Here is a 120,302-nt window from a genome sequence, read left to right as displayed (position 1 = left end):
TAACAGTTAAGTCACTTAAGTAAATATAAGTGATTTATCTTTACATGATTGATCCAAAACTAGATACAGGTAGTCCTCAAACTTACAATCATAATTGAGCTTGGAGTTAGGTCATAAGTCACTGTGGTGGTAACTAGAGGCATCATGTGACCAGACCTAATTTTTGTGCTTTTTTGTAGCAGTTGTTAAGTAAACACGAGTTGCCAAGTGAACATCACAGTCATGAACCAAATGATGTGTTCGTTAACTGAAACCATTTTTCCCAATGAGCTTTTTTTTGCCAGAAATATAAATAAACTCCAAGAACTGGCAAAAAACCAGCATAAATTGTACTCATGTGACCACGGGACATTGAAAACAGCCATAAAGATAAGCTAGTTGCCAGACGCCCAAAATAGATAATGTAATAGCATTGTAACTTTGAAAACAGGTCATAAATAACTGGGGAGGTCCATCATGTCAAATGGTCATTAAGCGACAGTAGTAAGTCAAAGACTTCCTATAAATACATTTTAATCACAGATGAACATGCAGGCAGATTCTAGTAACAGTTTTTTGTTTCCTGTAGCTCATTCTTTTTCTAAAAAATATGATTGCATCTACTTATTTAAAATGCCCACTGCTTGGACCAGTGAATCGAACAGGAGAAGAAATAAAATATGTGTCCAAGAAAGTTTTCCCCCAAAATGGCTGCTTGCTTTTGAGCGCTGACAAGATTACCTTTTGGTAGATTGTTGCCTATCAAATATATAGTATACTCCATTCGGTAGCCAAGATCCCAATCCTGACATTTTAGCCATATTTTAACATCTTTTAAAAGCCATCTTTCCCAGTCATTGCTCCCCTTGGTGTTTTTAATTGATTTTTAAAATTTTGTTTCATAATACTTAATATTTTTTAAAGTGCGCCAGATTTTCTACATAAGCAGAATAGATATATTGTAATAAATACTATTTACAGGACCAAAGGATTTATGTGGGGTTTTAGAATGATAACTTGTTTATTATTCAATGTATCTGCTGAAAGCATATAAAATAGCAATGGTTTTATATTATGGAACTCTAATGCTATCAATATGCAAATTTACATGTGAAGGATTTTGAAGTGACAAGTCAGCCATTTAAGAAATCCTGTCAATTCACAATAGTTAGGTTGGGCTATGTGCAAGATCAAAACAAATCTTTAATCCTGTGGGTACTTCAAGTTCACGTGTCAGAACCATAGGGAAAATATCTGTTATTCTAAGGCATGGATTCCAAGCTTAGGTCACCAAGAAAAATTGACTATGGCGCTACTGTACGAAATTGTAATTTCAGATGTGCTTTCCATGAAGTTCTGTAGGATGAATCCCACAGCAATGCTATTATTTTGTCTACTCTAAGTTCCGGTCACTATTCTTTTGCCTGTATGATATAAAGTACGTGTTTTCTTTATTTATTAGTAGTTAATACTTTTAAAGATTAACAACTTTGTTTTAATAAGAACGGAGCATGTGTATCAGCTTTTTTTAAGCTAGCAAGTTTCAGTTTGGGCTACTGTAGTATTATGAGGAAAATTAAAATTGAAAGAAAACAAATCAATTTACAATCCTGAAAAGGAATTTAAGAGAACCTTCATTAATGAGGAACCTGTTTTCATTACTATCTAGACTCATAACAAATCAGTTCATGTTTTAGATTAATCAGTCTTCTTATTTATATATATAGTAAAACACTTGGAAACTTTGAATTGGTTCCATTTTATGACCTGGCTCTGGGAAATGGTATATTGAGAATAAAGAGACACTGATCTAAGGTAAAAACATTGATAGCTCACAGGTTTGTTCATAGGGAGTAGAAAACAGATGAATGTACACTGTTTAAAATGCATTATTAGCATATTATCAGCATGACAGATGCAAAGATATTTATGCTACATTTGGCTTAAAACAATCTAGATAATATCAACCTCACTGAATTAAGAAAATCATAACTTTTAACATTCAATCCCAAATGTGTAAATTAATTCCACCAATGAATTCCCATTTCCCTGGCTTCACATTACTCCCAAATTGCTTGTATCTTCAGAAAAGATAAGACTTTGTGAAGTCTATTTGTTTAGGAGGCAGGTTTGGTTAATATGTAATTCACAATTTAAATGGACAGCAAATTGATTTTTAGAAAGCTAGAGTTATATTAAATTATCATAATTCCCTAAGACAAGCCTGTCAAACTGGCAGCCTGTAGATCGGATAGGTCACGCACAGGCCATACCCACCTCAGCTCTGCAAAGGCAAAAAATGCCGTGATATGTCATGATTTGGCACATGATGTGATCTATTTGGACACCCGTGTCCTAAGACATTGAACATAGCAATAAGATAACTATAAAATGACATCTTTTCAGTAGGTAACATTAAAAACAATACAAGTGGATGCAAGGAAGTTACTATCATTAGCTCAGAACATATGGGAGAAAAAAATGCTATTTACATAGTAAATAAGTGCTCAAACATTATTCCCCACTCCTGGCGTTTCCACATTGTGTATAGTCCCAGTGCAATGAGACTTGCTTTTTTTTTAACATGCAAGCAAAGAACCATGAATGAAATAATGTCCAGTCAAAGATTGCTAGCACAAAGGAAGTTGATCTTTGCTTGTTTCACAAGTGAGATTAGAAGAGTTGGTGCCATTCCTTCAGTTTCCTGCTACACTGACACTGTTTGAGGGTAAAATGGAAGACTCAGAACCACACATCCCTCTATATCAGAAGAATGGCTTCATAGTTCACCATTTTTAATCAAATGAAATGGCCTCAATATTATTGCTACAAAGCTGCATGCCTGACTGCAATTTGCTTTTCTCATTCCTCAAATGTAAAGAAGTTTTAATGGCTACAGAGATTGGAACAAACTAAAAATAAATATAGTTAAGGTCTAGTTTCCCCCTTCTGCATGTAGGAGAATAGACATGTATATGTATACAAATACAATATAGCTAGCTAGCATAACTTCTTCATGTTGTTTCTTATTATCCAATGGAAAATATTTTTCCCCAAACTATATACACAAAGCAGATAATATGGCTGTAAATGAGGTATTATCTCAAGTCAAATAACATATCAATGAAAAAGTTTTCAGAAGAAAAAAGTCAACTGGAAATCATGAACATTTACATTGAAAAATGAAGCTACTGCAACTCCCCAGCTTTGGATATGCGGGCTGGAATTTCTGGAAACCGCAGTGTCCTCATCTCTGGAGGACATCGGATTAAGAAAAGCTGAGTTAGACTTAATAATGGCTTTCACCTTCATTATTTCTCTTGTAATATCAATGTATTTGCTAAGTGAAGATTTTACAAAAATCAGTTCCTATGGGCTTAAAATTATTATCTTCCATATTTCAATCCATAACCAAAATCCCAAAAGTAAGACAAATGTGGACAAGAGAATCCTTGCAGAGGAATATGAAAGTACATGACTTAAGCACCTTACCAGCTGTCTTTTGAAAGTGCAGCACCTATTTTTTCATCACAGTTTATCTGACAATGGGGATATAACATGAACTTCCTAATTTTCATCTATATTTTTAAATGTATACCTGCAAACAGCAAAGGAATAGATATACTTCCTCAGTGTTTTACAGATGCATTGGATCTGATTCTAGGAGAGTATGAGAGAGTTGTAATTCAGTATGTCTGAATTATTATTTTTTGCAAGAAAACAATGTACAAAGAGATTTAATTTAAGTAACCACAATTGAGACCAGTAATAGAAGTGATCCCTATGTGAAAAATGACACACCTGTGACTGTGCTTAGGCTTTTATTTCAGCTTTTCTTTGCTTTACAGCATTAGAAAAATATGAATAATATATCCTCCGTAGTATCTGTCTGACTGGTTTGATCTGGCATGATTGATGTGCTCTGGGCCTTATCAGTTAAACAATGTCATCTATTGGTGCCTTGGAAGTGTGACCTTCTCTACAGCAGTGGTTCTCAACCTTCCCAATGCCGCGACCCTTTAAATACAGTTCCTCATGTTGTGGTGACCCCCAACCATAAAATTGGTGTCTTGGTTCCTAAGACCATCGAAAATATGTGTTTTCTGATGGTGTTAGGCGACCCCTGTGAAAGGGTCATTCGACCCCCAAAGGGGTCCCGACCCACAGGTTGAGAACCACTGCTCTACAGCATCACCTGGCTTCTGGAATGAAGTTCCCCCTGAGATTTAAACAGCTGCCATCTTGTGGTGTTTTGAAGAGCCTTAAATACTTGCCTGGTTATATTAGCCTTTGGAGAGGATGGCTGATGACTGTTTTTAAATTTCTGTTCCCTTCTCAGTTTATTCTCTTCGTCATTGAAGTTATTCTGTCTTGTGCTACTTTTGTATAGGTGGGGCTTTTCCACCCTATTCTGCATTTTTAAATGTACAGTTGTAAACCACCCAGTGTCATTGGGAGTTGGACAGCATATAATTTTAATTATTTATTACCCAAATGGGTGAGCTGAAACCAGAGGTTGTTTCTGGAACTTGATTCACAAGGAAGCTGGGAAATAGGGCAAATGTTGTATTCCTTTCCCCCTATTCCTCTGGAATGCTCACCTCAATGCTGGGATAATTAGCAACAAGAGAATTATTTTATTTCCACTCATTGAAAAAAGGAGAGATTACTAGAGAATAGGCAGGAACACATTGGGGAACACACATTGAAAGCAATGCATTAGCCAGCTGCTTGCCTTGCTTCCGTCTATGGAGAGTCTCAATCATCCAGGTCATGGCTGTCTCAGATATACTTTTTTCAAGAGGCAATTGGACTTCAGCTAGAAATGCAGAAGCTTCTTGGACAAGAAGCAAAATGTCTTCAAAGAAAAACAAAGTCCAGTTGCCTCTTGGGGGGGGGGGGGGGGGAAGTACCTTTGGGACTTCCTTCTCCTGAGAGCCAGAATCCTCTTAGAGCCAAACAAAAGGCTTTAGCAAGAAATTAATTAAGATCTTGTCATTTTCAAGCAGCAGCTACCAGCTGGCTGGAAGGTTCTAATCAACTAATTAAAGTCACCGTTCTGAGCTTGTTAAGTTGTGGTTAGTATTTTTTAGGGACTTGGACAAAAGCAGCTCAGAAAGAGCTAAGAAGCTATATCTCTGCCCTATGAGGGGGCAAAAGGAAAAAAATGGCTCAGGCAAACAACAACATGGTACCATGCTGAATGACTGTAATGTCAAACATGATAGAGTGAGAGAGAAGATGCTGCAAAGGTTGTAAATGCAGGCATTGATCACAAATTTTCATCACATAACTGAACAGTCACTCTTTGAAGCAGTCACTAAATGAGTACTGCCAATATGCGGCAGATTGCAAAAGTCTGATTCCCATTTAATTAGTACTTTCTAACATCTTTATGAAAGATTTTGGAATGGTCTTCCCAGGGGTGTTACACGCAGGCCACACCCACCACAGCTCCATGAATGGGAAAAACATTGCAAAATGTCACATGACGGCAACATGACGCAGAAAGTTTGACACCTGTAGTCTTCACAATCCCCAGTCTTTAATACAATTGAAAATCTGTAGGAAGATCTCAAATGTGCCGTATATGTAAGATAATTCAAGAACATTTCTGAGCTAGAAGATTTCTGCAAGAAAGGGTGGGGAAAAATTTGAAAACTGAAAATAGACTCTTAGCTGGCTATCAGAAATATGTGAAATTATTATTTCTGTCACAGAATTACATTATTAGATACAAAGTTTGGGACTAATATTAACCACAGGTCAATTAAATGAGATCAAATTAAAGCTCTTTCCACTCTTCTTTAGATTGCATTTTTTTGTGTATCACTAAAAGGCCAGTTGGCCTGGAAGAAGTTTCATACCTTGATTTACTTTATGAAATTAGCATATAACCATGATACACTTTGTTTTCAAAAAAGAACTGCACAAGGAAGGTGTACTTATTATACTCCAGTGTATACCTATTATGCCACAAAACCGACTTTCAAATCCAGGTTGAACTGATGTATAGCAGATACAGGTAGTCCTTGCTTAGTAACCACAATTGGGAGTGGCAACTCTATTGCTAAGCCATGTGGTCATTAAGGGAACAGACTTATCCCCATGGGAAGTGATTACTACCAATTGCAATTTGTGACCTTACATCGCCACTGACTGCTTATTGGAAGCTGATTGTGAAGCGTGCAAATAGCGATCATGTGAGCATGGGATGGTGTGATGGCTGTAAGTGCCTGGTTGTGAAGCGCTCAAATGGTGATCATGGTAGTGTGGAGATGCTGCAACAGTTGTAAACATAAGAATTGATCATACAGTTATTTTTTCTAAAATCTGACTTTGCCATTGTAACTTCAAATAGTTGCTAAACAGGGCAGTCATTAAGCAAGGTCTACCTCTAGAGTGATAAATCTGGAAAGTACAGTTTAATACATTGAGACTTTTGACCAGATTACGTAAATCAGTCAACTTTCTTTTTCAGAAAGATTGTAATACAAAAATAGAAGCAATGTTAACTCTTCTACACAATAACCCATATTTAAGTGCTACTAGCCACTTAATCCCACAGTCTAGGGTTCAGGTGCTCATAAAATGTAAGTAATTTTTAACTTATCTGACTTTTAGTAAGCTCTCTTTCTGAAGAGAACAGTCTTAGATACTTATGGAAAATGTTTTAGGCAGGGCTATGTTTCCCCTTCTGCCCCCTATGATGTTCAGAATTCAAAGAGATGAAGGTACAGAGAATATGGCACTTATTAAGTATCAGCATGGGAACAGTCAGTTATGGAAATATAGCATAAAATAGACAATGCACGTCCATCTATGAAACTCTTATCATTAGACTTTAAAGACTAATTTATCATACACTAAAGCAATGGTCAATAAACAGTCAAATCTGAACAGATAAGAGCCTGGAAACTGAAAAGACAGTTCAATTAAACAACTTTCCCTAGTTTCATGCCCCCCAGAAATATTGGATTTCATAAATTCTCATCTGATCTTGCTGCTTAGAACTGGCAAATAAAATGGAAGGATATACTACTTAAAACAGCTGAATGCATACACAACAGCAACCATCCTTGCGGCCATTATACAGCTGCTATGACCAAGCTCTGTACTGAAAGGATCCCTTTGAACATAATCAGGGAAACATTTTTCTGTATGTATGATTATTCTGGATGATTTATCCAATGCTCGAGTGTGGAAATTGTTAAGTCAATTTGCTGATAACAATACATGTTTGGAAAAGAACAGAAAGCTATATTTCTTTCAGTGGAAGAAATGATGTAATAAAGTTACAACATGATGATTTTGAACAGAGGTAAAAAATAATCTTGCCAGTGGTCCATGAATCCATTTGAATTTTTCCTGCCTTCCTCCTTGAACAATACACAAAGCAGAAAGTAGATGGACGACTAGTTTGGGCACAGAATAATTTGTTCTCTTCATCAAGACTGAAGTCACAGGGACACAACCATTGTCCATGCATCTTTCACTAACAATGGGGGAGCAGCTGCAGGACTAGAATGCAACAATCACATTTTCCCAGAGAATACCTCATATGGTTAATAGTTCTAGATAGGACTTCCGTAGAACTTCTGTGTTGTCAAATAAAGTTTGGACAATGTGCAAAACACTATTTGTTGTGTAAGTCACAGTGAATATTGTGAAATGGCACTTTCTCAGCTTTTGACTTTTTGTTATAACATAGAATGAGTAATAGCATCATTTTAATGTAGTTAAAAGGGAAGGGTTTTTATGTAAGCAAATCATTTGTAGTGTGCCATCTATCATCTTAACTGTGCATTATTTCCTATCCACATACATTATTTTTCAATTGCACACACCCACTTTTTGACACCACATTTTGTCTGCTCAACTCATATGAGAAAAAAGGTGCAGCTAAATTATTCCTTCCAGGATTTCTAAAGAGAAAAGACTGGCAAAAAAAAGTTAGAAGAAGACCCCTATTTTTCAACAGAAAATTGGAACTGGATTTTTGCTACACCAATTTGTTCCAGATACTTAAATCTAATACACTGCTTTTGTGTTCCACACATATTTCAGCAGCAGAGTTTTTCAGCAGTTGGCCCTGTGAACCAGGTAATAAGAATGATTAAATAACGTTGCACCAGAATTTACCTTGCAGGTCAAAACTAAATGCAAGCCCAGTGAAAATGGGAATAACATTTATCCAGGAAACATTTGTAAGTTCTATCTATATTTTAAAAAGGGTATTATGGATGTCACAGGACCAATGACTGTTGCCAGCAACAGACTAAGACTTTACCTCTTAAATTTCTCACATCCTACATTAGACGCAGTAGTAGTTCCCCAGCTTGTAAAAATGGTGGTGATATTTTATTGTCCCTTGCAATTAAGTTTCAGATGTATTTGCTCTCCCTGTACAGAACCTGTGAAAGTGACCTGTTCTTGTATTCCCTTGTTCACTTCAGGCAGTTCAATTGGCCCTAACCCTTTCCTCTTAAAACAGAAGGAGTACAGTGCAAAATCCAGTTAGTGCCAATACCCTCTGAGAAAAGGTAACAGGTATCAATTATGCCTAAGTTCATAAAACTGGCCACTGAAGATTTGAAATCTTTGACCAGCTTATGCACAAGCCCAGATGAAAGCTGTGTCAGATTCAAGTGAAAAAGAAACTGCTACTAGATTCAACACCACAGCTTCTAGGATGAAAGGACGTATAAATAAACATGACCTAGCAGTGAGTGAAAAGGGTCCCTTAGCTATGTTCCATCTGCCTCAAAGGCACAGTCCAGCTCAAATGCTTCTGCAAAGGAAGTCTCTGGATTCCAAACTTTTTTTGTTGAATAGAAGGCAGGATCCTATTTCATCAACGTGAAGGATGACAGTAGGAAGGACAAGTCTCTGCATATTCTTTAGACTTCACTTTCTGTTGAAGGTTTGCGGTGGTGCTTCCAGCCTGTGTCTGGAAGGGAGCCATGGCATTCAGGAGTAGTGGCTGCAGTGATGCTGCTGCATTCTGACTGCTCCTCTTTCAACAATTGCTCAGTTTCAGTGTCACCCAGTGAGCCAGAGCTGGCTTGGTTAGAGACTGTGTCAGTCTTCATGCATATATGGTCGCGGAGAATACATCCACGAGAGCTCCTTATCTGTTTAAGATCATCCCATTCAGATTCATCATTGGATAATAGGCATATTCCTTCAACAATCTTGATCTTGTCCTTGGTGTAACTATGATCAGGACCAATCTGCAAACAAATAAAACCAAGACATGTACAGTCAAGTATAAAAATACCAATTCCTGTCACGTGAATAAAGAAACAATGGATTATATCCTCCAACTCATGGGACAGATAATTTTCCCAACAAATCATCTTAGTCCCATCTTTAAATCAGACATTCCCAGCTTGGTGCCCTCCAAATATGAAGACTAGTGGAATCAAGAAATAGTTTCAAATATTGAAGACCAATCTGAATTAATTCAGGTTTAACAGTGTGCTACAAACAAAACAACCTATAGGGGAAAAGTTGATCTAAAGATGGGATTCTAAACTATATTGGTAGTAGGCTCTCAGGTGCAATTCAAAGTCATCACTTATAAAACCTGTAACATAGGACCAGGTATTTTCAGGATTGTCTTTGTCCCATTGTTCCTGCTCACCCCACCAGAACTAGGAGAGAGGACGTGTTCTGGATCCCTTCCATTAAACAATGTAAACTTGTTGGACCGAGTTGTGCCTTTTCAGTAGCAGCACATGTCCTATGGAACAGCATCCACACCTCCCAGACACTTGGAAACTGTTAGCTTTCTGCAAGATTTGACTGTTCCCATAGACATCTGGGATAGACTGGACGTGCTTTGTTGGTGGTGGTGATGAGTGGAGTCAAGTTTCCTTGGGTAGAGTGTGTGTTTGTGTTTGTGTTTGTGTGTGTGTGTGAGAGAGAGAGACGGGGGAAGAGGGGGAGAGAGAGAATGAATTTTAATCCTGTAAACCATACCTAGAATCACTTAGGTGAGATAAGTTAAATCAGTATGTCCAACCTGTAGCTTATGGGCCACATGCACCCTTGGACAGTTAATAATGCAGCCCCACAATATCTAACAAAAAATATTTTAAAATAGAGGAAGCTTGTTATTGATATATGTGAACTGTATTATATATTTTATATGCTGTCCACAACAATTGCTCTTCACCCAAATGCAGCCCAGGCAAGTAAAAAACTTGGACACACCTGGATTAAATGCAAACAAACACAGACGCTAAGATTAACTAGAGATAGAAAAACTTTCCTTTGACTCTTAAAATGTAAATGACAAGGAAGCAAAGAATGAAACAACTCACAAAAGCAAAATGTTACAAAGTTATGCAAAATATTCTTAATTAAGAAATCTGAAAAAGACACACATTTGAGAATGATTTATGGAAGGCAAAAAAGTTTTGAGCATTCTGGAGCTCAATATCAAATAGTAATACACTGGTGTGAATTTCTCAAATTTGTAAAATTCTGCAAGTATGAAATACTATCTAGCCTACCAATCTCTGAGAAATGTCTTTGCAAATTCAGTTTACTTAAGTGTTAGTAAAAGTAGCAATAAATATATTGAGGGACAATAGTAAAAAGTACAAGCAAAAATCTTGAAATTGAAAAATCAGAAGAAACTACAAATGAGGAACTACTAGAAACAACAACATAGCAAAATACTATTAATGTAAGCAATCATTAAACTAGGAATCAATACCAAAATAACAAGTGCAAAAGTTTGCTGTTACATAAATCTTATGGAGACCCCTCCCTGTCTACAGTTCTGAAAATTGTGTCTAATCTTCAGTAGAGAAAGTATAGTAAAAATTAGAAATATTGCCACTATCTGATTTATGCAATATTAAAAATGTTCCAGGGAAAATCTTTATTGAAAATGAGACGTACTACACCAAGCAATCCATAATTAATTTTAGTATAAAAACAAACGGCAGAAGGTAATATGTCTCCAAATCAAGCAAGATGCATAGGAAAGGAGAGAACTATTCAAGGTAAAGTAGTTTTTCCTCTAACTCATGCTTCACCCCTTTCAAAAGGCCTCTTTTGGCTGATCACGTTTTGATTACATGCTAGATACAAATGTAAAAACAAAATTGAGGCAGTATAAAATGACATAACTAGGGCAATTATAATTTTTTTCCCAGTACTTCTTTCTAAGGGCAGAAACAACAACAGTAGTTCAACAACACAAAGCAGAAAGTTAGCCAAGCAGAAGTTACAGCAGAGAGCATTAGGCCACTTAACATAACAGAAATAAGGGAGGTGGAAGTTGCACAAACTCAGAGCTATGATACCTGATATGAGGCTGTGGATGGTCAAAAGAGGAATGGTGAAAGGCTATCAGAGGGGTGAGAAAGATGCTGAGGAAGAAACAGAGGAGACTTCAGCACCAAAAGAAATCATGGCTAAACTCTTAAAACTATTATTGATTTCCTTCAACCATAATATTAATAGGTAGCAAAGCACCAATAGACACAGGGCAGTAAGAATTCCAGATCAGATCAGCTGGACCAACTCAAAGTGGAAGATACACATTAGAAGATCCTAAGATTAAAGCAGCAAAGACTATAATTAATATAACTAAAACAAGACATTCCAATTTTCTGACTGTCTAAGGCAGCTAAAGATTCCAATAATACAAGTAATTACGCTGCTGCAATTTTGTTTTTAATGCCACAGCAGATTAATATCAAGTTCTGAAAAGAGCTCTTTACCTCCTTCTTAAAGCAGAGCTGATTATACATGGCTGGCTTGGGAACTGTTTCTATCTTCACTTCTTGGGTAGATGTCCGATAAGAGGGATTACTGTAGGTCAGATTACTTAGATTAGGATCTGTGAATTTGGATTTCTTATGCCTGCAGGAACAATATGATAAAGAGAAAACATTTTTCTATTTAATAGATTCCGATCTATACATTTACTGCTACCATGGAGATCGCCCTTCCTTTTATTTCCATATCAACAATGCAGTAGACAGTTCAGAGTGAGAAACGTGTGACTAGTCCAAGGCCACTCTGCGTCTCAATGCATTTCCTTAAAAACATTAGCTCTTGCAAAGTTCTACAGACAAACCTCATCCCTACACCAAAACCCCTAGTGAAATTCATGGCTAATGTATACTTCATCATATGTACCAATGATATTAATGACTGAATGTTAATTGTATAGTCATTGGTACATCTGTTTAAAGAGATGAAGTATATTTTGTTTCATCCTGGCAAAGTAATAAACAATACCATTCACAAATAAGGAAAGTATCTATTTAAAAATGAAAGATTTAAGCCAAAACAAGTTTAATATTCCATTATATGCCTACTTATGTATGGTGTATCTTACATAGATACACCATACATAAATAAAAGAAGTCCAATCCTTTGAATGTGAAATTCTGTTACCACTTATCCTACCTATCTTGAATTTTACAGAAGTACTGTATATGAAAAGGAAGGTTTTCTTACAAATTAAGTTATGTAAATAAACAAGCATCTGACCTTTATTGTCTAGCATTATCTTGCTTCTAAACTCCAGTTATCTTGTAAGAATACTACGCTGTCTCCTCTATTAGTTTTGCAAGGGAAAATGATAACTTTTCTTATGATTTACAGTACTGAGTTCAAAGAAATCCTGGCATGTGCTTAAAAGTATTCTGATACAGTAATTCAGAAAGATTGAAGGAAGATATAGAATCACCTGTATATAATCACAGCACCAATCAGCAGCAGAATACTGAGTATACTGAGAAGACCTCCAATGATGTAACTGACATGTAGCCCTTCTCCTGAAAGAAGATAAACAGTCAGATTAAGGGTGATGCTGTCATTCTACAACTATATATTCGCGGTAGTAAAAACCTGTGTGTCCTAGATCACGGGTGTCAAACTCGATTGTGTCACATGATGTATTGCGACATATCGTGAGGTTTTTTCCTTTGTGGGGCTAGGGTGGGCGTGGCCTGCACATGACGCATCCTGCCCATGGGCTGCCAGCTAGACACCCCCGTCCTAGATGGTTAAGTATTTATTTACATGTTATTACCTATTAGATTATGATGAACAGAACTGGATTAATATATGTATCTGAAATCACTAGGTGATCTGCTGTGGTTTCATTCAGTATTAGCATCTTAGTTCCCACTAAGATTTATTGAGAAAAATAAAAAGGTTACAAAATAAAACAGCTGATGTGCAAGATAGCGAACTAATCACATTACTTTTTTTGTCAACCTACAAACCTTTCATTCAAATGGCTCCAACTTAATTATAGCAATAGTTGATCATTTCTACTGTTCTTGAATCCCCGAGATGAAGTGAAGACAAACATGAAAAACTCACCTGCAGTTGCCAATATTGCTTCATTTGCTCGGTTGCACAAACCTTGGCCAACTTTCTTGTCGGAGCAGCTGTATAACAAGAAGAAAAAGTAGGTATTGAGTTTCAAATGAAGCCATCTTCCTATTAGCAACTGTGTTAAATTGAACTAAGATAAAGCAGAAAATCAGGTAAAAAGAAGAACCTTTGTAGCCCAAAGTTATTGCTGCTGTTATTATTAGAAAAAGCTTCGTTTAATATAACACAATGAACTGTCACTATAAGGGGAGAAGAATGCATGTTATATCTGAATGGTTGGAATTAGCGGATTAGCTATGATCCCTTATCATGTGATAAAGAGGTACACAACTTGATGATGTCCAAAATCTGGCAGTTTTTAAAAAAAAATAGAGAGAGAGGGGAGCCTATTTAAAAAAGAGATTGGGTCCCACATTTTCCCTTCAATCCTTTCAATAAAGCAGAACCACTCACTTTCCTTCTATTGTTTCCACAGAAATATGGGGCTTGGTTGTTGGAGTTTTAAATCTGTCAGTAGAGGTCTGGCTCCTTTTACTTATATGAGTTGTCTCAGGACTTGGAGGCCCCATGCTAGGAACTAGACAGAAGAAAAAGGGAAAAAATTCCTTTTGAGTCAAAGGAGACCATGAAGCCTGGCCTTTTTATTTATGGAAATATAAACTTTTTCATTATTCAAGACCTAGCAGAAGCGTATAACATTCTTCTTGTAATGCAATATGTAGTGTTGCACTGTGAGAACAAAAATGAGAAATAAGTACTTCTAGTTTGACAGGCACCTAGAACTTGTGTAAATGCAATGGAAAACATATATCAGAAGGGTCTTATTTTATCTACCAATGAATGATTCCTAAATTACATCTAATATTATGTGTAGGAAAATGTTTGAAAACACTACACACAAATTACTAGTGAAATATAACAAACTGTTCCGAATTGTATTCTAAGATTAAAGAATTGAAGAAGGAAGGTACAGTATATATCGGACACCTGAAAGATAGAACAAGCCTCTCAAGGAAAAAATACTTAACATTTTTAAATGAAACAGTGCAAAAAAAAAAAAAAGACAAATAGTACTCTCTTGTCCCTAGGCATTTGAATGCTTTACCAAAGAGGTACTTTATAGCTGTAGTTTATTTAAGGGAATGAACCCGTTTTTCTCAAGCAGCTTTTAATAAGAGAAAACATGGAGTATGATTCATGCTGGGAGGTGTAGTATACGAACAACCTACCATTAAAACAAGGCCGTCCATCTGGTTCATCGGGACATGCACAAACAAAGTCAGAAGCCCTGGCAAAGCAGAGATGGGTACAGCCTCCATTATTCACTCCACAAATGTTTGTGCCTGGAAGATACAGACCAGAGGTTTCACAAAAGATATAATATTCTCCTCCCCAGCATAGAACGTCACTTTCCCTTACCCAAATATATATTAGTGTATAGTGAGAAGTATCTCCTCTGACCAAAGTGCCAATATCTTAGATGAATATTCTCCTGACCAAAGTTACCTACGGTACATCACAGAATCTGAAACACCGTGCTTTCTCCAAGACCCAGAGGAATAAACACTTTAGAGCAAAAACCACACAGACATTTTAATCTTTTAAAAAGTCAAACGCTTGTCATGACAATATACAAAGTGGGGCCTCTATTTTGCTGGCTGCCTAAAAATATACGAATGTCTCTCTTCAAGCTCCGAGGATAGGGTGTTTTTTTTTTTTTTAATCTCTACCTGGAGTCCTTTTAGCAGAGGCCAGGATGCTGAAGAAGAGGTATAATTGGCAAGCTTGTGGCCTCATTTTCAAATGCAGCCGTTTACTCTAAATCCTATTGAAATGAATACGAGCAGTTTGCTAGTATGGAACATAGCAGCAATAATACCAGGATGCAGAACGAGGAGTAGGTTTTTGCATTGTTTTGCCAATCACACATGTATGCTGTACCTGAGGTTACTCTTCAGCAAGCTTTGCTCTTCTGGGCTCACACAGTAGAGGACCATACTCAGAAAAGTTTCACAAAGCATACCAGAAGTGGCAGTCGGGTGTAATTACTTGGTGCCATCCAGCTACCACTTCCTTAATGCTTTGGATCAAAATCCTGTACTTTTCAACCTCTGATATGTTTTTTCCTTGAGTGGGTTGGGACATAAGCAACAAAGGAGGTGTAGGTTTTCTTACATACTTCTTGCCTAATTCATTATTTGTATCCGCCTGAGTTTTGCTTAATCAATATGGGCTAATAGTAGCTAACGGCCAGAGCTGAAAGGCAGGTCAATTCCTATACTTTGTATGGTGAAGCCATTATCCCCAGCCGTTGTATCTGAAGGGAATGCAGATAATTTCACAAGTATGATCCTAAATCCAAATAGCTCTCCATAATGATATGCTTTCAACTACTTTCTGCACTTGAATCCATACAAAGGCAATGTAGACAATTCAGAATCGTTCATCAAGAGGGAAAATGAAAAAGAGATTCTCTGTATTTTGATTATTACAGCTCCTAAATTCTCCAGCCACCTCTCACGGCCATGCTAGATCAGTTGATGAGAGTTCTAATCCAATCATCCGGATTGCAAAAGACTAGTTTAAAGAATAGATCACTTCTTAATCTGATACAATGAATTAATGAAAAAACCCAGGTGATTGCACATACCTGTTTGCCTTTGAGGAGAAATCACAATAATATCCATAAGTCCTTCCACATTGGCTAACACAGTCTCCTTATTACGACCAGAGTATTTGTCCACACGCTGAATTGATTTTGTTTGCCAGTCTGTCCAATACAGCCACCTATCCTGCTGCTCAGAAAACAGACAAACACAAGATTAAAATACTATGTAATAAGCAGAGAGGAATAAAATGGGATTGTGTAAACTTGTTCTTTTCTTCCAACAGCCAGCCCACGACCATAGAGCATAGTCCCAGAGCGGCCGTTGCAGGAAGACTTGGCAGCGGATCTCTAGAGTTTGGAAGCTCGGAGCATGGTGGCAGCGGCGGGCAGCGGCAGTGGTGGCAGTGGTGCCATGATGGCGGTGGCGCCGCCCTGGCCCAGCCCTGCAAGGAGAGCTGGGAATGGTGAGGCTGGGAGGCAGGCGAGCTGGAGGGAGAACAAATGCTCGTGCAACCTCTTTTTCCAGCTGGGCAGAGCGCCACGCGGTTTAGTGCCTTTCGGATATAACTGGGTCAGTGAGTGGCGCTCTGCCTGGCTGGAAAGGGGTGTTGCCGGGCAACTGCTCATGAGAGCAGCTGCCCGGCAACCCCCCGCTCCAGCTGGGCACAGCGCTACCCACCAACCTAGCAGTATCCCAAAGGCATAATGCAATGTGAGCGCCTTTCCCGCCTTCCCCCCGGCTCCTGCAGCTTTGTGCCTTCGGGATATCGCTAGGTTGGTGAGTGGCGCTCTGCCTGGCTGGAGGGAGCTGACGCTCTGCCTGGCTGGACAACCACAGGGGACTTATTATTGGGGAAGGGTGTATTTTTTTGCCCACAGGAAAAATATGGCATGGCCTTATTATCAGGACATGTTGTCATTTCGGGGAAACACGGTATTACATTTTTCAAGTAATATCAAGTGACTACATTAACATAAATTATTTTATTTACTCTCATTTTTTGCGAGTGTATTAAAGTCTCTTCTCAAATTACTTTTGATTAATTAAATTAAAAGAAAAAGCTGGCATCCTATCACAGTTCCATGCTGGAATTCACTGAGCTCCTGAGAGCGACCCATTCTTTCACAAATGTTTGTAAAAACAGTCTGCATGCCTAGGTACTTGATTTTATACACCTGTGGCCATGGAAGTGATTGGAACACCTGGTTCTGATTATTTGGATGGGTGAGCGAATACCTTTGGCAATATAGTGTATGTTCGTTCTAATCTGAACTCTTGTTAAGCCATCAATATGTTTAATCGTCTTACAAAAACTGGTCCCAAATTTAAATTTCATTAATATTTGTTTTAAAAATTGGATTTCCAGAGAATCAAATGCCTTAAATACATCTAAGGAATCAATATTATTCCTTGATTCTTCTGTCATGAAGAAACTTGTTTTCATCCATCTGCACATTAGCTGGACTGTACTATCTTACCTCTCTTTAAATGATTATAGCATCACTTAACAGGTTGATATACGGCAGAAAGAAAAAGGAGATCTGTATAAACAAACTATAAAGTAAACAAACTATTAGCTTAGAAGTTAAGTTTCATTTCGGCATTCACCACCCCACCTTCCTTTGTACCTGTGTCAAGGCAAAGGGATGTGACACTTGACTGATCAACACTTGGCGCAATTTCCCGTTAAGATCAGCACTTTCTATGCGGTCTAGATGAGCATCGACCCAATAAATTCTAGAAGGAGAGAAAGAATGGAAGTTAAACTAATATCCACTTCTGAAACTTTCTTTCGGTTACAATTTCTGATTCTAAGGCAGCCCAGGGACTTGCCTTAAAAAAAAAAAAAGTAAACGTTTTTTTTTTTAAACCACAACAGTTCTCCAGTCAATAATGTAAGGTTACACTGACCTTCTGATGTCATAATCCAAAGTCAGTCCATTGGGCCAGCCTAAGTCAGTATTGATCAATATCTTTCGTTCAGAACCATCCAAGTTTGCCCGCTCAATTTTAGCAATATGTCCCCAGTCAGTCCAGAAGAGGTATCTAGAAGAAAATGAATCAAATGCAAAATGTTACATGTCAGTCAGCTCTAAAAAATGGCCTGTCTACCAAGGAAATCCATTTGCCTAATGTCGGAAGGCAGACCTCTACTTTAGCCAATCCTCTTCCTTTTTCTCTCCTACTCATTCTATCCCTTCCTCAATCTGGCATCTTCCAAGTGTAACAGCTCCCTCCTGATAACATAACATAAGTCGTGATAACATAGCAGCTCCCTCCTGACATAACTAGTGAGAATAGTAGCCCAAAATATCTTGAAGGCACTAGGTTGGCAAAGTTACTCTACACTTATCTTTTCGGCTGATGTACTAACAGAAGAGAATATTTGTACCTAATGCAATACATTATTTAAATAAATATTTTTACTAATGCTGACCTTCCAATCGCTTACCCTTTTCTAGGAAAGACAGCAATGGCCCGTGGTTCATCCAGACTGTTATTTATCAGCACTTTCCTGCAGCTTCCATCCAGTCTTGCAACTTCAATTGTGTTGCGGCCAGTGTCTGTCCAATATAGATTTCGAGCTACCCAGTCCACGGACAAACCATCTGTTCTCTTTAGTCCTTGGCCAATAATAGTTTCCATATTACTGCCATCTAGATCTGCTCGCCTGGAAAAAGATACCATAGAGAATAAGAAGAACGTTCTACCTCAATATTTTTCTATAGGGCAGATTCCTTTGACAAAGAACATTTCTGGGGGAAAAAAGATATGATTATGTAGCTAATTAACATACAATGAGGAATTTGGAAGATACCTACCTAATGACATCTAGTATGACATCTGTGTAGTAAACCTTGCCATCTACACTGTCATAGTCCAAGGAGATAACATTGTTCAGCTCTGGGACAGGGACATAAACATCAATGTGATCACTAGTATCTAGTGAGATTCTCCTGATGGAGCCCCGGCTAGAGAAGAGCAGGTAGGTTTCAGGAGAAGGATCGCAAGATCTTTCATCGATCTTCAGTTGAATCCCAGTAGGGCAGGCACACGAGAAGCCTTCCGGGTTTGGGAGGCAGAGATCGGAGCAACCTCCATTTTTCACTCCACATTTGTTAGTACCTTAGGAGAAATGGATCATATCTGAGATTATCATCAGAAAGGCTAATATTAATTCATTATAGCTTTCCTCAGGCTGATGCCCTCCAGATATCATTGAGCTTTTGATTTCATAACTCTCAGGCTAACAAGGCCTAAGGAATTGTGCTTGAACAGTAAGAATAAACAATGGAGTAAAATCTACAGAAAATGTCTGGAGACCAAATAAACATGCTGGTTGCCTTTTACAAAAAAATACCATATTTTTCAGAGTATAAGATGCACCTCCTCCCCCCTAAAAGAGTGTGGAAATGTTGGCATGTCTTATACACTCTGAATATAGCCATTTTTGGCCTCCCAAAGCCCTGCCCTGCATGCCATTTTTGCAAAAAACGGGTGAAAAACTGAAGGACTTTTGCCTTCCCCCAGCCCCCAGAAGCACTCTGCAGGCTTCAGCAAGGCTGGGTGAAGGCAAAAATGCCAGTTTCTGCCCATTTTTAGCAAAAAATGGGGGGGGGGCGTTTTTGCCTTCATCCAGCCCTGCTGAAGCCTGCAAAATGCTCTTGTGGGCCGGGGAGGACATTTTTTTTTTCTTACTTACCTCTTCAAAATCTTGGTGCGTCTTATATACTAGGGCGTCTTATAGTCCGAAAAATACTGTACACGAGTTATTTTCAAGAATTAAAGCATGCCCATGAAAATTCAGGAAGTCTAGCTTAAAGAAAATAGGAAAACTTACCAAGAGGTCTCCCTCTGTCAATGCCCTGGATATCCATTAATCCAGGAAGATTTGTTCTCACCAAGATGACATTAGCACCAGTGTTCTTATCAGCTCGGTGAATGCTTCTTGTTTGCCAATCAGTCCAATAGATGAAAGAATCTAATAAAGTTAGGCCATAAGGGTGCTGCACTGGGGAGAGCAGGGTGTGGCGGTTTGCACCATTTAGATCTGAAGCTTCGATACGCTGAAAAGAACCAAAGGTTGGAATGTCAAGAAACTTTTGATTACGGATTCAGAGACCTCCAATAGATAGCAACTCTTCCTAGGATCCAAGAAGCCCAATAATAGTGTAATCTAGATGCTTATTTCTAGCATTCTGCTAAACTATATTTCAATTTCACCCAAGGATTCCATAAGACGAAAAAGAAAAGAAAGGCCTGGCCAGAAGAAATGAAGTCAGCAAAATGTATCTTGACTTCCCAACTATGCTATGCAATGAATCAATCGTTGATCGGCTGGATTTCCACAACACTCTGGACCAGGCTAAAATAGGAGTCTACCCAGTGGTCAGCATGTTGGGTTGATCACTCCATCTTATGTGCTTGGATCAGCAGGTTACGAGAACATAGGAAATAGACTTTGCTATTCTGGGATTAGGATTTAATTTATTGTATTAAACTAGCTATCAATAATGCCGTCATTTGGGCGCCTCATCAGGGCATACCTTTAAGAAAATCAACAGTGAATTTCAATGCTCCGTTTCCACTTTGAAAAGAAGACATCCATGCCTTGTGAGACAGATTTGTGAGTGACTCATCATCCTAAGTTTTTTTTTTCTCAGAGACAATATACATATAAAAAAGATTGAAGCAAGTCACAGAAAGATTCCAAGCTACCATATCTAGATTCTAAAATCTGACTCTCTTTGCTTCTTATCTGTAATTCATCAGACAGCAATACAGGTAGTTCTCAATTTGCGACCATTCATTTAATACTAGTCCAGAATTATGATAGGCTCAGAAAGGATGCTTTACACTCCATGAACTATGATACCCTCGCAATCTGGTTGCATTGTAACCTGAACACATGACTGGTTGCTAACCACACTGCAGGCTTGTGATTGCCATCTTCTCTACCAGAAAGTCAATGGGGAAGCTGGCAGGAAAAGTTGCAACCTGCTGCTGTCTGCCAAGAGGACTCCCTCATATCTCTGGAAGCTCACTGAAAGAAGCTGCATCCCAAGAGAGGTGAACTTCTTCAGCAGGGCGCAGAAACAACTGAAATCCTGGAGATATTGGCTCTTTTCTTGCGCCCTGCCAATGGTCCTTCCTTGCATGGAGGGAACTGAACTCATTTGATTCTGGAGGATTTTGGCTCTGTTTCTGCACCCCAATGAAGGAATTGCTTTCATGTGCAGAGGGGAGCTGAACTCCTTTGGCAGACAGCCATTATAACCAGCCCCCAGAGACAAGGGAGCCAAAATCCAAGCAAAGATTAGATAGCCAGTGTAGTAAGATAAGGAACAGGTGGTAGGGATGCCTGGGAGACATGGCACAGGTCATGCACAAGAGTCTCTTCACTCTGAGCTGAAAATCCTGCTTAAATTTTGGCAGGGGGGATTTTTAGCTCCTGAAGGAAGCTTCCCAGGTCTCCCCTACCTCCTGAACCATCCCACACTCCTTATCTAGGACTCCATTTGGCTAACAACCTGCCCAATCATTTAATGACCAAAACTGGATTGTGGTTATTGAGTGAAGCAGTCACATGACATCTCACTAAACTATCGCTTTGCTCAACAACCAAAATTCTGATCCCAATTGTGGTCATAAATCAAGGACTACCTGTATATAAATATATTCAAGTGAAACAGAAGTTGATGCAATGTCAACCAATATGAAGTTTAAGCAATAAAGTTTGATTGGTTATGGGTGTTTTAGACACGCAAGTCATTGAATGGTGTTAGAATCTCAGAGTGATGAAAATGCAGATTTACTCTTAGTCCCTAAAATCTCATACTCATCCTTACATTCCATTGCTTCACCCTGAGGCAACTTTCTACACCAAACATTCAAAATTGTAGACTGCCCCTCATGTCATTCTAACCTCAGTATGTGCATCAGCCCAAAATAGTTGTGATCCAGCTTTATCCACAGCCAGACCATTAGGCCATCCCAGATTGTTGCTAATAAGCACCATGCGGTTAGAGCCATCCATCCCTGCTCGTTCCAGTTTAGCATTTTCACCCCAGTCTGTCCAATACATATACCTAAAGGGAAAAAAAGGGGGCAAATAAACTATCCGTTGAAAAGTCTCAACATATTGCTTATTGTCATGTTCTCTTCTCCTCTGCAGACTTTGCCTTCAGAACAAGGTAGTCCATTGTTAGCACTCACCCCATTTCATGATATAATGCAATTGCCCGTGGGCTGTCCAGATTTTCCCATATCAAAACTTTTCTCATTGTCCCATCCAGGTTAGCCACTTCAATTCTGTTTGTTCCTGTATCAGTCCAATACACTTTGCGGCCAATAGCATCCACAGCTAATCCATCTGTGGTTTGTAACCCTACATCAAAAGAAATACCGTATATTATTGTTATAGTGTCAGTAACACATAGTGTATTTACTCTCCTGTCTCCTCAAAATATCCACTGGATGTTCATGGCAACCTTTCAGATGTGGTATTCAGCAGGTTCTAACTAGTTCTGGAGAACCGGTAGTGGAAATTTTGAGCAGTTCGGAAAACTGGTAAATGCCACCTCTGACTGGCCCTGTCCCCATCTATTCTCTGCCTCCTGAGTCCCAGCTGATCTGGAGGAAATGGGGATATTGCAGTATCCTTCCCCTGGAATGAGGAAGGAATGGAGATTTTACAGTATCCCCTGCCACGCCCACCAAGCCACGCCCACAGAACCGATAATAAAAAAAATTGGATCCCACCACTGCAACCTTTATATTAGAGCTTTAGAAGTTGCATTAGGTGAAGATAATGCAAAAAAAAAACCCACATATCTTTGAAAGAGTCTGGAGCAGATGTTCAGTATTTACCAAGCCATCTATTTATTACCTGTAGTAATTATATCTTCATACTGAGACCCATCCAGTGAAGCTCTGCTGATCTTCCTCAATGTGCTGTCAGACCAATAAACCTTTCCTGTTGAGAAAACACAAGAACATTAGTTTCATTTATTGAAATTAAATTCCCTTGTTAGTCCATAAATATCTAAGGTTATTTTGGTGAAAAGCAACACTGTAAAGCAGGGGTGTCCAAACTTGGCAACTTTAAGACTTGTGGACTTCAACTCCCAGAATTCCCCAGCCAGAGCTGGCTGGGGAATTCTGGGAGTTGAAGTCCACAAGTCTTAAAGTTGCCAAGTTTGGACACCCCTGCTGTAAAGTGTGTCTTCTGGATCTTTTATGTCTTCAATCTATTATTTATTCTATTATTGCTAGAAAAAGATGGAGGAAAGTAAGTAAAAAAGCGTATATCTCTATATCCCTCTGTCAAGAAAAGCAAAAACAGCAGCAAATTATTTACGATTATACCATGTGATGTTTAATGAAGACACACACCATCACTATAATATTAATATAAAATATGTTATTATTCCATACGCACACACCACACATACATGCTTTTATATCAGTTTTAAGATTTATGGACTTCAACTCTTGGACTACCACAGTAACATGTTCTGAGGTGAAGTCCTAACATCTTAAAAGTTCCCAAGGTTGAAAAATGCTACATTTCACCAGGGCAGAACTTATGTGGAAGACAATTCCCTTGAATTTTTTTTTTTTTTGGGGGGGGGGGGGGAAACTGCTTTCTGAATATGAATAAGAGCATTGAAGCAGGGAATTTTTTTCAGCTATCCTCAAACCAGCTTTCTTCAGTCTGGTGCCTAGTAGATATAGTGGGACTACAGCTCCCAAAATATTCAGGAACATGGCCTGTAGGAATTCTGGAGTTCCATTTGAAGGTCTTTGGAGCCATATTAGTTTGGGAACAGTTGCTCTAATAAGACTTGGACATTTCTATTACAATGATTTCATGAACAAAGGGGAATGTGTTGTTTAATATGAATCACACCACTTATTGGACAAGTTGCCTTTCATTTACTCTGCCCTGAATAATTCCACACCTAATAAGGTGAAATTACATATTGCCAACCTTCTTCAGGATCAACTCCAATGGCGATGGTGTTTTTCATAGTGACGTTGACTGAGACAACTACATCAGCAAAATATGGTATATCAAGCGAAACCAGACGAATATCTGACCTCCTTGCAAAGATCAGGAAGGTAGTCATTCCTGCAAAATTGAAAACTGAGTTCAATGCATAATTTACAGTAATTCCTTTTCTCAAATGTCCCTTCTTACTGCAACAAAAAATCAGCTGGCAAAGGTGATCTTGGCAATGACTAAAGCCACCAATTTATCCAAGACCCTTAAAAGTAGGGCCATAAATGTGATGAAAGATCATAAGAAATACTGAATGTGGTTATTCAACTATGTAATAATTATTTTTAAGCATAGGCTTAAAGAAAAATATTGTTCAATATAATTTACCAACAGTACTTTACTATATGCAAGCCAAATAAAATATATTGTGATAATGAGAATCACTACAAATAAGGTCTAGTATATTAAAAAATATGTCTTCAGGTTTTATATATATTAAACCTATACAAGAATTATGTGTTTATCATATTCAACAGGTTCCAACAAATCCTGGTGACATTTTCATGTGTGTAAACTGATATATGTTTACAGTTTAATGTTATTAAAATTAGTAAAACAAAATATTGCATAATATTGAAAAGCAGCAAGGATTCCACAAATACAACTACTCCACTTTACCAAGCTGTCTGTTAAGGCATTTATGTCTGATACTACAAAGCATAGTGCTTCCTCCAAATTCTATCTATTTTAGTAAGTGATCAGACCAAATTTATATAGGAACACATTTTATGTAGACATGTCATCATAATCAAAGCATAATCCTACCTTTGGCTGAAAAGTAGTAATAAATACTGTAGCACACACAAAATTCTACCTGAAGTAGAACAGGTATTTATGTAAGTAAGTAAAATACTTTCTGTAATTTGGGTGTACACCTTTTCTAGGGACGGAATGTGGGGTTTAGGAGGCCTTACTCTCTTCCAGGGATTAATAGAGCCACAGAAGATAAGATACCCACCAGATAAACATGTTCTGCCATCTGGTTGTAGGTTGATGCCAGTCGGGCAAGAACAGCTATAGCCTTTAGGAAGTGGAGCCAAAAGACAAAGATGACTGCATCCACCATTATTAATGTGGCACGGTGTATGTACTGAAAGAGATAGTAGCAAAACCATGTATCAAAAGAAAGCAATTACGAATAACTGTGGTTTACAAAATTCTATAGATGTGTGTGTGTGTGTGTGTGTGTGTGTGTGTGTGTTGTGTGTGTGTGTGTGTGTGTGTGTGTGTATGAATTAATAAATTGGGTAAGGGAGTATTTTCCATAAAAACAAACAGATGCGCAAACTGATGCTTCAGGGTTCCAAATCTTTCAGCTCATCAAATCCCCAGCTCATCAAAAGTCCATACCAATTTATAGTTTTTAATCTAACAAAGGAAGAGTGATAATACTTAGAAATATGTGTCTTAGAATAACAGAGTTGGAAGGGACCTGGGAGGTCTTCTAGTCCAACCCGCTGCTTAGGCAGGAAACGTTATACCATTTCAGACAAATGGTTATCCAAGCTCTTCCATTAACTGAATTGAATTAATGTAATTACTGCTAATGTACCTTAATATGTAAACAAAATAAAATCTAGCATGGTTCCAGTTACTTTTACATGTGGTCCTGCCTAATTTAAACAACAACAACAACAACAACAACAACAACAACATTACAGGTAGCTCTTGATTTACGACCATTCATTTATACAACATTTGAAGTTATGATTGCATTGAAAAAGAGTAATTTACAACTGGTCCTTGCATTTATGGCATGTGATCATGATTTGGGCACTTGGCATCCTTTGAGCATTTACAGCAATTGCTGTGTCTTGGAGTCACATAACTGCCATTTGCAACCTTTCCCACCAGCTTCTGACAAGCAAAATCAATGGGAAAGTTGGTAGGGAAGGTCACGAAAGTCACAGTCCCATGATGACTCACTTAATGCCTGTGGTGATTTGCTTCAAGACCACAGCAAAAAAAAAAAGATTGTAAAATTGGCTGTAGTCACATAATGCCTCACTTACAACCACACCATTTAACAACTAATTTTCCAATCCCTGTTGTGGTCATAAATTGAGGACTGCCTGTAGAATTAAAAAAGGGGAGTTGGTGGGTAACAATGGGTGAACATTATGGCACTGTCAGAGTAGAATGAAAAACCTGAAGCTCTTTCTATCTGGAGCCCAAAGACGTGTAACTTCTTATCTTGATGCAGAAGACCTCCATACCTGCAGGTCTCTGTCGATGAAAGACATGGATATCCATAAGGTTTTCTAGGTTGTCCTGTAGAGTCTCATGATCCAGCCCTGTCCTCTTGTCCGCGCTCTGGATGCTTTTCGTCTGCCAGTCTGTCCAGTAGATCCGAGCTCCGTAAAGAGTGAGCCCAAACGGGTGAGGCAAATTGCTCCCGAGCAATATCTGTCAATCCCAAAAGCAAATCAACCACTACCAGGAAAAAAGCAGGTTTTTTAAAAACAGCAATGCACAGCTGCCTTAGGAGCAGTGGTATTGTTTGTTTGTTTGTTTTATTGGATTTATATGCCGTCCTTCTCCCAAAGGACTCAGGACGGCATACAACATTAAAAAAACACATATCACGAAAGTTAAAAAGAAATTAGATACATATCCAAAAAACAAACCCAATTAATAGGACAATAACATTTAAAAAATGAAATAAAATTAACAGGCCAGGCCGGCTTGCTGGAAAAGCCAACTTTTTAGGGTGCGTCGGAAGGACCAGAGGTCAGGGATTATGCGAAGCTCCGGGGGCAGCTCATTCCAGAGGGATGGGTTTGTAGACTATACAAACTATAGATGCCAATCTGGATCAGTCACTAGGACCAGAGGTTTAGTCTTCTGAGCTTTCGGGCCCGTGTTGGAACCCATCCTCAGGAAACTTCTCATTCCCGTGAGAGAGAAGTTCCCTGAAAATGGGCTCCAGCACGAGTCTGAATGCTCAGACGACTAAACCTCTGGTCCTGGTCACCGACCCAGATTGGATCTTGCAACATTATCCTGGGACACGTATATTTGCCTTCATGTTTGACAAACTGTAGAGCAACCTTTCTCAAGCTGATCCCTTTCAAATGCGCTGGACCTTCAGGGATCTGGGTGAGAATTATTATGGGCATCAGGGGAAGTCTAAGCCTGTCTCAACAATGCAGCACAGTTTTCAATACATTTCACTGTCTTAAGTCTTCGCTCAAAAGTTATTCATTTTGTCCCTTTAGAGGAGCAACTGAACTCCTCTGAAGATCAGAACAGGGCATGTTGAATCAAAGAGAATACATGTATGTTGTCTGTAAACAAACATTGTATAACTCCTATTTACCCTTTCCCAGAAGTCAATTCAACTTGGCTATTTTACCTTCCTGTCACTGCCATCCAGGCCAGCATACTCAATTGTTTTCATGCCAGCATCTGCCCAGTAAAGGCGCTGAGACTCATAGTCAATAGCCAGTCCATTGGGCCACGTCAAGTTGGAAGAGATGATCACCAACCGATCGGAGGCATCCATTCCTGCACGCTCAATCTTTGGGTTAGCTCCCCAGTCAGTCCAGTACATGAACCTGCATACAAATGACCCAAATGGTGTATAACTGCTAAACTAACCATTTTAATCTAACCATTTTTATTTAACTGAATTAGGAAAGAAAGAGAACAGAAAAGAAAACCCTAAACAATGAAGGCTTTCCACTTTTGCAGTGGCTATTTAGGTATTTGCTTACATTTGCCAAATATACCAGCATCTTTTCATATGGTGTTGAATTATAAATTACAGTAGCTCCAGCCAAGTTAGCCAAAAGTAAGCCAGAACGCAGAGAGTTGTAATTTACAACATCTTATACATTTAGTCAATACAACTACATGTTACTCATCCCTTTTCTGCAGATAACTTTAATATGGTCGTCCTCCTTATTCTTTATGACATATTAATGCTTGTTTGTAAGAGTTAACTCATAAGCAGGCAGATCCATACCCTTCCAAAGGTTTTCATTCACCCCTATTAGCTGTAGCTATTATGACCATCGACCAGGTTTGGTGCAAAATTCAATACTGGATTGTCTATTGTCTATTCTCAACATTAGAGAATACAACATTGTCTATCCCTGAACTAATCTTTTAAGGATATGGGCATACAGGATACAGTCTTTGTTTTATGAAACAAAGCACATAAGAATGAACTCTACAGACCTGTAAAAATTATAACAGTAAACTTTCAGGGATATCACTGTCAAGAAGAACCAACATGCAATGACATACAGGAATTGCATCAATGCAGTCTCAAGAGAAAGTTCTCACCTTCCAACAGGATCCACCACAATATCTCTTGGTCTGTCTAGGTTTTCCCATATTAGAACAGTCCTCATGGTTCCATCTATGTTAGATACCTCTATCCGGTCTGTTCCTGCATTAGATTGAAAAGAGAAAGAAAAAAATAATCAGCCTTCAGAACCAGGAAATAAAATCATAAAAGAAAATAATCCATACCGAAATTTCATGCACACACCATGGCAAAGAAAACCAACAGGGTATATCAGCAAATGACGTCCTCAGCAGGCCTACAAAATATCCTCAGTCTAGAATAATAACTCCTGATCTCTACGAACTTTTTTCCAATTAATTTGATCATCATATTTAGTCATCCTTTCTCAGAAACTATTGGTTCTATTAAAGCAAGTAAAACACAGGATAATTTTACCAAAATGTTTCCTTTACTATAGGTTTCAATGCTGCTCCGTGTTCTTTTTATCCATAAGAAAAACAAATTTATTCAAATAGTCTGAAAATTCTGTCTACTGGAATATTTCAATTTGGAAATTCAAAAACACCATTTGAATTATTCTATCATTTATATACTACAGTACAAAGCAACCTTTCACATTTGCATCTGCTGATAACATTGACAAACCAAGTACATTAGTACAAGATTAAAATGTGTAACTGAAACATTTTAAATAAAGTGGCATGCAGGGACATTTCTACAGGAATAAATTGATATACTAGAGATTTTCCTATTTTGGAGCACTCCTTTTTAAAAATGACATAAAATGAGTTCTTACTCCCAGAATTTCTTTGCAACCTGTCCACTGTTTACAGGAAGGTGAAATGTTATTAAAATCATCTTGATCATAACGTTTGAAAGAGTCTCATTCATATATCTCAATAGATGCATTGGGAATAATCCTGCTAAGAATTTGGAAGGCAATTTTTCAGTGAGTCGCAAAGGAACTCTTTTGCCAATATGGCAGTGGCCTTCAGTACCTGCATCTGTCCAGTACAACTTGTTTGTGACCCAATCAACAGCAAGACCAGCTGGGCTTTCAAGACTGCTCTCCACCACAATCTAGCAACAAAACAAACACAATGAAACTTTGAGGGCAATATTGCTGTAACCAGAAACATTGGCCTTTCTTGGACTATGAATGTTCAGCTGTTTAAATAAAGATCTGGAATTAATCCACTTTAAGATATACGCATGGAATATATTCCTCAAATAGTTGAAAAAACAGAATTGAAAGATTAGATAGTTATAATGAGCCAAAATGGGGGTAACAAAACAAACACAAGAAAACAAGCAACTTATATGCTTCCACTGAATTTCTGTGGGATATTACCTCCTGGCCTGTTCCGTTCCATTTTGCCCGACTAATGGAATCAGTGCTAACATCTGTCCAGTAGACATAGTCACCCTGTGCATCCCAGTCCAGAGCCACAGCACTGCGCACATCTGCCAAGGGGATGACAACATCAGACAGGTCTTCTGTGTCGAAGCTGATACGACGGATGTCCATCCTTCGGGCAAAAAGCAGGAACTTGTCAAGACCTGATCAAAGGTCGAAAGGTCTTCTTTTAATATCTCTAACAGAAAATTATGGTAACAAACACAAAAAAGTGATCTTGGCACAACGAAGTTCTTTTATATCCATGCTTTCTAGTGGATCCAATCTATCATGCAGGCCAGACCTGAACTAGTACTAGCCCTTAAACTTATATACTGCTTCACGGTACTTTACAGCACTCTCTAAGCACCTTACAGAATCAGCATATTGCCTCCAACAATCTGGGACCTCAGAAGGATGGAAGGCTGAGTCAACCTTGAGCCGGTTAGGATTGAAGGAATTGATTCTAACCGGCTGCAATAGTGCATTCTAACCACTGTGCCACGATGGCTCTTAACTAACTAGCAAATAAGTACAAAGCAAAAGGAAGGAAGTATATAATGCCTAAAGAAGGATTTTAGGATTAGAAGAAAAAAGAACATGTTCTTAAATAAAATGTACCTGTATGTAAGGACATGACAAGGTACATTAATTGGCAGTTCCATTATTCTAAATATTAGGAAGAAGAATATGAACTTGTTCGCTCATGAGCCATCAGTGCCACTGCTAGCATTAGCTAGTCAAGTGCCTTTAGAAAGCCCAGGAAGAAAAAACAAATGAAAAACCGCCCTTCATTAGCAATTCTAGCAATTTACTTTCTTCTGCCTCTGCCATAAGTTCAATGTAATTTTTATAGCACTAAGGGCTGACAAACCAATTTTCCATTAATAAACTAAATTTAAAAATTGGTTGAGTCACAGGCTGTCATTGCATATAGAAGCAAACTATTCTACAAACTCTGCATTGTGTGGAAAAGCAATTGGTTGTCAACAGACAAATTATTTCATTAAACTTGCAGTTTTAATATTATCTCTATCCAACTTCTCTCTACCATAACATTCTCAGCATTTTATAAACTTCCATAATTTTCCTACCTCAGCAGTCTTTTTAGTTGTTTGAGATATTTATACCGTATTTTCCAATTAAGCAAGTATCAAGCTAAGAAATATGTTATTATTTCCCCAAAATAAGAATTCCATCTTTCCTTACAGAGAAGATACCCCAAATCCTTCATCATTCCACCGGTGTTTTTCTGCAGCTAAACTTTTGGTTTGTTTGGTTTGTTTATAAAATTGGAAAATTTACTGTATCATTTAAATGTAATTTTACTAACACTCTTTAATCTCTTTTACATGTGTGCACACAGACATGTTGTGAAGGTACATAAACTCCTTATCACACTTACTCTGGGCACAAGTATGGCCGCCAGTCTTCCGAAAACCTGTGGGACATGCGCAGGTGTAGCCCTTATTATTTGGCAAACAGAGATGAGTACAACCACCATTGTTGGTTCCACAGCGATTTCTCCCTGCTCGAATAGCCAAACAGACATATTTTATATATACATAGCTATACACACAAACACAAATACCATAACCTATACAGGGAGAAGAACCAGAGATACAATGAAGCCGGTTCTATTTTGGAACTGCTTAACTGATTGTGCATTTGTTATCTGTCTGGTGTATTTCTAAAATAGAAATATTCACCACTGACTTATAAAGGACACAGCCATAGACTTTTCATACTTCGAAATTATTTTCGTGATATAACAATGAAACATATTGATAAGCCTCTAGTAGTAATGGTATTAATCCAATGGTAATTTTTATTAAATTGTGGATTTTAATACTACCAGGATAGTAAAGCACGAATAAAATTAATGAAGATATTTATTGCAATTCAACTTTTTTTCACAATAGTATTTATTTATTTATTTATTATTTATTATTAGCGTTTATATACCGCCCCCTCTCCCGAAAGGGACAATAGTAGAGACAGATTAATTAGGAAATCTTTTTCTAGGTACACAGAAACATGCCAACAACAATAGTAATATAACAGCAACAATAATGAAAGATTATCATATTATACCATCATTTATGAATTTACATTTGTGGGGAGCTGCTTGGCCATTGCTTCTAAGAAAACATAACTATTCACTTTTACCTGGGATTCTGTCTTTGGAAAAACAGCATGTTTTCTGAATGTACAACACTGATCAAACAATTTGATTTGAATAACAAAGACAATTTTTATATTCTACAAAGAATGTTAGATTGAGGAAGTATTTGCTAGTCAATATCTTGTGATAGAACACTTGTCTTTTAGCAATAATATCTTGCCTTTTCTGTCTGCAGTTACCTGCTGGTTGGCGTTGAGGATGCAAAGTATGGATATCCATGGGGAAATGAAGCTTGTTACGAATGATCTCTTGATTTTTTCCAGTAAATTTGTTGGCACTGTTTATACTCTTGGTATGCCAATCTGTCCAGTACAGGCTATCTTCAAATACAGTGATAGCAAATGGATGTGGAAGGCCTGCAGCAAGAATCCAGTAAAAGCAGATGAAAAGGTCACTCATTATCGTTTCTAAAGGTTGCTTCTATTTATGAGACAAAAAATGTCTGAATAGAATAGAATAGCAGAGTTGGAAGGGATCTGGGAGGTGTTCTAGTCCAACCCCCTGCCTAGGCAGGAAAACCTACGCCACTTCAGACAAATGGATATCCAACATCTTCTTAAAAACTTTCAGTGTTGGAGCATTCACAACTTCTGGAGGCAAGTTGTTCCACTGATTAATTGTTCTAACTGTCAGGAAATTTTTCCTTAGTTCCAAGTTGCTTCTCTCCTTGATTAGTTTTCACCCATTGCTTCTTGTTCTACCCTCAGGTGCTTTGGAGAATAGCTTGACTCTCTCTTCTTTGTGGCAGCCCCTGAGATATCTTTCTTTTAATAATACCTCAAAAACTAAGCAAACCTGCTGCTGGTTTCTGCTGCCTTAAGCACTCTATATTGCCAGCTCTCCTGGAGATAAAGGCTAACATCACAGTGCAATTTGCTACTCGTATTGCCTGTCCCTGTCATTGGGATTTTATAACTTGTTTATGAATTGGTAGATACCAACCATCAGATATAGTTTTGAGAGTACTGCTGGTATTAGCGTGGTGAAAAAATCAGATATGGGCCGAAATTAATAACTGATGATCTCAAACTCCTGGCATCAATGATCTGATTTGCCACACAGTATTATCTGAGTTACTCAGAGCATCCCTTAGTTGCTTATCTAGTAGACAACAGTACCAATTTCATTATCTCACCTTGACTAATAACAGCCTTCCTGTTCTTTCCATCCAAATCAGCCCTCTCAATAACATGATGCTTGGCATCTACCCAGTACATCCGATGCCCTGCATAGTCAATAGTTAGCCCATTTGGCCAAAAGAGATGAGTGTCAGCAATAATGCGCCGATTGGAGCCATCCATGTTAGAGTATTCAATGCGAGGAGTGTTTCCCCAATCTGTCCAGTAGATGGTACTATTGGAAAAGAGAGAAAAATGTGAACAGTGGAAGTTCCCTGAAAGGACAGCAGACATTGCTAATCAAAACAGTTACTAGTTTAGCAATCTAAAGCTACAACTGATCGAATTGAACTGATGAGAGCAAACAAGGATAAAGAGATTCAGGCTATGATTATACAAGACCACAATCTTTGTCAATAAACTATTAACCATAAACTTTTGGTTTCACAAATGTGCACCTACAATGGCTTTCTTCCAACTGAGTACACTCCATATAGACAAAGTTAATTTTCCAGAATTTAGCTAACATGGTAATTTCTCAGAATTCTGGGAGTTACTTCACACAACTGGAGGGTAATAATACTTGAAGAAGGCTGATCTATCCTAACATAGCTTACATTACAGAACACAGGAGAACATGTTCTTTTAGTAAGTCTATCAAAAGAGTACATTAAGTTCCAGTAAATAATATTATGTTGCAGGATATTCCAAGTTGAGCGTGTAGAGAAGGTGATTTTTACAGATTGCTTCTTCTATCTGCAGATCTTCTAAAATATGGGAGATGAGGTGTTATCAGGTGCATCAAGCCAAAAATAATAAAAGTAATAACACATTTATTAAAAAACCACGTCCCTTTTTCCCCCTCTAGGGAAAGTTGTCATTAGTTTTCATGGCATTTTACATATGGAAGGTGTTAATTCATTTGTAGACTGGCAAATCTAGATTTGGCTCCAGGCAGCTAAAGTGGAGTCTTCACTCAGCAAATTTCATCTGATAAGATAACAAGCAGTGAGTATCTCATACTCACCCTTCCATAGGGTGAAGAGCAATTGCACGAGGTTTTTCTAGATTCTTCCAAAGAAGCACTTTCCGATGCATTCCATCCAAATTTGCCACTTCAATGCGAGATGTCCCAGAGTCTGTCCAGTATAACCTGTCATGGATCCAGTCAATGGCTAGCCCACCTAGGATCCAGAGAAAGGAAGAGTGTGATAAGTAATGGTTGTTCAAGAATAGTCCCATTGAGCCATGGCTAAGGCTGTCCTGATCTATAAAAGGAAAATGGAAACAGGGGCTGTTTTCCTCTTGTCATATAAACCACTAAAATATTTAGGTAACTATTTGAAATGTCCATTATAACCAATGTCAAATGTCCATTACATTTAAATTTAATTGAAAATCAAGTTAAATACAATTTAATTTATTTTATCCTATGCTTCTAATAATGTTCCTCTTCTTCCCCAGTAAAACATATGATTGGTGGTTACTATGAAAGAGCTCTGAGGGCTGTAACAAGGTTTTAGGAGTTACATTTTACTCTGGAGACTCAGGTTATGCAATTTTAGAGTTGCTTCCATGAAGATCGGCAACATACAAGTTTGATACCCTGTTTCCCTGAAAATAAGACCTCCCCGGATAATAAGCCCAATCGGGCTTTTGAGCGCATGCGCCAAAATAAGCCTTCCCCCCAAAATATTGCAACACAGCAGCAGCCATGAGGTGACCACGCTCGCCGCCTCCTGCACCTCAAAAATAATAAGACCTCCCCGAAATTAAGGTCAAATGCTTATTTTGGGGGTCAAAAGAAAATAAGACCCTTTCTTATTTTCGGGGAAACATGGTAGATACATATAAACAAAGATTTTTTTTTTGCTACATACAGAGCTACTATTTTTACTTCTGAAACCACTGAAGATATTTACCTGGACTCTCCAATCCTGTAGACACCACTTCTTCCACGTTGCTACCATTCAGATTGGCCCTCATAATGCGGTCTAGTGTGACATCAGACCAGAATACTAATTCCTTGCTATGGTGGAAATCCAATGCAATAGCATTTTCGAGGTTGTTTAGAAGCAAAGTGTACTCGGAGCGGTGAGGTAAGACCTGCCGGATATCAATCCGATTGGCAAAAAGCAGTACAGGTTCTGGCCCTGAAGGATACATGCAAAGAGATGTGAGAAGACTATTGTCTGGCACCAGTGAGATTATAATGACAGGGCAGAATCAGTTCACAAATAGAGAATGAACATAGAAACATTATATGTAGGCATATTCACATTGTTTAGAATTATACTCATATACTGTAGAGGTCCCTCCACTGTATTTTATTTGGCTATTCGGCAGTTTGCTAGAATGTGGCAACCAGCATTCATGGAAAGTGATTATTCAACAACTGGATTCTCTGCATGGATTTTTGTTTTTCCTGGTGTCTTGAATCTGTAGTTCCTATCCTGGGACTTAAATCTTTTCCTGGGACCTGTACAAGTTATCATATTTTTCGGAGTATAAGACGCACCAAGGATTTGAAGAGACAAAAAAACCACAAAGTTTTTGCACTCTGCAAACCTCCCAAAAATGGCCCATTTTCTTTCAAAAAAAAGGCATGAATTTAGGGGGCTTGCAGAGTGCTCCTGGGGGGGTGCCCCCTCCAAAAGGGGCAAAAAACAGCCCGTTTTTTTGCGAAAATGGCCCCGTTTTTTGTCAAAACATGCAAAACAAATTTCATGCATAGCCTTTAAGAGGCTTATAGAGTACTCCTGGGGGTTGTGGGGGGGGAATTGAGCAAAAAACGGCCCGTTTTTCACTCATTTCTGCCTTCCCCAGCCCCCAGGAGCTCTCTGAAAGCTCTCTGAAAGCCTTCTACAGGCTCTGCACGGCCAGGAGCGGGGTTTCGGGAGGCAAAAAATGCTGCATTCAGTGTATAAGACGCACCCAGACTTTCAGCCTCTTTTTTGAGGGAAAAAGGTGCGTCTTATATTCCGAAAAATACGGTACATTTTTATCTGTTTCTTTGTGAAATTTATATACTACCCTAGTCCAGTTGACCCTAGAGATTTACAGTAAAATATAGTCATAATAGCAATAATAACAGAAAACAATATAACAATAAAATATATATAATTTGTTGCCCCAGAATCAATCCTGAAAGGCTGCCCACAAAAACAGACTTTTCTAACTTTCTGAAAAGCCACGTGAATGCCATCCTCATATAACTTGGCTTCTCAAAAACCAGGTAATTCCATATCTGTTACGGTAATAATGATTTAATAGCTGACTAGCTGCTGTAAGGCTGTAAACCAAGATGATGAAATGAGAATGAGTTAGCAGGGTTACTGCCTCTTTAAGAAGCTGTCTATATCAGGGAAGCCTCCTAAAGGCGAAAAACGACCCAACACGCAAACTGGAAGTTCGGGTATGGACTTCTGGGTGGCCCGTAGGGCCGTTTTTCTCTCTCCGGAGGCTTCAGGGAAGCAAGCACGCTGGAGCTGACAGGGCAAAGCCTCGCGTGCCCTAAGAAATGGCTTCATAGGTTCGCCGTCACGGCTCTACTCCATTAAAAAGACACCTTGTGACAACATACCTGGCTAAGAAGCCTTAAAGCCTTTTATCAATGAATTTTTGCTGACCTTTTGACAAATGTGTGACAAAAATACCTGGCATTTTCCCAGGTATTTTACATCAGATGCCAGGCTAAGGGATAGAAATTTGTGCTCTCCACTTACTCTCAGCTATAAGACTGGGGGTTCTAGTTTGGTAATATCTAAAGGGGCGACTAATAACTCACCCTTGTGCTAGTACCAATCAAAATATCAGTAACATTTCTAGAGAGAAACTTTCTGGTAAATTAGGAGATCCAGGCAGTTCAACGTGTATAAAGATTTACTGTAAACTTAAGCTCTCTAGACCAGTTAAGGGAAATTAGTAAGAGTTAGGAATAGGAAGGAATTCAAAGTGGGCTGGCTTAGATTTCTTGTGGGCATGAAGGAACTCATGACTGATGATGCGTTTGACCCCTTCCTCAGGCTCAGCCTGGTCATCTCCTACAGACATTATCATCACATTTTCTATTTTCCAAAAGAGGCATGCAGCTGGGGATAGAACCCCTGCCCCCAAAACCCTACTCTAGCTTTTTCCAACCAAAAAGTGTTGGACTTCCATTAAGTCTAGTAAACACATCCTAAAATACAGTGATGTGCAGTGAGGTTTATGGCTGGTGAGGCTGGTGACGTCATCAGGAAGGCAGGGAATGGGACCACATGTGCAGGAAACTGAGGCAGCCTCAGCCTCCTGCACACGTGGTCCCATTCCCCGCCTTCCTGAGTCAACATGAAGGGCTCGCGCTCCGCGGTCCCCTTCATGTTGACTCAGGAAGGCAGGGAATCAGACCATGTGTGCCTTTTCCCTTTTCTTTTCTTTTCATGATGAGAGCGGTGAGGCTCTGCCTCCCCTGCCTCCCCTGACCGCACGTCCCTGCTAAAATGTATTGTCATGGAATAATGGAAGCGATAGTCCAGCCCGACTAGAGTCATCGGGCTGTGGAAAAATAGACTAGCCTCCTTACGGAAGCAGCAATTGAAAATTAAACACCTTGGAGAAACTGAAGCCATGAACTAAGCCAGCAGTCATCCATCAGGCACACGGATGGATTCTAAGCACTGAATGATCCCCAGTGCCTGGAGCTGAAGACTCTTTCTTACCCAGAGCTTTGCAGCTGCGCTTGTCTGGGCGAAGCTCATAGCCTTGTTCACACCAGCACTGGAAACCACCCTCACTGTTGGTGCACCCCTGACTGCAATAACCTTCCTCTGCACATTCGTTCACATCTGGAATAAGAACAGGATAAAGAGTGTGAACAACTGAAGAAAAAAAGGGTAAATAGTTTGGTTTTGGATTCCATCCTTTGATGCTTATTTATTTATTGTAAAGATTTATATGGCTGTTTTTTGTCTTTTAATGACCCCTCGTATTGGGATGGAATAGGGGCAACTGAATGGAGCTGAGTGCTTACTGGCCGGTTGCCCTTCCTGTCACCAATGTGGAGTTCGCAGCAGATATTTTTCTCATTGTGCCCAGAGAGAGAAATACCTAGGATCAAACTCACAGCCTTCTGATTGTGAGGTGAGAGCTCTACCGCTAGGCCACTGCACCAGTCAAAGATTTGTATTGCTATCGGACTTGTAAAGCACAACTCTAGACGACTCGCAGAGATAATAAAACCAAAACAGTAAAAGATAACCCAGAATATCACGCACTTAACTAATCATCTCCAGCCCATCAATCTACACAATTTGTAATCTATTCATATTATGAATGCAATTTTAAAAACCCTCCCTTTTTATGACCCTGGAGTTCTTTTTTTTTCTTTGTCCTATTACAGTACTAGGTCTATGATGGCGAGCCTATGGCACGTGTGCCACAGGTGGCACGCAGAGCCCTCTTGGCGGGCATGCGAACCGCTGCCCAAGCTCAGCTCCACGATGCACGCATGTGCGTCTCCCGCCAGTCAGCTGATTTTCAGGTCTCTGCTGCACATGCGTGGGGGTGGGACGCATGCAGGAAACACACGTGCATGTGTAGGAGGAGGTGAGGGGTCATATGTGCATGAGTGGGGGTGGTGCCCCCCCCCGAAGCCCAGTTTTGGTCCCAGGAAGCTGCAGGGAGGCCTACTAGGCCCAAAACAGAGCATGGGGAGGGGGGTGACGGGTACATAGGTGGGGGCAGGAGAGTATGGAGGGAGTGTGCGCAGGCAGGGGGGCAGAACGTGGGGTGGTGGAGTCGCAGGCGCATTGCATTATGGGTGCAGGTGTGTGCTGTTGCTTGCATGTGCACGCACTTCTGACACGCAACAACAAAAAGGTTCGCCATCATCGAACTAGGTAGTAGGATAAAGAAAAAAAAACTCAGTCAGATTCGCAGATTTTCTACTATAGATACTTCGAAATAAGGCCATTATATGCAGCTACTGGTTTAAACCTTTTTTTTTTTTTTTGCTCCTTAAATTCAGAAAATTCTCTTTCCATTGGAATCTTCCCATTTTTCTATTGATTCCACTTTGCTTTTTTCTAATTAAAAAAAAAAGACTATTAAGAGAGGGTTGATAAAGTGTCTTTGATTGATAGTGTTAGGGTCAGTGATTTGGGAGCATCAATACAAATCAGAAAGGTCCATATAATGATGCAGTTGAACTTGGTTAATTCCACTGCCCGTCAGTGCTATACGTTTTAGCAAGGTGCTTATGAATTTCATTCCAAGTCATACCTACAGATGCCCTTAAGTGCTCAAGCTGCTTACCCTGACATGATCTACCATCCTCCAGAAGCCTATAACCTGTATGGCAGGTGCACTGCACTATTCCACGAATCATCTGGCATTTCTGGGCACAGTCCCCATTGTTGACATTACAATTTTCCTCTCCAGTTCGAGGACCTGTGGAAAGATCAGAGGCAGAAAATGATTGTAATGCAACCATTCTTTTAGAATTTTCCTCTTATCTAGGACAAATTATGAAAAAATACCTATAAAAGTAGTAGTCAAGGGAGAAAGAAGAGTTTGAGTTCTCAAGTGGAAAAAAGAGACCCCATATTTCACACAAACAATTGCTCCTGAATTGTCAAGAAAGGAATAATTCCTATATCTTGGCTGAGCTTAGCTTGGCTCTTCAATATACACCTGGAATGCCAAATTTCTCCACAAATAGACTTGCCTACATAAAAATGCCCCAGAAAAGACAAACTAGGGTTTGATAAGATAAGAAAGAAGGAGTGAAAATACCAGATTAGGTCATCACCCCAATGTTCAGAATATTCTAACAGGTAGTCCACCAATTTACAACTTAACTGATCATTCAAATTACTCAAATTAATGATGGCCTTAGAAAGGGTGTTTTATAGCCTATAAAACACTTCTGCCCATTGCAAAATGTCAACACGCGCACATACACACCCCACGTCGGTCATGCAATCGCTATCGAGGTGCTTGGCAACCTGTTGGCCGTTTGCAAACTTCTCTGCCAGTTTCCCCCAAAAAGGCAATGGATAAATGAGCAAGGAAAGTTGCAAGTTGATGCTATCTGCTGAGTGGACTCCCTCTCATCTCTGGGGCTGGCTGAAAGAGCTTCCTGCTGAAGGATTTCAGCTTCCAGCAAACATGCATGAAGAATTTCAGCCCCATGCTAACAGGCATGGAGTTCCTTCAGCCAGCCCCCAGAGATGAAAGGAAGCCAAAATCCAAGCAAGATTCTCAGCCCCTGAACAGGCAGTGTGGGGAGGTAAGGAGTGTAGAGTGCCTCGTGTGTGTGTGTGTGTGTGTGTGTGTGTATGTGTGTGTGTGTGTGTGTGTGTGTTGAGGGAGGCACTGGGAGAACCAATGTAGGCTGTGCACAAGTGCTCACTCAGGGGCTGAAAATCCTTCTTGGATTTTGGCAGGGCGGATTTTCAGATCCTGAACAGAGAGCAGTCACATGCTGCCTGCTTTGCATCTCCCTATGTCTTCCTCATTCCCTTGAGGCATCTGCACTCCATACCTAGAACTCCCTATGCTTAACAACCCACAAGATCACTTAACAACCGCAAATCTTGGGAAGGCTGAGATTGCCGATATTGAGCAAAACAGCCTCAGGACTTCATTAAGCTCAATGACCGAGATTCTAGTTGCAATTATGGTTGTAAGTCAAGGACTATCAACTTACGGCAGTTTTGGGCAGGGCTCTCATCACTGCCATCCCCACAATCGTTGGCCCCATTACATAGCTTCCGTTGGCCGATGCAGCGCCCATTTCCACACAGAAATTGGTCAGGGGAACATTGTGGGATTCCTGAATGAAGAACGTTCAAAATTATAGAACTGACAGATGAATTTAGCACAGATTTTAGCTCAAAAAAAGGCATTCAAGTGTACAATTTTTACCCGAGTCCTCACAGTCTTCCTCATCACTGTAATCAGAGCAGTCTCCCTCCCCATCACAGCGCCAAGACAGCCGAACACAGCGGCCAGATTTACATCGGAACTGGTCAGCTGTGCACATAGAGGTAGCTGAAGAAATAACCATGAACAAGAATTTCAAAACAGTTTCACAACACGCTTTTCCATTATCTTGCTTGCTGCCCCCAGGCTGGACTTGATTTACAAATCCCAAGATACTCACTGCAGTTTTTCTCATCCGACTGGTCATCGCAATCAAAATCGCCATCACACCGCCAGCCAGAATTAATGCACAAGCCACTGTTGCACATGAACTCTCCAGAGCGGCAAGGCTGGTGAGAGGCTACGGAGATAAACAGCATATGGTAATTCAGACTCTAATTCAGCCCAAATTAAGCTTAAGAGATTCAGTTTGTTATCTGGAGGGAACGCTGAAAAGCTTCTTCTTTTGAATATTGGAATGACAGATGCCCATCACAAATTTTCTCTGTTAAATGAAGCACAGCTGACCCAAAAACAACACAGCAATGCCATTTGATCTGAGTCTGCAGGCCCTTGCTGCAAATAACTTACAGCAATCAGATTCATCGGACCAGTCCCCACAGTCATCATCTCCATCACAGTGGTAAATGTCCAGGATACAACGCCCATAGGCACACTGGAATTCCTCCAGGTTACATGTTGCTGCTGGCACATCTGATGCTAAAAGGGGAATGAAAAAAAAAGGTTAACAAGGGATTCCCTAATTGATGCACAAAATAGAAAGCAATAGCACTTAGACTTATATACCGCTTCACAGTGCTTTACAGCCCTCTCTAAGCAGTCTACAGAGTCACCATACTGCCCCCAACAATCTGGATCCTCATTTTATCGTCCTTAGAAGGATGGAAGGCTGAGTCAATCTTGAGCCAGTCAGAATCAAACTCCTGGCAGTGGGCAGAGCCAGCCTGCAATACTGCATTCTAATCACTGCGCCACCATGGCTCCTAGCAGAGTGGAAAGCATCATGCACAAGCTGTCATTACACTGAAAGTTATCAAACACTAGTGATAATTGGCCTCCTGCCCCCCCAAAATGCCTGGTTGGAACCAAGCATTCATTGTTTTGTAAAAAATCACAAAAAGATACACAGTAAGATCTACTACCATTCTTTAAGATTATTTCATGTCACAGCCTAGGAAATATAAATTAGGAAACCTTTACTAATACTCAAGGTGCTTGTATAGAATAGTATATATCTTATGTCTTATCATATCCTATCAAGATGTCATCATGCATAGAATTAGCACGTTTAAAGTTGCTGGAGTCATATACAAGGTTCTCTCTACATACTGAAGTGCAACAGGGATTGTGCAACTGAAAAGCGGCATTTATGAATTTGAAGCACACTTTATGAAGGTGGACAATAACAAAATCCACTTAAGCAAATCCACATAGACTTTCCATTCACTTTCAGAATAAACATAGAAATAGCACATGTCAGTAGATTTACTACATATTCAATTCCACCACTGATTTTATCATACGTTGATTGCCATGGTTATGTATACACTCTAATGTGAAGACTCATTTGTGACTGACCACAAGCATTCCAATGGCTTTCCTTGTGTTCAAGAGAATGAGGGCATGGTGTTCTCCAAAAGCCTAAACAGCAAGTTAACCTCCAAGATAGCTTCTAGGCCATACAAAGCTATAATTTTCGGTATCTCTGGAGAGGACTATGCAAAGGTTTGCAATTAGCCACGCTGTATTATTGAACAGAGGAACGAACTGCTCATTTGAGGATTTTGTCCGACCAATGCTCTTAAGCAGAAGTCACCATGAATTGCTGTGGCAAGCCTCTGAAGGGTACCATTTATGTCAAAATGATGCCAGCATAAACATCTCTCTTTCTCTCTGTTTCGTAGAAGAATTCTTCCTAGGCACATATAACATTGGTCCAGAACTCAGTTTAATTTAAGACAAAAGATGTACTACCCTTTCACCAATGCAATCAAGCCCCAGTATAGGAAGTTAGCACCCATCACTCTCCTAGAAAAGTGAAATATTTTAGGAAATATTAAAAGTACAGAATATTCCCCCTAAAAGGGAGGCAGAAACTCAGCCTCCCCACCTTTGCCAATGGGCCATTAAGGCCTGAGCCAGTCTATTCTACATAGCAAAGATCTACCTCCTTCAGGCAGAGCCATAATAGGAATCCCAAAGCCCTTTTATTACATCCTCACCCAGCAACAGCTCAACCAAGCTTGGGACTCAAAAGTCAGACAGCCTACAAAGTTAGCTAAGACCTCTGCCCGCTGGGAGTCTGACCACCAATCAAAATACATTTCTTACACAGCAACAGGAAGCTGCAAGCTAGGGCTCAAGAGAGGGTATAAAACTCAGGCTCTCTCAGTATCTCTTCGCTTTTTCTTCAAGATCTTCAAGGCATGTGATCCCCCTTTCCCCCCAGGACCTCTTGCCATGTGGTCCTGTCCACCATAAAAACCATCTTTCCAAGCAGCCTCCATATTTACAGTGTCTTCTTCCCCACTTGGAACTGAACCCAGAAGGACATTTCTTCCAACACCAGAGGACAGAATTCTTGGTGTTAGATAGTCAAACATCAGCAGCCCGTAAAATTCAAGGTTTTGAAAAATCACTACTGCAACAGAAAGGAGGCTGTTGGAAGGACGTTCAAGCAGAAGGACTCCAGGAAAAGCGTTCAGGACTCTAACAGCATCCGGGTCGCACTTTCTGGCACTGCACCTGTTTTCAATTGCAAATCGTAAGAAGCAGGAGACAGAAAGGAGCACAAGAGGTGGTAAAATATATTTGACATCGGAGGCCCAGGAGTACTTAGCTATCTTGAGTGCCCTCTGGTTAGAAACATGGGAATATACATCAAATTGACGATAATTATAATAATGGTTCAGCATAGGTTAGAGGGCACCATGTGGGGAAAGAGTGGTTTACACTGAGGGGAAATTTCTAGTTTGCTTCTATGGGTTTTTTTTTTAAATAAAGCATTAGGCTTTTAGAAATATACAGGAGAGCTTGCTGATCTCACTAAACCCCGTGCCTCTAACACAATTAGGTTTCTGAAGAAAATACATATTTTAATAACCAGCAGGAAAAGTACAGCCAATGGCAAGGGGAGAGTGAAATTGGCTTCCTCTCCAAGAGTTTCCTGGCTCAGAAATCTTTACAGCTCTGGCTTTTTGCCAGCTCTCATTATCTCTGAAGATAAAAGACAAATCCCACCCCACACCGGCACCCCACTCCCAGGATCCCCCCCCCCTTGTCCTTCAGGAGCTGGACGCTTTTATTGTCTTCTCCCTCCAAACCCTTTGAAGTTCCTCCTATCTAGAACACATTATGAAAAATGCCCTTGAGACAGGCGTGGGAGAGGAGACTTTGCCTGTCTGCTGAGAATCCAGTTAACTTCTCAGATATGGGAGGAAGGGCAAAAAAGAGAAAACTGAATGAAAATGGGAGCTAAACTGGAAAGGGAGCAATTCACAAAGGCTGCGGCTGGTTTCCCTGATATTAATAAAACATAGGTAAAGGGATGTTTGAAATAGATGATCCAAGTGCACCCAGACTGGGAGAAAGGCAACAAAGAGGCACCTGAGGGCAGAACAAGAAGCAAATGGGTGGAAACTAATCAAGGAGAGAAGCAACTTAGAACTGAGGAGAAATTTCCTGACAGAACAATTAATCAGTGGAACAGCTTGCCTCCAGAAGTTGTGAATGCCCCAACACTGGAAGTCTTTAAGAAGATGTTGGATAGCCATTTGTCTGAAACGGTATAGGGTTTCCTGCCTAGGCAGGGGGTTGGACTAGAAGACCTCCAAGGTCCCTTCCAACTCTGCTATTGTATTGTATTGTATTGTATAAAGAGTGCTGGAGATCATTTATCAAAATAACTTCCTCCCGATGTTGGAGTGGGGGTTGCCTACAACAAACTATATCCTCTTTGATCATTTACTTTAATGTAGCCACTTTGTCAAGCAGACTTAAGTCTGGTTCAAAGTCCTAATAATCAGAAAACAAATAAAACTCCCTCAGTCTACTTGAAGATACTACAAGACGACAAAACAAAAAATGTACTAGGCTTCACAAGGAGCTCCAATGATGAAACCACTCGCAGAGTACTTTGTTCCTATTCCGAATGTGTCATTTATCAGCGGGAAGACTCAAATCCAGGAAGCCCCCACTGGCACTTATCAGGCCAACAACTAACATCAATTCCCAATGGAAAGCCAACTGGTCGCAGAACGCCCAGACATAGGAAGACATATAAATAACCCCACAAAAAAAAAAAAGGTGCCAGGCTTTGAATTACCACATCAGCAATGGACAATCCTGAATAGGATTCGCACCTCACATGGCATCTGCCAGGACTTTCTGTATAAAAGGGGCACAGCATACTTCCCTTAGTGTGACTACAGGGTCCCATGTCAAAATATAGATCACATTGTGACCGGCTGTAAGCTGAGGGCATATACCGCTCCAGCACCTGACTTATTTTTAATATAAACAATGCTTTGCTTCAATGGTTAGATGGCCTAGAAATTGATATTTGAACACGGATCCATTTAACCTTTATATTTCATTGGCTTCTACTTAATCTAGTTGATATGTTAATTTATATCGCTTGTTTATGTAGGATATGCCATATGGTAAATAAACCCCATTTTGAGCAAAATTTCAAAATTTTCCAACATAACTTTCTGCATGGTTTTGGATTAACATTACGAATGGAAGTTGTGATGTGGTCAATTTGCTTTCCAGGCCCTGTTTAAGACACTCATTACATGTAAAATCTTGTGTGTTTTACACCCAAGTCACCTGCAGGGCTATCATTTGAATCCTAGGTTCTTTCATCTTTTCTCCTAGAATATTCCATCCCAACTGAGGAAGGATGATAACCAAATTAGACCCACCTCCCCCTCAATGCTAAATTTAAAATGTGAATAGACAAACTGGAGCAAACAATGAGCAAACCAGCAACAGAAAAATAACAGAAGCATTTTTAAAAATACATACATACATACGTATGCAACACAAATGTAACAAGGCAACATAAAAAAAACCGGCTTTCTTCCTGGATGGCTCCTAGGGTGAGCCGATAGACAGAAAAGGGAAGCAGTGTGCTCCCTCCCATATTTGGGCATACCAGGGGTTCATACCATGTTCAGATTCAAATAAAAATGTCAAATGTTCAGTTCCGAGAGTTAGAAAAGTTCAGATCTAAAGAGGATTCCCCTCCTCCCTCATCTAAGCAACATCAGAATAGAATAGCCTGTTTTGCCATCTTGGGAAGGGGGCTACAAGGTCAGAGTTAGAAGGAATGCAGGACCTGTCCCTAATCATCCAAGAAGAATGTTGCCTTTAATCTGTGTCATGACTTCCATTCATCTTTTATCACTTAGCGGCAAAAGCATGCGATCTCATGATCTGATGGGTGAGTGTGCACCTGTTCACCTCCCTCCTTCATTGGTTGTTCACCACATCCTAAGGCCCACCAATTAAAAGTGACACTGTACTGATGGATTGTTAGGTCAAAACACTGTAAGCTTCTTTCGCCCTTGCCTTCTTGATTAGTTTTCACATATCTGGACTCTCTTATCAGTAACAAAGTTATGTTATAAAATCCTCCAACTCCTCATTTTCTGTTTTTAGATCCCACTCCATTCCTCCACTTACTCAATAATTCTACATATAATTAAGCTGTAATTCTCACTTCAGTATCAAATGTCCTTGTCTTTCAACTATTCACTCAGTGACCATTCAAAGTTACAACAGGGCTGAAAAAAGTGATGTACGTTTGGTCCTATGACTATTGCCGCATCCCTATGGCCACATGACAAATATTTGGGCACTTGGCAACCAGCATGTATTTAAGATAGTTGCAGTGCCCTGGAACCACATGACCTCCATTTGCACCTTCCCAAATAGCTTCGGACAAGCAAAGTCAGCGGTAGAAAATGGTTTCTCTTAATGACCATACAATTCACCTAATAACTACAGCAAAAAAAAAAAGTTGTAAAATCTAGCATGACTCACTTAACAACTGCCTCATTTAGCAATGGGAGTTCCACTCCCAGTTGTGGCTATAAGCCAAGAGTTACCCACAGACAAAATTTAGAAACAAAATAGTCTGTAATATACCAACAAAGCAAAATTAAATAGTGTATACCCCTCAGGAAGGGGAGAGCGGGGGGAGGGGGAGGAAGAGAGAGAGAGAGAGAGAGGGAAATATTCTCATTGATACCCAGTGAAACTAATCAAAACATGCTAAAGTTCAAAGTTACTGAAGTAGGATAAAAATAGTCTTGTGTTAAAATGCCATTTGCTTGCCATTTAAAAATACAGCATCATAATCGAGTTTCATGAGAAAAGCATTGATTCTACAACAATAAATGTTTTTAAACAATCTTAATGCAAATTGGAGTACATGATATATAATTTCTTTAAATAAACAGGCAAGAATAATCATAATTGAAAATGAGGTCAGTTTCCTTTAAAAATGGAATTTAAAATTCTTGGACTTTTTAGTGGGGATTCTTCAATGAAAAATCCGGTACGGCTTTTTCCATTTATCAGAATCAATTTTAAAAAAAGCATTACTGTGGGAGAAGATGTTATTCTTTCAAGACAGAAATAAAAGAGCAGCATTAACAGCTGTAGTAACTGATACCCATGATCATTTCAAAGCTTAGAAGCAGATGTTTTTATCAAATGAAAGAAGGATGATGTCATTTCAAGTAGCTCTTTTGACAGCAAAATGCCTGCAGAGATTTGCACTAGTAGTTTATATATTTTCAATCCTACACAGCAAGGCTAAGGCCAACGGGTGCTTATATCATAAAAAAAACCCTGGCACATATTCCCAGAAGCAGAACGTGGGGCTTAAATGCTGGAAGAGAGAAGAAAGAGAGGGCACTTACGGCAGTTCTCTTCATCCGACCCATCCTTGCAGTCGGTATCACCATCACAGAACCAATGCTCAGCTATGCAGCTACCATCGGTGCAGCGAAACTCTTTGTCTGAACACTTCCTCATATCTGCAGCAGAAAGAAGAGCTTAGGGGGAAATAGCAACAGCACTTAGACTTATATACCACTTCACAGTGCTTTACAATTCCCTCTAAGTGGTTCACAGAGTCAGAGTCAGCATATTGCCCGCAACAACCCTACTGTCCTCATTTTACCAACCTCAGAAGGATGGAAGGCTGAGTCAGTCAAAATCGAACCTCCGACAATGGGCAGAGTTATCCTGCAATACTGCATTCTAACCAGAGGTGGGTTTCTACCTGTTCGCACCATTCAGGCGAACTGGTAGTGGTATTTTGGCCTTGGTCGCAGAACTGGCAGCGACACAGGCTGGCCACGCCCCTGAACCGGTTCCCTGCCATTGTCAGCATGTTTTTTAGTAATTTTTTACTAAAAATTACTAAAAAAATTTTTTTTTAGTAATTTTACTAAAATTTACTAAATTTTACTAAAAAAAAATTCATGTTCTGCGCATGCGCAGAACAATTTACAGTCAACTGTGTGCGCGTGCACAGTGAACCAGCAACAATACCGGCAGTAACCCACCCCTGATTCTAAGCACTGTGCTGCCACCATGGCTCTTCATTTTCCCCTTCCCTTCCCTCAGAGCTGCAAGTGAAAGTTTTTAAAAATAGATCACATCCCCAAACCTTCCAATATTACAATTGCACAGAATAATGACTGCTTGCTGAGTATAGATTTTTACAGAGATAAACTGAAGTTGTACTACAATAGTGTTTGATGTGGCGTGGAAGAGACATAGCACAACCCCCAAATACTCCAATTTCCCAACCCGCCAAGCAAACTATCTTAACTTTTTCCATGGAGCCTAAAGTCTATCTGTATCCTAATCTCATCCCCCCCCCCACCAGTCTTCAAAGCCCCAGAAGCTGTAATGCCAAACTGCAGTTGCAAATGGTCAAGAAACGGAGAAAGGCGTGGGCTTTCTTTAGGCATATTAGAGCAAATCTCTCCCCCTCAAATCTATAGTGACATTATCATCTTGTTGCTTCAGCTGCAAATTGGGTTTTCACTTGATTTGGGAATAGCCATTTGCCTCTTTGCACTGATAACATCAAAGTCTTCATAAAGAATAAAATATATGATCTTCAGCCCACCATGTTAGGACTGAAACCTATGCAAAAATTCTATTCCAATCATCTGTGCTACAATTATTTTTTCCTCTCATGTCATTTGGCACTCCAAAATGCTAGACTTTGGTCCTATCACAATCAGGTTACTGTTGTGGTCCAGCAGGATCCGGTTGAGCTGCTGATGGACTCGGATAGCGAGGAACCATATGAGTCTGCCCTGGATGATGTGGAGGACCCTGTGCAGGGTTCAGACTCAGAGCAGGGACCAGAGAGGCTGGTTGGCCACCAGGAGGCGCCTGAGGCATGGAGCAGTGGGGAGGATCAAAGGCAGTTTGTCCCTGATGCTAGATTGAGAAGGGCTAAGAAATGGAAGCAGCAACTCCGTAGGCAGACTCACAGAAGATGATTAAGCACAGGTGGTTGTGGATTGGCCCCTCCCAAGAGAGATTATAGGTGAGGCGTTGGGAGGGGACATTTGCAGGAAACAACCGTTCAAATTAGTAGTTAAGAAAATCTATCTGTGTATTCTAGCCGTGTCTGTTCGTTTGGATTATCTGGGTTGCTCTATTGAACGTGAGTTGTTCTGGGCCCTCAGCCAAAGGATTCGTTATCTCAGTAATTAAACAGTGGCAAACAGCCAAGTCTGTGTTCTGGTTTATTTACAGGCGTGGGGGTGGGGGTGGTGAGAACAGGTTACTAACCACACTGCTCGTCACTGTTGTCTCCACAGTCATTGTCACCATCGCAGTGCCATAGGCTGCGTATGCAATATCCATTCTGACAGGAGAACTCATCTTCCTCACATTCCCGGGGAGCTGCAGGAACACAACCCACAAAAAGACACGTCAAACACAGCACTGTGGTTTACTCCACCAACGGAAGCCTATATTGTATATACCAAACATTTTAGGAACATCTATTAATGCAATTCTTTATTATATATTTATTCTGTTCATTTAATTTCTCTGAAAATATTATAAAGACTATTTTAAAATAAAATGAAACAATAAAATACAATAATAGCCCAATTAGCCCATGTCATTGAGAATACAACTGTTGGTAAGCCTACTAAATAAATAGTCTGGGAAACATGTAATATTTTTAAAAAGCTTGATCTCTGTAATTGTAATGCAAATGTCAAAGCATAATTTGATAAGAAATACACATCTCTAGTTGGAATTCACCAATTAGGATTAAGGTAACATAAGAAGACAACTTTCAAATATTTGCACAAATGTGTTCACCTGCCAAAAGTCAAGTTTTGTAGTATATTAAGGAACACCACAAACCTAAATTACTGAGGTTAGCGCAAACCCACATAACTGGGTTTGTTTTTTTTAAACATACACCATCTATTCTAACAGCTACTCTACTGCTTAACCATCTCCAAAAGCTGACTGCAGGTCCAACAGTGACATTCTGTTTGTTCTCACAAAGGGATTGTGCGTTTAACGTACGGCAGTCCTGCTCATCAGAATCATCCTCACAATCATTGTCTCCGTCACAGACCCATGATCGACGGATGCATTTGCCATTGTCACAGTGAAAATCCAGGGATGAGCAAGTAGGCAGCACTGAAAAGTAAGAAAAAGAAACAATGAAGAGCATTCAATAAGTTGCGCTATATTTACTTCTTAAGTAATACACACGTGCCAAGGACATAACAGTAGTACAGTAGTAATACTACTACTTGTAGTACTAATTATATTTAGTAATGATTAAAATATGAAATGTTCTAATAATTATAATTGTAATGTGAGCAAGTTTGATGTAATGGTTAAGACACCAGGCTAGAAACCAATAGATCTTGAGTTCTATTAGTGCCTTAGGTACAAAGCTAGTTGGCCTTGGACCAGTCTTTTTTTCTTAGCCCTACGAAGGAGGCATTGGCAAACCATTCCCAAAAATCCTGCCAAGAAAACTGCAAGGGACTCAGCCTCTGAGAAACCTCTGGACACAACTGAATGGAAGAAAATAATTATAATGTATAATTTAGTAATAATTATAATTAGTACAATAGTATTACTAATAAAAAGCATGAAGGGATACCACCATATTAATAACTCCCCAAACTTAATGTGCAGCGTAATTCTTTTTAAGATCCGTTTCTACTCTGGATAACAAGTAACCACTTGGCGATATCACTAAAAGTGGGCCAAAATTGTGCTAAAAGAACAGCTAAGTTCCCTTTTCGGTGCCAGAGAATACTGTTGCAGAGGTTATTGAAAGTTATGCCAATTTTCAGCTGTACTGTAGTCAAATCAATTTAGCCTATTAAATGAGAGGAAGAAACAGTCGGTGTTCTCAATATGGTACTTATTTGAAATTGTGGTGAATTAAAAGAGACATGAATTTTCAAAGTAGGAACATAAGCCCTGGCCAACATTCTACACTTACGTTTTATTTCAAACGCTCATCCAGAAATACAAAAGAACAATTTCTCTGCATCTGTTGATTACTTCAGTCCTGAAAATCTGCCCCTCTCTCATTCTGCCTTGAACACTAGTCTACTTCTTCCCCAAAAAACTGAAAATGCATTCATTTTCCCCTATCATGTTAGATTTAAACAACTTCTAAGTTCTTCATTGCCCGCCCAAAAGCACAAAGCAGAATTGTCAGATTTTCCATTGCACACTTCCAAACAACAGTGCCACAAGAATATTTGGGAAGAGATAAATCCAGTTTCCAGTGATCTGCGCTCTAATACACAGAATGAAAAAGGCCTTATATCTGAATTCTGAACTCTCTCTAAGCGTTTTACAGAGACAGCATATTGCCCCCAACAATCTGGATCCTCATTTTACCAACCTAGGAAGGATGGAAGGCTAAATCAACCTTGAGCCTGGTGAGATTTGAATGATCAAACTGCAGGCAGCCAGCAGACAGCAGAAGTAGCCTACAGTTCTGCATTCTAACCACTGCGCCACCGTGGCTCAATGACATATTTATCAGATGACATTCCCAAGCCTCTTGATATTTTTAAATGCCTTTGACAAGATTCTAAAAAAATTCCAACTTTTCTGCTATCATTCTGCTTATCCTAAATTTTGTTTGGTAGCTAGTATCTTCTCCACCATCGCAAACTCCAAACATCCACACCATGGGTTTTCATTTCCCAGTGTCTCCCAATTCTTACAGCCTATGCCAAATGAGGAAGCATCTCTTCTAAATTTTCATACAAGGCACCAACGCAAGTATTTGGCTTCAGATTTTCTTTTTTACGTCTTCTTCACAGCTGTTATCATTCCCATTCAATCAGGTAGCCTTGATTTACAACCTGTTCTGGGGTGGTATTCACTTACCTTCCGTACTGATTTGCAAATGTGATTGCCCTTGCGCATGCTTGCTTCGCTTGCGCTACCTCCACACATGAAGTTAGCCTTCCTGCGCTTTTGGCGAAAAGAGGGCCTAAATGGGATGCCGTAGAGCCAAGGCAGATGGAGGGGGCCACCTGTGATTTCCACTACTGGTTCACCTGGTGAACTGGTAGCGACCTAGTGAACTGGTAGCGACCACCACCCCTAATCATGTGACAGCACATTTATGGCCATTTGAAGCGTCCCATGGTCATATGACTGCACTTTTGCTCAAAGCTGGCCTTTACTTTGATTGTTTGGCAAAACACCCCAGAGCGAACAACGGGCTTGTTTTACGCACCCTACTTTGCAATCATAATGACTTATGACTATAATGGACAGTCTCTGTTATAGCAATAAGTCGAGGACTGCTTGTATTAAGCAAATCAAGATAATCATTTCCTTACTGAAGACAGGCTAGAATGATTTTTACATGACATCTCTCTCTCTCCCGCTCACTCATTCACTCTCAAAACTAGAAATGTAAATCTTTCCGGTTGCTTCCGAACATTCCTTTTCAGCATTTTGAGAGAAAATTCTGGAAGAAAAAGAAACATGCCGAATAGACGGCTGAGCCACTTGAACATAGAGATCCTAATCCAGAAGTCCCTTCAGTGGAGTAGAGGATCTTATCTCATTTAATTTCTTCCTCTTCTTTAACAGCTTTGCTTGGGCTCCCTGTGGAGCTAAGAAATTAAAATAGGTCTAAGGAAAGTCTATGCGGTATATTTTGTACAATTAGTAGATAATCATTTTTCTTTTTGATTAAGCAAGAGAAGATGCATGGATATTGCACAAGTATCGAGCAACATATGCAGATTTATTGCTCTATAAACTATTTCACTGAGAAGGCCTTCAATGTAACAATACATTTCTACAATGAGTATTGAATTAGATCTGTCTGTCTGTCAGAAGAAGACAAAGAAGAAGAAAAGATTTTATACTTGGTAGCCGTGTTTTCCAAAGGAACAGGGTTTCCTTCAACTAAACAGGCAAGCAACAAAAAGAAACCCTTTCATCTCTGCCCAGTCTGCTGATGTTATCTTACAGCTGTCATCATCTGCAGCAGTAGCCCAATAAACAGGAAGAACGGTGGTTTCTTTGCAAATAAATGGCCATTTGGATAGTTAGTGTTTCCAATTTTTCAGTGTCCTTATCCTGAAATTGCAGCCAGGAACTATCTTTGCAAATCTACTTTGGAATTTGCTTTAATTATGAAAATCAGGTTTTAAAAGTTATAAATAAACACACTAGCCATGGTTAACCTTACAGCCACATTTTAATCATACTGGTTGAAATTGCACAATACTTTGAGGCACAAAGTAGGTAAGTACTAATCAACCAAATGCTTAGCATTTGTAGCAATTTATCTAGGAGCTGTCAGTAGTAGTTCTCCCCAATACAGTGCCATCCGGGCTTATCTACACTCTCTACAATCTTCAGTCAACATGGCCATTAGTGAGAATAGTTTAACTTTAAATTAGCTATACAGATGCTCTCTTTTCCTTAAATTTTTAGATTGGAACACGTGAGACATCACAATTGGCCTTGACAGTAATCACAGATCCCCAGATACATAATCCTTAATTCACCCTTTGGTTAAACTTGGCAGAAGATTCTCAGTTTGGCTAGTTTTGAATTTTTGTTGCAGACAACAAGGAAGTATTGAAGACAACAGATGATTTCGCACTGCAGAGCAAAGAATTCAAGAGTGTATGCCCATATAACTATTGAATAAGATTACTTCCCCCTCTCTCTCTCTGCCCCTCCCTCCGTATTGCAGAGTTTACAATCTTGGCTTCTTACTCCTGCCTTTCTAAGTGAACAGATATTTAGTGATTCCCTTAGTGGCCTTGGATGGTTTATTATGTAACAGCTCTCTCTAGTCTGAGAACTACTGGTTCTTGCTCACTATCATCAGTCCTCAAAGGAAAAAAAGGAACAAACACACCTCACTTTAACCAGCTGAATGGTAGAATATACTCATAATGCAGTGTGGTTCTCAATTTAGACAGATTCAAAAGGAATTAAACAGAACCAAGAAGAATAAGACACACAAAGGATAAGCTCAGAAATATGACCAGAACAACAGAAACAGCAGAAAAGCAGCAATTTCTCTTAATTATATCTAGCTTGCAGATTTCCAACAACCCTACAGCACAACAACCAATTTTGTTGTATTTGTATTTGTACAATGACAATATATAGGCTATACTATACTACTTTATTTACTCTGAAAATCAGGTCAACATAGGCTATTTATCCAATCCAGCAGAATTAACAACAGCAACAAAATCCATCTTGTTCCATATGTTCCAAAGAGACTTCCACATAAATATGGATTTTTTTGTGCCTATAAATATGGAATAAAGTATTACTTTATAATAAGGACTGCCAAATATTTCCACCTTTTTATATAGGTTCTGGATATTTAACACCATTTAACACTTTTATTTTGACACCCTTCTTCATTTTGTCTTCTATTATAGATCCTCCCTTTTGTCTGAATTGCTTCCATTTCAATATATTTATATTCTCCCCTTCCACCTGGAACTTTATGCAACATAGTACTCCTTCCTCTAATTTTTCCCTGTAAATCTGTGGATGGGATGAGTAAAATATTTTTTTTGCGCCATTCCATCTCTTAACTTTTGATACCAACATAGTCTCAAGTTGATGATCATTGCAAAGCTATTACCGTGTAACCTAGTCTTCTTCAATCAGGGTTGGGTAAGATATATTCACCATAACGCCCATATTCTCTGATAGCTGACCATGCTGGCTTGGATTAATGGAAACTGTAGTCCAACACTCCAAAAAGATCCTAAGTGTGGGAAGGTGGATGAAGTTCAAGATCACCATTTGCCCAATTGGATAATTTGAATCACGTTTTTTGAATATTATGTTCCCCAGTAAGAAATCTGAAATGCTTTTATACTCTTTCCTTTGCTGTCCCTCCATAGAGAGAAATGAATCGTCAACCCTGGGGTAATGTAGTACTGCATGCATGCCCCCCCTGCTGCTGCCAGAAATTAAATTTACATCTGCAGTTTAGGTAATGTAATCTTTATATGATGATGAAGATTCCATAAACCTAAGACTGATTTCCAAACTCTCACTGGAGAAGAAATTGCATTCATTCATACCAGCCACCTTGACAACTTGAGCCCTGGAAAAAAACTGTAGATATAACTCATTTGTGTCTATATTTTTTCCAGCTCGGAGACAGCCAGGCAACCAAATCTGAATCTGAAGCATTTTAAAAGGCTCAGTAAAGACATGCACATATATCAACTGTTACTTTCCTGAGTCACAAAAAAAGCCAAATTCAAGCTCCACACATTTCTTCTTTAGAAATGAAGTATGCTAATCTACTTTAACAACCCACCTAATGTACATCAACTTTCATTATTAATCATGCAAAACAATGCCTTTAATTAGGGTACTAGTCCTTTAATTTTAAAAGTCTGAATAGATTATTTTTTTCTTAAAAATAATAATCTGTTATGATTATTTAAAAAATGAAGGGAGGAAAATATGTCAGAAAAATATGACACACACACAAACACACACACAGAGGTCTAGAAGTAAAAGCAAATTTCACACCAATTTCCTTCACCTTCTGTCATCAAAATCACACTTATCTTTTGCAAATACCTTAGACAAACAAATCTTGAAACAAAGATGATGGGTGTGAAAACATTGCTCTTCCACCCCCACCTCTGTTGACAGGTCCAAATGTGTTAGATTATATTTCCCATCATTCCCGGCCATTAACACATTTGGAAAGTGCATGGCAGCAAAAGTGGTCTTAACAATAGGGAAGAACATCTATATTTTATATCAAGATCCCCATACAAAATTATCTTCCTGATAAGCAGAGTTTGAGAATACACACTTACGGGGACGGACACAATTCAGTCAACAGACAAGTAAATAATTGTTTCATGTGTTTGCTGACCATATAGTGACCTTCCTATTTAATGGAGAACAGATCTCAACTCAGCTATGTTCAGAAATTTTATCATAGCACTAGGAAACTTGGCTATGTGCCTAAATAGCCATTATTCAGGAAAAACAGGCTTCCAAGACTTCTTCACTAAGATCAAGAGTCTCTTTACAGCTTTTGCAAATGTCACAGTCTTTTGGAACACCCATCCTTCTCCTGATATTTTTTGTTCCCTTAAGAAAGCTTCACCAAACTTATAAACATGCTGACCAACACTGATTAAATTAAACACCACACCCATGTACATAATATGCATTTGATCCTGGGAAGATTCAGCTGTTATTTGGCCCTATATGAGTCTACTGGATGAGAGACTAAGAACAAGCTTCTGTCTCATTAGTTTCTTCTGCACCGCTCCCCTACTGATGTGAAAGATTACATATAGATCTCTCAATATGTAAAATATTTTCTAATCTAACAAAATTGCATCCCTATTTTAATAGAAATAGCACTTAGACTTATATACCGCTTCACAGTGCTTTACAGCCCTCTCTAAGCGGTTTATCGTCAGTATATTGCCCCCAACAATCTGGGTCCTCATTTTACCAATCTCAGAAGGATGGAAGGCTGAGTCGACCTTGAGCCGGTGAGAATCGTACTGCTGAATTGCAGGCAGCTGTCAGAAGACAATTCAGTGTTCCTCTGCTCTCAAAAGGTGAGGGACTAAGGAGACAGACAAGCAACTGAGGTGCAGGCTGGTTCAGGTGTGAAATTGCCAAAATCTATCTGCACTGATAGGTCTCAGAAAGACTGCTAGAAATGCAATAACTGTGCTTGTAAAGTAATCAAAGCAGTTCGTTGGGAAGTCAAGCAGAGAGAGCAAAGGCTACATTTGCTATCTACTGAAATATCCACTGCGAACAAATGAACCTGTATTTTCACTTCAGTCATAAATATAACTCTCCTTCAAGATATGAGATGGAAATCTAGGAAATCCGATACTCTGAAGCAAAGACGTTAAAGAAATGGGAACAAGACTTCTAGGAAGTAAGTCTGTCAGAGAAAGATGCCAGGAGAAAATAAATGCTAAATTCAAAGACAAAGAGTAACGAAACCACGGAACCGATCAGGACATTCAACGATCAAAAACAGCATCTAATAAACAAAATAAAATAAATAAAATCTTATACTTAAAATTCCTATTCAATGGGACTTGTTCTCAGATAATCTTTATATATAATATATAACCTTGTATATTAATACAATAGCAGAGTTGGAAGGGACCTTGGAGGTCTTTTAGTCCAACCCCCTGCCTAGGCAGGAAACCTTACACCATTTCAGACAAATGGTTATCCAACATCTTCTTAAAGACTTCCAGTGTTGGGGCATTCACAACTTTTGGAGGCAGCCTGTTCCACTGATTAATTGTTCTAACTGTCAGGAAGTTTCTCCTTAGTTCCAAGTTGTTTCTCTTCTTGATTAGTTTCCACCCACTGCTTCTTGTTCTACCCTCAGATGCCTTGGAGAATAATTTGACTCCCTCTTCTTTGTGGCAACCCCTGAGATATTGGAACACTGCTATCATGTCTCCCCTAGTCCTTCTTTCTATTAAACTAGACATACTCAGTTCCTGCAACCGTTCTTCATATGTTTTAGTCTCCAGTCCCCTAATCATCTTTGTTGCTCTTCTCTGCACTCTTTCCAGAGTCTCCACATCTTTTCTACATCGTGGTGACCAAAACTGAATGCAGTATTCCAAGTATGGCCTTACCAAGTCATTATAAAGTGGTATTAACACTTCACGTGATCTTGATTCTATCCCTCTGTTTATGTAGCTGTTGTTAGTTGTTCATTTCAACATTTTTATTCTTTAACTTGAAAGTGTTGCCAAGTACTATTCCAGACACGGAATCTCCATTTATATTGGGGGATGTATATAACAAATGCCTTCAATCAGCGAGAATCTGCTTTTAATAAACTATCCAGTGCTAATTCCAGTTTCTGGAAGGTCTTGTCTGTCAGGTAGGCAAGGCTTCCTCATAATTTAGGCAAACACTGATGCTTGGAATTCTATCAAAGAATTACTTGCAACACCCATCATGCAAGACTGAGCTTGTTACATGTTTACTATGGTTCTTGCCTTCTTCTGTTGGGGAAACCCCAGAATTGTATTTACAAAATCTTCACTTATTAAAGGGGGTTTGAAGCTAGTTCACTGACACTCCAAATATTTTGAGGACTGGTTGCTGAAAAGGTTCTCACATATAAAGGCTGCCAAGTATACCAATATTTCCTACCTCCTACTTTTATATGCATACCTCTTGCTTCCTGGTTCATCTATGAAGGCATCTAATTAATTGTTCTTTGTCACGCTATCATTTCCACCTTTGAAGAGGTTAAGCAAGGAGCTGTCACTATTAATAATCTATTGTGCAGCGATGAATCTTAATTTGTAAACCAAGGGTGGATGCCACCTCAGTCAAGGACTCTACCTCCCACTACAGTACCTGCAGAAAAGCAGACAGACCAATACAAAGCAGTTTCCCTCTAGTGGGAAGTGGCATTTCTTAAGGAGACTGGCAAGAGGGCCTAACCACAATCAAGCACAAATGTTTGTTTGTGGCTGAGATCAGTAAAGAGCTACATATGGGGTTTGTAAAAAAATCACCAAAAGAAATGTAATGCAAGGTTCATTAAAGAAAGCACAGCTAGGTGCATCTTATATAGCAGGGGTGTCAAATCCAAGGCCCGGGCGGAGAGGATCTGGCCTGCAGGGTGCTTAGATCTGGCCTGCGGGACCACCCTGGAAATAACAAAGGACCACCCCATGGTGCCTCTGCCAGCGAAAACAGAGCTTGGGAATGCCATGCGTGGCCCTCCCAAACTCCATTTTTCCTGGCAGAGGGTTGCAGGAGGCTGTCGCAGCCGAAAATGGAGCTTGGGAGCCTGTTTCTGCTGGCAGAGTGCTCAGGCCACCACAGGTAGGGCGCAACACAAGTGACGTCGAGCTGGCCACACCAACCCGGCCCCCAAGGTCTAACCCTGGTGTGGTCCTCAGTGACCTCAGTTTGACACCCCTGTTACATAGCAACACTTAAAGAGACTCTACTAAAACCACAGCAGGCAACTGGCTGGGAGCTGCCAGAGACGAAAATTAAGAGATCCCATCAAATCTATAACTCCATATCCAGCAATATACTTCTTTTTTTCATGCCTGGGAACCTCCTCACTCATTTACCTCTACATGGTCCTTCCATCAGGTTAGCTGTTTGAATACATAATTATGCATATTCTTTCCGATGTAATTCTTTACCCTCTTTTTGCTCCTCTAGGTTCAAAGTGCTGTTTTCCCCTAGCATCTTTAACATAAAAGAGTGGGCTTGTTTCTTTACTGACCTTCACTCACCCATCCCCGGTCTTAAAAAGCAGTCAGTAATTTGATCTATAATAATAATAATTATAATAATTTTTATTTGATTAGCCGCAACCCTCTCCCGAAGGACTCGGGGCGGCGTACAATCAAAACAAATAAAAATACACATAAGACAAACATATATACAAAAAGAACAGAGACATATACATATGTGCATGGAGGAGAGTTGACTTATAAGTGAAAGACAATTAAAAACACAATTTAAAATCCCCTTAAATAAAATTACTAAATTAAAAAACCCATCAGGAGCGATACGAAGTTATGGTTGAGCCAGGCCAGCTATTTGGAAAAGGTGGGTCTTGAGCTTGACACGGAAGGAGCGGAGGTCAGTAGTGGTCCTAATATCCGAGGGGAGGACATTCCACAGGGCTGGGCCCGCCACAGAGAAGGCTCTGCTCCTAGGCGCCGCCCCATGGCACTGTCTGGTGGACGGCACCTGGAGAAGTCCCTCTCTGTGCGAGCGGATGGGTCGTAGGGATGTATGGGGCAGAATACGATCCCGCAGGTAACTAGGTCCTGAGCCATGGAGCGCTTTAAAGATCGTAATCAAGACCTTGAAATGCACTCGATAGACCACAGGAAGCCAGTGCAGCTCGCGCAGGAGAGGTGTCACATGGGAGTACTTGGTACTCCCCATAATCACCCGCGCGGCCGCATTCTGGACCAACTGCAGTCTCCGAGTGCATTTCAAGGGAAGCCCCATGTAGAGAGCGTTACAGTAGTCCAGGCGAGACGTCACCAGCGCATGGGTGACTGTGCGTAGGGCGTCCCGGTCCAATAGGGGGCGCAATTGGCGCACCAGGCGAACCTGGTGGAACGCCCCCCTGGCCACGACTGTCACATGTTCATCCATGGACAGCCTGGCATCTAGGAGGACGCCCAAATTGCGCGCCCGCTCCACGGGGGCGAGTTGAATGCCCCCAATGGCCAGAGATGGAATTATCTGGTTGAACCGGGGAGCCGGAACCCACAGCCACTCCGTCTTGGAAGGGTTGAGCCTGAGTCGGTTGTCATCCATCCAGATCCGTACGGCTTCCACACACCGGGACATCACTTCGACGGCCTCGTTGGGGTGGTTCGGGGTGGAAATGTACAGCTGAGTATCATCAGCGTACAGATGATATCCCACCCCGAAACCACGGATGATCTCACCCAGCGGCTTCATGTATGTGTTGAACAGGAGTGGCGAGAGGACCGACCCCTGTGGCACCCCACAAGTAAGGGGGCATAGGGTCGACCTCTGCTCCCCTGCCAACACACGTTGCGTCCGGCCAGAGAGGTAGGAGCCGAACCACCGCAAAACGGTGCCCCGGACCCCCAACCCCTCCAGTCGGCGCAACAGGATACCATGGTCGATGGTATCAAAAGCCGCCGAGAGGTCTAATAGGACCAGGATAGAGGAACAGCCCCTATCTCTGGCCCTCCAGAGATCATCTACCAACGTGACCAAGGCCGTCTCTGTGCTGTGCCCAGGGCGAAAGCCGGACTGGCGCGGGTCTAGATAATCATTCTCCTCCAGATGTCGTGGAAACTGAGAAGCCACCACACTCTCTACAACCTTCGCCAAAAAGGGAAGGTTGGAGACAGGACGATAATTGGCCAGCTCCGTAGGGTCCAGGGAAGGCTTCTTGAGCAAGGGTCTCACCACCGCCTCTTTCAAGGCGGCCGGGAGAGACCCCTCACCCAACGAAGCGTTCACTAGGCCCAGGAGCCAGTCGCGTGTAACCTCCCAGGATGCCAGTACAAGCCAGGAGGGACACGGGTCCAGTAAACATGTGGTAGGTCGCAGTCGTCCACGCAATCTGTCCAAATCCTCGATGACAACCAAGTCAAACTCCTCCCAAAAAGGTTTCTCAAGACTCGCCACTGGAGTCTCGACTGGGCCACTGAAGGGGACCCAATCCTTCTGGATTTGAGCGACTTTATCCTGCAGATATTTCCCAAACTCCTCTGCCCTACCCTGTAGAGGGGCCTCCCGCGGCCTCTGAAACAGAAGGGAGCGGGACACCCGAAACAGGGCGGCAGGGCGGTTCTCTGCGGATGCAATGAGAGTGGCACAATATTGACGTTTGGCCGTTCTCAATGCCACTAGGTACGTCCTTAAATGGGCTCGTACCTGTGCTCGGTCAAATTCGGATCGGGAGGATCTCCAACGACTCTCTAGGCATCTCTTGCGGTGCTTCATCACCCTTAGCTCCTCGGTAAACCAAGGAGCCAGGGTGGATCGTTGCCGCCGGAGAGGCCGCAAAGGCGCCACCCGGTTCAAGGCCCCGGTAGTCGCATTATTCCACGCGGCCACCAGGTCCTCTACCCGAGGGCGGGTCAGGGCTGCAGGAGGTGGCCCAAGCTCCGTCTGGAACCTGTCTGGTTCCATCAAGCGCCTGGGGCGGAACCATCTAGTGTTTTCCGGTTCCGCCTCCCCGCAGCGAGGGGTAGCACCAGGGAAGTCAAGTCGGAGGAGTGAGTGATCTGACCATGACAGAGGAGTGATGGTTAAATTCACTCCTCCCAGATCACTCAACCACTGGCGAGAGACAAAAACAAGGTCCAAGGTGTGACCTCCCTCGTGTGTCGGGCCTTGAATCATTTGAGTCAGGTCCATGGCTATCATGGAAGCCATGAACTCCCGAACCCCCTCTGATGCTTCTCCCACCGACGGCAGGTTAAAATCCCCCATCACTAGAAGTTTGGGGGTCTCAACCGCCACCGATGAGATCAGCTCGAGGAGCTCAGGCAGGGTCGCTGATGTATGGCGGGGAGCCAGGTATACTATCAGCAGGCCCAACTGCCTCCCAGGGCCCCATTTCACAACAAGGGATTCACATCCGGACGTCTGTGGCACAGTGGACTCCCTCGGCTCTAAGTCCTCCCGGATAATCACTGCTACCCCACCGCCCCTTCCCCGGGCCCGGGGCTGGTGAAATGCTTGGTAACCTGGTGGGCACATTTCCACGAGGGGTAACCCTCCCTCGTGGCCCAACCAGGTTTCCATTATTCCCGCGAGGTCCGGCTCCCCCTCCAAAATTAGATCATGAATGAGGGGGGCCTTATTGACAACGGACCTCGCTTTGCATAACAACAGCCTCAGGCCCTGGGCCTGCAGATCCTGACCACCTAGAACGCGGGGGTTGGTACAAGTGACCGGGTGTAACCAGCACCCACGGTCTCCCAACCGACTGCGAGTTGTTAATCTGTCCTCGTATCTGCCCCTCCCTACGACTGTTGGAATCAAGGAGCCCTGTATAGGAATGATATCCTCTCCCCCCTCCTCCTCTCTGCTCCTTCTGCTCAAGACCCCACCTGGTGACCTGGCTCTGTCATCGCTCCTGATCTGACCCACCCACCCCTCAACCCCTAAACCCCTAAAAGAATTTAAAAAACATTTAACTAAAACCCCCCTAAGTCTCCGCTTCCTCCACCTCTCGGGATTAATGAATCCGTCATCAAGGTGGGCCCTTGAAAGGGAGGAGGGCCACACCTGCGAGAGGGGAGACTCCCGCAGTAGGATTAGGTCTAGCCTAGAGTACATATGCTGTTAAAAATTCATCAGGGCCTAGGCTCTGTGCTGCAGATGGTGTGGTCAATACGCCATAGTCCAATAAAATTGAAAAAGCCGGGTTCCGGTGCAAAGAGAATCGTCCAGTCCAAGATGAGGGGGGGCGGGTAGTGATGATAATAAGCTGGTCAGGTGCCGGTCAGTAAGTGGGGGCTAGTGGGTGGTCAATGGTGGATGGCGAGGGGTAGATGGATTTTTGCTTGATAATGGGCAGGGGCAGATGGTCAGTCAGATGAAGATAGGGAGGTAAAAAACCTCCAGGGCGCGCACGGATGAAAAACAGGGGCAGGTGTTAGTCCAAAAGCCAGCAGGGGGGGGGGGTAAACGGAACAGTCAAGGAGGTGGCTGGCAGGAGGTAAAAAACTCCCCTGCCAAGTCTGATGTTAAACCTCCTGCCAGTTCCCAACAGCCTGCCAGTTCCCAGCAAGCCTCCCCCCTGGCCTCCAAGCAGCCTCCTGGAACGCAGCCCTTCTCCTACCAGGCCTTCGGCATTTAGGTCTTGCCTAGGCCTGCATCCAAGTTCTAAGCACTCCAGCCAAACCATTACAAGCCCCAACGCCGCTCCTACCGGCCTCCAGTCCTTCCTGCTCCAGTCCCTGGCTTGCTCCAAGCCACAAGCCTCAAGCCTCCAAAAACGACCACAGCACGCCCCCGCACGCTCCAGGCGCCGTTTCTTTGCCTTTCGCCATTCTTCCGAGCTCCTCCAAACCTCTCCGCTCCCAGAACGGCGAACTCAACTCCTCCGGTCTCAAAAACGGCGTTTCTGGGCGGCATCTCCCATCGGCAGCTCACCGGTCCACTATAACTTGAACCAGACCAGCGGAAGAAAACATCACAAGAGAAAACCAAGCTGATCGAGGAGTGGGAAGTGTCGGCAAAACGCAGCGGTATATTGTGAAGAAGATACAAGGAACCTGCTTGACTTTGATTTCTTCTTTCAGTTTCTTTTTTTTTTGCTTTGTATTCCTTCTGGGAAAGAGAATTCTGATATACGCCCATGTACATTTGCTGTAATCTGATCTGAGCATGAGATTTCCCCTCAAGATGTTCTGTATCCTTTTCTATTTCAAGCATTGTCTGCTCCGCAAAGCTTGTCTGGTTGACTCCTCCATTTGCATGGAGCTATGGAGCTTCGGCGGAGCTCTGAAAACTGCTAGCCTAAATTTCCCAATTTTAAGCAACTGGTGCTTACGGAGGGGCATCCCAAGGGAACGCTGAAGGCATGGGGCTTTTGTTTTATCGTTTTACTGTTTTATGATTGTTTTATAGTTACTGGTTTCTATTGTTGTTGTGAGCCGCCCAGAGTTGTATAAGATGGGCAACCATATAAATCTTTAAAATAAATAAATATATGAGCATACTGGGAAAACCTGGAGATTTTATTTTTGGAGGGGTGCATTTAGGGCTTTAAAGTAACCAAACAGAAACCCTTTAAAGCTAAACCCATTTTTTCTCTCTGTAATCCCCGCACCCGCAAAAATCTCTGGAAAAATCATCTTAAATTTGTGTGTGTCCATGTACAAAAGTGAAGTGTATATCCCAATGCTTTAAAAGTACTGCTAGCGACCACAATTTTGCTCCTTAAATTCCAACAAATCCCACCTCCAATGCACTTTTAAAAAGCTAAAATGTTCAGCCCGTTCTGTAGGGCTTTCTTTGGAGGGAGAAAGGGATAGCATGTAGAATTCACAACCTATCAATTTCTAGCTCGTGGGAACCTAGCCAATTGTGTCTAGTAAACAAAAGAGGGGCAAAGAAGCCATAGCATAAAGCAATACAGATGAATAAAATCACCAAAGCAGGTGGCGTTACAGCTCTACTGCTTCAACTGTCCAAGTTGAACATCCAAGATCTTCCATCACTAGTGGCTTCTTTCAGAAGGTATCACGTAGAAGAAGTGCTGAATACTACACCCTTCCCGACTCTCCTATGACCATGTTTCACTCTGCATCCTTCTTCTGTCTCCAGTCCACTTTCTCTCCCCTCCTAAACCTCCTCATTCTCAACTTATGACTGTATTTTTAAAATCTCCAAGATCTCCATTAGCTTATACTTTCCTGCACCATCGGTGCCAGTTATAAACTTTGCCTACATCTGCCAATCAATGAGTGGTGATCTCAAAATGCACAACAGTCCAGAGTTAAAAACCACCATTTGCATGTCTTTTATAATGATGTGATAGTGGAAGTTGAGTCCCTGTTATGTCAGAAAATAAACACAAAATGCAAAACTCGGTTTTGCTGTATCCGAGGAGCACAAAACATAATGTAACAAAAACCCGCCTCCACTAGTTTCCAAGAAGGTCAAAGATAAGTGGTTGGAGAGAGATCAGGTTTCAGCATTTCATAATTTAGCAACATGCATTTGGTCTTCCGGATTCTAATAATAGTCTTAAAGTGACCCTTTAGGAAAAAAAGCAAGGCATATGCCTTTTTAAAAGCACCAAATACAAATGCATACAAAACACATATAAGTCTTCTTCAGCCTCAATCCCTCCCTCCTAATTATGGATTGTTTTCTTACTACAACCATCTTCATCACTATGGTCCCCACAGTCGTTGTCACCATCACACTGCCACTGAGCAGGGATACAAGTGCATTCGCCAAAAGCACTAACAGCACAGGTAAAGTGGTTGCGGCCACAGGAACATTCAGAGCTGCTGCCAGCTGCACCTGCGGGACAGAAATAACCAGCATTATCTTAGAGAAGAGTCTAGAAAGATAAGGATACACAAAAGCATTCATATCAGGTCATCTTGCCAAGTATTTTCCAATTTATGTCACACAATCTATTATTCTACAGCTAACTGGATCAGGGGTTGGTTCCAGCAAGCACTACTGCTGGTTCGTTCGTGTGCGTGCTGCGTATGCGTGCATGCACTTCATGTGCACTGTGTGCAATGCGCAGTGCAATTAAAATTGTTCTGTGCATGCGCAGAAGCGAAAAACAATGCCTATGGCGCCACCCAGATAACTGGTTTGGGCAGGCCTGAGTCGCTGCCAGTTCCAGAGAGTCAAGCCGCCAAACCACTACTAGTTTGGCCAAACTGGTAGGAACCCACCACTGAACTGGATACAACTACTAAACACAACCAAACTGAATCTATGTGTGTGCATATTATGAATCTATATGTGTGCATATTATGAGGAAATATATCAACTGTACTAAATAAATAGGTGGTATAATTAATTTCCTATGTTCAGACAGATGAATGAATTAAAAATGAGTTATCCTATGAAAATTATATCTTCTGACTATTTCTGGTGTTAATTCTCTGACAAAAATTGCAACACGTGGAAAAATATGTATATTCTTCAAAGTAAGCAAAACATGCATTTTTTTAGGAAATACGTTGCAGGGATGTGAATAGTTGGCAAAATTATGTGCCTAGATAGACATGCATGTTAGATAGAAATGTGTGTGCATTGGCACTGCAAACCTTTCTTCCATCAAAAGATGGAAACCAGGGAGAAATTGTAGTTAAAATTGGACAAAGGAGAAATATAGAAAAATCATTATAGATCCAAATGCTATTTTTAATTTATGAGGAATTTCAATATGATACAATATATCGTTTGGTTAACTTTACCATGTCAACGTGCACAAGAAAAAACTCCATCTTTAATTATGATATGTTGCATAGCAATGTTTGCAATCTATGGTAATAATATGCGTTCTAACAATACATTTTAAAAATATGTTTTCAATTATCCTTACAGCCAAAACAAAAATCCCAATTAAACAAAGTTATTAATAACAATAGCTAAACTGAAAGAATACACAACAGTGGGACAGATGACAATGTGTTCAAATTCATTGTGTAATGTCACTTTATTTCTATTTCATAAACAAGTAGTGCTGAGTATGTGTCATTTCCTTACATTTCTGGGGTTTTTAATAATCTCACATTGGCTCACAAAAATACAATAATATTCTCTCTGTAGTAGCAGAGAGCATGATGATATTAGCCATATTATGGCAGAAAAGAAGGGAGAAAGAAGGTAGCAGATTTAAGGAAAGCCAAATTCCTTTCAAGCGAACCCTACCTCTAAAAACGGCACATGTGTTTTTGCACAATTCAAAGGGTTTCAGAAATCCAGAAGAGGATTCATGCCTATGAATACGACTTTGTCTCCACCTTGCATTCCAACCCCAGTCAACTGAGAGATCCGGAAATGCTTTGGAAGTCAGGGCACCTGACTACTGGCAAGCAAAGCAGTTATTTAGAGAATAAAATATACTCTTCTCCTCATTGTATCAGAACGGTCCTGGTGCTATTAATGATGCTTCCGATTCCAAATCGGAAATAGCCGCTGGATTTCTTCTTTTGCTGAGAAACTTGCAAATTGGCAAAAGACAGGACAATAAGGAATGGTTATGAATCATTTCCCTTTCTAAGAGTAGCGGCAGGCCCAAAACGTCAGGCTTTCAAGATGCACTTAGGTCAGTGGTGGGATTCAACCAGTTCTGACAGGTTCTAGAGAACCGGTAGCGGAAATTTTGAGTCGTTCGGAGAACCGGCAAATAGGCTGGCCCTGCCCTCACTGCCTCCCAGCCGATCTTCTATTGTTGCCCACAACAGGAGAACGGAGCTGGAAAGCAGGTTAGTGAGGTGGGGAGAGAATGGGGATTTTGCAGTAACCTTCCCCCAGGAGTAGGGAGGGAATGGGTATTTTGCAATATCCTTCCCCTGCCATGTCCACAAAGCCGTGCCCACAAAGCCACACCCACAGAACCGGTAGTAAAAGCAATTGAATCCCATCACTGACTTAGATGCCTTGCTAACATGCATGAGAGAGAAAGAGGGAATCCCAAATCATTCCAACCTCTTAGCAGGCTGCAAAACTAGGAGCTCAGATTTGTGGGACAAATGTTAAGCATTAAAAACAAGGCGCTGCAAAAACACGCGCTCAGCCCAGAAATGCGTGATTTACCCCCAGAACCAATCTCACAAATCCTTTCACACACAAATACCGTATGTTCTTGGTTTTTCCCACAAGTATTCTTTTTCAGCAAAGCTGCTGAGTTGGTTCTACAATGAGATAATTAGGAGGCAGAAACACCTACAATATAATGCAAATACCCAGAAATCTGCTCTGACCGATCTTCTACTCACTCCTACTTTATTCCAAGCATTGTTTTATAGGAAGACCAGGGGATTTTTGTTTTGTTTTGTTTTTTTTACTTTTTCCCTCCCCTTGCCAGAGTCTCCAATTGCATGATTAATCAATTGCCCCTACAGTGAAGAAACATTGATTACAAAGCAGTGGGGGTGCTACTTGCTTTGGAGAACTGCCAAATAGCAACTATTTCTCCACTTCTCTCTTAAGAAACTGATTCGATCCTCAAGTGGCAATTCTTCAGTGAAAGAAAGTACAGTTAATCCTGTTTTAATGGAGGGATTTGTTGACCCGTTGTTTAAATAGAGAATTCTTCAGACAGAAACTGAGAAAGTCACTTTGCATTCATACATACTATTGTGGAAAAAAACAAGGCTCACTTACAGAGCCCATCTAGCAGAAGTGGCAGAATTCATTTCAGATTCAGTCCTTTGGCTGCAAGCAGAGTGAAAACTTTGCACAGCAACACAACACAGAGATGGAACACAACACCTATACTGTGTTTCATAGTAATAGCTCTGGGAAATGGCCTATATATGGAGGTAGAGGGCTAAATGTTTTAACTCACACTTTCTGAGATATTCCATGACAAAATGAATGTCAATCAATCAGAATAGAGCTGGAAGGGGACCTTGGAGGTCTTCTAGTCTAGCCCCTTGCTCAAGCAGGAGATCCTATACCAGTGATGATTAACCTTTTTGGTGCTGAGTGCCCAAAGAGTGAATGCTCCAATCCTGTGCATGCAAACGTGTCCCCCACACATGTGTCCTGGCCCCCCCTGCACCCCGTTTTGGCTTCTAAGTTGGTATAGGAGGCTTTCCGGGGCCAAACCAGGGTGCAGGGGGGCTTCATGTGGCACTCCCATGCCCCATTTTGTCTTCCAGGTTGGTGCAGGCGACAGAAATTGAGTAGAAAGGTAGGGCGTGCTGGGGGGGAACCTGCGGAGATCGGGGAAGGCTCCACCCCATGCATGCGCGGCAGAGACCTGAAGACCAGCTGGCTGGCGGGAGGCACATATACATGCGCAGTAGAGCTGGGCTGCAGCAACGGCTGGTGTGCCCACAAAGAGGGCTCTGTGTGCCACCTATGGCATGAAAAATTTTCAACAATGTGTCTTATTTGCTGTTATGTAGACAAGCAACTAAGAACCAAAACCATTGCTATTTATACTTCAAATTTTCAGAAATGATCTATTTCCTGCCTACCTGTATTTTAGGAGGAAGAGAAAAGATCTTGCCTTGGACGATCTAGAGTGAAGTATTAAGTATCACATTTATTTTGTTAAGGGAAACACTGTAGAGAATTCATACTGAAAATAATAGGCTTCACGCCTTATATATAAATCAACAAAGGCCCATGAAACTGCAAAATAAGCGAAGGACTTAAGGTAAAGTTACAAGATTACTTCAAGAGAATCTGAGCTGCAGGATCCTGTACTGACTACTGATTTGCAGATACTTCTCCCAGAATAACTGCTAGTATCTCAAACTGACAACTGTCTGTTTACCTTCTCTGTCAGATAGTAGATATTGTTCTTATCACCTGTCTTCCAGAACGCCTAGTATTGTCATTTTCTAGTTTTTAATATCCAACCAAGCATCATTCTTTCCTATAAAGGTAAAGGTACAGGTTTCACCTGTCCAGTCATGTCCGACATTTCTTGGCCAAGGGACCAGCATTGCCTGAAATCATTTCTGTGGTCGTGTGGCCTGCATGACTATATACCACAAGCTCATGGAATGCTGTTATTTTCCCACCAAAGTGATACCTATTTATCTACTTGCATTTGCACGCTTTTGAAACTGCTAGGTGGGTAGGAGCTGGAGTAAGTAGCAGGAGCTCACCTCGTTGTGTGGTGCTGCATCTCGAACCTGGGTTGTCACCTTTCCAGTTTTTAACTGCTGAGCCATGGCACCTTCCTATTCTTTCTGGAAGTCTTTAAGAAGATGTTGGATAGCCATCTGTCTGAAACGGTATAGGGTTTCCTGCCTAGGCAGGGGGTTGGACTAGAAGACCTCCAAGGTCCCTTCCAACTCTACTATTGTATTGTATTGTATTGTATTTCCTATATTTATTGGTAAAACACCTCTTGATATTCTACTCACAATGTATTAAACCACCTCTATGTAGCATAATTGTACATAGCATCTCTAGACCATGTTCCTGGAAAAATTGTTTATCTGTACTAGCGCCATGCTTTTAAATTATATTCACAATCAGGACCGCTAAAGATAATTTAGGGGAAAAAATCCTAGTTTTAAATCCTAAATTACACATAGCCAACTGGTTTGTTGGACTGTTCAGTTGATGAAACTTGGACTTTTTAATAATTGGTGACTGGACAGGCAACACCTTCATGTCAATTTTAATTACCGTAACAGCTACTGAGCATCCTGTGCATTTCAAGAGAGTCCTTGATGGTATTCAGTCTCCCCTTACTTGAAGCCACAACAATCTGATACTTCCAAGGTATTAGCTGCAATCCATCCCCTTAGTCTAATATATCATAACTATTAAATCTGTCCAAATTCACAGAGGTCAAATTCAACCTCATTGCTCAATTTGCTATTGGCAGCATATAGAATTCCAGGTGGTAAAGATCCTGTGCTTCCTGTTCTTGATAATTCATTTCCTGATATTAGAAATGTGTATGAGTATGTTCTAAAATTTCATCTTCAATGTAGTCTCAAAATGTTACATTACAAGCTATCCAGTAACTCTCCAGTAGTGGGAAAAAAGCCAATACATTTAATCTTGAGATAGTATTTTATGCTAATCTTTTAGCTATGTATTAGAATATATTCTAAAATCACTATTTCCCAAGGCAGAGACTCCCTATATCATATGAAAATTTGGGGCTTTTTAGCTCATTCAAACAATGAATGATGAATGCTGAAAATATATAAAATGATCAAAATATGGAAAAGGCATTTTAATAGTAATTGTATTAAAGATTGTGATTACAACAGTAAAAACTAATACAAACTAAAAAGAAAGAATAAAAAGAAAGAATAGAAGGTGCTGAAAAGAAAAAGGAAAAAGGAAAAAAGAGAAAGAAAAGTAAGAATATAGTAATATAAATGTGTTTTTGTATATATCTATAGATGATATAGATATATAAATATAGATGAGACATGTTGCCTTCATCACAAATATAAACAATTTTTGTAACATCATCTCTTAAAATGCAACATATGATCTGTTCTTCCCATATCCTTATTCTTTATCTATAAATATATTCATAAAGCATTGACATTTCAGTCCTGGCATGAGCCAAAGACCATTAAGTGTTACCAGAGATAATAATATATCTATTTAACCAGTGGTGGGTTCTGGATCCCGGATCCCGGTGCAACGGCGCTTGGCGTCCACCACATGAACGCACACAGAGCGTGCATGCATCCTTACCACTTGCGATGCCTCTGCGAGCCTCCGCGGCGCTCCAGCTGCTCAGCGGGGTGTCGCGCAGGCGCTGTGTTCTCTGTGCGCGGAAGCGCCGAAGAGCTCAAATACAGGTAAGGAACTCGAGCGGGCAGGTAGGCTCTCCAGAGCACCATATTGGAATGGTACACAGTGCTCTGGGCAGGCACCGGTACACCCATACCGGGGCGTACCGCCTGCAACCCACCACTGTATTTAACCCATGGTCAAATGAACCAACTTTATGTTCTTTCCTTTTATTTCTAACAATCTTAATTTTTAGTCCATTTAAAAAATATATTAGAACTTGATTTCTTTTCATTTGATTTGTCCCTTCTTATGAGATTCTCAATAAGCCTCTTTTGTTCATCTAGTAAATCAATATATAAAAATTATCCACATCACTCTCTTAGTTCATTTTTTATGTATCCCTTTTAATAATTAAGACATCACTCAGGGAATATTATAGGTGAAAGCTTTTCTCCCTTTTCCAAAATATTCAGGATCATTGAAATGAAACAAAAAGCAGGACACTCAGAACAGGAAAAAAAGTATTTGACTTGCACAGTCAATACTTGATCTATGAAATTTATCATTATTGTCTCAAGGTGACTTGGCTTTTAGGTGTATTAGACAAATACAAATATAGGGAAGTAGACGTTAATGAACTATGATAACTTGATACTGATTTTTATTTCATAGAATGTATGTTTCTGAACGGCACTTAATGAGGAACATGCAGAATACATGGTAATATTTTATGCAAATATATATATTAGCCTCTTGCTAAAAATTCCAGAAAACATGCAATGGTCTTTCCTTAAATCAACCAGAAATTATTGAAAAAGAACCCTTTTATCTCCAACTGAATGAATGGACATAGTTCATATCATTGATGTTAGAATTACCATATTTTTTGGAGTATAAGATGCATCTTTTTCCCTCAAAAAAGAGGCTGAAAATCTGGGTGCATCTTATACACTGAATATAGCATTTTTGGCCTCCCGAAACCCCTTCCCCTTTGCAAAAATGGACGTGCAGAACATTTGGGAGTCTTGCAAAGTGCTCCTGAGGGCTAGGGAGGGCCAAAAGAAAGCAAAAACCAGGCCATTTTTGGCTCCCCAGCCCCCAGGAACACTCTACAAGCCTCCCAAAGTGTCTACATGCCCCTTTTTTGTGCAAAAACCAGGCCGTTTTGTGAAATATTGGCTGTTTTTTGCTCATTTTTGCCCTCCAACCCCCAGGAGCACTCTAAGAGCCTCCCAAGCATCCCCCCCCTTTTTTTTTTTTGCAAAAACGAGGCATGCAGAAGGGTTTGGGAGGCCTGCAGAGTGCAAAAACCTTTTTAAAAAAATTACCTCTTCAAAATCATGGCACATCTTATACTCCGGTGCATCTTATAATCCAAAAAATACAGTAAGTCTAGGCCCCTTTACATAGAGGTTCTGCAGCTTAAGGACTGGGAACAAATTGAGCCAAAGATGTCGGTAGGACTGGGGCAAATGTCAAAAGCAGTGTTGTACCATAAGCTCCACCCCTTTTGTATATGCACCATGACATGCATAAATATATGGGGCAGAGCTGCACTGCAGGCAAGGCAGCAACAATTCATCCGAGAGGAGCCATATGGTCAAAAAGAACTTTCAATCTGTTATTCCAAGGAAAACCATTCACCCACTTTCATTTTTTCCTTACCTGCATGAAATTGATTTTGTGAACATTATGGGTCTGTACAGAATTTTCAAAATCTGGGCCATTTAAGGACCCTCCAAAGACAAAGATTTGAAAACCGCTATCATTTCCCTGGGAATCTACTCTAAGCCAGGCAATTCATGACTGATCTCACTTAACTCCTGTGCTTGCTAACATTCTATAAATTTTAGCCTTCTGTCTCTCACCGTTAATAACCAATTTTCTTAAGATCTGATTAGCTCTGTCTAGAATTAATTCGTACTAAAGGATCTGGTCCCTGTTATATATCCAGAGGCCAATGGGTTTGCAGTGTTAGCAATTTAGCATTCCTCAACATTCCTTCCTCTCTCTACTTATGCTCCTAAACTACCATCACACAATATGTTAAATATATATTTATATCAACCTCTTTTCTGTGTCACTAGGCTAAGAATTCAATTCACTAATAGGGATATAATTTTCCAGCCCTAGAGCATGGGAAGGAAATAAGAGCTTATTTCTATATCAGATTTTTGAGGGCTGTAATCCGACTCTTTTCAGGACTGTGATTTGCAGAATTTCAACCACAACTCTTCTGCTAAAGCAGATTTCCCCCAAAGTGACACACTCCAAATATTGTGGACCACAACCTCATCATCTTCAGTTTCCTCAGCTAATGATTTGCGAGGGAAGCAGTTGCAGCCCCATGTATTAGAATGGCACCAATATGAGAAACATTTTGTGAAAGTGTCAGCAAATGAGTTATTTGGGTGTAATCTTTTCCTTGTTAATAGATATGGCGTATCTACGCAACACAGCTTCCTTGTCACTACGTGATTTTCCACCAGAGGCTGGGAAAGCAAGCCACAGCAGCTTAGCTTTTGCAAAAGAAGGTCTCTGGAGGAAGAGAGGATGGTAAATGTGGCTTTGGGGCAAGAATGAGGTAGAAACCTCTATTCTGCAATGCCCAAAAAGAGAAGCTTCAAAAGCAGAACCACAAGATAAATGCAGCTCTCTTGGGAGAAAGATGTAACATGTAACAAAAGCACATATAGTATTGGGTTTCTCTCAAAGCATGAGCAAAATAGGAAAACTTATTAACTGCCAGACTGAACTGACTATGTCAGAACCAGGCCAAGCTCATCAAGTAAGGAGTACCACACAACCACAATGTCATCATGGATCCCCCACTGCTTACCAGAAAACTGAAATAAATTCAGACTTGAAAGTAAAAGAAGCCTCAGCCATTATTTTATGGGATGAGGGGAAACCATTTGATAAATACTTTTTATGGGTTCATATGGGGCTAGACATTTCCAGTAGTGTTGCCAGAAGCAAAACAAGACGTTCAGTGGTGAAGTTACAACAGCGCAGCGATCCAAGCAGGAAAGTTTGACCCTGCACAGCCCACCCGCATCTTGCGTACTTCCAGAGAGGTTCATGAACTGTTATGTTTTAGTTCTTGCTATTCTTGCTATTCTTGTGCTTCAAGCCTTCTTTACTGAAAAGGAATTTCCTCAGTTTCTTAAGGACAAAAACCATCCTTAATTCTTACCAGGGTCTGGTTTTTGAATATATTCGCCAGCTTGTAATCAATTCTGATATTTGGTACTAAGATTTTATCTGTAAGTAGGAGTTAACAAGACTATGATTTTAACTGAAAGCCAAAATAAGAGACCAGGGAGAAAACAAATTATTTCACCAACTCTCTACTAGAAATTATCTGGGTTTATTTTGTGCTTGATTACTTCTTAGGTTTGGGTAGGACAACTACACACTCAGTGTGATTGGTGTTTGCCAAGGCCCTGCTTGGTCTTAAAACAGGAACCACAGAAGCCCGGGAAGCTTGGATTTTCCATTCTGTTCTGGGTGCCTGTATCCTTGGCATTCTCATCTCTATTGCTGGAGTCCAAAAGTCCAGGGGGACCAGGACTGAATACTATATGCATTCAAACAGGTCAGTCCTAGAGGAGATCAACCCTGACTGCTCTCTAGAAGGCCAGATCCTGAAGATGAAACTCAATACTTTGGCCACCTAATGAGAAGGAAGGGCTCACTGGAGAAGAGCCTAATTCTGGGAAAGATTGAGGGCAAAAGAAGAAGGGGACGACAGAGAATGAGGTGGCTGGATGGAGTCACCAAAGCAGTAGACATGAGCTTAAATGAACTCCAAAGGATGGTAGAGGACAAGAAAGCCTGGAAGAACATTATCCATGGGGTCACAATGGGTCAGACACAACTTCGCAACTAACAACAACAAGGTCTGAGGCAATAAATCATCAATTGGCTCATACACATCGGTGAGTATTAGATAATCATTGTTTAACTTTAGTGCATACACTTCACTTGTTGATTTAGTCGGACTCCAGAATACAGCTAGATACTAAAACAAGACATTTTTCAGTTGGTTCCAAATGTGACAATGTAATTTTCTGTCTCTCTATCCTTACATCCATTCTCATTTGTCACTAGTCCAGCTTTGGCCAACAAACTGCTGACTGGATGTGTGGAAATTACAATTCCCAGAATTTCCAACTAGTATGGCCGCTGACCAGGCTGACCGAGATGTGACATCTGGAATCTGTATCCCAAACACAACGCATGGCACCAAATTGGGGAAGGCTGCATTAGACACACCATTAAACAAACTCTACGGAAACCAATTTAGTGTTACGCTTATGTGCCAAGATTTGTGTTCTTCAACTCAGGAAGTAAAAATAAAGCTTTCTGCTCCACATCAGCGATCAAAGGGCAGCCCTTCTCTCTCACTCCCCCGTCTACCTCTTCCGTTGAGCGAAGGGCAATTGGTATTCCATGTTATTGGAAAACAAAGCTCAGTCAGACTCTTTGGACATTGATGTAGGTACTGTAATACTTTTAGGTTGTCCAAAAGTCTAATCTCAAGTAGGAAGAGCCAACTCCAAAGCAACTATTGACACTGGAATTAGATTGCCAGTCTCCTGGCAGAATCCCAAAACTTAAATGCTACTGTTGTTCAGAGTTCTGAATTAGCTTTGGATGTGGGCAGTTTGTATTGACCGACAGCCAAAAGTAACAAGGCTGGAGAGAAATTTGTCAAATGTTGATAAAGCCATAGGAGGAAAAATTCAGGGATGCTACCAAGAAATACAAAGAAATTTAAAATATGCACAATAGAAAAAAGAGAACTTTAGGAAAATTTTGCTTTTACAGAGACAGCTTTCAAAGACCCACCAGGCCAACTTTTTCCAATCTGATCTTATGTCTACTCGTACTGAACCATGTTGGCTTACAAACTGCAAACTAACCTGCCTGCGAGGCAATTTAAGAAAGGTTGGCTGGGACAATTGAACCTCATTCAAATATGCACATTAGTGTCATCTGAGAACCTGGGAAAGAGTGGCTTTTGATTCATTTATAAAAGTACCAGATACAGCTCAGAATGCTGTATCGAGCTCATCGCAACGGTCAGCGCTAGAATATGGTTCTCTGTGCAGAATACATCATTTTTAAAAGTGTGTGTGTGTGAAATATGCAGAAAATTATACAATGCTTATTCTATCCAGATGAAGAGACTATGTAGAAGATAAAGAATTCAAGATTTTTGTGACTAGATTTCAAAACACTTTGTTACATAATAATGTTTGTATAGTCAAAGATAGACGTTTATACCCAGTGCGGATATTTTTTTATTATTAGATGGCTTGATCCAAATTCCAAAGAACCCCATTTTCCTTGAACTAATTTAATGAATGCACCAAGATGCAAACTCTAACTCCCAGCAAAGAATTAGTGGCCATTATATGCACACACACTGAAGTATGTAGGCCAAGTTGCCACATCTCTATGCACCTATGATTGTACAACATTCAGCTGATCTTTCAATACTGCTCACCTGCAGCTACATACATTGCTTAGTTGGGAAAAACAATGAACAGAAAGAAACATGAAACATCCTCACAGGAGATCTTGAAATACATGAGAGATTTTCTGTACTTCATTGTTCCCGGAGTCCTGCAGCAATCTAATTTTGCAACTGGTGGAAATTTAGGAACAAAAAGCTATAGTGGCAATTAGGTAACAAGAATAATGAGAGAGAGAGTAGGGCAGCATGATGGTTGGATGATAGCAGTTTAAAAGTTTAATGCCAGGTGGTGAGAAAATAATTCATGATTCAGCTTACTGCAGTTTAACGACGGGGTTCTCTTTCTCTCTCTTTTGTATGTGTTCAGCACAAGTTGTTTGGCTTTAACAGGCAAAAGTGGAGCAAAAAGATTCATTCCAGTAAAAATCAGCCTCAGCCAATCTGGGAATTTTTTAGATGTATGGACAGAATTCTAAGCAATGATCATACTAGTTTGGGAACTCTAGATATTGTTGAAGAAAGATGGGATAAACTAAGATTCTAGGAAATAGATGACTAGCAACTTTCAGATCCCACTGTTAAAAGATTGTTAAAACTTAGCCCACAGAAATATAACTAGCAATGCATGTTTTCAAGATGTACATTACTATTTCTTGAGTTCTTCCATAATTGCTCAAAGTCCTTTACATACCTTAATCTTCTCAAAAATCCATGAAGGTAGAGTATCATTATCATAAAATTATGGCAAAGACTAAAGATCTGGAAGACTTTTAGCTATTCTCACATGTTCTTCACTTGCATGCTAAAACCTTCCTGTAGCTTTAATCCAGGAGATTCTGACAGGTTTTGGAGAACCAGCAGCAGAAATTTTGAGTAGTTTGGAGAAACGGCAAATACCACCTCTGGCTGGTCCCAGAGTGGGGTGGGAATGGAGATTTTGCAGTATCCTTCCCCTGCCACGCCCGCCAAGCCATGCCTGCCAAGCCACACCATGCCCGCCCACCAAGCCATGCCCACAGAACTGGTAGCAAAAAAAATTGAATTTCATCATTGCTTTAATCAAATATTTAGAGGACTTATTTATTTAGTAGATTTATATGGCCACCGATATAATATACATGGCTCTGAGTGTCTAATAGTATTAAAAATGACAAAAACATATGCAGAAATAAATAAAACCCATATCATTCGGGGGGGGGGGGGAATCAAAAAGCCACAATTGTACACTCAACCAAGAGCTCCAGACTCATGCACAGAGTCACATCTCCAGAGTCTTAGAGAAAGCTAAAAAGGGACAGGCCAGCGTGATCTCCTAGAACAGCGGTTCTCAACCTGTGGGTCGGGACCCCTTTGGGAGTCGGACGACCCTTTCACAGGAGTTGCCTAAGACCATCGGAAAACACATATTTTCAAAAAAATATGGAAAACATAAAATAATTTTATGGTTGGGGGTCACCACAACATGAGGAACTGCATTAAAAGGTCGCGGCATTAGGAAGGTTGAGACCCACTGTCCTAGAAGGATGGTATTCCAGAGAGCAGATGCCACAACAGAAAAGGCTTGCCCCGAGCTAACGCTCTAGCAGACAGGACCTCCAATATGCCTCTTCTCCTAGACTGGATGAGATGGATAGAAACAACAAGAGATCCCAAAAAGTAACCCAAGCCATGAAATACTTTAAAGGCAACTGCCATGATTTTGAATGGCATCCAGAATTAAGACAGGCAATACTCTTATTTTCCCCCCCACAAGGTGAAAAGGCTTTCCATTTTAGGAGCAAGAATTTTAACCTAAACCAGGGGTAGGTATTTCTATTCTTAAATTAATATTCAGAGTTCATGAACAGTTAGTCCACTTGCTATGTTGCTCCTTATTTGAAATCCCATGTTAAATAGCCGAATATACCTTTAGTTCATGATGAAGACATCCCCTTAAACATTCACTCTTGAAAACAAGAGTCATTAATGGACTGTTATTTATATGACCTCAGGGAGGAGCAATCAACAGCCCCCTTCTTCCCAGCAGAAATATCTAACGTCTCCTATCTAAAAAGCATGTGTCTGCACCTATAATTTCCCACCCTTCTCAACTGTGTGCTGGACAATGTGCAAACCCAGTAAGAATATTGCTGAAGGCGTATAAAGGACCTTTGTTCCCCTTCTAATAGTGTCTTATAGAAATATTTCCAAGCCACTGGTCACTCCCATATAAGTGTGAAGGGGTTCCTTGCAAGGCCTAAGGAAATGTCAAAGGATGAGAAAGGTTTCCACCCATTAAAAAGTATTCTCACCTCCATCTGTATTTTCATTTTGAAAACCGGACACCCCCAAGTAGCGGAGGGAGAAAGACAAGCATGGGTTCTCCCCAAGCCTCCTTCACAGCACACATACCCTCCCCCTTTTCACAATGCTCTCTAGTGGCTTTAACATATTAAACAAGTGACAGAGCAGAGGGCAGATCAGATCAGGCAGCCTCCAGACATAGTGGCAGTTTCCTAACAAACCGCTCAGACATAACAGAAAGACAAATACAACGAACAACGGGGTAGAGCCATGGACAAGCGAGCTTCTCATTCCTATTCTAGCTGTCACTTTTCTCATTCAGGTGAAGACTGAAACAATGTGGACTTCTCAAGCAGAACTACCCTGGCCCAAGCATTTGTAAATGCCCCCATTGGTTTTTTTTTTACTTACAGTAGAGAGGAACATTTTAGCAGCCCAGCATTTTTGAGGATTGGCAAATAAATGTGCAAACAACCCTTTGAGTGAAAAGAGTTAGAACGAGTACAGTAGTTTTATTTGCACTTCCATGTTTCCTAAAAGCAGAGACACCAGAGAGAGGAATTTGAAGGCATATTGCTGCAAAGGCGGTGGGTAGGCTATGGTCTGTTGTGAGGAATTGGTTGAAAAAAGAGAAAGTGTGTGTAAGAGTACATGTTTGTCCACTTTGTTCTGTGAAAGAGTTGAATGCATCAACAGAAACATAAAGACCGAATGCAATTGGTTTGGGGGTACTTAGAGTAAGAACTGTGTGGTAAAAGAACAAAGAGAATGGAGAATGTAGGGGTGCCAAATGAATCCATTTGAATTCAGTTCAATTACTTCAAATAAATAAATACACTTCTTTGGCTTACTGTATCTTACTCCTTTTCCGAACACATTGTTTATTCTGAAAGGGAATAGCACGATGGGTATATATTACTGTCTGAGTGCATGTATACAAGCTGGCCTTTTTAGATGCTTTCATGACAAGAGCAAACATTTGCCGAAGAGGTTGTCTCAGGGCTTTTCAGTTAAGATGTTTATATAAGAATAGCTGCTAAAGTATACTTCCTTATTAAATAAAATTAAAACATTTGAAAGCAAAAACATGTGCGGCTTCAAGATACACTCGACTTCTCAGAAGATGTTCATTGGTACCCCCTGCACCCTTTCAGTTCTGCCAAACCTTTTCTAGGCTACCTTCACAAATTACCATATTTTTCGGAGTATAAGACGCACCGGAGTATAAGACGCACCAAGATTTTTAAGAGGCAATTTTTTTAAAAAAAGGTTTTGAACTCTGTAGACCTCTTGAAAAAGGGGCCTTTTTTCTTTCAAAAAAAGAGCATGAATAGTCTTTAGGAGGCGTGTAGAGTGCTCCTGGGGGAGGGGGGGCAAAAAACAGCAAAAAACAGCCCGTTTTTCACTCATTTCTGCCCTTCCCAGCCCCCAGGAGCACTTTATAAGCCTCCTAAAGGCTATGCAATGCCATTTTGGTGAAGGGGGCAGGGTTTCTGGAGGCAAAAAATGCTGTATTCAGTGTGTAAGATGCACCCAGCTTTTCAGCCTCTTTTTTTGAGGGAAAACAATGTGTCTTATACTATGAAAAATATGGTACTCCCTCCCCCATTTCTGCATTTAACTCTTCCTATTTTCCCCTTTAATGGGGATGTGGTGGCTAAGATGCTGAGCTTGTTGATAAGAAAGGTTGACAGTTCAGATAGACATAAATCCTTTTCAAGGATTGATTTCTTTTTGTTAACACCGGATCTACTTCCTAAAGCCAAGAAATCCAAGATTTTCGCCAGGACACTTAGCGATCATAGTCCGGTGTGGTTACAAATTGAATTAGGGATGAGGCCAAGAAGGTCTTGGAGAGTAAATGAAAATTTATTTAGATATGAAAAAAATGTTGATGAACTTAAAAAACACATGAAGGAATTTTTCAGTTTTAATATGAATAAGGGCACTCCCATTGAAATAGTTTGGGATGCAAGTAAAGCTTATATGCGTGGGGTCCTGATACATATGAACTTTAAACACAAACAAATTAGACAGAAAAGGAGAATGGAATTGGAAGATGAAATAAAACGCAAAGAACAGCTGCTTATAATAAACCCGAATGACCAGGCGCTCCAGATGGCGCTAAAGCTGTTGAAAGATCAATTTCAGATGCTTATAGCAGAACAAACAGCAACCAATTTGCAATTTGCTAAACATAACACCTTTGCCAACGCTAATAAACCTGGTAGATGGTTAGCATATACTTTGAGAAGGAATATGAATGACAGAATTATTGATAAAATTGAGTTTTGAGGGAAGATGGTATATCAACAAGAGTTGATTAAAAAATCATTTGTGGACTATTATACTAAGCTATATGTACAGGATAATATACAGAACAAGTTAATAGATGATTTTTTGGAAGGAAAAAGGGTTGCAAAAATTTCTGTGCTTCAAAAGGCAAATTTGGAACGTCTTATAACCGCTGATGAGATCACTTTAGTTATAAATCAACTTAAATTAGCTAAGGCTCCAGGGACTGATGGTTTGACTGCAATGTATTATAAAACTTTACAACTGGAAATGATTGAATATCTTACACAACTATTTTGTAATATACAACAAGGAGGTAAAATACCTCCCTCATGGAAAGCGGCTTTTATCTCATTGATACCTAAAGATAAAGAGGGCCCTAAGAAACCAGAGGATTACAGGCCGATATCTCTTCTGAACACAGATTATAAAATATTTGCTAAGGTACTAGCCAACAGATTGATGCCGGTTATTCAAGAGATTATTCATCATGATCAAGCAGGATTTATTGAAGGCAGACATATGAAGGAGAATGTAAGGCAACTCATAGATTTAATTGACTATCTTGATAAGAATAAGCAGATCTCTGCAGTGCTGGTTTTCTTGGATGCAGAGAAGGCCTTCGATCGAGTGAATTGGAACTTTCTAACCAAGACTTTGGAAAAGATGGATATGGGACCACGATTGCGGCAGGCGATTGGAGCAATTTATCAGCAACAAAATGCACAACTTATTATTAATGGAAATTTGTCAACAACTTTCGAGATACAAAAAGGCACAAGACAAGGTTGCCCATTATCCCCATTGTTATTTATTTTAACTTTGGAAGTCTTGTTGAACGCAATTCGGGACTCAAAATCCTTAGATGGCATAGCTATCAGGCAAAAGGAATACAGAACTAGAGCATTCGCCGATGATCTGGTTGTTACCCTTTCACATCCTTTGAAATCAATAATCCAGATGAAAAATATCATAATAGAATTTGGCAGGGTGTCTGGGTTTAGACTAAATCAAAACAAAATGAAAATGATGGTTAAAAACATGACAGAGACTCAAAGAAAGAGACTTGTAAGTTTAGCAGGTTTTGAAATAGTTTCTAAAGTTAAATATTTAGGAATACAAATTTCAGAATCAAACACAAAACTTTTCTCAAATAACTATGAAGTGTTGTGGCAAAAGATACAGAAAGATCTTGAAGCGTGGAAAAAGTTACAATTGTCTTTGCTTGGAAGGATCTCAGCAATTAAAATGAACATTCTACCTAGATTTATCTTTCTATTCCAGATGATTCCGGTGCTTAAGTCAGATAAAACCTTGTTAAATTGGCAAACAACATTAAATAAATTTGTTTGGAAGGAGAAAAAACCGAGAGTAAAGATGAAGATTATGCAAGATACACGTGAAAGAGGCGGCCTCAGACTCCCAAACCTTCGATTGTATTATGAAGCTGCGGTATTAACGCATGTAGCAGACTGGTTCGGGAAAACAAAAATGGAATTGCTCAATATAGAAGGCCATGATCTTGTTCTGGGATGGCATGCATATCTTTTTTATGAAGACAGGGTGGATAAAGTGTTCAACAACCATGTTCTCCGTAGTGCCTTGATGAGAATATGGAAGAAGCACCGGCCCAATTGGGATTATAAAATACCGCTTTGGTTGGATCTTGCAGACACCATGGGGATTATGAATATTAAGTCACTCGGGGGTTGTTTATATAAAGATGTGCTTATTGCTGATGGGGGCGAATGGAAGTTAAAAACTTTGGAACAGCTGTTGGAAGAAGGAATTACTTTAAATTGGTTACATTACATACAGCTTCAGAAGAGATGGGAAGAAGATCGCAGGGTCGGCTTTATGGATAAAGAAGTGGAACTGATTAAGCAGATAAAAGAGACTGGTCCAAAACAAGTTAAAAGAATATATAATGTACTGTTAGAAAGAGACTCAGAAAGTGAATTGGTTAAGGATTGTATGATTAAATGGGCTCAGAATTTTGGTGAAGTGGTTATGTTGGAAACGTGGGAAAAAATATGGGTTCAGAATGTTAAATTTACACAGTCACAGAATTTAAGGGAGAATTTCTATAAAATGTTTTACAGATGGTATTTAGATCCTAAAAAATTATCATGCATGTACCCAAATGTTCAACCAAAATGTTGGAGATGCGGGTGTCTAGATGCTACCTTTTTTCATGTATGGTGGACTTGTAACAAGGTTAAAGCTTTTTGGATAAAAATATGGTGGGTTATGCAGAATGTATTTAAGAAAAGAATACAATTCACTCCACAAATGTTTTTATTGGGTATAGTTAAGGATTTTACCAAAGGGGAAACAAAATTGGCCTTGTATATGGTTACAGCAGCTAGGTTGTTGATTGCGCAACATTGGAAAAAAGATTTTTTTTGCCGACAATTGATCAATGGATTCAGAAGGTGGCGGGGTTCGCTGAAATGGCAAAAATTTCAGCTTTCTTAAAAGCTCAGAAACAGGAGGATTACACACAGGAATGGGCAAAATGGATTGATTATATACAGAATAAATACCAGACTAGGAGTTATTATCTAGCCTTTAGGTAAGAATGTTTAGACCGATAGATGATCAGAGTAAATAGTATATGGGATGTTTGGAATTGTTAGAGTGGTATACAGCGGAAGTCAGGGGGGTGGGTTTGTGTGGGAGGTGGGGGAGGGTTAGGGTGGAGGGTGGGGCAATATATATGTATGAATAAATTAGAAGATGGGACTAATGAAACATTGTTAGGCTAGGAGAAATTTATATTAAGAGTTATAGATGTTAAATTAGCTTAGAAAATGATCAATGTGTTATTATTAATTTAAGAGAAATTTATATAGTGTTTGTTGGGAGGAGAGGGGTTATGAGTAATCTATTTTAAGATGGGGGGAGGGGAGGGGGTAAAGTGTTTGGTATAATATTTGAATGTGAATTTTTGCGGGGGGGTTGGGGGGGTATAGCATTTGTATGAGATTTATATTGTGTGGAGGGGGGTGAAAAGGGGGAAAATTTGTTTGTACAAAACTCTTTTAATAAAAAAAAAAGAAAAAAAAAAGAAAGGTTGACAGTTTGGCAGTTCAAATCCCTAGTTCTGCGTAATTGAGTGAGCTCCTGTTACTTGTCGCAGCTTCTTCTAACCTATCAGTTTGAAAGCACGTAAAAATGCAAGTAGAAAAGTAGGGACCATCTTGGTTGGAATATAACAGCGTTCTGTGCACCTTTGGTGTTTAGTCATGCTGGCCACATGACCACAGAATTGTCATCAGACAGCGTTTGCTCTTCGGCTTAGAAACGGAGATGAGCACTGTCCCCTAGAGTCGGGAATGACTAGCACATATGTGCGAGGGGAACCTTTACCTTTACCTTATTTTCCTCTTTGCAGAGGGGAATAATAATAGCATTTTCAATTGTAAAGCCCACACTAAGATCCTACAATACTGCCGTTCCTATTACCTATACTGATAGCAAAACCCAAGGCATTTCTCTCCGCTTTCCAAAATGATGCCTTCCTAGAGGAGGTCAAAGTTTAACTGATCCACCATCCTATTCCAAACAGCGATCAATCAGGTATCTTCAGAAATGCTTACAGCAGGGCATGACCACTATTGCCTCCTCCAGAACATTGCTTTTAACACTTCATGCAGAGAAGTATATTCCCCCTGTATATATAGTTTCCATTCAGCTGTCAAGACCAACAGCTGTTGATGTAAAACAGCCATTGCTCTTCCTGGACCCTCCAGGTATACTTGGAGTACAACTCTTAAAATCCCTAGCCTGCACCACTTTCTGGTGTGCAGTTGCCTCTTGAAAAAGCACCTTTGGGACAACCATGATCTGACATGTCCACGGTTGCCCTCTTAGATACCTCACTAAAAGGAACTGATAGAGAAGCCTCCACAAAGCTTCACACTGGAATGGTGGGCACAAGTGAAAATATTACACTATTATGGTGGTTCTCAACCTTTTCTTCACCATGGACCCCCCCTTCATATATCTTTTTTTGGCCACGCCCCCCCCCCCAAGACTTGAGATTTAAATTGTAACATTTCTTCAAGCCTTCATGGATCCCCTTGTGATGGCATCGTGCCCCCCTCCCCAGGGGTCTGCAGACCACAGGTTGAGAATCGCTACACTATCATCTTGTAGAGACTACATATTCCACAAATGTAAATTCTGTTAGCTGATCACTGGGTCTTCCATCAGTGATGGCCTTCAAATTTTTTTAGAACCTTTTCGGTAGGTGTGTCCTGCTTTGTGGAAGTGGCTCACCGGCCATGTGACCAGGTGGGAATGGCTTGCCAGCCAGGTGACCGAGTGGGAGTGGCTTGGCAGTCATGTGACTGGGTAGGCGTGGCCAACATGTAAAATGTGGTGAAACTCATTTAATAACGCTCTTGCTTAGCAACCAAAATCTGGCTCGGAAACTCTGGCATGCAAGTCTTAAAGCTGTCAAGTTACAAGACCCTTGCACCCCTAACCCTTTAGAAAAAAACCCCAGGGATGTTCAAACTTGACAGCTTTAAGACTTTAAGGTTTAGATAGGACTCTTAGAGGCGGGTGGGGTGATTGGTGAGCCAGCCAATCAGTGAGCGGCGGCGGGGCAAGTGTGGTGCGGACGGGCGGGGGGAGGGAGCTGGAACTAGTTATAAACGGCACGGTAGATTCGTGGAACCTCTTCTATAGAAGAGGTTAGAAGTGGCAGGAACCCACCCCTGCTTCCTATTCTAAATATATATTTGCTCCTGGCTATCTTAAATCTGCTTGGACACTCCCACATAATGTGCTGGTATGATAGCAAAGGACAGTACAGTAACAATTCCTACGGTTGTTGGCCAGCCGGTCCAGAATGCAGAGGCATGTGCAGTATTGGATGACCACAGTGTGCCCGTGTAATATTGCTGGTTTGTGAATAGCATTAACTCCCAGCAGGCTTCCAGGTACAATTCAAGGCGCTGGCTGTCGCTCACGGAGCCAGATTACTAGTAGGACAACCAACACAAGGGCTTCCATTTGTTGCATTCAATCTGGCAGGGTGGACAATCTCTGCATCCTCTTGGTGAAGCAGCAGCATCTAAGGCAGGGGTGTCCAAACTTGGGAACTTTAAGACTTGTGGACTTCAACTCCCAGAATTCCCCAGCCAGCATGCCGCTTTCCAGAATGTGAATAGTACATGTGAATTTGTACAAATGTAATGGTACTTTCCCTCTGAAGGTGTCAGCATCTCGCCAAACTTAGCTGGATTTCGTTAGCATTTGGAGGATGAATGCTAGTCTGGTACGCCAAATTAGCAACCCCCCCCCCCCAAGAAGAAGACAATGGCAATCACAAAAAAAATCAGAATATATTTCCTTTTAAGTAGAGAAGCAAAGGAATATATATGTCTAACTGTGCTCTAGTCACTTCTGCTTGACTGTTTATAATGCTTACAATTATAACTTTTGATTTCACTGTAGAGCAGGGATGTCCAATCTTGGCAACTTCAAGACTTGCGGATTTCCGCTCTCCCAGCCAGAAGTTGTGGAAGTGAAGGTCCACAAGTCTTAAAGTTTGTCAAGGTTGGACACCCCCGCTGTAGAACATGCTTAGGATCAGTAGAAAAGTGCAACCTCAACTAGATGAAAATATTAAAATAGTTCTACTATTTTTAAATTGAGTCTTTTTCACAAGCTAATAGGATTTCGCCCCCCCTCCCCCCTTTCTCTAGCATGTATGAATTCATTCAGGTGTGTACAATTTTAAATTAGGCATCTGCTGTGTTTCTGAGTGGCAGATGACAAGAACTACAAAGAGAATATAGGATGTGCATATAGAGAAGATTAACCAGATGCTGAAAATCAAGTTTTCCCAGTCAGAATTAGGGCACTCATAAAAAATTAGGGCACTCCATATATTTTACACATCATACCGACATGCGAACTAGTACTTGTGACTTAGTTGCAGGAATTTGTTAGGGTTATTAGTACTTCTTGTGATATCTACTTGTTCAAGAAAGAGGAAAGAAAAGTCCTTTCTAGTCATTTCTTAGTGACTTTTCCTTGACCCTGAGCTGCAATTCTCTCTCCCCAGATCTGTTTCCATTATAATCTTAGCCGTACACATACTCCATTTTTTGCCTAAAAGTTCATTTAAAGCTGTCCTTGCCCCATATAACATTAAAAAAGTAAAGAGCCCCAAACCTCCAACAGTTGCTTTGCAACTAAAGAATCAACATTTCTCAGCAGTGACCCACTTTGTGTTAAGAGGTAGATGTGATCATCTCCAGGATACTTGCACTCCTTCTACGTCTAGCATTATTCTATTATTTTCTTACTTCTCAGATTTCTCTGATTGCATCATATTCATTATTACTGCTTTCAATTGAGGGGCAGGGCATCATGCCAGCCTAAAAATTAAAATATAAAATAAAAGCAGCTCAGCCTATCACCTAAAGCAGGGATGGCGAACCTTTTCGGCACCGAGAAACCCAGAAGAGGAGCTGCCCAGGGGGCATGCACATTGGGAAATGAACTTCTGGTCTACGGCATGCATATGCGCGCCGGCCAGCTAGCCTTCTGGTTACTGGCGTACATGCAAGTGCAACGATCAGCTGGCCAGTGTGCATGCTCACATCGGAAAAAGAAAGACCAGCTCTTCCAGTTTCCAACACTGCTGCACGCATGCAGGCTAGCTGATCATCGCGCGCGCATGCACATCAGAAACCCGGAGTAGGAACAGGCTACGCTGCACATGCCAGGCGACATGGTTCCATGTGCCACTTTGGGCATGCATGCCATAGGTTCGCCATCACGGACCTAAAGAGAGGGGAGGAGAATTGAGGGACCTCCTCCACGGAAAGAGGCACCATTACTTTGGCAACACAGTTCTGTTAGGGCTCTGTTGGTACAGCCAGAACTGGCAATTCTATCTCTAAGCACCAAAATTATGAAAGGACAAATCACGTGACCGCACTAGACTTAGCAATCGCTTGCACTTCCATTGTTAAGGGAATCAGAGGGGCCATTAACCGAGACATCACTGGACCATAGCTTAAGATTTCACATTTGCCTTCACATGGTCTGGGATTTTATATTGGCTCAATAAGGTCTCTCACGGAGGACTTGTCTGTGATCTGCTCTGGAGTTCATTTTTCCTGGTCCAAAGTTGCCTCTGTCTCCACCTCTTCCACCTCGGTCTCCCGCTCGACCTCCAGGGAAACCACCTCTGTCAAAGCCTGTTTACTTGTTGGAAGCCTCTTGTGAAGCTTGCAAATGATGATCACATGACCAAGGGAACTTAAGATGATAATAAATGCACACCAGTTGCAAAGTTTAACTCTCATTACATATGGGCTAGTCCTGTCCATTGCATGCATTTCTCATGATAACCAATACATTGGGGAATATCAAAGAGCAGCAGAAATTGAAAAATCGGAAGAGTGATCGGAATAGGCAAGCCCTATTTATATATTTGCCACCAATTCTTTATTTTCTTCAAACTATTGATCATCTGACTCAGACAGCACAAGATCAGGCTATAAAACCAGGAAGTACATTCGTGTGTGTGCAAATTCTCAGTAGAAAAGTAATGTTACATTAAAAAGCAGAAGGTATAGGTAAAGTTTATACTCTTAAATTTTGTTCAGAACCAACTGTTAACCAGTGACGTGCGGTGAGGTTTATGGCTGGTGAGGCTGGTGATGTCATCAGCGCGAGCTCAGGAAGGCAGGGAATGGGACCACATGTGCAGGAGGCTGAAGCTGCCTCAGCCTCCTGCACACGTGGTCCCATTCCCCGCCTTCCTGACTCCTGAGTCAACAGGAAGGGAACCATAGAGTGCGCTCCACGGGACCGCGGCTCACGCTCCGTGGTCCCCTTCATGTTGACTCAGGAAGGTGGGGAATGGGACCACGTGTGCAGGAGGGAGGCTGAGGCTAGAGGAGCCTCCTGCACACGTGGTCCCATTCCCGGACCACATATGCAGAAGGCTCTTCAGCGCCTTTTCCCTTTTTTTATTTTCATGATGAGAGCAGTGAGGCTCTGTCTCCCCTGCCTCCCCTGACCGCACGTCCCTGCTGTTAACCATGCTGATTTACTATTACAAGAACGAAAATGTGATAGAATCCCCTAAGTAATCAGGAATTAACAGTAACAGCTAGGGATCTGGGATGAGCACTGCTATGGACTAAATTTTTATTGCAACTCAGAATTGGAAGCCATTATCACCAGTTCACAACCTCTGAGATGGTACAGAAATTGTACCCAACCCCCTATTTCAGTTCCTTTGCCCACATTTCTGTTCTACCCTTTGTGTAGGGATACTTTAGCCCATTCTCCTTCAGATTGTTAATTGTGTGTTCACATTCTCTGCATTCCTCCTCTGAGAATCTCTTACTGCTAGCAAAACACTATCACCCCAAGACTCATGAATTCTCTCTTCCTGCAATGTGGCCACAAGGATATCAAAATGTTCTTTTAAAGTTCTTTTTAAATGAACCATGGTTTGTCATTATAATGCAAGATAAAAGGTGGTTGGCTTAAAGTACTGAAATAAACTTCAGATCCAAGCTTGTTCATTAAGGACATGAATCCCAAAGGCTTATCTGGGTTCGCTCTGATAATGTTAACTATGGTTAATATAATCACAGATATATAACAGGGAAAAAAGAAACAGCCAAGCATGTTGCAGAAAACCATTAAAGGTCTTTTGAAATTGGAAAGATTCTTCCCCTTTTAAAAAAAAAAATGGAGATTATTTCATTATACAAATATTTCTTCAGAAGGAATATTAAAGACGGGGTAAACACATCTAAGAAAAACTTGGGCTCCTTCAGTCATATTATCTTTCTTAAGAGATGAAGGATAACATATGAGACAATACAAAAGCAAGTAAAGCGTGAGATTAATTTAACAGCAAATAAAATAATTATCTATAAACAGACTTATAGAGGATTCTGGATATGTTTTGGACTGGATGTAGTTTTTAAACATTGTTCTAAGGCAACCTGATGTATAATACTTGACAATGCTCCCAAGTTATTATAATGTGTAGTCTGGTAACAAAATCCTAATTGCAAAAAGGATGAACAATCACTTCTCACATTCATGGTCAGCACCTCAACCATGACTAGAATGAGTTTCAGTTCACTTGCTCTCATTCATTCTCTCATCCCTTTTAGACAATGTGTTAGGGAATCCTCTGCCTTAACGGTACTAAAGGGGCAAAAGAGAGCAAATTACATTTTCTGTTCAAATTTCTTAATGGAAATTTTTGGTTTTGCAAAGTACAGAACAGAACAACAGAGTTGGAAGGGACCTTGGAGGTCTTCTAGTCCAACCCCCTGCTCAAGCAAGAGTCCCTGTACCATTCCTGGCAAGTGGCTGTCCAGTCTCTACTTTAAAAGCCTCCAGTGATGGAGCTTAAAGTTGAAGTGCATGTTTGCAATTTTAGTACAACAATATGTTAAAAGTAAGTCAATGTGAGACCTTGTTCTCTCTTCTTAATATTAGGATCTAGCAAGCAAAACTTTAAAAGCTCCAAAGATACTCTGAGCCTGACACTGTGGAGCTGCTGAAAGCATTTTTATCATTACTTTTATCGCAAAGCAGTCTTGCTCTCGAAGTACAGACTAGAAAGGACTCTAATAAAAAAAAGAAAAGCATGTAGACCCTATATTAATTACTGCAGTGCAAAACCTATAGTTGGTGGATTGAATCCAAACATCTGTTTTTTTCCCCCTGGACCTGAAAGATCCAAGACCAAAAAGGCTGTGTGTGCATGTGTGTAAACACACATATTTTTGAAGAAACATGTTGACCCTTTGTGGCAGATCAGACTAGGTCCAATGCCACTTTTATTATAAGGCTACAGTAACAGAATCTTGCAATCTGAATCTATTTCTCCCCCCCCCCACACACACACACACACTTTCTTCAAGAAAATTAGGAAGGGTCTGAAACGATTTCCCAAATTACAGTTTCTGTTTGGACTTAAATTTATTTTATCTGATTGTTGTCTCTGGCTGCAGCTCTTCCTTCTCTTTCTCTTCCTTCTGACCATTACAAAACACTTGTCAGAGGAGAGTCAGAATGAAAGCAAGGAAAATAATCTCTTAAACCAAGATCAGAAGTATGACCAACACTAACATCATTGGGCAAACAGAAGTTCTGCTCAGGATTCAAATAGCAGCAACAGTAGTCAATCCAAAAGAATAGGGCGGAATGGAAGTGCATTAAAAAAGAAAGAAAAAAAAAAAGACCAAGGTTCAAAACACATGGTGATATTTATATTTATACAATGGGTTTCTATCCTGCCTTTCCTCAGTACCAAAAGGTACGTTGAAGAACCTCTCAATTTTATCCCCACAATATTCACGTAGGGTAGGGTTCATCATAAATATCAGTTAGTTGCCAAGCATCCGAATTTTGATCACATGACCACGGGGATGTTGCAACAGTTGTAAGAGTGGGAAAACAGTCACACTTTTCACCCTCTTTCCCTCCAATGGGGGAAAATAATAAATTCGTGGTGGCATAATCAAGGGCAAACTTGAACAGAGTGGGAAGGTATTCTTTCTCGTAGCCCCAGTCTCTCTTTTTATAATCAAGGAGAGAAGCAACTTAGAACCGAGGAGAAATTTCCTGACAGAACAATTAATCAGTGGAACAACTTGCCTCCAGAAGTTGTGAATGGTCAAACACTGGAAGTTTTTAAGATGTTGGATATCCATTTGTCTGTAGTGGTGTAGGGTTTCCTGCCTAGGCAGGTTGGACTAGAAGACCTCCAAGGTCCCTTCCAACTCTGTTATTCAATTTTAATATCTCAACGTGGCCATACTAACATGGCTGCAGAGAGACTTCAACTCAATCTGATCACAGGGGTTAGAAAGAACAGTTAACCCCACCAGTAAATGGTTAAGTAGCTTGCAGGATACGCAGGTAATTAACAGGATGTGTGGGGCTAAAGCTATCCATTCCAGGTTTAATTGAGCAAGTCAACCAGCTGGGTTTTGGAGTTTATGCCATGTATTAACTCTCTTCCAGATGATTCAGTTCAATGCTTTATGGAGAGAGGACCATTCTTTATCTCATTTTGTACTTGGCTAAATAGCTATCTGCTGCTTTACAGAGCCTGGCAGAAAGAAATGAAGACTTCAGTTCCCTGCCTCCACTGGTGTCAGCCTTTTGCATCCAGGGACACCTCCTGCACGGATACTCCCAGTATGTAGTTCAGAAAGACGTTAAGCACGCTAAGAAAGCATCCCTCTAGGCTTGCGTGAAATGTCTTTTCTCTTCCTTCTGAATCTATTAAGTTATAAATTCTGAAATTAGGGGCAGAGTTTCTACCCTCACTTCTTCCCACATAGAAGTAAAGCACGTCAGAGGTGAAACAGCGCCCAAACCCAAATTAAGTAGCAAGGGAAGTGACAGGCTCTTTTTATCAACTCATGTGTACTGCCTTCTTTCTCTCTCTCTCTCTCTCTCTCTCTCTCTCTCTCTCTCTCTCTCTCTCTCTCTCTCTCTCTCTCTCTCTCTCTCTCTCTCTCACACACACACACACACACACACACACACATGCTTCTTTTCCAATTACCATCACTATCCTGCTCCCCACAAAGAGCTATTAGGAAAAAGCTGTAGAAATATTTGCCCAAAGCAGAGATTGTTGCTATGTCTCGGTGCATTGTAGATGGGAATATACACAGCAAACATGCTCTGTGAGGGACCCTGCGGGATTCCAGCTCCTTCAGGAAAGCTTTGTGAACTGAGCTCTGCATGCATCGGCCAGACCATTGTGAAAAGGAAACAGAAAAACCATTACCAACCTAGTCCCCCCTGTACACACAATCCCCATTCTCCCTCTTCAGTGCCTTCTTCCTCCCCACCCCTCAAAAAAAAATAACCCGCCACCCTCCTCAAAACAAATTGAACCACGAGGGAGGGTTGCTTTTAAAAAGAGTGAAAAGGGTTCCTCTATTAGATTTAAGGCAACAAGTCAGAGCGGCAAGGGGCCTTTATGCACCGGGGAAGCCTCCCACTGCTCCCAGACTGGGCTGAGCTGGAATCCTGGGGCCCAGCTTTCTGAAGCCTGCCATTGATTTGTCAGTGGTGATAAGTGAGGGCAGAACGGTTCCCACAATCCCCTGCAGAGGGGAAGGTTCTCCCACAGCGCTCAAGGGGAGAAGTGTTTTTTTGAGAGAGACGGAGAGAGAAAAAGAAAGAGAGGAAGATAGAATTGGGAGGTCAAAAAAAATCTGGAATGTTTCTTCTCTCTGACAAAGAAGGAAATGCTTATTCTGCAGATCAGGCAGAGAGGAGACAGGGGTCTCTAAAAAGACAACGCTGCAGCTAATGTGGCTTCCTCTGTGCCCCTGTCAGAAAGAAAGCACCATGCTGGATTTCTTTAATATGCTTGCACTTAGAGAGCTTTTGTGCACCAGATGAATAGAATAATATTCCTCCGCCGATTTGCCATTGTGTGGGTGCCAACCCAGAGATTTTTTAAATCTCCCTTATTAACACGAGAATCTTCACTCTACAAGTAGATGTTGATATGGGCTCATTTTTGTTTTTCTCACAAAGTAAAGTTTCTTTTTTCTTTCTCTCTCTCTCTAAATGAAAGCTTAGAAGATTCATTATAGGGTGTGTGGAGGGCAGGAAAGATATGGAAATAAAAGAATACTTATAAATTGAGAAAACCTTAAAGCCAATACAAAAGCACAAAGCATTTTAAATGAGATATTCCTCTCTACAGGAAAAAAAAAACACCTTATGGTCATTCTAATTCATGATCTCTGCATGGTAGACCACTAAGAGGCACCGATAGTCAAGAATGAATAGGATTAGGGAAAAAACTGAGAACTGAGGAAAAAACTAAGAACTGAGTAACCATATTTGGAAGGAATGAAGTTGAATGAAGGTAGGACGCACCAGTTCCCAGGCTAGAGGAAATGTTTATGTCAACACAGAACAAATGTCTCTCGGGGACAAGAGATCAGCCAAGGTACGTTGATTCAAAAAGGCAGGATTAAGGAATCAAGGAGCATCGGCGTTAAATTACTGTGTACTGCAATCGCCAGGTCTTCTGGGTGCACATAACTTCACTTTTGTCTGCGGTAAAGAAACTAATCTAGCTATGTTGTTCGTTCGTGTGTGTGTGTGTGGTGTGTGTGTGTGTGTGTGTGTGTCTTCTGCTGAATAGGTCAGTTTCTGAATTAGCATCCTGAGAGTCAAGAGCTTCAGTGAAATTTAGCAATACTCTCGCTTCTCCTTCCATCCAAAAAGATGATCTTGCAGTATCGGGGTTCTGAATCATGTGAAATCAGATATGGTTTATCTCTTGTAGACCGTCACACCAAACTTGAAAATGTTTACTTACAAAAAATATATCACCCACTCAATATCCCTGGTGCCTTCATTCCTTCAAAATGTACTACTAAAAAAAAGGTTACAATTGCAATCAGGACCTATACCTAAATCATCATGGCTGCCCAAAAGCCATCAACCAGATGTGGTATTTAACAAAAAAAATATTTTCAGTGTCTTCCTGGATACCAAGATTGAATGAACCAAGTGCATATCTGTGGGCAGCATATTCTATAATGTAGGAGGAACACCTTTTGGCCCACATTCCTTTAATCTCTTAAGGAGCATAGCCTTAAAAGCAGACCTTTAAAACCAAATGCCAAGAAAGAACCCAATGTCACAAGTTTAACACCACTGAAGTTGTAAATATTCCGGATTTATAAAATCTGCAAATTTAGGCTTCTTTTTATGTTCATTTGTTCGTTCTTGCTCTCTCTCCTTCGTCTAGGAAATGACAAATTAATCTTGTCAGAAGTATTAAATAGAATGCTTGCAAGTATTTTGACATTAAACTGATGTTTGCATGAAATTAAGCCAAGAAACCAAGAACTGCAAGTAGCCCAACCTGGCCTAGGAAAGAAGGATACTGAACCAAATGTTTTGGGCAGTTTCATCTGTTACAGCTAGCTCAGGATTCTTTCCTTTAAATTCACAGTGACATGGAAATTACTAATCCCATATAACTGCAGATATGGGAAGCACGCATATCTTTTCAATTTGATCAATAAGCAGGGAGTTATGAAAGTGACACAGAATAGTCTATAAATGTTATAATATACAAACATAAAGGAGATTCTATCCCAATATATAGGAGGATCAATAGCTATAGAAGGTGACTAGTGGGTTTCCTTGGACAGTTAGTTGGCCACTGTGAAAAAAGATAGTGGAATTCAGAGGAAAGTCCTCTGCAGCTCACAAGAGACATAAACATTCTTGAACAAAGATAGGTTTTCCAGAAGCACTACAGATGTAACTGATCAAAGCACACCATAAACATTAACCTTAGTCTCACAGTCCTATTGGTGATAACTTCACAAAATAGCAGATCACAATTTCATTACAATCAGAAATATTTTTTTAAATGGAACATATAATCTAATATTTTGATAATTAACAAAAGGGAAACTATCGTAAAATTGGAACAGCAAAATTATAGCCACATTTAGTCCATCATTTACAGTATTTTGATAAACTTCCTGGATGCTCTTAACTTAGATTCTACATTAATAATATATGAATATTTTTTCCAAAGGTGTTCAACAGATTGAATCTTAACAGGTGTAGCTTGATTCACTTTAAACTGAATTCGCCTACATGACAAATCACCAAGATATCAGCAAAATTATGTTAAGGAAGCCTGCTTCCACTACCCCAATTGTGTGTATAATACATTTTATGTAAACTAGCTTATCTTCATTGACCCACAAGGAAAGATGTGGATCTAGTTCAGAAGAACAAATTGTCTAAAAGAAAGAATGGAAACCTGTTACAGGCATCAGGCATGGAACCAGCAATGCATTCCTTCACAGTTCCTTTTTGCACAGCTTTGTTTTGTGTTCAATGGTCCTGAAGACAGAATACCCTGGTTCTGTTTCCCAGGGTATGAAACCTGGTCTTGTGAGGACTTCCACGTCTTTCTGCTTGGTTCTGCATACTGTTTTACTGTACTTGCTTTTAGCAGGTTTGCAATCATCAATTCTTTCAGTAGAATTTTTTTTCAATTCAATTTTCATTTTTTTCTTTTTCAATCTTTCTAATAAGATTGCTGCCATTTTTCCCTCTAAGAGGAAGAACTTTCTTGAATTTGAGAATCTATTGACTGATCTTAATCTGATCATTTATTCATTCATTGACTTCATGCTCTGTTTTTCTATCAGAGAGAGACTTCTCTATCAAACACAATCCCACCTCCCCTTCCCACAAAAAAGTATCCGCTAGTTCCCTGAGAAGTCAAATTCCATTGAGAGTTTCCTTCCTTACCTAGAAACTACTTCACAGCCAGAGGTGGTATTCAGCAGTTCTGAAGAACAGGTAACAGAAATTTTGAGTAGTTCGGAGAACCAATAAATACCACCTTTGACTGGCCCCGCCCCAACTATTCTCTGCCTCCCGAGTCCCAGCTGATTGGGAGGAAATGGGGATTTTGCCCATTTTCCCCTGCCATGCCCACCAAGCCATGCCCACAGAACCGGTAGTAACAAATTTTGAATCCCACCACTGCTCACAGCTATTGCCCATCACCAGCAAACACTCAATCAAGACAAAAAGAGTGGGCACCAATCTCAAAGACAGAAAGAATTAGAGGATGGGGAAAGTGTGCTTTTAGGGTGCTTTTGTCCATTCAGTCAGGCAGATCAACAGGTTGCGTGTCAGCCAGTGGTCACTGAAATCTACTTCAACTTCTGAAAAATCTACCCAGTGAATACTTCTAAACAGTCTTTAAGAGTTCTAGACCTCCAGGAGTTGGCTTGAAATAAACATCCCCATTACCTGCTGAGTTAGTCCTATTTGTCAGACTTTCCATCTATCTAAGGAGCTTGTTTACATGATTAATGTGCTGTAATGTAATAAGTTGCTCTAACTCACTGTAATCTGTTTACATGATCAAACCACAACTGAATCGTCTGAAGATAAGGAAGCATGCAATAGGTTTTGTCTAGTAGTAAGGGACGATGAGAAATTCTGGTGTGGCAGTTTCCACAGGTAAGATGTGGGTGGAGATGAATGTTTCATTTCAAGTACACAAAGTAATTAAACAATGATCCAAGATACTACATTCCCTGCAATAGTCTAAGTGCACAGTTAAGACAAAGACAAACCACTCGGGAATACTTCTGGGTCAATGGCTTGCTAATTATGTCAAATGTACTCTTGGAAATTCCAGAACTGCACTTTTGGGGTAGCTGAATGAGCATGCTTTGAAAATGATTCACAAAAAGAGTTTTAGTATGCAAAGGAGGGTAAGTTGCAAAGCGCATGGCATTTCATCTACAGCTTTAGACTAATTCCATTAGTTCAGAGAAATACTCGGGCAGTGCATTCTAATCTTTATAACTTTCATCCAATGCATTGTATGGCAAAAAGAAAATTAGGGAGCCCAGCAGCTTTTGAAAATTTATATCAGCATAGGTACAAAGAGGATGAGTATAGGTTCACTTGTTGTTTCCAGATGTCATATTTTATTTGTTTCTTACTTTTTTTCCAAATGTGCCTATTAATATCTAGGAGAAGGGAAAATAGGATGAGAAAAAAGATGTAAGCATTTCTCCCAATTGGATTTCCCCTACCTAGGACCTAGTTACCTGCGGGATCGCATCTCACCTCATACATCCCTGCGACCAATCCGCTCTCACAGGGAGGGACTCCTCCAGGTGCCGTCCACTAAGCAGTGTCAATGGGCGGCGCCCAGGAGTAGAGCCTTCTCTGTGATGGGCCCAACCCTCTGGAATGACCTCCCCCCCGATATTAGAACTACCACCGACCTCCGCTCCTTCCGACAGAAGCTTAAGACCCACCTGTTCCAGTTAGCTGGCTTAACTGATTTATAATCCCACTTTCAACCTCCTGGCAAACATCTTATTGGGTAGTTTTCAAGGGTATTTTAATGTATTTTAATGTTTATTTGTATTTTAATTTAAATATTGTACAGTCCACATCCTACCTCCTCCTTTTACCTATTTGTATATTTAAGTATACCCATATTTTGTATTTATACTGTTTTAATATGACTGTACACCGCCCCGAGTCCTGTTTAGGAAAGGGTGCGGTTTATAAATTAAAGATTATTATTATTATTATTATTATTATTATTATTATTATTATTATTATTATTATTATTATTATTATTATTATTATTATTATTATTACAGTTACTTATATATATAACAAATGAACAAATTAGGGATGTGTTAAGAGTTACCAGTCCAAAAACCAAAGTTATCTGCAATATTTCATTCTTTCCAGAAAATGCCATTACAAGGTTAAATAGTTTCCTGAAGTAAATTCTCCAAGATCAACAAATTTTGCACATCTCTAGAAGAATGCATTTCCAATTATTTGGATAATTTTTAGATTGACACTACAAAACTGGTATTGAGATTAAATTGCATACATTTTATATCCAGCTCCATGAGTAGACATCTCAGTATAATGAGACATGAATCAAGCTACTTGTCAAACACTATTCTTATTAATGTGAAAAGAGTATATATTCACATACGATCATTATCCTTTCACTGAAGTGGCTTCTCTTTATTACTTAGTGGAAGACTCACAAAAATGATACCATTCTAGCACAAAGCTCATAGTTAATTCAAATATATGGGGATAAGTGTGTGACATATTGTTCCCAAATTCATATACATGAGCTCTGCATTCTTTAGAAATTACTGAAAGGGAGGCTTTACTTCATGAGGAAGCATGAGTTCAGTCTCTTTTTGAAACAGCCATGTCAGTTATGAGGCTAATGTCTGAGCCTGAAAAGACAGGGCTTCTTTAATGAACCCCTTTAATTAGTCTACTCATTAAATTAGCTATGTCTTTCTTCAGGCTCAGCTGAAAAACAGAAAAATAAAAAGGGCATAGCAAGCATGCTTCCAGATCATTTTCAAAGCATATAAATGCTTAATGCATACCATCTAGTGTTTTGTGGGGAATAATTTAGATATGCAGTAGGGACGAAATGAATTCATGCACAATATACATTTTTTCATATCTGACAACTCAGTAACTGCTCCAATCTTTTACGTTTTGCTTTGTAATTTTTTGCTGTGGGTTTATTTTTCTGCATTTTGAGCAATGGGGTTTTTCTCCCTCTCCATATGTATTTTTCTCCGAGGCTAAATACAATTTACCTACAGGCAGAAAACTGGTGCAAAATGAAGAACACTTAAATGTGGTTTTATATTTTTGCAAACAAATGGAAAATGTAGGTGAGCATGTATCCAAAATTAAATACATAACCTATTTGAAACAGTAATTCTCCTGCCCTAACTCATTAATTAAAACAGTAGGTGTGACATTTTATGTTACTAACAATTTTAAATACCTGGAAAACATAATGCAAAATTACTGTAGACATGCAGGGAGGTTCAACCCAGCTAGTGCAACAATTCTTTTCTTGCACACTGAATATGCCAATTCCTTTCTCTCTTCATGTACCTTGCAACCCATTGTAATTTCTATTTTTCCTATTTCCCCAGCTTTCTATAGGTACAAGACAACCTGTACTGTCAGTATTAAGAAATCCTTAAACAGAATGCTCTGTTACTCAGTTACCATGTAAATATCAGAGTGACAGAATAGCAGAGTTGAAAAGGACTTTGGAGATCTTCTAATCTGAGCCCCTGCTCAAGAAGGAAACCTGCTTGACAATAAAATAATATATTATAGTACCATTAACATGCTACTATTAATATATTAGCAATAGCACTTAGGCTTATATACTGCTTCACAGTGCTTTTACAGCCCTCTCTAAGCGGTTTACAGAGTCAGCATATGGCCCCCAACAATCTGGGTCCTCATTTTACCCACCTCGAAGGATGGAAGGCCGAGTCAACCTTGAGCCTGGTGCGATTCGATCTGCCAAACTGCTGGCAGCCGGCAGACAGCAGAAGTAGTCTGCAGTACTGCACCCTAACCAATGCGCCACTGCAACTCAATATTATTAATATACAAATAATAGTGCATATATAGTTTCTCTGTTGACACAATGTTTCCAGAGTTCATCCCCCCCAATTAAAATTCCATTGCAAGAACTAAAATATCTCCATCTTTGTCCTCAATGTCTGCTTTATGTCCCACATCAACACTTCAGTATGCCTATCTTGCATATGTCATTCAAACCAAAGATTTTCATCTTCTTCTTGAGGCTTCGCATTACCATACTTCCTAACCTGGTTTTTGGTCTTGTCCTCTTCCTCCTCCTCCCAACTATACAAACACACCTTCTTTTTAGCATTCGTTTATCTTTGAATTTTTCTCCTACATGAATTGTCAAACATGTCACTTTTATGCCAAGGCAGAAAGACAGAAGCAGCTGAATATGTAAGACTTGCAAACAGATAGAATGCCTGCCCTCTGCTAGATACATCAAGATGAACTTGTAGAATTATTGCTGCTTCCAAGTAATTTTTAAACGTTTTGTGCACATCACCCACAAAAAAATATCCCTCTACGCAGATTTATCTACACCAACAAGAACAAAGTTCCCATGACCTCAAACACACACTAAGTAGACAGGAACTGGCCAAGACCAATTTAACTTTGAAGAGGAGAACCCAGAAAGAGGCAAAGATTTAAAAGAAACGGAACAATTTGGCAGACCAATGGGCAAAAGTAGATTTCCTGCCAAAGGCATTTTGCCCTTTCAAGTGGAGTGGAGGAAAACACAGGCAATAAGAAGAAGTGTGGAAGATAGATGGGTCTTTCAGCAATGAAGGGTTTAATTCTTCCCCCCCAACCCCAACCCTAAAGCCCCTTCCTCCAATACACACACACACACACACACACACACACACACACACCCTTTACTCTCTATCTGGTTCATTGCATGAAAAAAGCAAAACGCTGAAGAAGATATTATTTTAGTGTTCCTGGAAAAGCATGTAGAAATATACTTCAGGTGCTAAACCAACAGCACTTCGCCTTATGGCTGGCGAGGAAATGTTTTTCCCAGTGTTTCTCTGCAGCCAGTTTTGGATCTTTCACACTTATCCCAGAAAAAAAGTGTTCAAAGTGGTGCTTCATCCAAGGCAGAATCAGAACATTTATGAGTCTTTCTTCACCAACCTCTCTTCCAACTCACACAAGTGTCCACCAGTCTGAAAAGGTCCTATCAAACATTTAACTGGAACAGTTGCATGCAGTATTTTGACATGTGATATTTCGATGGCTACTTTGAGAATGTAGACAGTTCTTTTTAAATAGGAGAAAACAATAGAGTTTGTTCTAATGGTTAACAGCACAAATTTAACAAGGTGAAACAGAGGTAACAGAGGTCATAAAAGAGTGGCAATAAAAGAAAGAAAGAAAAAGAGTGGCTACAAATCCTGCCTCATCAATGCCTCAAACATTAATGGGACTTGTAGCTTTAAAAAAATACTGCCAAAATGCAGCAGTAGCATAAATAGGAAGAAGCTGTGAACAAATATGAGAAAAGAGATTAAATACGTAACCTTTCTTGATAAAAAGCAGTATGTCAATAATTAATACAGTAGAAGATTTTGATTGCAGCCTCATTCCTGATCTCTAGGGATGTTGGAAAACTTCCCTTGGCTTGAAAGTTATTATGAACCAATCTGATAATCTGTTCTTATAAAAGCATGTACACCAAAATGCAATTTTTTGATATACTGTACTTTCTGGATTAAAATGTACAAATTGTAATTCATTTCATGAATGTAATCAAAATTTAACAGCTTAAATTATAACAGCTAAATGGTACCCACCCAGCTGGGCACAATCGTATTAGATATTACATTTCAAATTTCCCATGCAAGAGACAACTAAACTCTGCTGAAACCATCTTACAGGTAGTCCTCAATTTACAACTCTTTCTTTAGTGACTGTTGAAAGTTACGATGGTGCTGGAAAAAACATGATTTACAACAAGTCCTTGCACTAACGACTGTTGTAGTATTGCCCTGGTGTCACTTGATCAAAATCCAGGTGTTTGGAAACCAGCATAAATTTACAACAGTTGCAGTGTCCTGGAGTTGCATGATTGCCATTTGTGAATTTCCCAGCAAAGCTTTAATAAAGAAAGTCAGTGGCGAACGCTGGAATTGCTTAATGATTGCATGATTCACTTAACAGCCACTTCAAAAAAGGTTGTAAAATCAGATGAGATTCACGCAGCAATGCAAATTCCGGTCCCAATTGTGGTTCTAAATCAAGGTCTATGTAATCTCCATCACCCTGCTATTTTTCCCCACAGAGCTGTACATATTTGGATATAATTGTTATACTTATTCAACTTTGCTCTATGTGTGGAAATGCTTCTTTGGTCATTATTAACCACAGTTCCCTCCAATGTCACACGAAACCAACAAGGCTGACCATCCTTGCCAATTTCATTAACTTTTGTCTTCCCGATAAGTGCTTCTAGGTGAGGATTTTCAATCATTCTGCCTTATTGTGATTATTATTGGTTCTGATAACCTTTTCCTTTTATAAACTCCCAGGTTTCCTTACCACTTTTGGTATCTTTTTTTAATACTAGGAAAAAACATGTATGGAGAAAAAGACAGAGCAACTTCACAATACCTTTCAAGTGTTAATGACTGCTTCTGGAAGGATGCACCTTTTCTTTCCAAATAATATCTTATGCTTTAAAGTTAAAATATTAATTTTCAAAGAAACCTAAGCCTTTAGCTTGGCCACGTGAGTTTCAGCTGCACATGCAAGAAAGAGATGCATGAATGGAAGAACAGATCAATGCAAACTGCATTGGGATGGCATCACGTAGAAGTCAGACAATTAGCACAATATAAATTAGCATCCAGGATCAGCAAGTTAGAAAGATCCTAGCTAGACACACAAACAGGAAAACCATAACTTCAGAATGCAAAAAACAAACATGCATGGAAGATCATTAAGCCGACTAAAATTAGGCTTGGCTAGACTGAAATGAAGCTGCAAAAGAATTGCCAATCTTTTTAAAAAAAATTACTGAAATTTGCATTGTTTGATACAACTTTCAAGCAATGGCTATCTGTGTAAATTATTTTGTAAGGGGGCACTTAATTTCAAGTCAGATAACAAAACTTTGTTGTCATAACTTCATTCGCAGAACACTGCCTTTTATATATTTACTTAATGACAAAATTCCTATAGTCCCTAACTGCTCTTGACTCAGGATGGTTTACAAAGAAAATAAACCACAAATAAACATAAACCCTATGCAAGCAACTTGGTGTACTCAAAGCCAGTCAAAATAGAATGGTTTCCATAGCTTTGCAAAATGCCAATCTACTCTTTTAGTCAGTGGTTGAGTCATTGTATTTTAGATTGCCTGAAGTTTCTGAGCTGGCTTCAGGGACCACCCCATGTACATTGTACTGCAGAATCTTACTTTAAGGTGATGAAGGTGTGAGTCACTATTTCAAGGACATTCTGATTCAAAATGCCCACAATTGACACATCAGCCAAAGTTGGGCGAAGGCTTTCAGGTTTCTATCTGTTGCTTGAACAGTAGTTGCAAGTCCAGAAAGACTCTCAAATCACTCATTAAGGAAAGTGCAAGTCTACCCAGAGTCAACTTAGGGGTCAAAATCAAACATTATTGTTTGCCTACACACAGCAGCTCCATCTTTAAGGATTTTATCTGAGTTTGTTTGTTTGACCCAACCAGCTACTTGCAGCCTCAGGACACTGGAGAATTCCTAGCCCTTCCCGCGTGGTGATATATAGTTATGTGTCATCAGTCTCCTGACAATACCTAATTCCAAAACCAACAAATAATCTCTTCCAGCAGTTTCATGCAGATATAAAGAGAATGTGGGAGAGAACTGAAGCCCTGAGGTGCCCCACATTGATGGAGCCAAGCCAACTGCTCTTCCCTCCATCCTCTGACTAATATTGCAGAATTGTGCCTCTTACTTTCAACCCCCAAAATCAATTCATCAGGATATCCTGTTTGATAATATCAAATGTTTCTGAAAGCTCCAACAAACACCAAATACAGTACACTCCAATAGGATTTTCCTGGAGTACCTGGAGACTCATTGCCTTTTTCAAAGTCTTCCTCCAAATGAAAGATAGAGATTAAACAGAAGTTATCCAATATGACTGGACCAGTATGACATCTCCTTAAACTGCACCATCTAAAAATATGTGAGAGGAATTGAATCAAGTCCATCACAAACTAGAAAACTAAAACCCTTTTTGTATTTGCCGAATTCACAAAGAATCCGAGTCCAACAGAACAAAAGTAATTCCTTTCAAAACAATTGGCTGGAACTGGAATTGCTGCATTTGTCACATGCAATTCAATCATCAAAGAACGATACACAATCCACCACAGTCCGAAGCCGCAATTACAAAACAGACTGTTACCATAATATGGCAAACGCTGTGCAAAAGCACTGGGAAAAATACGAAACTTACATTCAAACAAACAGGCGAGCAGAAAATACCACATTGCTTTTTATATTACTAAACGTTGGTCTAAAGGAAGATGTGGGGATGATTACTACCTATTTGTTCTCTGGGAAATATAGTGAATGAAAACCCTTTGAAGGTCAAAACCCAACATAACTGTGTCAATGAGTCAAAGATACCACAAACCCGGAGCTAAAAACTGAACCTTTTAGTCATGTTAACTTCATGGGCAACAGCTAGTATTTGTGTTCTCTGTCAAGCTATATGTAAAATGCAGACAGATGGATATTAAATACAGTATACCAATTAATGCAATGTGAATATACTCAAGGCAAAAGAATACCAGTCTAAAGAGAACTTAAAGGAGAGTATCTTCTTTTTTTAAAAAAAGAATCATATTCCAGAAATGGATATTTTTCTTTTAAAAAAAATCAAGCTCCATTTGGATAATATTTCTTTGAAGCTACAAAAGCTTCTTCCTCACCTGGAGCATTGTAATTACCTGTTTTACCACTGTCAACTATCTGTGTGGCTATAATACAAACAGTAAAAAGACAGAAAGGTTTCTTAACTGCAGTTTCTGGTAGTCAATGCAATTCTATTTAACATTGTAAGTAACTTAATTTCTCTCCTAAAAGAGATTCCTAAATGCTTGAGGAACATTCGGGATGGATTTGCCTACCTTTTCTACACTAAATCAAAACAAAATATTAATCAGCCTTTTAAAACAGTTCCACCGTGTCTGAGCCCACAATGCTGGAAATGCTGTTTATTATGAACACTAACTACATGTTGGGTGCTCTTGACAATCCCAATAAAACATACATTTTGCAAATCTGCCTCTTAAACTTCTAGTGCTTGTTTGGACTTGAAGCAATGTGAAAATTATACTTTATAAATGACCGGGCAGGGAAAACAAACAGTCAAACCAAAATATCACTTCTAAACCTCAAAAAAGGCTTCTCTGTATAAAACATTTGCACAGCAGCACAAAAAAGAATTTAAAAACTGCCATGATAATGAATATAACACAATGATATAGGGTCTCTCAGAGAAGTATATATTAGTAAAATCTACTTTAACTCACTTTGAAAACATAGCAATGTGTCAGATTACAATACCACAATTTTAGTTCTGCTATATAATTTCCATTAAGTTCCTTTTCCTGAAGTTTATATTTCAGAAAAAGAAAAAAAGGATTTACCAGATTATATCTCAGTCTTGTGTCAATTAAGGACTATCTTTGCCAGTTCACTACCCATAAAGTATTAAAACAAATGTACTTATCTGCTCAAACGATCCTTGCCTCTCTATAGCATAATTTTCCCAATCTGCTGCTCTTAATATGCAATGTACATCAAGAACAACAAAACAGAAAGTGGTATGAGGATAATAGGAGTCTGCCACACCTGGAGAACAAGTTGACCAAGGTTGCCCTAACCAGTTACGATGGGATTTTATTTTCTCATAAACAAAATATCACAAATTACTTGCACTCTATGACTATAACACTGGTAAGCCTTTTAGTGCATAGAGTGATAGGATTCAAATAATTTAACAACCGGTTCTCTGCCCTAATGACCAGCTGGGTTGGCGGGGTTCAGTGGTCATGTGACTGGGTGGGCGTGGCCAACTCAACATCGCTCACATCGATGGGCACTTCGTCTTAGCTGTTACAATGTAATAAGGGTTAACCGGACAGGCAGTTTCTGTAAGCAGAGCAATAAAGATGAGGCTAGAAACAACACCAGAATGTTTCCCTCCTGCCTTCCTTACAGAATTAGCCCTGTAATGTGGGAAAAAACCAAAACAAACCATGGGGCCGTTTCTGCTCTCCAGAGGGCCTCCGGAGCCTGTCAAGGCCATTTTCACCCTCCCAGAGGCTCGAGGTAAGCCGCCGGAGCCTGGGGGAGGGAAAAAACACCCCCCTGGCATGGTGCAGGAGGTCCCCACCATGGCCACGTCTACCCAGCAACCGGGCAGAGAACCCCTTGCTAAATTTTTTGAAGTCCACCCCTGGTTTCTAGCCTGGTGCCTTAACCACTAGAACAATTTGGCTTTCTTTTTAAAAAAAAATCTTTCAAACAGTCTGCATAATTTAGAATTTTAATCCCACTATTGCTAGCACAGTAGCAACCACAGGATCTTGCATGTTTGGGCAGAATGGCAGCAAATTGCAAGTTTTGCTGCTTTGGGTCCACATGCGATGCTTGTAAGAAAAACAGCAGAGCATGCATTACACTGCTGCTTTAATCAGTCTGCTGCCCCCCCCCCCCCCCCCGGCGTTTAGCTGAATAGGCTGATGATCCTGGGAGTTTAGTAACTTAGCATGTTTGAAAGGTTCCAAATTACGCAATTTTGGGTTCTGTATCATTTCTGCCCCACCCCACTCCTCTTTTGTTTTTACATCCGCAAAGCAAGGCAGCTCAAACTAACAAAGTTCCTGAGGTGTTAAACTGCAATATTATGGAAGAATGCAACTTACTGAAGAAAGAAAACATATATAATTAACCTGCAGTTTTAATGTGTTGAAACTAATTAAATCTATTATTTAAAGGCGCATTGCTTTTGACACTGTTTTTACTAACTCTCTTGTTGGTTCTCCCCAAATATCAAACAATCTTCCAATACAAAGAAACATCTGGATTTTTTATAAATGTTGCTGTATTGATTGTATTACAGCTGTCTGTGAGTAGTGCTTATTGGCCACAAAAATAGGATATTTAAACCCTTAAAATTCACAGTACATTTAAAAGCACAATGACTATATATGTATACTTTTCTGTTATATTGGTTTTTCTTTTACTAAAAAGGAGCAGAAAAATTAAATATGTATATCAAAAAGGAATTATAATTAACATCAACATAAAATGGAATTTGCTCAGAAGCTGAAATACACCAAGTAAATGAAATGACGAGTGGGAAGTAGAGGAGAAAGATAAGGGAAGAAGAGAGGGATAGGAGAGAGGGCAGGGGGGGGAAGTGGAGGAGAGAAAGGAGGAGTGGAAAGGGGAGAGAGGAGGAGAGGAAGGGGAAGCAGAGAAGGGAAGGACAACAGAGGGAAGAAAGGAGGTAGGGAGGGGGAGGAGAGAGGGAGAAGGAAGTGATGGATAAAGTACAAATATGGTGTATGGAGAGCAGAAGAGCCAATAATTGGTTTTTGGGAGTTGTTGGTAAGATGAATTGATGTAAACATTTAATAATATAATATGATGTTGGTTGTGTGCTAGTATATATGTGATTATATGTTATGAAAATGAAAAAATAAAAAACTTTACTAAAAAAAATCCACAGTACAGGAAAAATATGATTTGGAATTTTCTAAGTTTTGCTTTTTAAAGCTATAACTGAAATCATGCTGACCTAAAGACATCCTTGTAGACCGAGTCTAAAAGTGCTTTAAAGATTTCAAGAGTTTAGTTATCCAAAGTGCTCCTTTACACAATACTAATTAAGTTCCTAGACACAGTAAATTTTCTATTACTTGTGTAATAGGTGCAATTTCTAAATATTTTCAGCATGTTCATCCCAAACCAACCAACTATTGAACAGCTTCAATGTCTAAAGTAGCATAAGTAAAAATAATCCTGTAGGAAAATAAATGGGAAATTTGAGACTCAGATTTTCTTTTTCTTTTTTAACTTTCATAGATTACGCAATTGGTAACAACATAACAGCTGTGTTCACACAGCATGGTAAGGTGTAATTTGCGTTAAGCTTCAGTAGTGAATTATCATTAGTGCTAGTGCATATGAAAACAGCCTCCAAGCATGTGCAGAATAAATTTTTGTAAGTAGCCAAAACATCTTAACTGAGTATATCATATTAATTGGCTCTGGAAAGTCCCAAAATCACACCCTGTCATTAAAATAATTTAGATAAAATGACTTGGAAAATTCATTCTGGGGGTAACTGGCAAAAGAATAAATTGGGAGATTAACTTGTCTCAATGTGTGCTTAGAATTCATTAGGAAAGAGGTGCCATATAGATTTAATTCTTTTATGTTTTTGTATTTCAATAAATCTGAATTCACTTGGAAACACAGGGACGTCCCTCCTGTTATATCGTGATCCCATTTTGACCTCAACCTTATTGGCAGTCATTATCCAAGTTGAAGATTAATGAGAATGTTATACAATAGAACAGTGTTTTTCAAACTGAGCAATGTTAAGATGTGTGGACCTCAACTCCAGAATTCTAAGAATTCAAGTCCACACCTCTTAAAAGTTGTCTGGTTTGAAGAAAACTGCAATTGATCAAAATATCCACATGAAACTGAAACCTACACTAACCCTAGCCCTATTCATTGTCAGAGCCTGGTTTCAGGAAAGGAAGCAGATCTAAAACCCAATGATGGATGCAGGGACATATACACAATGAGAGCATGACTGTAAGAGCAATATCTCTCCCTCCCTCCCTCCCTCCCTCTCTCTCTCTCTCTCTCTCTCTCTCAATCTGCAAAATGGCAGGCATAATATTATAATCTAAGGAGCCACGTTAGACAAATATTTCCAAAATCATCTCTCTGCTTTCTTGCACCTTAAATGAACTGCTAATTCCTATGAGAAGTAAAATGCTGTAGACGCATTGCTCAACATCAAATGAGACTAGAAACTCTTACGTGTTATAGTAGACAAATTAAATTCATAAGTGATTGTTATGTTAATCCATATTGTGTGTTGTATGTCTAATTTTGGCTGAATATATTATGCGAAACTAGCCAATCATCGCTTTTTCAACAAACCACTCTTAAGCAAAACGTGGCTTAGTGTGATGCTTAAAGCAGAAAATTAGAGTGCAAATGCTTAAAATTCAACTCTTCTATCTAATAATAATAATAATAATAAGTTTGAATTTATTAGCCGCTCCCTTTCCAAGTAGGACTCGGGGCGGCGTACAATGGGGCATATAAAACATAGAGAATATACAAAACACATAGGCATACATACAAAACATACATACGCATACACGGACACGGACTCGGAGGAGGTAACAATTTACACCATATAGATAGTTAAAAAACCAGCATTAAAATACCCCAATTATAAGAACCCAATATACAATTAAAATTTAACGTTTAAAATACAATTTAAAAACAGTTAGGAGGAATAAGAAAAATTACGATTGAGCCAGGCCAGATAATTGAAAGAGGTGGGTCTTCAGCTGAACACGGAAGGAGCGGAGATCGGAAGTAATCCTGATGTCACGGGGGAGGTCATTCCACAGGGCTGGGCCCATCACAGAGAAGGCTCTGCTCCTGGGTGTCGCCCCCCGGCACTGTTTGGCGGACGGCACCCGGAGAAGTCCCTCTCTGTGTGAGCGAATTGGTCGTAGGGATGTGTGGGGCAGGATGCGATCCTGCATGTAACTAGGCCCTGTGCCATGAAGCGCTTTAAAGATCATAATCAAAACCTTGAAACGCACTCGGTAGACCACAGGAAGCCAGTGCAGCTCGCGCAGGAGAGGTGTTACAGGGGAGTATCTAGTCCTCCCCATAATCACCCGCGCGGCCGCATTCTGGACCAACTGTAGTCTCCGAGTGCATCTCAAGGGAAGCCCCATGTAGAGAGCATTGCAGTAATCCAGGCGAGACGTCACTAGCGCATGGGTGACTGTGCGTAGGGCATCCCGGTCCAATAAGGGGCGCAATTGGCGCATCAGGCGAATCTAGACGCCTAGTTCATGAAAATATAGTTTATGTTTTACATTTGTAAGTATGTGTAACCTAGCCCCAAGCAAGCATGCTCAGTATCCCACAGGGCAGGCTCAGTCAAAAAAATCAAGATGATAGATTGATTTTTAGCACCCATCCCCCCCATAGATGGTTGTGGAATCACGATATAATATAGAGTTTGCTTTCACAGTTGGGTTCACAAAGAGGCATCAATTCTTACCTATCATTGCCTCTGCAGAGGACTCATTCTCAGAGAATGAGGAGAACCTGCATGGATTTAAGATTGAAAGAGGCCAAGAGGTAGAGCCCAGCATGATAAACACACGAGATGGAACTCAAGACTGCAATGTAGCACTGGAAGGTTATAATTTGGTGGAGGTTTTTTTAACAAATAGAAACGGGGACGTCTCTGTAAAATTAATGACATCAAAGATGGAAACTCTGTCAAAAGCATTTATATGAATATTAAGGAGAAAACAAACAATAAAGAGGCTGTTGTGAGCGTACTGCAGGCTACCCAACTAAGCCAATGATATTATAGATGAAATCTTCACAAATCAGATGGCTCAAATGTCGAGGAAACACAACATTGACATCACCAATGGGAGATTTCAATTATTCCAATATCAACTGTGAATCAAATCTTATGACAAGTGGGAAATTCAACAAGTCCTTGCTCTGCTTTGCAAATTCATTGACTCTAAACGATGAATTAGAATGTGGAACTTAGACTTAGAATAACTTTATTGTCACTTTTAATATACACTAATCGGCATACATTAAAATGAAATTTTGTTTCATACAGCTCTCAAAGGGTCTCCACCTCTAATATATACATGACTAAATACATACATACATACACACATACATACATACATACATACATACATAATGATGAATAAAGGAAGCAGGAGATCAGTTACATTGTATTTCATTCTTATGGGGAAGAGAGATATTACCGTAACAAACTGGGAAGTATGAACTTTGGGAGAGCGCGATCATGCAATCCTCAAATTGCCCATACTGCAGAGAGAATGGAAGGTGGCCAGATTAATATTCTAAATTTGAAAAGAGCTGACCTCAGTAAGCTAAGGGGAAAAATAGGAAGTACTGCATGGATGAAAATTCTGAAGGGAAAAAAGAAGTTCAGGAGAGTTGCATAATTATAAGCAGTGAGATAATAAAGGCCCCAAAACAAACAATGGCAAACAGAAAGAAAACTGGAAGGCAGCTGATGATGCAATTGTGCTCGCAAAGAACTCTGATAAACTAAGAAATAAAAAAGGACAAATCTAAAAAAAAAATTGTAAAGAAGGGCATATAACAGAAGCAGATTATCAAGAAATAGCCCAAATCTATAAGGATGGGATCAGGAACACTAAAGTTCAGGATGAGCTGAGGCTTACAATGAGTGGCAAAAAATAATAATCAAAAAAGGGCTTGACTGTGTACAGTATGTGCAAAACAAAAGAGAAACATCAAGGAAATGGTCAGTCTGCTGGTTGGAGAAAATGGCAAGATAGTGCCATGGATAACATAGAGAAGGCTGAGCCACCAAATTCTAATGTTGCAGCTGTCTTTTCAAAAAGTAAAACCTGTGCATGGAGAAGGGGGTGTGGGGGGGGGCAGAAGAGCAATATAGGTCAAAATAGACAAGGGACTATGAAAGAGCCCTTAGCTTCTTGGAATAAATGCAAGTCTCTGAGACCAGACAGATGACCTCCCAGGGTGCTCACCGGTCCTTGGAGAATTCCTGAAGTACAGGGGAAGTGCCAGACTATTGGAGAAGAATAAAAAGGGGACCCATGCAACGGCAGATCAATCGGCTTGAAATCACCACTTGGGAAAATGTCAGGAAAGCTAATTAAGCAGTGCAAGAATTTAGAAAGAAATAAGATCATTATTATCATTTATGATGGATCATAACGGATCCACCCGTTAGATAGAAATGCTGTGGATGTAGTGCACCTAGACTTTAGTAAAGTTGGGCATAGACTCTTTCTTGATCAAATGGAACACGAGGATATAGTACCACTGCTAGATGGATTTTCAGGTGGTCCTTAATGAAACTGTGCCTACATGGAGAGACTTCTGCAGTCGGGGATCTCGGGGTTTTGTCCTAGGTCAGTCTTGTTCAAAATATTCATAAATACTGAGTTGAAAGGATAAAGGGATGCCCAGCACATTGCAGACAACACAAAGGTGGGGGAAGGGTTTCTAGCATTTCTAGGCACAGGTGTCAAAAAGTTCCTGATGGATTTGAATATTGGGCCCTGCAACAAAATGCAGTTTCATAGTGAAAAATACTAAAGTTCTGCATGTCAGTAGGGAAAAAAAATCAAATACAAAGTACAAGATAGGTGATACCTGGCTCAGAAATTGTACCTGTGTGAAGGATCTGGATATTATGGCAGACCATTCTCTAGCTGCCCAAAGAACCAATGCAATCTTGGGCTGCATTAACAACAGAGGTATAATGTCAAGATAATGGGAACGGGTAGTTTTGTTCCATGTTATGTTAAATCAAACAGCACCTGGAACCGTATTTAGTCTTTGGTTGCCAAAATACAAGGAGGATGCTGTGGAATGAAAAGAATGCAAATAATCGTGGTGAGGGGCTTAGAGGCTAAATCCTATGGAGGATGGTTGAAAGAGCTGGGAATAAAGAAGAGAAAGCTAAAAGGAAGACATAATAGTAGTCCTCTAATACTTGAAGTGCTATCACAAAGAATAGGACAGGATTCAACAGATGGAAGCTTTTCAGAGATTGAAATTGAAAAAGGAGGTAATTGCTTGATTGTGAGAGCTATAAGGCAGCAGAACACCCTGACTCCTGAAATTATGGGTACTCCATTACTGGAGATTTTCAAACAAGGGATACTCTGGAAATCCTTGTCCTGGCAAGACATGGAATTAGAAGAGCCCTTTCCAACAATATGATTCTAGCAGTTGTTTCCTGCTACCATATTATATAAATTCCAATTGGCACCCCCCCCCCTTCCGACTTGCAAGGGACACAAGGGTGGGCCAGAGATCATAAAGCTGCAGGGGAAAAAGCTCCTTGAGATGATGGGTCATTGCTTAAGACTACAAGGACCAGACTTTATATAAACTCAACTTTTGTTTTTCCTTCGAATGTTCTTCTACATGGATACTTCTGGTCCCTTAGTCATTGATTTGACTGTTGATAATAGACTGTGTGTCTTCTTCACTCTGTGGCTGGCGGTTGCTTGCAGTGGTGTATTAACCGTTAAGCAGACTAAGCATATGCTTAGGGCACCAGGCCCAAGGAGGTACCACAAAGTTGAGAAAGAAAGAAAAACAATGAAGATTTGTACAACATGTACAAAGGAGAGGGGGGGGCACCAAGATTTGTCAGTGCTTAGGGCACTAGTGAGCCACTGGTTGCTTCGCTAGAAAAGGGGAGCAAATTGCTTGCAAAGCATAGTGACTTCTCTAGGGTAGAAGTGAAGACTGTATGTGGAGTATACATACAGTCTGAATATAGCCCAAAGGTAAGCCTCGATCTCAGTATTTCCAAGTAGGGGGAGATTCAGAAAAATAATGTTAGAATAGGGCTTGTGACACAAAGGTGACTTGTCTGAGGTCACCCTGGCATAGAGTGTTCTGCCAGACATCAATATGCTGCCACTTACAAGCAAGCATGACAAATGACCTGTACTTTACAGCGAGCATCCCTAGATGGGTCATTAACTGCCAGGACACATTAAATAGAAGCACCTGGGGTGAGAGTCAAAATAAAATCCCACCCAATCTTTTAGCTTGAGAAAGATCCGGCCTTTAAAAAATTTACCTAGATTCAGCTTCCTTAATAGAGAAGCTCCTTGTGAAGATTTTTTTGAACAGTCATGGGTTAGAGTTGGGCATTTGAATCAATGCTTCCCAAAACTATTAATCTTCGTTGTGTCCTGATAAGAAAAGAACGGTTCAATCTAAAGTCATTTTCCCTCCCTGATGATTGCCCAGGGGAGGGCAATCCATAAGAATGATGGAGCCCAGCTTTTGAAAGTAGAGAAACTTCCTGTAACTATAAATCAGCATCTGGAAAGACAGGTGGATGAAATTACAGGGAAGCCAAAGAAACCTTAGAAGAGACCGTTGTACCATTCTTCAGAGAGCCCTTTGTAGAAAATCGTTAGCCTATTCTTAATTAGTACACATTGCTTCCCACTAGTATTAATTAATTCTCTCTTTTAGCACCAAGCACAAGCAACATGTTCAGTAGTAATCTAGTTTCTCTCCCTCCATATCTAATTGTTCAATACAGCCCTGCAAAAAAAATCAGATCAACCCTGCAAAATCAGCGGAGTAAACATCCTAGTCATTTTCAACAGTAAACCCTCTTTTAGAAAACATGCTCCAAAATCATTTTAAAAAAGGATAGGGAGCCAAAATCCGCCAAATTAGAGCTGTAACTTTAAGGAGTTCATCTAGCAGAGAAAGCAGCTGCATTCCTGTTGAGAAGGGGCTGCTGTCCTAACATGCAACAGAGGCTAGAAATAACCTGCACGCACACAACCTTCCAGCATCCAATCCAACAATACAACAGCCTCTCTCACTCATCCCGCAGAACAGAAGGAAGGAAGGAAAGGAAAGGAAAGGAAAGGAGGAAGGAAGGAAGGAAGGAAAGAAAGAAAGAAAGAAAGAAAGAAAGAAGGAAAGAAAGAAAGAAAGAAAGAAAGAAAGAAAGAAAGAAAGAAAGAAAGAAAGAAAGAAAGAAGAGAGATAGGAAGGGACTAACTTTATTAGACCAGCAAAGGAGTTGGGTGCCAAGGTATCAAAGGATCCTTTTAGGGGGAGGAAAAGTCGCTTCAAGGAAGCAAAAGACCCCCTTTGCTGTGGCTTTGTCGGAATCCGGCTTGGCTGTAGAAAAGGGAGCTTTGAAGGCTGCGATAGGGAAATGGCTCAACGGCCCGAGCGGATCCGGCATGCGTGCCTTATGAGCCAAACGCAGCGCACCCCCATCAGGAACGAGGCGTACGTATAGGCGGGTGGGACAAAGACAATGCCAAGTAGGGAAGAAAAACAGCCGCCGCCGCAGCAGCAGCAGGTAGTTAGTGCGGCGGGATGCCCTGTGCGCTGGCGCCACAAACATTCAACCACCGCTTGCAAATTAGCAACGCCGACGCCGCTCCACCCTCTCGCACGTGAGAAGGCTTAATTTTTTTAAAAAACAATCAAAGTTCATCAAAGCTTTGCCCCCTGCTCCCCCCCTCTTTGTACCAAAGGAGAAGAAAGTGTTCGAAATGGGGCGGGTGGGAGAGAGACACAATTCAGCCGAAGCCACTGACTTTGCTGAACTTAGAAAATGAGGGTCTGAGCACATGGGAAAGTGCTGAAACTTCACCTTCTTTGCCCAACGCGCAATTCTCCTCCAATGGAGCACTTCTTCACCTCTCCGGTGGCTTTAACGTATAGATTCCGAGACAGGGGTAGAAACGGAAAACGAGGAAGCTAGAGGGATCGACCGTATGATCACCCGGGGGAGGGGAGATATCAAGTAGGGTGGCTGCTTCTCAGCGAGATCGCTCAGAACGAAACCCGAGTGGGAAAAGGTGTACGGTAAGCGCGCCCAGGTTTACAGCCCAGAATGGGTGCCCGGCTTAAAATGAGGTTGGCTTAGTTGTGGGTCGGGGTTTTATCAAGTCACCCATCCAGCCAGCCAACAGGGTACAACGTTGTACGAATTCATCCGGGAATCGGAGCAGCTGAGCTCGGATCAAGGCAGCTGCAGACGTCCCAAGCCTTTTGGGGGGGTGGGGTGGCGGCAGGCACAGCGCGTTGCGGTCGACTGGTCAGATCCGAGCTTTCACCCGAACACTGGCCGGCAGATCCGAAGCGAGAACAGAGAAGGTGCCCCCTGAGCATCCTTTTTCTGCCAGCCCCGACCCGACTCCGGCAGCGCAACAGTACGATGTCCACCACAGAACCTGAACCCAACTCCAGGAACCTCGCATCGCCTGCGCGCACCGGGAAGAGGGGGGGGCAGAGAAGATTGCCCCAGGCGAAGCCCCCCCATCCCGATCCCCAAGACACACGCTCCCCCCCCCCCCAATCTCTGCAGCCCCCGCGGTTGGGAGCGCGGGAAAGGAGTGTCCCCTCGGAGTCGCCTACCTCGCACTTCCCAGTGTAGAAACAGCGGCAGCAGCAGCAGCGACAACGGCAGCCCTCGGAGACCGACGCCCCCGAGCCGCCTCATGGTGGCGAGCGACCCCTGCCGCAGCTCTCGCCTTTGCCCCGGCGAGCCTTTCCCCTCCTTCGCAGCCGCAGGAAAAGAAAGTTGAGCTCTGCGGGTCGGGGTTGGCGGCTGCCTTTCGCCCTTCGCCCGGGCTCCGCCGGCCGACTTGGCTCCGGCCGCCACTAGGCGCCCGGACCGGTCTCAAGCCTCGTCGTCGGCGCGTCGGGGCTGCTCTCAGGTCCAGCCGCGGCGGCCTCTGCTTTGCTCCGTCTCCCCGCGCTACAAGAAGCGACGGCGAGATCGGGGCTCGCTCCAGCTGCCCGCCCCCGGCCCTGCCCTCGGAGGAGGAGGAGTCCCGCCGGGGCAACCTCCGCCCTCGCTTCTCGCCCACAGCGGCAGTCGCCGCTCCAGAGCTTGGCGCGCTTCCCAAGCTTTTCCCAGCGAAAGCGTGGTAGGCACCCGAGCGCCTTTGCCTCGCCTTCCTAGCCTCGGCCAGGTTCTTCTCCCCCCGCTATCCTCCCTCATGCGTCCGGGTGATCCCACCTGCCCCGCTTACAAACCCAGTCAGTGCCGTTTGTTAGAAGGGCTGCTGGCTTTCAGCGTCGGCACTCTCCTGGTGAACTCCAAGGCAAGTGACTTCCGGCGCCCTTCCAGGAACCTCCAAGTTGCACAGTCCCCAAAAACGATTAGCTGCAATTAAATTCCGCGGCTCCATTTGCTTTTTCTTCTGTCCTGAGAACAGGGACCCATAACAGAATTGGCCAGATTCGCTGGTTCACTCCCTTACTCATTCATTCATTCATTCATTCATTCATTCATTCATCATACTTCAAATCGATTATATAATCAGCTGAAATAAAGTAAGCTATATGACAAGACTAAAATATCCCAGGTAGAAATGAACCCTACCAATAAAATAGTCCCAAGGAAAACAACAATAATTCAGCATGTTGTTAAATGGCCAACTAGGAAACATTGACTTGTTCCTCCTGCTTAATGGTGGCTTTTTTCACTGTAACTTATGTAATGATTGACCAAGATCCTTTTCCACTTGACCTATCCACAATTTTTCTAATAAAGAATTCTAATATCTATCCACAGCTCTAGCAATTTCTTTTTCTGATATGATGCTGCCTTATCCCCAGTCTATTCCTGAGGCATCGTCAACTTATTGTTAACTATGTCAGTGTTTTCCACTTAAAGCAGGGAGCAAACCATGGTAGTTTTGCCAGTAGTACATTCTGAAGCACTAACTATTTGGTGACCTCTAGAGGGTGGGATCAGCCCAGCACCTATTGGCTGCCTAAAGGTGTGTATCTCACTCCTTCCGGAATGATTACAGGTAGCTCACAGGTTACAACCACTCCTTCAGTTCAAAGTTGTGACAGCACTGAACAAGGGAGACTCATGGCTGGGTCTTTGAAGTTGTGGGCATCACAGCACCTTGCAGTCACATGACTACAATTTGGATGCTCTGCAATTGGCTCACAATTATAACAGTCGCAGCATCCCACGTCATGGGATTGCCATTTGTGAGCTTCCCTGCCAGCTTCCCCAAATGAGGAATCCTGCAGGACTCACTCCCGCTCCTGCCCTTTTTCTCCCAAAGAGCCGCAAGTATGCTCTGTACCCACACTCACAACAGGGCCTACCTGCAGCACCCACTGGCCGGCTTGCCTGGGATGCAGTTTCAGTGCCTCTTCTAATATCACAGTTTACATGAAATCCTTGTCAAGGACCTTCACAGTCTTCACTTAATGATAGCAACAGAATATGCCAGGATTGCCAGCGCTAAGCAAAGGGGTCATGTAACGTCATGCTTTTTGACCAAATCAGAATTTTGGTCCCAGTTCCTGCCCTAAGGCAAGGATTACTTGCATGTGGAGGCAGAGACGTGGTGGCGCAATGGTTTAAGTGCAGTACTGCTGGCTACTTCTGATCACCGGCTGATAGCAATTTGGCAGATCAAATCCTACCAAAGTTGACTCTGCCTTCCATCCTTCTGAGGTGGGTATAAAGAGGACCCAGATTGTTGGGGGCAATATGCTGATTCTGTAAACCGCTTAGAGGGGGCTGTAAAAGGACTGTGAAGTGATATATGTCTAAGTGCTATTGCTATGCTTGGTAGGGAGGGGGACTGGATCTTTTAGAAAGGTTCTCCTCCTCTGCACCTACCAGATCTCAAAGTTGATGCTCCATTTTAATGTCAACCTTAAGAGCTGCACTTCAGAGAAGAAAATGAGGTGGAAGGGGAGCTTCAATGGACTATAGGGGTAATTCTGTCTGCTAGTTCACAATGCCACTATTTCTATACCTGTATAAACTGTAGTTAGGCTCCCCTTGAAACACTTGTGCCAAAAGAGAGCAGAGAAAATTAAACCCATCTCCTTGAGCCATCGTATCAAAGCTCTTTTTCTTCCTTTCTAGCTATAGCGCAGCTCTATCCTGTGTTAAAAAGAGTGGCTGGTGGATGTTTTTCTGCTAACTGGAGATGTTGGATGGGTAGGGAAAGCCACAAAGCTGTGACATTTATTTTCTCTATCCTTAACATGTCTTGCACATTGTATATAAAGAGAGCTCCATTTGCTGGCATTGTGTCTCTGCAGGATATGGATTACCGATGGGGGCAGCACATTTTCCACTGCAATCATTTTCTGCCAGCTCCAGGACTGTTGGGTAGCAGTAATGACAATTTTGTTTAGCTTGGTATTACACAAAGCATTTATGTTAGGGAAAAGCAGACATCCTTATATCAATTATCTTCTACCTTCACTTTAACCTACTTTGTGCTTTCTGAATTCTGTTTTGGAGGCTTGGGAAGAAGAGAGAGGAGGAATGAGCAACACAGAGAAGCTCCATTTAACACAGAGAGCTACAATAAGACTTTTTAGAGCATGTCTCTTCCTTGTCTGATCAATTGACCTATTCTATCTAGGAGAACTTCCTCAACTTACAACCACGACTGAGCCCAAAATTTCTGTTGCTAAGTTGCTATGTGAATTTTG

The 120,302-nt window shown here is 40.6% G+C and overlaps 1 protein-coding gene across 3 annotated transcripts; it reads right to left on the bottom strand.

Annotated features, from left to right (window-relative positions):
• Positions 1–6,780: 6,780 nt before the first annotated feature.
• Positions 6,781–117,488, bottom strand: LRP4 (LDL receptor related protein 4). Of its 3 annotated transcripts, XM_081937439.1 has the most exons (39): positions 117,234–117,488; positions 65,856–66,005; positions 50,496–50,612; positions 49,740–49,853; positions 47,840–47,956; positions 41,478–41,606; positions 41,128–41,247; positions 40,890–41,015; positions 40,672–40,797; positions 39,276–39,410; positions 37,682–37,807; positions 34,904–35,134; positions 34,009–34,165; positions 32,999–33,216; positions 32,043–32,219; positions 31,084–31,209; positions 29,634–29,842; positions 29,281–29,362; positions 28,318–28,423; positions 27,383–27,584; positions 26,244–26,433; positions 24,986–25,117; positions 23,956–24,096; positions 22,852–22,938; positions 22,179–22,350; positions 21,889–22,051; positions 19,804–20,029; positions 18,785–19,088; positions 18,415–18,633; positions 17,874–18,008; positions 17,591–17,699; positions 16,004–16,148; positions 14,583–14,696; positions 13,807–13,930; positions 13,339–13,406; positions 12,698–12,785; positions 11,721–11,862; positions 11,301–11,366; positions 9,081–9,212 (listed from the first exon to the last, which is right to left on the bottom strand). In XM_081937439.1, the coding sequence occupies exons 1-38, from the start codon at positions 117,316–117,318 to the stop codon at positions 11,322–11,324; spliced, it is 5,457 nt and encodes a 1,818-aa protein (XP_081793565.1). In that variant the 5' UTR covers positions 117,319–117,488; the 3' UTR covers positions 9,081–9,212; positions 11,301–11,321. The 3 variants fall into 3 exon arrangements, with proteins under 3 accessions (XP_081793563.1, XP_081793564.1, XP_081793565.1); XM_081937437.1 differs by lacking the exon at positions 11,301–11,366 and having other exon boundaries at positions 6,781–9,212; XM_081937438.1 differs by lacking the exon at positions 11,301–11,366 and having other exon boundaries at positions 6,781–9,212; positions 31,084–31,206.
• Between the last annotated feature and the right edge of the window lie 2,814 nt (positions 117,489–120,302).

This window comes from Natrix helvetica (assembly GCF_964273705.1).
Source record: "Natrix helvetica genome assembly, chromosome: 1".
Lineage (NCBI taxonomy): Eukaryota > Metazoa > Chordata > Lepidosauria > Squamata > Natricidae > Natrix > Natrix helvetica.
This window is presented reverse-complemented; position numbering and strand designations above follow the sequence as displayed.

Excerpts from the sequence above, each read along its gene's own strand:
- LRP4 (XM_081937437.1), bottom strand. The coding sequence starts at position 117,318 with ATGAGGCGGCTCGGGGGCGTCGGTCTCCGAGGGCTGCCGTTGTCGCTG. Across the intron at positions 27,585-28,317 it reads GTGGTGGATCCTGTTGGAAG|GTTCATGTACTGGACTGACT; the intron begins GTGAGAACTTTC and ends ATTTGTATGCAG. Across the intron at positions 25,118-26,243 it reads TCATCGACAGAGACCTGCAG|TACATACACCGTGCCACATT; the intron begins GTATGGAGGTCT and ends TATCTCTTTCAG.